The sequence below is a fragment of the Bufo bufo genome, chromosome 7 (assembly GCF_905171765.1).
Source record: "Bufo bufo chromosome 7, aBufBuf1.1, whole genome shotgun sequence".
Classification (NCBI taxonomy): domain Eukaryota; kingdom Metazoa; phylum Chordata; class Amphibia; order Anura; family Bufonidae; genus Bufo; species Bufo bufo.
Window position 1 is genome coordinate 212,841,125 of NC_053395.1, and position 144,179 is coordinate 212,985,303.

The window sequence follows — 144,179 nt, forward strand, 5'->3', positions numbered from 1 at the left end:
ACATTATATGCGAGTGCATGCTGTACAGCTGACGCTCTAAAACATTATTTTCAAGTGCATGTTGTTCAGCTGACACTCTAAAACATTATTTGTGAGTGCCTTCAGGTGAGCTGACGCTCTAAAACATTATAAGCGAGTGCATGCTTTTCAAATGACGCTCTAAAACATTATATGCGAGTGCATGCTGTTCAGCTGATGCTCTAAAACATTATTTGCGAGTGCCTTCCGGTGAGCTGACGTTCTAAAACATTATATGCGAGTGCATGCTGTTCAAATGACGCTCTAAAACATGATATGTGAGTGCATGCTGTACAGCTGATGCTCTAAAACATTATATGTGAGTGCATGCTGTACAGCTGACGCTCTAAAACATTATATGCCAGTGCATGCTGTTCAGCTGACCTTATAAAAAATTTGAGTTGATGGCCTGCAGTTGATTTGACCCTATGAAAAATTTGAGTTGAGGGCCTGCAGTTGAGTTGACCCTATAAAAAAATTTGAGTTGAATGCCTGCATTTGAGCTGACCCTATTAAAAAAAATTAGAGTGAAGGGAATATATACAATCTGGATGAGGAGGAGAAAACAAGATTCAACCATATACTCAATTTTTTGAGGTGGAAAAGGTGCATGGGAATGCACAACAGTAGATTGAGTACATTATAAATGATAGATTAAAATTGCCTTTAGGTTCATCATCAGCTCAGGTCTCCTCTAGTGGAGTTGAGAAGTCAGGGGCAATCCAGGCTTTGTTCATTTTTATCTGAGTCAACCTGTCAGGATTGCCAGTGGACAAGTGGATACGCTTATCTGTTATAATGCCACCAGCAGCCCTAAATGCACGCTCAGACAAAACGCTGGTGGCAAGGTAGGCCAGCACCTTCAAGACGAAGAGAGCAAGTTCTTGCCACGCAGGGCCGGTACAAGGCAGGGGCCGAAGGAGCGGGTGCCCTGGGCGCTACCATTTGCGGACAGGAGGGGGGCGCAGGTGAAGTGCCAGCCACGGCCCCCCCTACATCATGCTGTGCCCCCCCATGTGCCCCCCCAACTAAAATGACCCCCCCCCCCCCAAGTGAGCAGCCGCCGCCGGGCACAGGGAGATGAGCGCTTCCATTGCGCTCATCTCCATTGTAAACTGTCTGTGCCAGCGGAGGTGCAGGGGAGGGAGAGGCGTGTCCCTTCCCTTTCCTCTGATAGGCTGCAGGCAGGCACCGAAGTGGAGGAGAGGCCCCGCCCCCTAATTACTCCTGTTTACCTTTCTAAAGCTAAAGGACCTTTGATGATGTCATCACAGGTCCTGTAAGGGAACTGCACAGTGTAAAGTGTAGTTCCCAGGTTAGAACAGTGCATCAGCCAGGACCTGTGATGACATCATCTTCAACATCACAGGTCCTGCAGAATCTAGCAAAGGAACTGCACCAAAAATGGTGTAGTTCCTAGGTTTCAAAGGTACATCTGCCAGGACCTGTGATGACATCATCACAGGTCCTTCAACCCCTAACAGCAAGTATTAAAAGTTCACAAGCAGCTCTGTATTGATCCATACAGACTGGAATGGAGAGGTAAGAGGAGGTCCTCCACTTTTCATCATTTACCCCCCCCCCCCCTCCATGCCCTGTTTTTACTCATTGCTCACTCATGTATACTACTTCAGACAGTTACCACTACCTCATGTACCTCACAGTGACTATAATGCATAACTGACCACATATTTCTATAAACACTGCATCTACAGTATTATACCTTCTATGTGTCACATCAATACACTGCTCTGTATATATATATATATATATATATATATATACACACACATACATGCACACACACTGCATATATTACACAGTATTATACATGCAATATGTACAGATATATAGTATATACCGCAGTGCACTGATATGTGAGGTACGAGGTATAATAGATGCTGTGTGTACAGATATCAGTACACTTCTGTATATACTATATATGTGAGGTACGAGGTATAATAGATGCAGTGTGTACAGATATATAGTATATACAGCAGTGTACTGATATGTGAGGTACGAGGTGTCAATACACTGCTGTATTTACTATATACCTGTACACACTGCATCTATTATACCTCGTACCTCACATATTACACTACTGTATATACTGTATACACTGCATATATTATACCCCGTACCTCACATATCAGTACACTGCTGTATATACTATATACCTGTACACACTGCATCTATTATACCCTGTACCTCACATATCAGAACACTAGGGAATATACTATATACCTGTACACACTGCATCTATTATACCGCGTACCTCACATAACTGTACACTGCTGTATATAATATACATCTGCATCTATTATACCTCTTTTGTGTGCCAGGGCTGTTTTGTAATCCCATTCCGGCCCTGATGGCATAAATTATAAAACGCAGCAGCAACAATAGTTCATGGAACAAAGGGAGGGGCTATAAAAGGGGAATGGGGGCCCAATTTAGATTCCTGCTATGGGGCTTAGTGATTTTTATGTACGCCCCTGGCTGCAGGCACTAGGCCGGCAGCCTATCAGAGGCCGGCGCAATGACGTCATCGTGCAGCCTGAGCCTTACATTACAGCGTGGGACACAGGAAGAGGCTGCATCGCATCGCTGACACTTAGGTAAGTATAAGTGTTTTTTTTTTGTTTTTTTTTACAATAGTGTTACTGGCACATTGGGGGGGCTTATTACAAAACTGGCACATGATGATGGGGGGGACTTTATACTGGCACATGATGATGGGGGGGAGATCTTCGCCCTGGGCACCAAATGGCCTTGTCCCAGCCCTGTTGCCACGTGTCCAGCTTTTTCACCCAGTAGTTGTAAGGCACTGAGGGATCATTTAGGACACTGACACGGTCTGCTATGTATTCCTTCACTATCTTCCAAAACCTTTCCCTGCTTGTACCACTAGGCTGCATTTCAGGGTGAGGTTGCTGGCGGGGTGTCATAAAAGTGTCCCATGCCTTGGAGAGTGTTGCCCTGTCTTTGTTGGAACTGCTGTGTGTTCCCCTTGTCTCCCTTCCTCGGTTGCCCAAGGAAGTATGGACTCTGCTGGCCGCGTTGTCAGATGGAAAGTTTTAGAGCAATCTCTTAACAAGTACCTTCTGGTATTGCACTGTTTTACTCGTCCTCTACACCACATGAATGAGAGATTAGAAGTTCGCTTTGTAGCGAGGTTCGAGAAGGGTGAACACAGAGTAATCCGTGTTATCTAAAATGTATATAACGCGAGGGTCGCAGGAAAGGCAGCCTAACATGAAGTCAGCCATGTGTGCCAGAGTACCAACAGGCAAGGCGTCAATATCAGCATCAGGATGACTCTCCATCTCCTCATCCTCCTCTTCTGCCCATCCACGCTGAACAGATGGAATTAAAGTTCCATGGGTACTACCCTCTGTAGCAGAGGCAACTGTCTCCAGCTCCTCCTCCTCCTCTTCATGGTCCAATTCGCGCTGAGAAGACGAACTGTGGGTGGTCTGGCTATCACCCTGTGTAATGTCCTCCCCCATTTCCTCATCTGTCACATTCAGAGAGTTGTCCTTAATTGTGAGCAGCGCTAGTTTTAGTAGTCACAGAAGTGGGATGGTTACGCTAATAATAGCGGTATCGCCACTAACCATCTGTGTGGATTAAAGTTTTTTAAAACCTCACAGAGGTCTGACATCAATGCCCACTACTCGCTTGTGAATAGTGGCAGTTGACTCGAAAGACGACAACCATGTTGCAGCTGGTATTCCACAACTGCCCTCTGCTGCTCACAAAGCCTGGCCAACATGTAGACTGGAAGGCGCAAGTCGGTAAACTGGAAGGTGCAAGCGCTGCTGCAGCATTGACAGACCGGCTGAAGCTGTGGACGATTTGCGGAAATGTCTAAGGGGAGGGGTTACCCCTTGTCCCTTGGGACAGCCCCCCCACCAATCCTGTTTAAATTGGGTGTATATAATGTATTAGTGTTCACTTGTAACATTATCTGTAGCTTGAAAAACGTTGCTATCTTTTTCGGTGTTAATAAACACAAGATTCGATTCAAGACTGGGAGTGCTGCGGTTTTTCATATCTTCTCTGGTTACCAAGGGGGCCCTCAGGTTGGGGCCTGACACTGAGAGCACCGCCGCCATTTTTGGACTGAAATCGATTAACAAGTGGTGCTGTCCTGTCTTCAAGTTGACAACGACTTGCGCAAATGGGCACACACGCGGCGCACCTTCACTAGTAGCTCTGGCAAATTGGGGGAGGTTTTGATAAACCACTGAACCACTAAGTATCATGGTCGGCGTGGCTATCACATACGTGACACAGAGGGAGGGAACGAGGAAGGCCCTGCCCAAGTGAGAGGGAAGATGGTAACCCCTGACTCACCTGGCGGCTGGCACCTGGCTGCCCTGACGTCCCTAGACGGGTTCCTCACCCGTACGCCGATCACGTGCCTAAAGCCCTGGCTTTCCCTGAGCTGAGCCCTAGGTAGTGAACAGGGCGATGGGAACACTAGTCCGCACCACTGACTCTAAGGGAAAACACCAAGGGGAGGACAGACAACACAGACTCAACATATATTCCCAGGTGGGCGACAACAGGAGACAACAATAAGCCCAACAGGGATCCGGAGGGTAGCACTCAGGAACGACAACCAGGATAAACCACTCCAGTGGGTCAGTATAGATGTCCAGGCAGGAAGCTCTATAACTGGCAACTAGAGAAGTGTGAGGGGAGAATATAAGGAGGTAGGGAGTGGCAGACAAGAAACAGCTGAGGAGGAGAAGCTACGGATCCCTGAGAGAGACAAAAAGGATAGCAAGGCAAACACAGAAAACAATCACTGAAAAACAACGTGATCTTTAGATATAGAGCGCGCAGCCACCCGCTGCGACTTCCTGACCCCGGGTATAACGGAGTCAGACGTGGCTCTTGATACCCTCGTGACACTAAGTTTAAGACGTGGGCTAGGCATGGGATTTTGTCAGGTTGCCAAGCTCCAAAGCCGTCACAAGTTACGGCTATTGTCAGACACAACCATGCCTGGTTGTAGGTTGAGTGGCAAGTGCCACAGCTCGGTCTGGTCCCTTATACCCTGCCACAGCTCTGCGGCAGTGTGCTGTTTGTTCCTTAAGCAGATCAGCTACAGCACTGCCTGTTGACGCTACACTGCTTCCAGCTAGCAACTGATGGCTGATTGCTGCTGGAGGTGGAAGTGGAGGAGGCGGCGGAGGAGGATAAGTGGGTGTTGGAGCCAGTAACAAATCTGCTGGTGGAGACCCTGATGGACGTAGGACCCGCAATCCTGGGCGTGGGTAGCACCTGTGACATTCCAGGGTAGGACTCACTCCCGGCCTCCACAACATTCACCCAGTGTGCCGTCAGGGAAATGTAGCATCCCTGGCCACCAGAACTTGTCCGTGGTGAAGTGGACCTTCCCAGTAACTGCGTTGGTCAGGGTACGGGTGATGTTCTGGAACACATGCTGGTGTAAAAGCGGGCACGGCACACCGTGAAAAATAGTGGAGGCTGGGGACTGCGTACATCAGGCTGCGGAAGGCCTCAGTATCCACAAGCCTAAATGGCAACATTTCAATGGCCAGTAATTTCGAAAGTTGCACATTTAGTGCTTTGGCCTGTGGGTGGGTGGGTATTTGCGCTTGCATTCAAATGACTGTGTTATAGACATTTGGACGCTGCGCTTGGACAGGGAAGTGGATGTTGTTGCTGATGGTTCATGCGAAGGTCCAGGTGCAGGGCGAGGGGCATCCGGGCTCCTTCGACAGGGGATTGTCCAGCAGTGCGTAACACAGGGGAAGAGGAGGCAGTGTTGTGACACGCAGACCCAGATTGTGTACCCAGGCGTTCACCCCACTTATTAGGGTACTTGGATGCCATGTGGAAAATCATGCTGGTGGTGGTGAGGTTGCTAGTGTGCACCGGCTCATTTTGGTACGGCACAGGTTGCAAACTATCACTCTTTTGTCGTCTGCACTTTCCTCAAAAAAGCACCATACTGCGGAACACCTACCCCTTAGCAAGGTAGATTTACGCATGGGGGTGCTCTGTGTAACGGATTCGGGGATATTTGGTGTGGGACGACTTCTATCTTTTGCAACCCCCCTGCTTCTTCCAGCCTGTTGCGGTGCTGCAGATCCCTTTCCCCTCTGTACTGCTGTCCTTGCTTGGCTTTTCACCTTCCTATGTTGGGTCAGTGACCTCATCATCCACCACCTCCTCTTCGACTTCCTCATCTGCCGTTCACCACCGTCATATTTTTGAGACTGTGAAGGCTCAAGAGGATGGTAATCAGGGCACTATATCTCAGGTCCCTCTTCAAGCGTGCTGGGCGCAAGGGCCAAATGTAATAATAGTGGTGCTGGAAAGAGCTCCTCGGAATATCCGAGTGTGGGATCACTCGTTTGGCAAGGCTCTCCATGGTGGGAGGAAGGATGATCAGAGTGAGGATTCGGTTGACCAGACTCTTGGCCATCACGCCCACTTCCCCATCCTTTAGTGCTCGCCTTCCTCATATTAATGGTTTTGTCACTAGATGTGGCGCAGATTGTTTTACTGTCCGCTAAATAAACAGTTTTTTGATGCAGGACAGTATATGTCACAAAAACCCACAGAACACTATATTAGGGCCAGATTATTGGAATTTGCAATACCGACACTGTTTTCTGATGTAGTACTGTATTGGTTACAGAACACCACAGATTATGGACACTATATTAGGCCCAGATTATTGGAATTTGCAATACAGATACAGTTTTCGGATGCAGGGCAGTATATGTCACAGAAACCCACAGAATATGGACACTATATTAGGTCCAGATTATTGGAATTTGCAATACACACAGAATTTTCGGATGCAGGACAGTATATGTCACAGAACACCACACACTATGGACACTAAATTTTGCCTAGATTAGTTAAATTTGCCCTAAAGAAACAGTTTTTGGATGGCGTACTGTATATGTCACAGAAAACAGCACACTATGGACACTAGATTAGGCCCAGATTATTAAAATTTACGCTACAGAAACAGTTTTCGGATGGAGTACTGTATACTGTCATGGATGTGTATTAAACGCACACTATAGACAATAAGTGTCGCGCTGATTATTAGAATTTACGCGAAAAGACACAGTCTGCGGATGATGTAGAGTATATGTCACTAATAGGTATTAAAGAAAAAGATCTTGCTGCTGTCAAACACACACACACAGTAGTCCTTAAAAGGACTTTGGGGTCTTTGAAAAGCTTTTGGTAGTAAAAATTTCTCTCCCTGCACTATTTGTCCCTTCCTCAGCACGGATGTCCCTGAGACTGATCTATTTAGCGCAGGTAAAAATATATTGCTGCTCTAAAACACACACACACACTAGTCCTTAGAGTCCTTGAAAGGACTTTTAGGTCTTCGAAAAGCTTTCTTAGAATAATAACTCTGAATTTACACTGCCTTTTCCTTCCTACGCTCTGCTCTCCCTGACTATGACTGATCCGAGCACGTGTGATCGGGTGCTATATAGCTACTGGCATTACAGTGATGGCAGTACTTACCTGCACGTTTATTGGCTGCTTAGCAGCCGCAAAACGTGCGGGGAGGAGACTTGAGCATGGCGCTCGAGCACATGCGGTACTCGGCCGAGCACCGCCATGTGCCGAGCATAGCGATGCTCGAGCCGAACCGGTATTCGGCCGAGAATGCTCGCTCATCACTAGTTACAATCAGTACTTTTTGAAAAATTCCGACTGAATTTCAGAACAGGTTCTCTATTTAGTCCTTCGTAACCTTTCCTTGAGAAATCATAAGATGAGTGGCACAAGATCACCTGCTTTTTCATTACTCACCCTGCCTAATTTTTTTTTAAAGCTGGTCATCTCATGCCACTTATCTTGTGGTATCTCAAGCCAAATGGAAGTACAAGGAAAGACATATCTATAGATAGGGGCCTTATTTTCATATCCAGTAGTATTTTACCATGCATCCACTACTGCTTTTGTAAGGAAGAATTCGGCTTTTCACTTCTCTACCTATAGGTGGTGCTGCATAAATATAACACAGCGCCTTCTGGCGTCACAGTAGCTAAACAGTGTCGCAAGACTGTCAGAGATAGAAAGTTAAACTGGAACCTGATATACCTGCACATGCCTCATGTGGTGTAGAAAAAAGATGTCCTTATACTGACATCTACATTGTTTTCTAGGTGTGAGGAAATAATTACTGGTTAGGCTTTAGCTTATTATATTATTATGCTCAATGTATGCTCTTGGAGTTACTCACCGAGTGCTAAAGGTTATATTACTGATGGCTCATCTGCTTATTTGTACTTTTCAACTTGCATTATGCAAATGTATCCTTGATGGTCTGGCTATGTAACAATGCGTGAACCCGGGAACAACCATGGCACAGACATTATAATTAGTTAGATATGCAAGCAGCCGCGCTTGTACAGTAATTGAGGATTCATATTACTTGTCTTGGACCAATGTCAGCGCAAGGTTTATTTGCTCTGTCATTAGACATCGGTTTTGCTTTAGGACGGAAAACAATGAATAAAATACGTTTGACTTAAAAAAAAATAACTAAAAACACCCGCCATTAATATGACCTTCAGCATAAAATATCTGCATGTAATCATTCACAGGATGTGGAGCTTTATGGAGATAACAGTGCTTATTGGAAGCTCTTTTATCCAATGCAATTTGTTCAACTCTTCTGGTCATTAGGAGTAAATGAAATCCTTGTCCGCCGGGATGTAAACTAGATTGTGTAGCAAAAGTTTATGAAGAGATTAATTCATTTTGTTACAAGCGGAACACTTGAATTGTCAAAGTGCGTTAAAAAGGAGGTGGCAATGGCAAGAGATTTACTGAACTACCCGTTCATTTGGATGCAAATTTGTCTACAGTTCATATATGTGTCTGCCTGTGCATGTAGCCAAATCCCATGTAGGACAGTAAAGTTGACACATTAAAGGAGTTTTCTGAAATTTTACATTCCCTAAGTTCTCTAGCTGTGGCATTTTTGTCCTAGGTTTTACGTAATAGGTCTCTAAAGGAGGTACACTAGGAATGAAAAAAATTCCCTAAATTTGTTTCAGGTTCCATTTGGTCAAATTAGCCATCATATTTAATATCCATAAATGTGATCTAGAGATGAGCAAATTGATTCTAACTATTTTGGATTTGTCCCCTTGCCCCCCCCCCCCCCCCCCCGCCAAAATAAAAAAATATATAAAAAAATTGGGATCCCAACAAACCAGAATTTATTGCAATTCATTTCAGGGAAATCACTGAGCCAGACTCCTACATGTAATAGTACACTAGAAAGTAGACTTACAATTCAGTTCTCCATCCGAAAGGACAAGACTGCTAGGTATCCTGGCTGTAAGGATATGACAGCAATGTAGCACGCACACACAGGGATAGTGTTGCCTAAAACTCTCAAGACCCACTATTCCTGCCTACTTATCCCTCTCTACTTATCCCGCCCTATGCGGTGACCCCACAACTGGTTGACAGTCCCACTTATGCCTCCCTACTTATCCCTCCCTACTTATCCCTCCCTATGCGGTGACCCCACAACTGGTCGACAGTAGTGATGAGCGGCAGGGGTCATATTCGATTATTTTTTTACTCTAAAAATCGGAAAGGTAATGATTGTGTAATATGCAAATTTTTGGAATTCGAATCTTCAGATTCAAATTTTTTATTGAGAATTTTTCAACTTACAACTATTAGACAAAGAAGATTATAGCACTATATTAGCTAAATTGCTCTATATTCGTTTTTTTTCGAATATTCTCTATATTGCTATAACTTTTTTTCGAATATTCGTAATATTCTAAAACAAGAATATTTAGCAATAGAGCGAATATTCAAAAAAAACGAATATAGAGCAAAATTCGCAAACACTACTACTCCTAAAGTCAAGAATATTGCAGCCTTCTTATTGGCCCACAAGCTAGAAGCAGTGAGGGATCATGTGTACTGATAAAAAATAAATAAAAAAAATCGGAAAATAAATTCGAATATTCGAAATTACGAATATATATAGCTATATTCGAAATATTCGCGAATTGTCGAAGTACCTATATTCGCAATAAAAATTCGAAATTCGAATATTCGTGATCAACACTAGTCGACAGTCCCTATACTAACTACCCATGTGAGGGAGCGACACACAAACAGGGAATAAACAAACAGAATAAGAGTAGTCGTATGGTATCAGGTTAAAAAGCCAATCGGTCAACGAGGTGCCAAGAATGCCAGAAGCAAACAATAGAGTCAGACACGCCAGAAGTAAAAAACCTGGAGAGCAATGGAAGACCAAATCGCCAGAAGCCAAAAAATGCAGTCACATCCAAAGTAAATGCAATACCACCAAGGAACAGGAAGGGAAGTCAAATGAACATAAATTCACCTTTTCCTGCGCCCACAGGAGCCAGACTTATATAAAGAGCTAGGAATAATCTCCAGCTGGTTTCCCTACACATCAGGCGCAGATGTGAGCTGACGCCCTAATGCTCTGTCATACTCCTTCATTGGCCTCAGGCTGATAGCACAACTATGACTTTTGTAACTCTGCCCACAAATATGCCTGCACCTGCATGTGACGAGTAGTCACTGTTCAGTTTGGTTTTACCTGTTTTTTTAAAGATGTCTGCACCTAGATATTTAAAACGACTAGTATCATTTTCTACATGTAAATCTGGCCCATTAAGCATTCTGTCAGCAAATAATTTGTATGGGCGCCTTCCATATACATTGGGATTAATCACAGCTATGTCATTTGGTTGTGAATGTAATTCATTACTTTTTTTTCTGCATTTAATGACTGACTATACAGAATAATACTCCATCTTCTCTACTGCATCTCTTCTTGTAATGCTGAACATTTTCCTTTGCCGCTATGCTTTAGCATAATGTACTTTACATGTCTGAATGGATGTCTTTTGCGCTCCATGTTGCTTGCAGTTGCACTTCCTTGACACAGCACACCCAGTGGTTAGGCATGGTATTACAAGTAAGATGAATAGTCTGATCTAAAACACTAATGTGGCTTAAAAGGTTGATGATCCTATGCAATATGATACAATTCCCAGTAATTATAGGGCTATCTAATGGTCAGATAATTCAATGTCAGACTCTCACATGCAGTAGATGGAAATGCATTTCTAAAACTATTCTATTATATTTTTCTCTTTGCAGTGATGTGACCTTCATTATGAATGGTAACTTAAGTTTTTTTTTTCCAGAGATTCAACAATAAACTAGGGATGTTTACTGGCTGTGGAATTGTATTCAGTTACCCTTTGTAAAATATGTGCCTTTTATCTTCCCATTACTTCCTGTTTTCTAATGTTGAAGAGGGACAATGACAATTGACATCTGTGCAGACGAAGTCGCCAGGCCTGTAGCTAATGCACAATGCAGTCAATGGAGATCCACATTTTATTAACATCTTGCTAAATGACCGCACTGTACATTCTGATCCTCTTTACAATTTATAAGATTTTTATGGCATAATTTCTGCATTTTCTCTATTGTGAGATGTTTGCTTCTAAAGTGTCCCTATGGAGGCAATGCTAAAGCACATTTCATGCACACATCTACAGTGGAACACATTTCACCGTTAAGACTGTAGTCTGTTCATCCTGAAAATCTCATGGTGCAGAATTCCATCCAAGCAAATGACTTTCTTCGACTTAAACTCAGATCAAACTTTCTTAAAACAGCTTCATTTCCAGCTCTTGGTCACCTGGGAGATTTATAGCATGCAGAACATGACTGTGTTCATTGTGCGGTGGAAAGTAAGATGCAAAATGTTGGGGTAATGGGACAGGATTGTTTGTTGAAAATAATGCAATAGTGCAAATAAGTCGGTTAAGATCAATCGCATATTTACCATACCCGCAGCCCATGTGGTTGTAATGGTGTCTCAGTAGAGTGGAGGACATCCTCCAGGTAAGAACCTGAGCAGGGATTTTCTTTCTGTGAACGTTACAAGGTGCTGGAGAATTAATTTGATGCACGAGAAAAGAGATGGGGGCCAGGATGCATCAAGTCTTCATGTCCCAATGGCTAGGAACATTTTGGGAGCCCTATTAAATTCCTTGCCATGAGACTCCCTCATGTCAATGTGTGCCCTTTGTGGAGATAGAACTTCCACTAGTCAATCAGTTCATGCAAATGATGAAAGAAGTGGAGTAGCAAGGGTGGGGGGCGAGGGCAGGTGGGGCACGTGCTCATGGCTCTTAGATACAAGCCGCTACACATTATGCTAGGGTATTTAGAGACATAGGGCAGAAAACTGAATTGTATCTCCAGTGAAAAGATAATTGAGCTAGACTTCTAATGAAAGCAACAGAGGAGGAGTGTGCTGCTCTTATGGGAGGCAGTGACCTGTCCACTCATGTGATTCTGTGAGTGGCTAAATGGGATATGACTAAATGCAAGATGTGTTGAAGGCATTGAAGTTCAGGAAGCCTTCCAGCAGGTAAACCATTTTATTTTTTTTCAATATAAACCTTTGTTTTGGATTATCTATCAACTATTATTACTTATAAGCATGTTATTTGCTTGGTCAATTATTAGCTTTTGAGCAGCTCCTGAGACTCAGAACAATCATCGGTGACAGATATATAAGAGGCGACCCCCAAAAGATAAAAAAAGCAAGATGACGTCAGTCGCAGAACTTGTGTGTATCTATTTTTGTTTTCTTTCTACTGATACAGACCTTGCCTTGTGCAGCAGTTCAGAGTCTACGTACCTCATCTGTTTCATTGCATCTTTCCAATGTGGAGTTCTAATTAATTATATTCATTTCTTATGGAAAGAAGTTGGCATGCTAGAATATCATTTTGCATGTAGAACATTTATGTCTTTAATCCCTTGGGAAGGGAAGAATAATCTCATACAGAACATTGTAATCAAAAAGGCAGAAAAAAGATAACATTGCAAGCTGCTCCATTGGTAACAATGCAATTGCTTTGTTGTGATCAGTGTAAACCTGATTGTCCCAATTCACTTAAGACCTCACTGCAAAACAGAGAACATACAGCTTATTCCTGTGCACAAGTGTCTACATCAAAGATGAGTTTTGGGACCATGGGGAGATTAGAGTCAGAAACAATCCTTAGAGTGAATTTCCACACTTCAATTTTTTCTTACTAGATCCAAACTTACCATATTTCTAACTCTGATCTCTAAATGCCATAGCGTTAAAGATACAATTATGATACTTCTGATGTTATAGAATGGACTATGCACACACATTCTTATAATTTGCACAGAAAGAATATAATACTCATGCCTGTGTCTTTAGTCTTTTTCATTCAAATTCCATACAAATATAATATAGCAAGTTACAATTCCTACCAGGGTGGGGAACTTTTGCTGCTCGTAGGAGGATCAGCCATAGCCCAGTGGTTTCCTGTCCTTTGTTACCTTAACTCTTAACAAAAAAAACAAAAAACAAAGCATGATTTTGTGGCACTATGTCATGAGATGTCTATCTTATGTATGTCTTTGTGAGGCCACCCAGTGGTTGCGTGGTGTATTACAGCCTATTTGCTGACATATCGCAATACTGTTTTGAATTTATTGAAGTACATGAAGCCCTTAATAGATATGAGCAAATCGATTCTATAGAATCAGAAACTGACCTAGGTTTTTTGAAAATCTTGGATTCTATAGAATCAGAATTTTAGGTGATTAGATAGAGAGAGTCAGATGGAACCAGAATGTTGTCTAGTTTTTCAGGCAATTGAATCCCTTTCGATTCCAGTCGAATTGATTCAGTCAAATTGGACATGAATTGAATTTTCAGAAATTTTCTTTTCTCCTGTCCTTAAATGAGTTTGAGGTAATGGAAGGGTGGACACATCTGTATTTACTAGACTGCTTACCAAAACACTTTGGGGCACATTTATTAAGACCAGCGTTTTATATGCCAGTCTTAATAAAGTCCTATAGCTGGCAGAGGATCCGCCAAAGTTATAAAGAGGCGCCGGCCCCTCCATGACCTTGGCGGATCCTCCTCCAGTTCTAAATGTAAGACAGCTTCCAAGCTTACATTTAGGCAATTTTTTACACCTGAAACAGGTGTAGAAAATGATGAAAGAGATGGGCCTGCCAGCCCGTCCCCTTCCACGCCCATGCTACACCCATGATTTTAGACTTGTCGTGAGCGAGGAGAAGTCACAGATAGCGGCTGTGCCTGAAAAACGCATAATTTAGGCATATTTCAGAATAATAAATGACCTCCTTTGTTACCATTAGTTATAATATAGGGATCTACTGATTATAGAACTTGCTAGTTTATCAATAATTGAACTCTCAGTCCCTGAATTATAGCCTACATTGTATAACATAGCTGCATTCATAGTTCTGCTAGTTCAGTAGCTGAAATCTCCCAGAAAGGGGTGTTATTGGAGAAGAGTCCGTAAGCAAAAATCAAAACCAGACTTCAGCCTTATGGTTGAAGTATTTTACCACTCATGATGATATCAGAGCCTTTAGCTGATATTCTGCTTCATGTTCTTACCTTGAGCCTTGGAAAAATTTGCCACCCTCTTGTTTGCAATTCCTTGAGGAAGAGAGGGAGCATCTAGTCAAAATGATGACCTCTGAAATGGCTGTGTATTATTGTATCTTACAAGTATCTTTTCTCTGCTTGTTCTCTGCATTGCACCCCAGATACATCCCCACACGCACTCTTCGATCCTCACAAGACCTCCTTCTCTCCTCTCCTCTTATTGCCTCTTCCCACAATCGACTCCAAGATTTCTCCCGTGCATCCCCCATACTCTGGAACTCGCTACCCCAACATATCAGACTCTCACCTACATTGGAATCCTTCAAAAGAAACCTGAAAACCCACCTCTTCAGACAAGCCTACAACCAGTGACCCCGCTGCCTCTATACCGCCATGACCAACTTAACTCGCACTTACTGTGTCCTTCACCCATACCATATAGATTGTAAGCCCTCACGGGCAGGGCCCTCTCTCCAATTGTCTGTATTATGTATGTGCACCGCTCATCATATGTACAGCGCTATGGAATGAATGGCGCTTTAATAATAAATAATAATAATAAATAATAATAATAATAAGGAATGCCTTCCCAACCTCACTACCATCTTGTCATGTCCAGTAGGTTTCTCTCCAGCACATCAGGTGGTGATTGGCAGCTGCTAACATAAGCTAAATGACACTTTCAACTGTTATTTTTTCTTTTTTTCTAATTTTTTTTAATTTTATAGCATTGCTGTCCTTCAAATCCCTTGTCAAGTATGAAATACATTGCATTTGTACAGTGCATGTTTCTTCATGTGCACTGCAATTTAGCTTGTCTTGATAATGAGTCAGCTTTAGATTTTATACTCTATAACCTAAGGGCAAACAATTTTTATGTTGCTTTCTGTATAATGGCTTCTGAAGAAGAAAGAAAATAATGTTGTCTCCATTTGCCAACAAAAACTTTTGATAGCAATTTGTTGCTTCTATAATAAAATTCTGTGTTGCTACAGTGTAAATATGAGGGAATTATCTGAAAAAGTATGTGTGTAAAATTCACCTTTAACCCCTTCTATCCCAGGCCACTTTTTACCTTCCTGCCAAGTCCTATTTTTGCAAATCTGACAGGTGTCATTTAATGTGATAATAACTCGTTTTACTTATCTAACCAAATTTGAGAGTGTTTTCTGATGACACATTGTACTTCATGTTAATGGTAAATTTGGGTCAATATTTTGTTTTCTTTATGTATAATTTTTTTTTTTTATTACCTAAAATGTTTAAAAAAAATTCTTAATTTTCTAAATTTTAATTTCTTATCTTCTAAGACAGATAGCAATCCCTTACAAAATAGTTATCAGTTAACATTCCCCATGAATCTAATTTATTTTGGCATCATTTATTGAATGTCATTTTATTTTTTTTAGGATGTTAGAAGGCTTAGAATTTAAGGGAAAAAATTCCAATTTTTTTTAAGCATCAAGTCAGTTAAAAAGTGATTTTCAGGGGTTTATGTAATAGAAACCACTCATAAATTACCCCATATTAGAAACTAAACCGCTCAAATTATTTAAAACTGATGTTACAAACTTTGTTAACCTTTGAGGTGTTCCACAAAAATTAAAGGAAAATTGGGGGAGAAATTTCAAAATATAATTTTCTTTGCAGATTTTTTATGTTAATAATTTTTTCTTCTTGTAACATAGCAAGGGTTAACAGCAAAATAAACCTCAATATAGTTTACTCTGATTCTACAATTTACAGAAATAAAACCATATGTGGTCGTAAACTGTTTTAAGGGCATATGGTAGAGCTCAGAAGGGAACAAGCGCCATATGGTTCTTGGAGGGCAGATTTTGCTGCAATGGTTTTTGGGTGCCATATTGTATTTTAAGAGACCATGAGATACCCCTGCAGTGGACACCCCCAAAAAGTGACCCTATTTTGAAAGCTATACCCCTCAAGAAATTTAGTAAGGGGAGTACTGAGCACTTTGACACCACAGGCTTTTTACAGCACTTGAGTATAAAGGGTATATGGTGGCTCACCTGATGTGGTAAATGGTACTGGTGCTTTGTAAAAAAAGGTTTCCCTGAGAACCCAGTGGAATAAAATGTAAATGGTATTAAATACCAGGCAAATCAACCATCCAGAACTGCTCCGATATGAGACATAATAAATAAGATATGGTAAAAGTGTGTATCACTGTGACCAAGTGTTACAATCACTTATTGATTATATGAAATAATATGTAAATCCATATATAAAATTGAAAATTATAAGATTTTATTAAGATACTGTATTCTAATATAAATATATAAAAATAAAAGAGTATATAAAATATAAAAAGTATATACAAAATACTTTTAATTAATCAATAGATAATCCTATTGTAATTGATTTAGTTCATTGTGTCCATATAGGAAATAAATATATCCAAAACTGCGTTGATCCAAAAAGGAAAAAAGAGAGAAGATTGTTCCAGTGGTTGGTGAAAAATAAATAAGTTAAAAAGAAAAAAATGAAGAAAAAAAAAAAAATATATATATATATATATATGAAGTAAAAAAATCTTTTAGTCCAGTGATTGTGAAAAAATAATAGAGGTTAGGAAAATATACACTTATTCTTAATATGCGGGTGTAATTACAGAAAAAGTTGCAACAAAGATAGTAGTGATGCTAGATTGTGCTCATAGGTTTCCTTTACATTTAGGTATTATATCCACTGTATTTGTATTATTTTGTATCATATATAATTTCCATCTCTGAGTTGAGTCCATTGGGAATTAGTGTATCAAATTCAAAAATTCTTCTCGATTCTACTCTCGACATCTGTGCAATCAAAAGACAATGGAGGGGAGGCAACCACTTTGTACAGATGTCGAGAGTAGAATCGAGAATAATTTTTGAATTTGATACACTAATTCCCAAAGGACTCAACGCAGAGACATTTTTGGCTTTCTGAAGACTATGGGGTGGGTGCACTTCATGGATGATAGTGTTGAGCGCGAATATTGGAAAAGCGAATATCGCAACTTCGATTATTTGTGAATATTTAGAATATAGTGCTATATATTAGTTTTTTGAATATTCGTAATTTTTTCCATCTGACTTGGTTCCTCCCTGCTTCTTGCTTGAGGGCCAATGAGTCATTGGCCCCCAAGCAACTTAAGCAGGGAGGAATCATGACTTCAGATGGAAAAAAATTATGAATATTCTAAAAAACGAATATATAGCGCTATATTAGCTATATTAGTTTTTGACCCACGCCTGTATTGATCGTGTAATATTCGCATATTACGCAATCATTACCTTGCCGATTTTCGAGTAAAAATAAGAATGTAGAATATAACGAATATTCGAATTCGAATATCGCCCCTGCCGCTCATCACTAATGGACGAAACATCGAGGTCAGGCTGTTCTACCAGCACCTCGATCTCTCCTCCGTGGGAGTCCCTCATCCCTATCATCACCATTTCTGAAATAGAACAGCAACAGTTATTTAATGAATATAGGAACCCTGAATATTTACACGGACAAGAACATACTCTCCTATATATATGCATACACAAAGCATAAATCTCACAACCCCAACCTTATCTCTAATCTCCATTCATGTTTTGCTCCCCATAAAGACTTTAAAAAATGCATCAATGAGGCAAACAGCAAATTGTGGGGGAACAGTATATACTGTATGTAAAAATCTTCTTATACAACATAATACTATATATATTATTTTTATCCTAGATATCTCCCTATATATATATATATATATATATATATATATATATATATATAGTAAAAAAAATTCTTTATATATTATACATGGAATATGTAGATATTGTCTATTTATTGAAGTCACTGACAGGAGTTGACACTAATCCCTACCTGTTTTTCCAATTAACCTCATTAATTGGAATTGCGCCCCCAAAATATCCATTTAAAGCCAGCATTCTAGATTGCATTCATGTACCACTAAGGAAGGAACGTGTAGGTCCCGAAACGTGCTTGGATAATACATGAATGCAATTAGATAAGAAGCTTCTTATACACCGTACAGCCCAAACACAAGAGGCCAAAGTCATCTATTGAAAAGTAATACCGCCGACTGTGAAATACAGCCTGGCTGGTAATCGAACGGGGTGAGATTCCTACAATCCCCACGGCACACGGGGTGAGATTCCTAAAACCCCCGATTCAAACTACCCGGCGATCCCCACAGCCTGCAATCCAGGAATAAAGAGCGCTCCAACACCTGGGACGCCACATGGGACCCTAAACTCCAGGCAAACAGACACTTACTCGCCGCTATATGGTTACAGCCGAGAGGAAACCTATACCAAAGCCGGCAGTACGGTAAATCAGCTACATCGTAGCTAACATAAGTATTGTCTTACCTTACATATATGATACAAAATAATACAAATACAGTGGATATAATACCTAAATGTAAAGGAAACCTATCAGCACAATCTAGCATCACTACTATTATCATTGTTGCAACTTTCACTATAATTACACCCGAATATTAAGAATAAGTGTATATTTTCCTAACCTCTATTATTTTTTCGCAATCACTGGACTAAAAGATTTTTTTACTTCATATATATTTTTTTTTCTTAATTTTTTTTCTTTTTAACTTATTTTTTTTTCAACAACCACTGGAACAATCTTCTCTCTTTTTTCCTCTTTTTTCCTTTTTGGATCAACACAGTTTTGGATATATTTATTTCCTATATGGACACAATGAACTAAATCAATTACAATAGGACTATCCATTGATTAATTTACACTATTTTGTATATACTTTTTATAATTTATATACTCTTTTATTTTTTATATATTTATATTAGAATACAATATCTTAATAAAATCTTATAATTTTAAATTTTATATATGGATTTACATATTATTTGATATAATCAATAAGTGATTGTAACACTTGGTCACAGTGATATGCACTTTTACCATATCTTGTTTATTATGCCTCATATCGGAGCAGTTCTGGATGGTTGAGTTGCCTGTTATTCAATCCCATTTACATTTTTACAGCACTTAGAAATGCTTGACTGTAAAAATGAAAAATGTCATTTCTTCCAATAAAATGTTGTTTTAGCCCCAAATTTTATTTTCACAAGGGGTAACAGGAGAAAAAGCACTGCATCATTTGTTACCCATTATCTCCTGAATATAGCAACACCCCATACAGCATACTGTCACTCACAGCCAAGCCTCTGCATTGATCGGACACGCACAGCTCCAGTGCCTACCGGATCATCATGATGTACAGTTACGTCAAATTGAGAGAAGTCACTTCCCGCTGTGACGTAATAGTATGCCATGTGTCAGAAGGGGTTAATGACAAAGTACCCAAAAAAATCTACTGACTGTTAGGCAGTGGGTGTAGACCCACTGTGTCACTTTGTCTAGAGGCTACTCCTTAGGGCGTTATCTAAGTGATGCCTAAGCGACCTTTAGGTCTTTATTCTTTAACTCCTGTACAGGGATCTGGACTTAACTGCAGGGGAGTGAACGGGCTGCTACCTCTTGAAGTATTCTCTGTTTAAGTGGCAGCTGACCCACAGGGTCAAGAGACACCAGTGAAGAGCACCAAGAGATCAGGCAATACCGTAGTCAAGGACTGGCCAAGGTTAGGGCAGGGAGAGTTTGTGTGATCCAATAAACATTCTGAGTTCAGTACAGGCAGCTTAGCGTCAGAACAGAGATGAGGCAGAAGTCAGAAAGCCAAGAGTAAATCGTGAAATTGGCAGAAGTCGGTACATGGGCAGATTTATTTAGAACATCTCCTCTTTGCAAGACATTAGCAGACTAGAACCTATTGCTCAGGTACCCTCCCATAGAGGAGGGTTCCTTAAGTACCCCTGGGTGCCTGACTATAATCTGGAGAATATTAGGGTGTGCAGCACTAGCCCTTCAAAGAGCATTTGTTAGCGGATATGTACCAATGAAACTGGCTGACCTGTTATATGTGTACTTGGCAGTTGAAGGCATCTGTGTCGGTTCTATGTTCATATGTGCACTCATTGCTGAGAAAAATGTCTTAATATATGCAGATGATCCTCTAGGAGCAACGGGGGTGTTGCTGTTACACTTAGAGGTTCTGCTCTCTCTGCACCTGCAGTGCTCTCTCCAATTTTATTGACAGGGCCAGGCAGTGAAAACATCATGGTGACTAATCCTGACAGTAAAAGTGCAGAGGGAGTAGCAGTTGCAGAGAGAGCTCAGTCTGTAGGTTTAACAGCAACACCCCCGTTTCTCCTAGAGGCTAATTTGCATATATAAAGGCATCCTTTTTCTCAGCAACGAGAGCACATATGCATATGGAACCAAGACAGATGCCTTCAGCTGCCAAGCGCACATGCAACTAGTTAGCCAGTTTCACAGGTATAAATGTGCTGACAGATGCCCTTTAAGAGCTGAACGGAACATGCTTGCACTGTACAGGCAGTGAGAGACGCTGTCAGCAAGAAGCAGGCTACAGCCTGCTAAAATGAAAACCCAGGCTTCGCTCTTCTTGACTGGCGCAGCCACAGCTCTTGTTATCTGCCTCTGTATTCCCTTACTCCCACTTCTTGGACCTGCCAGCCTTCCTCTCCTTCCCAGGCGGCCTGGCCCCCTGAGCAGCCTGGCTGCTTCTTGCCGGCAGTGCTTCTAACTGCATGTAGGGTACATCTTAAAGAGCCAGTGTGTGTGCACTCTAATCTTTCCCAGCATATGGCTAGTCCCCCAGGGGTAATTAAGGAGGAGGGGGCACTGACATGCCTTAGCTCCAAAGAGATCTGGGTATTTGAAATAACCAGTTTGATTAAACATAATGCCCACTGACTTTCATCAAAGTAGTAATAATGCTCACAATTTTTTTTTTTTTCGGGATCACAGTTCTTGTACCTTCATTGTTGGACATATGAAAAGTATAGATTGTCAAAAATTGTCTGAACGTGGTTGAACCCTGTTATTTAGTTTGTGATTTCAAGAATTTTAAAGATTTGCTCATCATTAGTTGCTTTGATTCAGCAAAGTCAGGGGATGGCAGTAACATCCAGACCCCAAACAAATATACATAGCCAACCTTAAAGAGTCACTGTACTTTAACACAATTTAATTTCATTTAATGGAGAATGATACAATTAGCAATATTCTACATCACTTCATTAAAAAAAAAAAAAAAAAAAATATGCCTGAGTCCACCTGAAAAAAAAAACCCTGAAAAATCATGGCCACAAGGCGTCTCTTCCACTTAATTTGCAGTACCCTGAATGTTGTTAGTCAAGATCCTTCCCTAGTACCAGAGAAGATGGCTCACAGGAAATGGGGGGGTGTCAGAGCTAGTTGAGATCATGGGCCTGATAAGACAACTGCTTATATACATCTTTTGAAGATTATAGGAGCCTCCTGTGTTCTGTAAGTGTGATTTATCCTTCTTTATCTGTTCTGTGAGCTCCAGAGCTGAAAACAAACATAGTGGGCAGTAATGGAAAGGAAATTACAGCAGTACAGTGCTGGCAGACTTCATAGAAGTGATACGCCCCCTGCTCCTCAGTGAAATGCATCTAACTGTGCAGCTTAAACATAGGTTAATATGGCTGAACAAGACTTTAAAGAAACCCCAAAACACCTGCTCCTTCACAGTTATGATTCTACAATGAAGCACAGCCATTATGCGAACCAATCACCATAGATCAGCTGCTTGAAGAGGCTACGGCCTCCTCACACATACCAATCATAGCTCTATGCATTGTAAAGTGGATGTGCTTGGTACTGTAGCCCAGAACGATTAAAGGGAATCTGTCACCACAAATTTAGACCATTATCTACAATAATACATGAGTAGTACTGCAGATAAGGAGTCCAGATCACAATATTTTCTTTACCTACTGTTTCCCATTTCATAGCTAACAGCACCCAGAGCTGCGATGAAATACATTGTCAGGACTGCCAAGCATGCACATGATTCCTCTCTGTTATGTTAGAACAGCACAGCTGTCTGGACTTTGTATTTCAGTGCAGCTTTAATCACTGACAGGAGGAAACCAGGGGCAGTAGGAAAAAAAACAAGTGATGTGGCCTTATCTACATTACCACTGATGTATTGCTGTAGATAATAGCTCAACATCAGGATGACTGATTCCATTCAATATGACTGAGCTGCACATAGGCCATGTGATCGATTAATGTGATGACCAGTGATGAGCGGCAGGGGCAATATTAGAATTTGCGATATTTCGCGAATATTTGGGCGAATATTTGTCATATATTTGCCAATTCGAGAATTTGTGATCTCGTCATTATTTTCTTGATTGCGAAAAATTCACAATACAAAAATTTGCGATACAAAAATTTGCGATTAACACTACTCCTAAAGTCAAATATATTGCAGCCTTCTCATTGGCTCACAAGCAACAAGCAGTGAGGGATCATGGGTAATGATGAAAAAAAACTAGAATATTCGCGATTACCAAGATATAGCACTATAAATGCCAATGTGCCAATAATCGCAATAAAAATTTGCGATTAGAATATGCGCGATCAACACTAGTGATGACCTCTCCTGAGGACAGATCATCCATATTGTAATCCTGGAAAACCCTTTTAAATCAACATAGGTTTCTAAGTTCAATTCAGTCAAATTGGAGGATGTTCTGAAGTTGCAACCGCAATAAAGACTCTCTTACTCTTTAAAGCCATTTATAAAACATGCAATACTTAACAAGAGGCTAAAATTAAGACAGAAGAATTATCCACTGGGGCTGGTGTCAGAAGCAAGAGAATCAGGACAGATGCCAGGGCTTACTAGGCTTGTGAAGACCATGGCCATCCCGGTAAAAATGCTCCATTCTATTGAATATTATGAATTTCTTTATACATTTACTGGAAGTGTTAAAATGGGCACCTTGTAGTAGTAACAAACAGAGGAATAATAAAAAAGGGTATATATGTCTGTTACAATGTATCAAAAAGCATAAATGGCCCAGACCAAATAGAGCAAGTAGATAAGAACATATGAGACTTATTCCATAGATAAATCCAAATTCTTGTTAATTTAAGCCATAGACTATTTGTGGGTACGACCACGTGTTGAGGTTTCTTGATGCAGTTTTGGCAGCCAATTTGGGGTTGAACTTTTCTAATTTTGAGATTGAAGTCAGATAGGATATAAAGACCAAAAAGAACAGGGCACAACCGGGATCAGGATTGACATGAGTTCCCACAACTTGCTCTATGAGCCGAAACCTCCCGATCCAAAAACAAAATGGCAGGGTATTCCTACCATGACTGAAGAGAATAATCCCTCCAGAATAGGTCAGAAGACATGTGGGACATCTTAACCAATTGAACTGGAGTAATGTACCAATGAAGAGCAATCTTACAAGACATTTCCCAGTATACTGATTTTATTGGATATTTTTTTAACCCAGTAGAGAGTCTTAAAAAAGTGCTGTCATTTTTAACCAGTTTCTCTTCCAACTTGAAATGATCTACTGTGGTTAACAAAAGGTGTGATAGACAGACCCAAGGGCCCAAATATACCTGGAGCCATTTTTGAACTGAGCCGAGGGTAAAGAGAGCATGATATTTGAGCTTTCTTGATGCAAGATCGTTATTTTTAAGCCTAGGAACGCTCTATATATCAGAGATATTTCATTTTCTTCTGTTCTCTTAGCTAATGTTCATTCAGTGAAGTTATACTTTTGATTCAATTATCTGGATTTTGAATACAAAAAAAGAAAACCCAAAAAAGCTAACAAGCTAAGAAAGGACTCATGCCAGGGTCATTTTATAATTATCCACTGCGGAACGCACCTCTTGTCTTTTATTGGTAAATGATAAGTGGATGCTGCCTTTCAAAGGCTGAGTGACAAACAATAACACACAGTCCTTGAAAAGGCCTCCAGCTGCCTCAATAAATGTTTAGGATTTTGCAGACAAGACCGGATAAAGTTGGTTTTATTAAATCAGCCCTCCCATTGAAATGAGCTTTACCAATGCGGTAAACTTATCATGATTTGGAAGAGTGCATAGAAAGTGGATCAGGAATTTCAGCACTAAGTTGCTGGAGAAATTGAGAATATTGTTTTGCACTTATAATTGTCTATAAAATTGCCCCCCCCCCAACCCAGCAATGTTTCTTACAGCTGCTAAATTGTTCATCCTTAAATGGTGTCTGGGACGACATGCTTTTTTTCCCCCAATATGGACTCTCCTGACCCTTTTTTTACCATGTAAACAAACCACACTGGTTTGTTTCCATCCTGTATGTAGCACTTCCTGTTCCTGTATCCAACCAAACCCATGATGCTCTTCTCCTTTTTCTGCCCCAGCCCCAGCACTGCCCCTAAAAACACCCAGCTAGATTATAGCTTCTCCCACCCAGCTAAACACATAGATACTCCCGTATTAGTGCCCTGCCCATGGAGACAATAAAGAATGCAAATTTAAAAACCTCTTTATGAAAAAGCCACTTACCTATTCACAAGAGCTCCATTCCAGCTCTGAGGGTCCTATCCCTGTTACTTCCGGTCCCCTGTAGACTGGAAATGGCTGGAAATGTAGCATCTCATTCGTCCACGAGCACCGCTTCAGCCATTCAGCCTCAGCACTACCAGTCCAGTGAATGGCTCTAGTGGTGAATGTGACAAAGGGTTGGATGTCACACTTCTTGTATACAGAGGTTTGAAAGCTGCAGGAACAAGACTGGTGAATAAATGTGTTTTTTGTGTGTTGAGCGAATTGAAGTTCATGATCTGAATTTCAAGATAAATTTGCTTTGCCGTGAAGCCGAATTTCCTCGTGTTTCGTGGTAGCGAATCGATTTAACCTGAAATAGTGTAAAAAAAAAAAAATCATACTTACATAATCATTTGTTTGCGACGGGCCAGCCACCGCCTTTTTGCATGACGATCTCGCACAAAATCCTGAGCACGGTGATGTATGATGTCACCAGGCCAGCCGACGTGATGATGTCACCACGGGCCACCCGAGATTTTGCGGCAGATCTTCAAGCAAGATGTGGCGGCCGGCCGTAGCAAGCAAATGGATGAGGTAAGTATGATTTTTTGTATTTTTTTTATTTTACACTCTGTTATTCATATTAGATCCCGCGATCATTAGAGATGAGCGAATTTCTAAAAAATTTGATTCGGCCGGTTTGCCGAAATGGCTATTTCCAAGCTGGAGAGAGCCTTTATGGGGGTGTAGAACACTGTGCCTTGCAGTAACACGCATAGGGAGTCTGCTTTGGTAGGGAAATAATACTGTGAGTCTGTATGACATGCAGATGACAGGGATCACTCTTAGAATCTCTGCACATTTTAATTATTTGGGCAGTCATGGGGCGAAAACTGACCAAATAACTGAAGTATCAACTCAGTCTTACAGGTCGATGTTAGCTTCAAGAAGAAGCACAGTCCTTTTACACCCTCGTCAGCTGATTCCACATAGATGTCTACAGAACCTGTTGTATTAAACGCTTATACAAGTAGAGCCCCCCGACAGAGTGGAGAGGGTGTCAGCAGTAAGTTTGTGTTGACGTCACTCATAAATTTGCCCTTCCTCTGATCCGTCAGAACAATAACCCACAAAAAATGGATCCTGTATGTGGAGCATGCGCCTTCACTCGGTCAGCATTTGCTCAATAATCCATCAGTATTGCTAATGCCCCAAAAAAACTGGAGTGGATCTAAAACAGAGATGACACGTGAATGGAATATTTTCATGTCTTCTGTGTTTTGTACCCACTCTTGCTTTTGGCTACCAAATCATAGGCCGATTCTGATGTAACCATACAGGCCTTACAGCTGCTACACAGACAGGATCCGTTGTGCATCTAATTTTTCCTTCCTTCTGACAGATCAGAAGAAAGGTCAAATAAATGAGGATGTCAGCCAGGCCAAAAACCAAAATAGTGGACCAGTCATGAAGTGGGGAGGGTGGGAACATCATGAAAAAGTCCACAGAGTTGACCAATGACATAGTGGTGAAGTTCAAGCAGCATGAGTGGCCCAATGACAGGTTCTAGAGGTGGAAGCAGTATGAGGAGGCCATCGAGTGGCACAATGACAGAGCCTGGATTTGGCAGCAGTATGAGGAGGCCACCGAGTGGCACAATGACAGAGTCTGGAGTTGGCAGCAGTATGAGGAGGCCACCGAGTGGCCCAATGACAGGTTCTTGAGGTGGAAGCAGTATGAGGAGGCCACCGAGTGGCACAATGACAGAGTATGGAGTTGGCAGCATCAGGAGAAGGCCACCGAGTGGCACAATGACGGAGTCTGGAGGTGGCGGCAGCAGCACGAGGAGAAGGCCACCAAGGGGCACAATGAAGAATGTGGAGGCGGCAGCAGCATGAGGAGACCATAGAGTGGAACAATGACACAGTCTGGAGGTGGCAGCAGCATCAGAAGGCCACAGAGTGGCACAATGACAGAGTCTGGAGGTGGCGGCAGCATCAGGAGGATGCAGAGTGGCCCAATAATAGAAATGTCGCAAACATAAAATTTTCCGTTCGCGAACGGCGAACGGGAATTTCTGCAAATGTTCACGAACGGGCGAACCGCCATAGACTTCAATAGGCAGGCGAATTTTAAAACCCACAGGGACTCTTTCTGGCCACAATAGTGATGGAAAAGTTGTTTCAAGGGGACTAACACCTGGACTGTGGCATGCCGGAGGGGGATCCATGGCAAAACTCCCATGGAAAATTACGTAATTGACGGGTTTTAATCCATAAAGGGCATAAATCACCTAATATTCCTAAATTGTTTGGAATAACGTGCTTTAAAACATCAGATATGATGTTGTATCGATCAGGTAGTGTAAGGGTTATGCCCGCTTCACAGTGACAGACCAAACTCCACGTTTAACACACTGCAAACAACCGCAAGCAGTCCATTTGCACAACCGCAAACTCCCCATTTGCACAAGGTTGGATACCAAGCTAGCCATGTCCCATTCCTTGTCCTCACTGACGTCATTGAAGGTCTCTTCCTCCACCCAGCCACGTACAACACCAAGGGTCCCTGAAAGGTGACAACAAGCCCCCTAGGACGCCTGCTGTGGTTGGTCTTCCACCTCCTAAAAGCCACCTTCCTCCTCTGACTCCTCTTCTTCAGACTCCTCTCTCTGCGTTGCCGCAGGTCCAGCAATCAACGATGACAAGGCTGCTTCTGGTGGGGATTGTGACCACAACTCTTCCTCTTCATGCTCATCTACGGCCTGATCCAGCAATCTTCGCAGGGCACGCTCCAGAAAAAACGCATATGGGATGAGGTCGATCATGTTGCCTTGGGTTTGACTGACCAGGTTTGTCACCTCCGCAAAAGGACGCATGAGCCTACAGACATTGTGCATGAGCGTTCAGTAACGCGACCAAAAAATACCCAGCTCCGCAGAGGCTGTCCTCTTTTTTTTTTTATTAAAAAAATATTTTCCTAATTGTTTAATCTCTGTTTGTATGGAATATATTTTAGGAACCGGGAGATGGAAAAAGTTGCTTGGTCGGTCCTCTTACTTCCAATTTGGGGCACTGCGCGTGTGCCGTGCAATGGACTATGCAATCCTAATATGAGTGGTATGTTAAGTAGTACTATTTCTATCAGTTTAATCCCTGTTATGTCCCCTATCAGGGGACGTGTATGGAATAGAGTTTAGACAACCGCAAAGAGTTGTCAATAGTTGACACAATCATGACATAAATTTTATTCCTCTATGCGTCAATCTTGGTGTAGTGATGACTGTGCTCGTGCGCACGTTTGGCAGATTGCAGGCGATGGCGGTTTTTCAAAACCTATGGTCATGCTGAGGTAGTTCAGTGACAGTTAAGTGACCCAGAAAACAATGATTCTGCAGTGTGAGCTCATTGTTGGCCTAGTAGGCTTTAATGATCACCTTAGATGATCACAAAGAAAATGAATGTTTTTTCTATGCAAAATTATCCAGCCGATCGCTTTTGGTCTGTTCACAATGAAGCAACGACCTTATCTTATCTGGGGTATGCCAACATTGCCATTGCCAACACACTCATAGAGGTGATCGCTTCATTGTGATACGCAAGCCCTTTCACCACAACAAGGTACCGATCATGTATGTGCCTTTTTTTTTGTTTTGTTTTTGCAGCCACAGTGCAGCACCAGAGGCCAGAAAAATTAGGCATGTACACATGCCTGAAAAATTAGGTATTGTTGTTTTCCAGGCAGAAAGTGCACTAAAACATTTTGGCTTGAACTCTAGTTGGTGGCGGAGAAGTCACGCAATTCATCCGGCATGCATAGATTAAATACAGCAGCGTGTGGACCATTTTTAGCCCAAGGCATCTCATCAGGCCTTTTTCAGTCAAATGTATCGCCCACTGTCAGTCCTTTCGGGATCCATGCCTCATTCATCTTAATAAAGGTGAGGTAATCTAAACTTTTTTGACCTAGGCGACTTCTCTTCTCAGTGACAATACCTCCTGCTGCCGTGAAGGTCCTTTCTGACAGGACACTTGAAGCGGAGCAGGCCAGAAGTTCTATCGCTAATTGGGATAGTTCAGGCCACAGGTCAAGCCTGCACACCCAGTAGTCAAGGGGTTCATTGCTCCTCAGAGTGTCGATATCTGCAGTTAAGGCGAGGTAGTCCTCTACCTGTCGGTCGAGTCGTTCTCTGAGGGTGGACCCCGAAGGGCTGTGGCGATGCTTCGGACTTAAAAAGCTCCGCATATCCTCCATCAACAACACGTTAGCATAGCGTCCTGTCCTTGCCGGCGTGGTCGTGGTAGGAGGAGGATTTCTTTCACCTCTTCCCCTGTTAGATTCCCGTTGTGCTGTGACATCACCCTTATATGCTGTGTAAAGCATACTTTTTAACTTGTTTTGGAACTGCTGCATCCTTTCCGACTTCCGGTAATTTGATAACATTTCAGGCACTTTCTGCTTATACCGAGGGTCTAGTAGCGTGGCCACCCAGTACAGGTCGTTCTCCTTCAGCCTTTTTATATGAGGGTCCCTCAACAGGCACGACAGCATGAAAGACCCCATTTGCACAAGGTTGGATGCCGAGCTACTCATGTCCCGTTCCTCATCCTCACTGATCTCACTGAAGGTCTGTTCTTCCCCCCAGCCACGTACAACACCACGGTTACCAGATAGGTGACAATGAGCACCCTGGGATGCCTGCTGTGGTAGGTCTTCCTCCTCCTCAGAACAACATTCCTCCTCTGACTACTCTTCCTCAGACTCCTCTTCCAGCGTTGCCGCAGGTCCAGCAAGCGATGCTGATACGGCTGTTTCTGGTGGTGATTGTGACCACAACTCTTCCTCTTCACACTCATCTACGGCCTGATCCAGCACTCTTCGCAGGGCACGCTCTAGGAAGAAAACAAATGGGATGATGTCGCTGATGGTGCCTTCAGTGCGACTGACTAGGTTTGTCCCCTCCTCAAAAGCACTCATGAGCCTACAGGCATTGCGCATGAGCGTCCAGTAACGTGGCAAAAAAATACCCAGCTCCGCAGAGGCTGTCCTAGCACCCCGGTCATACAAATACTCGTTGATGGCTTTTTCTTGTTGGAGCAGGCGGTCGAACATTAGGAGTGTTGAATTCCAACGTGTCGGGCTGTCGCAAATCAAGTGCCTCACTGGCATGTTGTTTCGCCGCTGAATATCTGAAAAGTGCGCCATGGCCGTGTAGGAACGCCTCAAATGGCCACACACCTTCCTGGCCTGCTTGAGGACGTCCTGTAAGCCTGGCTACTTATGCACAAAGCGTTGTACGATCAGATTCAACACATGTGCCATGCACGGCACATGTGTCAACTTGCCCAAATTCAATGCCGCCAACAAATTGCTTCCGTTGTCACACACCACTTTGCCGATCTCCAGTTGGTGCGGAGTCAGCCACTGATCCACCTGTGCGTTCAGGGCGGACAGGAGTGCTGGTCCGGTGCTTTCAGGAAAGTCAACCCCAAGACGGCGTGACACTGTCGTATCCGGGATGTGGAATAGCCCCTGGGGAGCTGTGGGGGTGCAGTTGATGTGGAGCAAGACGCAGCAGCAGAAGAGGACTCAGCCGAGGAGGTTAGCGAAGAGGATGGAGTAGGAGGAGTAGAGGAGGTGGCAGCTGGTCTGCCTGCAAGTCGTGGCGGTGTCACCAACTCCTCTGCAGAGCCACGCATTACATGCTTGCCAGCCGTCAGCAGGTTTACCCAATGAGCAGCGTACGTGATATACCTGCCCTGACCGTGCTTTGCAGACCAGGCATCAGTGGTCAGATGGACCCTTGCCCCAACACTGTGTGCCAGACATGCCATGACTTCCTTTTCCACAATAGAGTACAGGTTGGGGTTTGCCTTTTGTGAAAAGAATAGCTACCAATTTTTTGAAGGCCTCAGATTCCACCAGCTTGTATGGTAAAAGCTGGCGGGCTAAGAGTTCCGACAAGCCAGCTGTCAGACGCCGGGCAAGGGGGTGACTCTTACGCTCAAACATGTCCTTGACAGACACCCGACTGTAGGCAGATGAGCAGGAACTGATGAAGGCGAAAGGCGGAGTGGCGGATGGTTGAGAGGGGGCAAGGAGGACAGCAGTGGTTGACGTGGCTGAAGATGCTGGACCAGGAGGAGGATGGCGGCTTTGAGTTTGTGTGCTGCTTGTACTCATGTGTTGATCCCATAGGCGTTTGTGATTTGAGATGATGTGCCTTCGCAAAGCAGTTGTACCTAGGTGGGTGTTGGACTTCCCGCGACTCAGTTTCTTTTGGCACAGGTTGCAAATGGCATCACTGCTGAGCTTTGCAATGACGGCATTCTGGTGGTGGCAACAGCATGCGTTGATTGCCGTGCTGTCTGGCTGACCCCAGGTGCCGATGCATGCTGTCTGACTGTGCCACTAGCTCCTTGCGACGACATCCCCCTGCTTCCAACTCGTCTCCTCCTCCTCTCTGTCTCCCCATCTGAACTATCCCCCTGTTCTTCTTCTCTTCGAGCGAGTACCCACTTGACATCCACGGACACATCGTCATCATCAACCGCTTCACTTGTATCTGACAACTCAGCAAAGGAAGCAGCAGGGGGTACAACATCATCATCATCATCACACCGTACGTCCATGTGTGTAATGCTGCCTGACTGAGACATATCCCTGTTATCTCCATCCTCTGCCAATAATGGTTGCGCATCACTCATTTCTTCCAACTGATGTGTAAATAACTCCTCTGACAGATCAAGTGAAGCAGCTGTGGTGCTAATGTTGGTGGTGGTAACAGGCGGGCGAGTGGAAACTTGAGAGGTGCCCGAAGCTGAGCTGGGGGAGGATGGTGCGTCAACGTTCCAAGCGGAAGCGGTAGAACATTGGGTGTCCTGTGTTAGCCAGTCAACTATGTCCTCAGAACTTTCGAGTTCAGGGTACGTGGCCTCTGAACACTAGGCATTATTCTAGGGCCAAAGGGAATCACAGCACCAAGACCACGACGGCCCCGGCGGGGTGGCCTGCCTCTGCCTGTCATTTTTTTAAAATTAGTTTTACTATGTGTGCAAGCTACTGTGACACCAGATATGAGTGGTGGCACTGTGCACTGGCAGTAATTGCTACAGTACACACTGTAGTCCTAACACACACGCTTGCAGGCAACTAACTGCAATTATATTACAGTCCAAAAAGTTTTTGTTTTTTTTAAGTAATCTACTGTGACACCAAATATGAGTGGCACTGGTGGCACTGTGCACTGGCAGTAGTTGGCACAGTACACACTGTAGGCCTAACACACATGCTTGCAGGCAACTAACTGAAATTATATTACAGTGAAAAAGGTTATTATTATTTTTTTAATGTAATCTACTGTGACACCAGATATGAGTGGCACTGGTGGCACTGTGCACTGGCAGTAGTTGACACAGTACACAATGTAGGCCTAACACACACGCTTGCAGGCAACTAACTGAAATTATATTACAGTCAAAAAAGTTTATTTTTATTTTTATGTAATCTACTGTGACACCAGATATGAGTGGCACTGGTGGCACTGTGCACTGGCAGTAGTTGGCACAGTACACACTGTAGGCCTAACACACACGCTTGCAGGCAACTAACTGAAATTATATTACAGTCAAAAAAGTTTTTTTTTTGTTTAAATGTAATCTACTGTGACACCAGATATGAGTGGCACTGGTGGCACTGTGCACTGGCAGTAGTTGGCACAGTACACACTGTAGGCCTAACACACACGCTTGCAGGCAACTAACTGAAATTATATTACAGTCAAAAAAGTTTTTTTTTTCTTTTAAATGTAATCTACTGTGACACCAGATATAAGTGGCACTGTGCACTGGCAATAGTTGGCACAGTACACACTGTAGGCCTAACACACACGCTTGCAGGCAACTAACTGCAATTATATTACAGTCAAAAAAGTTCTTAGTTTTTTTATGTAATCTACTGTGACACCAGATATGAGTGGCACTGTGCACTGGCTGTAGTTGGCACAGTACACACTGTAGGCCTAACACACACGCTTGCAGGCAACTAACTGAAATTATATTACAGTCAAAAAAGTTTTTTTTTTGTTTAAATGTAATCTACTGTGACACCAGATATGAGTGGCACTGGTGGCACTGTGTACTGGCAGTAGTTGGCACAGTACACACTGTAGGCCTGACACACACGCTTGCAGGCAACTAACTGAAATTATATTACAGTCAAAAATAATTTTATTTTTTTGTTTAAATGTAATCTACTGTGACACCAGATATGAGTGGCACTGGTGGCACTGTGCACTGGCAGTAGTTGGCACAGTACACACTGTAGGCCTAACACACACGCTTGCAGGCAACTAACTGAAATTATATTACAGTCAAAAATGTTTATTTTTATTTTTATGTAATCTACTGTGACACCAGATATGAGTGGCACTGGTGGCACTGTGTACTGGCAGTAGTTGGCACAGTACACACTGTAGGCCTGACACACACGCTTGCAGGCAACTAACTGAAATTATATTACAGTCAAAAATAATTAAATTTTTTTGTTTAAATGTAATCTACTGTGACACCAGATATGAGTGGCACTGGTGGCACTGTGCACTGGCAGTAGTTGGAACAGTACACACTGTAGGCCTAACACACACGCTTGCAGGCAACTAACTGAAATTATATTACAGTCAAAAAAGTTGTTGTTTTTTTTTATGCAAGCTACTGTGACACCAGATATGAGTGGTGGCACTGGGCAAGTGGGCACAGTATACGCTGTGTGCCTGACACACACGCTGGCAGGCAACTGCAATTAGATGACAGAGGGAAAAAAAAAGCAGACTGATGTACTAGCCCTAAAAAGAGCTTTTTGGGGTGCTGTCAGGACGCTGTCCTTACAGCAGATCAGATGAGTCTTTCAGGACTGTAGTGGACACTGAATACACTGGCCTAACTATCGATTTCCCTATTAAAACAGCAGCAGCTGCACTGTCCCTCCTCTCATTAAGATGGATGCTGTCCTTGCTTTTTGCTAGGAGGTGGGAGGGTCTGGGAGGGAGGGTACGTCTGCTGACTGTAAGGTACAGGGTCATTAGGAACCCATCTCTAAGTTGAATTCGCAATGCGATTAATATAACCTGTATTAATCGCATTGTGATTACAACTTAGATCTGAGTTCCTAATGGTTGTATTGCTAGAATTGACGAATATAACGAATATAGCACTATATTCTCAATCTTCGTTATATTCTAGCAATACAACCGTTAGGAACCCAGCTCTAAGTTGAATTCGCAATGCAATTAATGTAACCTGTATTAATCGCATTGCGATTACAACTTAGTCAAATTTGTGACACTGCAGCTTCTGAATGAATCTAAGATGGATGCTGTCCTTGCTTTTTGATAGGAGGTAGGAGGGTCTGGGAGGGAGGGTATGCTGATTGGCTGGAATGTGTCTGCTGACTGTAAGGTACAGGGTCAAAGTTTGCTCAATGATGATGTATAGGAGCGGACCGAACATTGCATATGTTCGCCCGCCGCGGCAAACGCGAACAAGCTATGTTCGCCGGGAACTGTTCTCCGGAGAATAGTTCGGGACATCTCTACCCAATAACAGAGTCTGAACATGCCAGTAGCATGAGGAGACTACAGAGTGGCACATTAACAGGGTCTGGAGGTGGCAGCAGCATGAGGAGACTACAGAGTGGTACAATGATAGAGTGTGGAGGTGGCAGCAGCATGAGGAGGCCACAGAGTGGCATGACGACAAAGTGTTGAGGTTGCAGCAGCATGAGGAGGCCAGTGTAGCACGACGATTAGAGATAGTGGATGTGTCAGCTGCCTGAGGAGGCCACAGACTGGCACAAGGACAAGAGATTATGGAGGTGGCAGCAGCATGAGTAGGCCACAGAGTAGCACAACGACAAGAGATTGTGGAGGTGGCAGCAGCATGAGGAGGCCACTTCGGCTCTGCACAATTTAATAATACACGTTCTCCGGCACAAAAGGCTTTGCAAATTGATTGTACGGAAATTTCCATCGAAGATTGGGATAATATATTGACGAATTTAAGTTTAGTTTCAAATAATTTTAATCAGGTTTTGGTTCCATTTAATATTAAATATTTAATAAATTAAAAAATATTAAGTGTTGCCTAAATCAGGAGAGAATCGGCCAGTCTTGTGGTCAGTGTTCCCTCTAAGCCTTCGCAGCTGCTGAGCGGGATCGGCTCAGAGCTGGGCACAGCGCCATCAAAGGTGGGCGATAGGAAAACCTAAGATAATTGTCACTTCAAAGAGCATACAAACCCCTGCACCATCCCGTACAATATACAGTATAGTCCTCTCTGTTATCACTGGACATTGCTCTCCATATATAAACCATACAGGGGAAAAAAATCTTTGATCCAGAGAACTTACATAGAAAAACTAATAACCAAGATGCTAAACAAAACCCAGTTTCTGACCCTTATGTTAAAACATAACTTTCATTTGATTGCTTTAATAAGGAAAAAAATAATTTAAAAAAGCTGCTGTTTCTCTAGATGACATTATGTTGATAGTAGTGGTAATAGTCTCAAGGGTCTATAAAAGCAACTATTTTTACAAACCATTGTTAATAGTAGTGTTAATAGAGTCTCAAAGGTCTGTAAAAATAGTGTAGCTGCTTTTATAGACCCTTGAGACTCTATTACCACTACCATAAACATAAGGCCATCTAGAGAAACAGCAGGTTTTTAAAATAGTTTTTTTCCTTTGGGTATTGTTATGGGGATCTGTGGAGGACACACTGTTATGGGGGACCTGTGGAGGACACACTGTTATGGGGGACCTGTGGGGGACACACTGTTATGGGGGACCTGTGGAGGACACACTGTTATGGGGGACCTGTGGAGGACACACTGTTATGGGGGACCTGTGGAGGACACACTGTTATGGGGGACCTGTGGAGGACACACTGTTATGGGGGACCTGTGGAGGACACACTGTTATGGGGGACCTGTGGAGGACACACTGTTATGGGGGACCTGTGGAGGACACACTGTTATGGGGGACCTGTGGAGGACACACTGTTATGGGGGACCTGTGGAGGACACACTGTTATGGGGGACCTGTGGAGGACACACTGTTATGGGGGACCTGTGGAGGACACACTGTTATGGGGGACCTGTGGAGGACACACTGTTATGGGGGACCTGTGGAGGACACACTGTTATGGGGGACCTGTGGAGGACACACTGTTATGGGGGACATTATACAGGGGTAATATAACTGAGGGGTATCAGGTAAATTATACAGGGGGTAATATAACTAAGGGGTATCAGGGTACATTATACAGGGGTAATATAAGTTATATTACCTCTGTATAATGTCCCCTGATAGCCCTCCTAAGTTATATTACCCCTGTATAATAATGTCCCCTGATACCCCTTAGTTATATTACCCCTGTATAATAATGTACACTGATACCCCTTAGTTATATTACCCCTGTATAATAATGTACACTGATACCCCTTAGTTATATTACCCCGCCCTGTATAATTTAACCTGATACCCCTCAGTTAGATTATATAACTGAGGGGTATCAGGGTACATTATACAGGGGTAATATAACTAAGGGGTATCTATCAGGGTACGTTATACAGGGGTAATATAAGTGAGGAGGGCTATCAGGGACATAATACAGGGGTGAGGGGTAAGATAAGTTATATTACCCCTGTATAATGTCTGATAGTAGTCTAGCCCTCCTCAGTTATATTACCCCTCATGTACCCTGATACCCCTAGTTATATTACCCCCTGTATAATTTACCCTGATACCCCTCAGATATATTATATAACTGAGGGGTATCAGGGTAATACAGGGGACAACAGAGGATTCGTAGCACTGTGGGACAGGGGGGTACATACTTCTTTTTTTATATGCCCTCACCTCACCAGCTAGCAGACGGCCAGGCGCGCAGGGTACTCAGATCAGATGCGACGTGACGTGACGTCAACATAGCCTGCGCCGCACAGCACGCACTCCCTCTCTGCCTCCACCGGGTCCGGGACTCCGCCCCCCTATTTGAATACTAGCCACCGCCCACCGGCAGCCCACAGTCAGGTATTGTAAATGAACTGACCGTGCGGCGGGCGGCGTCAGCCTGCAAAACAGACAGGGGAATCAGCTGGGGGCCGGCACAGCTGAGTGAGCGGGCATTATAAAATTGTGAGCGGGGCCACAATAATTGCTGCGCGGCCGCCCACCCGCGCAGCTTAGAGGGAACACTGCTTGTGGTTATTCGACGAAGTGGTTGTGATGGATAAAGCATTCCAAAAAAACTATTTCTCTCCACCTGGAGACGAATCCTGTCAACATTTATGCAAGTGTGGTATTGTCTGCTCATCGAGCCAGATATGTCTGGGGGAACCTGTCTAGCATGATCAGGCCTCTAGTAGCTACAGACAATGAGAAGACAAAGCTTCAAGATTGCTTGGAGCCCGGAAGAGTCGCAAAGTTTATCAAGATTCAAACCATAACTAACAGCCCCTTGTCTCTTTGTCAGGGAAAACATCACGAGTTCCCAGTCATCATGGAAAAATCTTAGAATTAACTTTGAAAAATATATGGCATCAGAGGTGTGTGAGGACGCCATCACGATAGGACGGGTACACCATCCAGGGCAGATTGTATATGTGGGCGACATGCAGAATATAACAAGGAAACTGATTGAAGAATGGGGAAAATTCGATCTGATAATTGGCGGCAGTCCTTGTAATGAATTATCTCTGGTTAACCTGCACCGAAAAAGGCCTTTATTGGGGCAGTGGACAACTGTTTTTTGACTTTCCACGATTACTCAATAAAGTGTTGCCTAAGACAGGAGAGAATCGGGCAGTCTTCTGGTTATTCGAGAACGTGGTTGCGATGGAGAAAGCATTCCAAAAATCAATTTCTCTCCACCTGGAGACGAATCCTGTCAAGATTTATGCAAGTGTGGTATCGGCTGCTCATCGAGCCAGATACTTCTGGGGGAACCCAGAATATATATTTATTTTTGTACTGAAATAGGCCATTATGCGCTTTCACCACAAATAACTGCAACAGCGAAATGTATATATATTTTTTTTGTTGTACTGAAATAGGCCACTAAACCCTTTAACCACATATAACTGCAGAAGTGAACTGCGTACTATATATATTTTTCTGTTTGTACTGAAATACGTTACTAAATGCTTTTACCGCAAATAATGGCAACAGTGAAGTGCGTATATATTATTCTTTTTGTACTGAAATACGCCACTAAACCCTTTCACCACATATAACTGCAGAAGTGACCTGCATATACATTTTTCTGTTTGTACTGAAATACGTCACTAAACGCTTTTACCGCAAATAACTGCAACAGTGAAGTGTGTATATATTTTTTTTTTTGTACTGAAATATGCCACTAAACACTTTCACAACATATAACTGCAGAAGTGAACTGTGTATATATTTTAATTTTTGTAATGAAATAGGCCACTCTACACTTTCACCACAAATAACTGCAACAGCGAAATGTATATATTTTTCTTGTTGTGCTGAAATAGGCCACTAAACGCTTTCACCACATATAACTGCAGAAGTGACCTGCATACTGTATATATTTTTCTGTTTGTACTGAAATATGTTACTAAATGCTTTTACCACAAATAACTGCAACAGTGAAGTGCGTATATATTATTATTTTTGTACTGAAATTCGCCGCTAAACTCTTTCACCATATATAACTGCAGAAGTGAACTGTGTATATATTTTTCTGTTTGTAATGAAATAGGCCACTAAACGCTTTTACCACATATAACTGAAGAAGTGACCTGCATATACATTTTTCTGTTTGTAATAAAATAGGCCACTAAATGCTTTCACAACATATAACTGCAGAACTGAACTGCGTATATATTTTTCTGTTTGTACTGAAATACGTCACTAAACGCTTTTACCGCAAATAACTGCAACAGTGAACTGCGCATAGATTATTCTTTTTGTACTGAAATACGCCACTAAACACTTTTACCTCACCACATATAACTGCAGAAGTGAAGTGTGTATATATTTTTCTTTTTGTACTGAAATACGCCAGTAAACACTTTCATAACATATAACTGCAGAAGTGAACTGCGTATATATTTTTATTTTTTTAATGAAATAGGCCACTAAACGCTTTCACCACATATAGCTGCAGAAGTAAATTGTGTATATATCTTTCTGTTTGTACTGAAATAGGCCACTAAATGCTTTCACAACATATAACTGCATAAGTGAACTGGCCTAATTCATTAGCTGCAAGTACTAGCTTCAAGTACTACATTAAGTACTAGTAAAGAGATATTGCAGGAGACACTGAAGAGATTCCAGAGATACTGCAAGAGATTGGCTTAGAGTCTCCAACTGGCTCATCTGTGTTGTTTTTGCTGATCATTGCTTGAGAAGAGGTAAAGGAATTCGGTCAGCTGTTTGCTATTGTGCGTTTGCTAATGAGCCTAGCTCACTAAGGTGTTACATTTGTTGCTGGGGGAGGAGTTTGGGAAGGAGTGTGTGTATATATAGAGACAGACTCATTAGCTGGCCTAATTCATTAGCTGCAAGTACTAGCTTCAAGTACTACATTAAGTACTAGTAAAGAGATATTGCAGGAGACAAGAAGAGATTCCAGAGATACTGCAAGAGATTGGCTTAGAGTCTCCAACTGGCTCATCTGTGTTGTTTTTGCTGATCATTGCTTGAGAAGAGGTAAAGGAATTCGGTCAGCTGTTTGCTATTGTGCGTTTGCTAATGAGCCTAGCTCACTAAGGTGTTACATTTGTTGCTGGGGGAGGAGTTTGGGAAGGAGTGTGTGTATATATAGAGACAGACTCATTAGCTGGCCTAATTCATTAGCTGCAAGTACTAGCTTCAAGTACTACATTAAGTACTAGTAAAGAGATATTGCAGGAGACAAGAAGAGATTCCAGAGATACTGCAAGAGATTGGCTTAGAGTCTCCAACTGGCTCATCTGTGTTGTTTTTGCTGATCATTGCTTGAGAAGAGGTAAAGGAATTCGGTCAGCTGTTTGAAACAAACTCCAGCTAGGACCGCTGCAATGCCACTGCCACAGAGGACCCCCAGAAATGGCAGATGGGTTACTGTAGGTTCTGGAAGACTTAGAGTGGTGGATAGAAGACATGTCCCACAGGACAACATGGATATGGACTCAAGCACAGAGGGTGAGAAACCATCGACTCCTATGTCTAATGTATGCAACAAAAAAGATAAAGTGAAGTCTCAAAGGAAGCAGCTGTTGCTGGGTGATTCAATCATAAGAAGTGTGGAGCTTAACCTCTTAAGGACACATGACGTACCGGTACGTCATGATGTCCTGGTACTTAAGGACACATGACGTACCGGTACGTCATGAATGGTTCCGATCACTGCCGCTCGGCCGGCGGTGATCGGAACCCGGTGCCTGCTCAAATCATCGAGCAGGCACCTGGGGCAAATGCGTCGGGGGGTCCTGTGACCCCCCCATGTCGGCGATCGCAGAAAACCGCAGGTCAATTCAGACCTGCGGTTTTCTGCGTTTCCGGGATATTCGGGTCTCTGAAGACCCGATAACCCGGAACAGGATGGTGATGGTGGTGTGATTTCACTCCACCAATCACCATCCAGCGATCCTGAGTGGTGATGGTGACATCACCACTCAGGATCGCTTTCTGATTGGTCTGTGGGCGGTCCGGCGGCAAATTCAAAAGAGGCAGGCGCTCCTCTCCTCCTCCTTTTGTGTTCCGGAGCCGGAGGAGAGAGGAGCTGCCTGCACGTGTCTCTGCCAGCACCCCAGGACCCGATCTGTGCCCCCAGGACCCGATCTGTGCCCCAGCACCCCCCATCAGGTACATAGGGACAGCACAGGGAAAGTTTGGTTTAGGCAGGGAAAAAAAAGGGAAAGTTAGTTTGTGAACTTTTATTGCATCACCCTAGTTAGGGTGTCTGGGGTCCACAGCACAGCTGTGTGACCCTAGACCCCCCAGGGGTGCTGCCACTCCCCCCCCCCACTCCCTGCCCCCCCCCCCCCACCTTTTTTGGGGTGCATTTTTTTCTTTTTTTTTTTCTTTTTTGGTGTACGCTGACTGTGGCCGGCACTTAGTGTCCGGCCGCTGTTAGCGCATCGCACACCTCACCGCTGATCAACTTCGGACGGTTGATCAGCGGTTTTGAATTTTTTTTTCCACATTTTTTGGCCTTTTTTTAGTTAGTTGTTTTTTTTTTTTTTTCTGTTAGTTTTAGGGTTAAGTCCGCGAACACCCGTGCCCCCACACACACGCACACAAAATAAAGAGTTACACACACGCACATATACACGCAGACACACACTCCCCTATGGCCCGCCGGACGTTCTCGGCCGAGGAGGCATACGCCCAGCTTGCCTCTGACTCCGAGAGTCCCAGTGAGGATGAGGATGACCCCACATTCCTGTTGTCATCCGCGTCCTCCTCATCATCTAGCGATGATGATGAGCCCCCAAGGCGGCGGAGACGCCGCCAGGCGGAGCAAGGGGACCGCCATGTTAGGGACCCTGTGGCCCAGCCTGGTACGAGCAGCTCTGGGGCTCGTACTGGTTTCCCGGCCCACCAGTTAAATCCACCGGAGCCCCCTGCCGGTGAACTTGTCTGGTGTAGCCCAGAGCGATACGAGCCTGTGATTCCTGATTTTGTAGGCCAATCAGGAATCCAGATTTCCACAGTGGGCTACACTGAATATGACTTTTTTTGTCATTTTTTCAGTGACCCACTGGTAAATCTGATGGTGGAGCAGACGAATCTGTACGCCCAACAGTTCGTCGCTCAACACCCGGGCTCCTTTTTGGCCAGGCCCGGTGGCTGGACGCCGGTCAGTGCAGCCGAAATGAGGACATTTTGGGGCCTCGTGCTGCATATGGGCCTGGTCAAGAAACCCAGTGTCAGGCTGTACTGGAGTGGGGACGTCCTATACCAGACCCCACTTTACAGTACAGCCATGACACGCTCCCGGTTTGAGGCCATCCGGAAATGTCTGCATTATTCCGATAATGCAGCATGTCCACCCCGAGGTGATCCTGCCCATGACCGTCTGTATAAGATACGGCCGGTCATCGATCACTTTGGGGCCAAATTCATGGAGGCCTATGTACCTGGAAGAGAGGTCGCAGTTGATGAGTCTCTCATTGCGTTCAAGGGGAGACTCATTTTCCACCAGTATGTGCCCTCCAAGCGGGCGAGGTATGGCGTAAAGCTATACAAAATTTGTGAGAGTACCTCAGGGTACACTTACAAATTTCGTATATACGAGGGGCGAGATTCCCGGATTCAACCACCAGAATGTCCCCCCACTCTGGGTGTTACCGGGAAACTTGTGTGGGATCTTATGTACCCACTGCTGGATAAGGGTTACCACCTGTACGTGGATAACTTTTATACCAGTATCCCCTTGTTCCAGTCCCTTGCCGCCAGATCCACGTTTGCTTGTGGGACCGTGCGGAAAAATCAACGCGGCCTCCCTGCCCTCCCCCTCCAGGTACCTATCCCCAGGGGTGAGACCCGTGCCCTTACCACTGGAAACCTGTTGCTGGTCAGGTATAAGGACAAGAGGGATGTCCTTATGCTGTCCACAATTCATGGTAACGGCATCACCCCTGTCCCTGTGCGAGGTACCGCGGCAACGGTCCTCAAGCCCGATTGTATCGTCGCCTACAATCGGTATATGGGAGGAGTTGATCTCTCGGATCAAGTCCTCAAGCCATATAACGCCATGCGCAAAACCCGGACATGGTACAAAAAAGTTGCGGTCTACTTGGTGCAGGTTGCCATGTACAACTCTTTTGTACTATCCCGAAGCGCTGGCAGCACAGGGACATTCCTGCAGTTCTATGAGGCAGTCCTCATGGCCCTGATCTTTTCGGACCGGGAAAGAGCAGGCCGGAGTACCTCGGGAACTGTAGGTGCCCGGATCGTCCCTGGCCAACACTTTCCAGGTGTGGTCCCCCATACTGGAAAGAAGGGACGAACCCAAAAAAGGTGCAGAGTGTGTCACAGGAGGGGGATACGGAAGGACACCACTACTCAATGTGACACGTGCCCCGATCATCCGGGCCTCTGCATTATTGGTTGCTTCAGGGAGTATCACACTTCCATGGAGTACTAAATTTATATCCCAATTTAGCACTGACATCGGAAAAAAAAAAATGGTTCTCAGACTTGAGACACCCAAAAAAATGAAAATAATTTATTAAAAGTAGACATGTTAGGTATTGCCGCGTCGGTAATAATCTCCTCTATAAAAATACCCCATGACCTAACCCCCCAGATTAACACGGTCAAGAAAAAAAAAAAAAAAAGGTGCAAAAAAAGATTTTTTTTTGTCACCTTACATAACAAAAAGTTTAATAGCAAGCGATCATAAAGTCATATAGCCCCCAAAATAGTGCCAATAAAACCGTCCGCTCGTCCCGCAAAAAATGAGCCCCCACATAAGATAATCAGATAAAAAAAAAATGACACCTAGACTTTAGAGATACAAAAATTTTTTTTTTGTATCAATAAGGATAATATAGTCTAAAACCTAAATAAATGTAAAAAAAGTTGACTTATTAGGTATCGCCGCGTTCGTAAGAATCTCCTCGATAAAAATACTCCATGATCCAACCCCCCAGATTAACACGGTCAAAAAAAAAAAAAAAAAAAGTGCAAAAAACGATTATTTTTTGTCACCAAACATAACAAAAAATTTAATAGCAAGCGATAAAAAAGTCATATAGCCCCCAAAATAGTGCCAATAAAACCGTCCGCTCGTCCTGCAAAAAATGAGCCCCCACATAAGATAATCGGATAAAAAATAAATAAAAAAATGACACCTAGACTTTAGAGATCCAAAAATTTTCTTTTTGTATCAAAAAGGATAATATAGTCAAAAACCTAAATAATTGTAAAAAAAAAGTAGACTTATTAGGTATCGCCGCGTCCGTAAGAATCTCCTCTATAAAAATATCCCATGACCTAACCCCTCAGATTAACACGGTTAAAAAAAATAAAAAAAACGGTGCCAAAAACGCAATTTTTGGCACTTTTCCATTTCAATCCGTTTTTTTCCGGTAACAAAACGAGGGTTAACAACCAAACAAAAGTTAAAATTTATTACCCTGATACTGCAGTTTACAGAAATGCCACATTTGTGGTCGTAAACTGCTGTATCAGTTAAAAGGGAGGCCGCAAAAGGAAAGGACCGACATGGTTTCTGGAAGGCCGATTTTGATGGCCTTTTTTATTGACACCATGTCCCTTTTGAAGCCCCCCTGATGCCCCCCTAGAGTAAAAACTCCCTAAAAGTGACCCCATCTAAGAAACTACACCCCTCAAGGTATTCAAAACTGATTATACAAACTTTATTAACCCTTTAGGTGTTTCTCAACAGTTAATGGCAAATGGAGATGAAATTTCAGAATTTCAATTTTTGGTAACCTTGCCTCACAAAAATGTAATATAGAGCAACCAAAAATCATATGTACCCTAAAAATAGTCCCCCAAAAAATGCCACCTTATCCCCTAGTTTCCAAAATGGGGTCACTTTTAGGGAGTTTCTACTCCAGGGGGGCATCAGGGGGGTTGAAACAGGACACGGTGTAAATAAACCGGTCCATAAAAATCAGCCCTCCAAAAACCAAACGGCGCACCTTTCACTCTACGCCCCGCTGTGTGGCCGTACAGTAGTTTACGGCCACATATTGGGTGTTTCTGTAAACGGCAGAGTCAGGGCAATAAAGATACAGTCTTGTTTGGCTGTTAACCCTTGCTTTGTTAGTGGAAAAAATGGGTTAAAATGGAAAATTTGACAAAAAAATGAAATTCTCAAATTTCATCCCCATTTGCCAATAACTCTTGTGCAACACCTAATGGGTTAACGACGTATGTAAAATCAGTTTTGAATACCTTGAGGGGTGTACTTTCTTAGATGGGGTCACTTTTAGGAAGTTTCTACTCCAGGGGGGCATCAGGGGGGTTGAAACAGGACACGGTGTAAATAAACCGGTCCATAAAAATCAGCCCTCCAAAAACCAAACGGCGCACCTTTCACTCTACGCCCCGCTGTGTGGTCGTACAGTAGTTAACGGCCACATATTGGGTGTTTCTGTAAACGGCAGAGTCAGGGCAATAAAGATACAGTCTTGTTTGGCTGTTAACCCTTGCTTTGTTGGTGGAAAAAATGGGTTAAAATGGAAAATTAGACAAAAAAATGAAATTCTCAAATTTCATCCCCATTTGCCAATAACTCTTGTGCAACACCTAAAGGGTTAACGACGTATGTAAAATCAGTTTTGAATACCTTGAGGGGTGTACTTTCTTAGATGGGGTCACTTTTAGGGAGTTTCTACTCTAGGGGTGCATCAGGGGGCTTCAAATGGGACATGGTGTAAATAAACCAGTCCATAAAAATCAGCCTTCCAAAAACCAAACGGCGCACCTTTCACTCTACGCCCCGCTGTGTGGCCGTACAGTAGTTTACGGCCACATATTGGGTGTTTCTGTAAACGGCAGAGTCAGGGCAATAAAGATACAGTCTTGTTTGGCTGTTAACCCTTGCTTTGTTAGTGGAAAAAATGGGTTAAAATGGAAATTTAGACAAAAAAATGAAATTCTCAAATTTCATCCCCATTTGCCAATAACTCTTGTGCAACACCTAAAGGGTTAACGACGTATGTAAAATCAGTTTTGAATACCTTGAGGGGTGTAGTTTCTTAGATGGGGTCACTTTTAGGGAGTTTCTACTCTAGGGGTGCATCAGGGGGCTTCAAATGGGACATGGTGTAAATAAACCAGTCCATAAAAATCAGCCCTCCAAAAACCAAACGGCGCACCTTTCACTCTACGCCCCGCTGTGTGGCCGTACAGTAGTTTACGGCCACATATTGGGTGTTTCTGTAAACGGCAGAGTCAGGGCAATAAAGATACAGTCTTGTTTGGCTGTTAACCCTTGCTTTGTTAGTGGAAAAAATGGGTTAAAATGGAAAATTTGACAAAAAAATGAAATTCACAAATTTCATCCCCATTTGCCAATAACTCTTGTGCAACACCTAAAGGGTTAACGACGTATGTAAAATCAGTTTTGAATACCTTGAGGGGTGTAGTTTCTTAGATGGGGTCATTTTTGGGTGGTTTCTATTATGTAAGCCTCGCAAAGTGACTTCAGACCTGAACTGGTCCCTAAAAATTTAGTTTTTGTAAATTTCTGAAAAATTTCAAGATTTGCTTCTAAACTTCTAAGCCTTATAACATCCCCAAAAAATAAAATATCATTCCCAAAACAATTCACACATGAAGTAGACATATGGGGAATGTAAAGTCATCACAATTTTTGGGGGTATTACTATGTATTACAGAAGTAGAGAAACTGAAACTTTGAAATTTGCTAAATTTTTCCAAATTTTTGCTAAATTAGGTATTTTTTGGTGCAAAAAAAAATAATTTTTTGACTTCATTTTACCAGTGTCATGAAGTACAATATGTGACGAAAAAACAATCTCAGAACGGCCTGGATAAGTCAAAGCGTTTTAAAGTTATCAGCACTTAAAGGGACTCTGGTCAGATTTGCAAAAAATGGCCTGGTCCTAAGGTGTAAAAAGGCTGTGTCCTTAAGGGGTTAAAGAAAATGGTTTTGTGAGATGTCTCCCTGGGGCAACTGCTAGAAGAGATAGAAGACGTATTATTAATATTGTTAAGCAAGCAAAGCAGGAAGGGGACGTGGATGTTCTTGTCCATCTAGGGACAAATGACCTGGCTTGCAATGAAGTGTCAGAGGTGAAAAAATCTTTTATCACACTTGGTAATGACGTACAGGATTTTGCATCCACCATTTCATTTTCTGAAGTTCTGCCTGTGCATAATGTTCAGAATGATAGGCAGAGGCGCATAAAGGAGTTCAACATATGGCTTGGTAAATGGTGTCAAGAGCAAGGATTTGGCTTTGTTTCTCATGATAGCTCTACTTGGAATAGAAAGGAACTGTACAAAAAAGATGGCTTGCATCTTTCTCTCAAAGGAACAAATGTACTTAGTGAACAACTCCAAGAATTTGCGAAAGAGTATTTAAACTAGTAAGGGGGGGCAAAAGAGTGAAAATAAAAGAGTCCAATTGCCCCCCGAAACAATGCCAGAACAGGTCAGAAGCACAGAGGTTAAGAAATGATAAGCTCAGAGTCCTGTCTACAAATGCTCGCAGTTTAGGTAAAAAAATCAATGAACTTGGGTCAATAATGGCATCTGAGAATGTAGATTTAGTGGCTGTTACGGAGACATGGTTTAATGAAAGAAATGACTGGGACATAACCATACCAGGGTACTCTTTATACAGAAGAGACAGAGAAGGCAAGAAAGGAGGAGGAGTGGCCCTGTATGTGAAAGATAGCATTAAATCTAACCTAATACAAGTTGGTGAGGCCAACATAGAGTCAGTTTGGGTTACGTTGCAGTTTGCTAACCATGCAGTAACTAGTGATGAGCGGGAGGTGCCATATTCGATTTCGCGATATTTCGCGAATATTCGCATGAATATTCGTGTTATATTCGTCGAAATCGAATATTCGCAATTCTTCCAATTATCGCGAAATTATTTTTTCGCATATTGCGAAAATTTATCTTGATAGTATAAGGCAACGTTCCTATGCTAATGACTATGGCTAGGCTAATATGTGTATTTTACGAAATTTCGTAATATTGCTCTAACTTCGTCTCTTAGAATATTACGAATATTCTAAAAGACGAAGTTAGAGCAATATTAAGAACATTTGCAAAAGTCGAATTTGCGATGCGAGTAATATAACACGAAATAGTCGCATGAAGATTTCAACTTAGCACTGCTATATTCCATATTCTAGCCTAATATGGAATATAGCTGTGCTAAGTTAGCACTGCTATATTCCATATTAGGCTAGAATATGGAATATAGCTGTGCTAAGTTGAAATCTTCATGCGACTATTTCGTGTTATATTACTCGCATCGCAATTTCGACTTTTGCAAATGAATGACAAATAAATTGTTTGATGCATGTATCTTTACAGAGGAAGATGTTCTAAGTTTGCTGTCTAAGGTGAAGACAAATAAGTCACAGGGGCCTGATGAGATACACCCAAAATTATTAAAAGAGCTTAGTGGTGAGCTGGCAAAACCGTTAACAGATTTATTTAACCAATCATTAGTAACAGGAGTCGTCCCGGAAGATTGGAAATTGGCAAATGTCGTGCCCATTCACAAGAAAGGTAGTAGGGAGGAATCGAGCAACTATAGACCAGTGAGTCTGACATCAATAGTAGGCAAATTAATGGAAACCCTATTAAAGGATAGGATTGTGGAACATCTAAAATCCCATGGATTGCAAGATGAAAAACAACATGGGTTTACTTCAGGGAGATCATGTCAAACAAATCTTATAGATTTTTTTGACTGGGTGAATAAAATAATAGACGGTGGAGGTGCAGTAGACATCGCATATCTAGATTTTAGTAAGGCTTTTGACACTGTCCCACATAGAAGACTTATCAATAAACTGCAGTCATTGAGCATGGACTCCCATATTGTTGAGTGGATTAGGCAGTGGCTGAGTGACAGACAACAGAGGGTTGTAGTCAATGGAGAACATTCAAAACAAGGTCATGTTACCAGTGGGGTTCCACAGGGATCTGTACTGGGACCGATTTTGTTTAATATCTTCATAAGTGATATTGCAAAAGGCCTCGCTGGTAAGGTTTGTCTTTTTGCTGATGACACAAAGATATGTAACAGGGTTGATGTTCCTGGAGGGAAACGCCAAATGGAAAAGGATTTAGGAAAACTAGAAGAATGGTCAGAACTCTGGAAACTGAAATTTAATGTGGATAAGTGCAAGATAATGCACCTGGGGCGTAAAAACCCAAGGGCAGAATATAGAATATTTGACACAGTCCTGACCTCAGTATCTGAGGAAAGGGATTTAGGAGTAATTATTTCAGAAGACTTAAAGGTGGGAAGACAATGTAATAGAGCAGCACGAAATGCCAGCAGAATGCTTGGATGTATAGGGAGAGGTATAAGCAGTAGAAAGAGTGAAGTGCTTATGCCGCTGTACAGAACACTGGTGAGACCTCACTTGGAGTATTGTGCGCAGTACTGGAGGCCATATCTCCAGAAGGATATAGATACTCTAGAGAGAGTTCAGAGAAGAGCTACTAAACTAGTACATGGATTGCAGGATAAAACTTACCAGGAAAGGTTAAAGGACCTTAATATGTATAGCTTGGAAGAAAGAAGAGACAGAGGGGATATGATAGAAACTTTTAAATACATAAAGGGAATCAACTCGGTAAAGGAAGAGAGCATATTTAAAAGAAGAAAAACTACCACAAGAGGACACAGTTTTAAATTAGAGGGGCAAAGGTTTAAAAGTAATATAAGGAAGTATTACTTTACTGAGAGAGTAGTGGATGCATGGAATAGCCTTCCTGCAGAAGTCGTAGCTGCAAATACAGTGAAGGGGTTTAAGCATGCATGGGATAGGCATAAGGCCATCCTTCATATAAGATAGGGCCGGGGGCTATCCATAGTATTCAGTATATTGGGCAGACTAGATGGGCCAAATGGTTCTTATCTGCCGACACATTCTATGTTTCTATGTTTCTATGAACTGAGAATATACACTGCCTGCCAAAAAAAAGTCGCCACCTGGATTTAACTAAGCAAATAGTTATGAGCCTTCTATTGGATAATTACTGCATGGGCGATTATCTTTCAGCTGGCAACAAGTAATTTAACCCCAACTGGTGCAATAAGTTGCTTCTCATTTCTTAAACAACCATGTCGAAAGACACATCTCGTGGTCGTGGAAAAGTTGTTAGTCTGTTTGAGAAGGGTCAAATCATTGGCATGCATCAAGCAGAGAAAACATCTAAGAAGATTGCAGAAACTGGTAAAATTGGGTTAAGAACTGTCCAACACATTATTAAAAACTGGAAGGATAGTGGGGACCCATCGTATTCAAGGAAGAAATGTGGTTGGAAAAAAATCCTGAATGATCGTGATCGGTGATCACTTAAACGTTTGGTGAAATCAAAGAAAAACAACAGTAGAACTCAGGTTATCACTAATAGTGAAAGTAAGAGCATTTCCACACGCACAATGCTAAGGGAACTCAAGGGATTGGGACTGAACAGCTGTGTAGCCGTAAGAAAACCACTAATAAGTGAGGCAAACCAGAAAAGAAATGCTTCAATTTTCTAGGGAACATAAAGATTGGACTCCGGAGCATTGGAAGAAGGTCATGTGGTCTGATGAGTCAAGATTTACCCTGTTCCAGAGTGATGGGCGCATCAGGGTAAGAAGAGAGGCAGATGAAGTGATGCACCCATCATGCCTAGTGCCTACTGTACAAGCTTATAGGGGTAGTGCTATGATCTGGGGTTGCTGCAGTTGGTCAGGTCTAGGTTCAGCAACAGTATGTGCACCAAGAATGAGGTCAGCTGACTACCTGAACATACTGAATGGCCAGGTTATTCCATCAATGGATTTTTTCTTCCCTGATGGCACGGCATATTCCAAGATGACAATGCCAGGATTCATCAAATTGTGAAAGAGTGACATCATTTTCACACATGGATTGGCCACCACAGAGTCCAGACCTTAACCCCATTGAGAATCTTTGGGATGTGCTGGAGAAGGCTTTGCGCATCAGTCAGACTCTACCATCATCAATGCAAGATCTTGGTGAAAAATTAATGCAGCACTGGATGGAAATAAATCTTGTGACATTGCAGAAGCTTATCGAAACAATGCCACAGCAAATCCGTGCCATAATCAAAGATACAGGCGGTCCAACGAAATATTAGAGTGTGTGACCTTTTTTTGTGGTGGCAACTTTTTTTTAGGACACGCAGTGTATTTTTCTTTTCCACAGATATAAGCCACTAAAGGCTTTTCAACATAGCACTTGCACCCCAAGAACAAATTGCTGGAATGACAGAGCTGTATCATGGCTATTTGGATCCCCAAATAATCTTTCCCTGCACTTGTAAATTGCATTTCTAGCACTGTCCCTAGCGCCTTCTGACATCTCTCTCTGCACTAAGATGCTGTGCAATGATTCCTCCCTATCCTGTCCCTGCATTTATAAATCTTTTTTTCAGGTTTTCTTTTGACAATCAGGTTTTTCCTATTGCTGTCCCTAGCGCCTTCTCATGTCTGTCCCTGCACTCAAAACGCTGGAAAACTCCAAGATGGCTGCCGTATTTATAGGGCTGTGACATCACAGGGCTGGCTACTGATTGGCTGCATGCAAGCATATCAATCTGGGTGATCCCGCCTTCACAGAATTCCTTGACCCATGTTTTCACATGTGCAGCAGCCATTTTAGGAAAAATGTGATTTGTTACCACGAAGTGCGAGGAAATTCTCATTATTTGCGAATCAAATTTTTCCTGAAATTTGGATCGAATTCCACTTTGTCAGCTTCGATTCACTCATCTCTAGCGATCATGTATGAATGCAGCCTCTGAGGGGTGCAATGATGGGGAACGGCACAATCGCAGCTCCTTGTTATTGCACCTAATACTTACAAAGAAATGCGTTTTGTGACAAAGGAATTTGTCACAAGGGATTTTTTTATTTTTTATTTGGCAAAGCAGGCAAATAGAATTTGAGCACTTTCAGAGCGAAAAGCAAAATTACTGTGGGGATTGGACCAGCCCTTGAGCTCGGCCTTTAGCACATTAAAAGCACAACCGCAGCAAACCTTAAACTGTAACAAACAACAAAAGCCATTGAAAAGACACGTTAAAGTTTGGCATATGGCATATTTAGTGTTTCATGTGTGTCAGGTTAAAGATTTCCACATCCGTATGTACAAAAATACACAATAGGGGAACTTTGTCAATAATTTGTCACATAAATTTACAGGTTGGTAATTGGCACCAAATATATTAAAAAGGTTCATGTGATACATTATAATGCATTTGAGGCAAATCATTAGAAGATCGTTCTATTATTTATATGCCAAGCATTGGCTGACATTTTTAATAAGTTTAACAACTTCTTTGCTTGACAATTTTTTTTACTTGCGGTGTATATCAAGGGCATTTTTTACTATACTAAAACTAAGCCAAAACTGTGTTAAATTTCTGATAAATTAGGTGCAACTCCTTAGAGGGGTTCTCTTTCATATGCCACCTTTTGTCTGATGTTACTTACACCAATATTTTTTGCGGTGAAAACCTGGTGCAGTTAATTGCTCTTTGCAGCCATGCATCATTTTCTAGACACTGTTCAGAACTAAAAACTGTGAAAAAGCAACTAAAACACATAAAAAAAATTATATGCATCACATATGCATCACGTAACGCATTTTCCAGTCAGTTATTATGCGAGCCTTTGCATAAACTGAGCCTTACAAGCTCACAATTAGTATTGAGCAAATTGTATCCAAAGTGGACTTTGATCCAAATTTCAGAAAAAATTTCATTCACAGCAAAGCCTAATTTCTTTGCGCCTCGTGGTAACAAATTGATATTCCCTGAAATGCTGGTAATTGGTCATAAAATGTGACCAACGATTAAGAATTGTTGACTTGCATTAAGCTGGAAAGGGTTATAAAACTATCTCCAAAAGCCTTGCTGTTCATCAGTCCACGGTAAGACAAATTGTCTATAAATGGAGAAAGTTCAGCACTGCTGCTACTCTCCCTAGGAGTGACCGTCCTGTAAAGATGACTGCAAGAGCACAGCGCAGACTGCTCAATGAGGTGAAGAAGAATCCTAGAGTGTCAGCTAAAGACTTACAAAAGTCTCTAGCATATACTAACATCCCTGTTAGCGAATCTACGATACGTAAAACACTAAACAAGAATGGATTTCATGGGAGGATACCATGCTGTCCAAAAAAAACATTGCTGCACGTTTAATGTCGCAAAATATTCTGTGGACAGATGAAACCAAAGTTGAGTTGTTTGAAAGAAACACACAACACTGTGTAGAGAAAAAGATGCACAGCACACCAACATCAAAACCTCATCCCACTGTGAAGTATGGTGGTGGGGGCATCATGGTTTGGGGCTGCTTTGCTGCGTTAGGGCCTGGACGGATTGCTATCATCGAAGGAAAAATGAATTCCTAAGTTTATCAAGACATTTTACAGGAGAACTTAAGGCCATCTGTCCACTAGCTGAAGCTCAACAGAAGATGGGTGTTGCAACAGGACAATGACCCAAAGCATAGAAGTAAATCAGCAACAGAATGGCTTAAACAGAAGAAAATAAGCCTTCTGGATTGGCCCAGTCAGAGTCATGACCTCAACCCGATTGAGATGCTGTGGCATGACTTCAAGAAAGTGATTCACACCAGACAACCCAAGAATATTGCTGAACTGAAACAGTTCTGTAAAGAGGAATGGTCAGGAATTACTCCTGACCGTTGTGCACGTCTGATCTGCAACTACAGGAAACGTTTGGTTAAAGTTATTGCTTTAATAAGGAGGTTCAACCAGTTATTAAATCCAAGGGTTCACATACTTTTTCCACCTGCACTGTGAATGTTTACATGGTGTGTTCAATAAAAACATGGTAACATTTAATTCTTTGTGTGTTATTAGTTTAAGCAGACTGTGATTGTCTATTGTTGTGACTTAGATGAAGATCAGATCACATTTTATGACCAATTTGTGCAGAAATCCATATCATTCCAAAGGGTTCACATACTTTTTCTTTCATTTTCATGCAAAGAGCCTGCCACGGCCATCTTGATTGAAGACACTGCGCAAAATCTCACATCTGCGGTGATGTATGGCATCACCACGCTGACCAGCGTGATTACATCATCATGTCACCAAGCAAGATTTCCTACGGTGTCTTCAATCAAGATGGCCGCGGCATTTTTTTTTGCATGAAATCGATAAAGTGAGTATTTTTTTTTTTTAACTGATTGACAACGGAAAGCCCTCAGTTTTAATCTCAGATGCCGCGATCAGCAATGAACACAGCATCTGAGGAGTTCAATGACAGGGGGGCCACGCAATCGCCGTTCCCCATCATTGCGCATTGCGGCACTACTTACAAAGAAATGCACTTTGTGATGAAGTAATTCTTCACAAAGCAGATTTATTTGTGAAATTCGTTCAAGCAGCCAAATCAAATTTTCCGTAACTTTACTCATCTACTTACAATGTCCACAAAAGTCACAAATTGCACAACAGGATTTTCATGTTTTGAGTTGAAAAAGGTGGAAAAAGTGGACTTGTTTTTCCTTGAGGATGTGGCCTAACATTTAGATAGATTTATCAATACTGAAAACATAAAATAGCATAGATTTTGCTGCAAATTTGTGCTGGCTCATAGCAAGTGTAGATTTTCTTTTTTTGACTTTAGTATAGTCCAAAATGTGCCATTTTCATTAACAGCCACACACCTTTTAATGTGTATAAAACGTCAGTCTTATGAAATGCCAGTCAATCTGCCCCAACCTGTGGCAGAATTTCGGTGCATTTTTTTGTGAACTCTGTTTCATATAGTTTTTGAATTCTGTCTACCTGGCACATACTGTAGCGATTATTACTGCAAATGTACCATGAATGCACACAGTATACTAAACTATTAGAACGGCCATAGCTCCCCATGTGAGGAACTTGCATTGCTTCTGACCTCCTGAAGTACAATGAAGATGGTAATATGCGTGAGTGGTAATTGTTCTCCTTCTAGAGTATAGAAACCACAGATAAGAACAGGAAGACAGATGCCCTCCTCATCCCCTGCTGTCTCCACGTTTTTCAAAGATAACACTTCATAATCACTCCTTAGCAGTCAACATATGTTCTTTACTTCCCTGAGCGACTTGCGTTGAAAGTGTTTGTTTGGAGATGGGAGATCATCCACAACCTGGAGTCTGTTGTGATAAATTCAAATTTTCTTTTTCCTTTTATTCTAAGAATCTTGTACAATTTTATAAAGTGTTCTCATCATCGAAAATCCGTGCAATTTTTGGGGGTTTTGAAATTCATGAAATGTTACTCAGATGTTTCACTTTTCTCCTGCACTTGCCTACTAAAGTGCCTAATTATAATCCAACAATGGTAGCTTGATGCTTTATAAATATGATATAGTGCCAATTTGGGAACTCTCACTTCTAGAGGCCAATACAATCAACCTTTTAGAGGAAAGGACTCCAAAAAGTCTTATGTAACACTGGGAATCTATTGCTTCCAATGGAAGATATGGAGTCTTGAAAATTACTCTTGATGTGGCTCTTGGCTTTCATTGCTTTAACTAAACATGCCTTAATAAAGCATGCAACGTGTTCCCAAAAATCCCATCTATCATGTCTTCACATGATAAGTTATACATGGTTGGTTACTGGGGTCCCCACCACTGGGGCCATTAGCAAACACTAGAACAGGGAGGGGCCCCTGATGAAGCTTTGGTTGAAACGTGCATTGGGGTGCAGGGCTCTCCCGGTCGGTATGGTATTCTTATGACTTACACTATATGTTGTTTTTACCTGGCACTTTTATGGGCATTTTTATTTAGCCTATGTTTATCTGTTTAGTCTTTTTGCGCTTGCACTTTACTAGTTAGTAACACATAACATAGTACATAGTACATATGTTTCTAGCTTTATACAATATTGCCAGGTGTACTTACCAGATATTTAACATCTATTATACAACCTTTCCCGTCCTTGTATGTCCCTTGCTTTGGCTATTGGTCCTATGTATTATATGTACCACCACAGATTCATTTTTTTTTAATTGTGTGTTTTTATTATAATCATGGAATAAAGATAGATTGATTCATAAAATCAATTTTTTTGCTATTTTTTTGGTTTTCATAATTTTGCGGGCACCCTCTTCATTTGTATTGACAAGGGCTAGGTTTAATGACATTTTCACTGCCTGGTCCTGTCAATCAAAGTGCAGAGGGACCAGCAGTTGCAGAGAGAGGTGAGCCTCTAGGTGTAACGGCAACACTCCCATTGCTCCTAAAGGCTCATGTGCACATATTAAAACATTTTTCACAGCATTGTGGGCAGATATGAACATGGGACCAACACAGATGCCTTCAGCTGCCAAGGGCACATGTAACAGGATGACCAGTCTCATAGGTACAAATCTGCTGGAAGATGCCATTTAAGTGTCTGTGGGGTTGTTGAAAAGTGATGAGCGTGCTCGAAAGCCATTGCAACCTCCAGTCACTGTTGTCATGCAGTATTGTCGGGGGTCCCAGCTATAAAACGTTTATCACCTGTCCTGTTCATGAATTGGTGGATCCATGAGGAAAAAAAAAACTTTAAATATGCTTCCATATGAAATTAAAGGCACACAGGAGTTCACTGTTTGCCCCCAAATTTCTAATGGTTCCTGTCCTATGGATCTTTAAAGGGGTTGTCCAGGATTTTGATAATGATGCCCTATCCTCAGGATAGTTCATCAATATCTGATCGGTGGGGTCCGACTCCTGGCACTGCCGTCCTTCTACTGTTTGAAAAGGCTGCTGCATCCTTGCAGCTTATCAAGTACAGTGCCATCCATTGTGTAATGACTGTGCTTGGTATTGCAGCTCAGAAATTGGATTGAGCTACTCCTCGGTCATGTGACAAGTCTACACTGACTTCACTGGCCTAGAAAGTGGCCCAAGACCTCACATAGCTCATGGCCTCTTCAAACAACTGATCAACTGGGGTGCCAGGACTTGGACTCTAACAGATCAGATATTGATGACCTATCCTGAGGACAGGCTTTCAATATTAAAATCTCAGATAACTCTGTTAATAAAGCCATAGACACATGGGCTTAAAGAGGTTGACCAGGATGAGAAAAACATAAAAACAACAGGACGCCTGGTTGTATCTGGTATTGCAGCTAAAAGCCATTCACTTCAATAGAGCTCAGTTGCAATACCAAGCAAACTCGTAGATAGGAGTGTTGTTGTTTCTGGAAGAAAGCAGTCATGTTTGAGTAATCTTGGACCACCACATTAAGCAAAATATGGAACTTACCTGTAGCCGACTTCCCTGTATATATTCAGAATCTTTCTCAGCTTCCTTTTCAGTGTACAGCAGTAAATACATTACATTGAGGAGGGGGGAGGAGGGAGATGCAGATGCAGTGAAATATGAGAGGAAACTGGAGCAAGAAACGGGAGGATGTCAGCTTGTAGATCACACCATTAAGAGAAACATATTCACTAATAGAAACCAGCAGATGGATGCAAAAACATACAAGTTATGGCAGGTTCGCATTGGCATTATAGAATTCCGTTATAGGTTCTATTATAACAGAATTATAATGGAATATAATGGAATTTTAGGATGGAGTTCAAAACAGAAGCTTTTAAGAGGCATTCCATTTTGCTCCATCCTAATATACAGTACAGACCAAAAGTTTGGACACACCTTCTCATTCAAAGATTTTTCCTTAATTTTCATGACTATGAAGGCATCAAAACTATGACTTAACACATGTGGAATTATATACATAACAAACAAGTGTGAAACAACAGAAAATATGTCATATTCTAGGTTCTTCAAAGTAGCCACCTTTTGCTTTGATTACTGCTTTGCACACTCTTGGCATTCTCTTGATGAGCTTCAAGAGGTAGTCACCTGAAATGGTCTTCCAACAGTCTTGAAGGAGTTCCCAGAGATGCTTAGCACTTGTTGGCCCTTTTGCCTTCACTCTGCGGTCCAGCTCACCCCAAACCATTTCGATTGGGTTCAGGTCCGGTGACTGTGGAGGCCAGGTCATCTGGCGCAGCACCCCATCACTCTCCTTCATGGTCAAATAGCCCTTACTTTCAAAGTTTTCCCAATTTTTCGGCTGACTGACTGACCTTCATTTCTTAAAGTAATGATGGCCACTTGTTTTTCTTTACTTAGCTGCTTTTTTCTTGCCATAATACAAATTCTAACAGTCTATTCAGTAGGACTATCAGCTGTGTATCCACCTGACTTCTCAATGCAACTGATGGTCCCAACCCCATTTATAAGGCAAGAAATCCCACTTATTAAACCTGACAGGGCACACCTATGAAGTGAAAACCATTTCACGGGACTACCTCTTGATGCTCATCAAGAGAATGCCAAGAGTGTGCAAAGCAGTAATCAAAGCAAAAGGTGGCTACTTTGAAGAACCTAGAATAGGACATATTTTCAGTTGTTTCACACTTGTTTGTTATGTATGTAATTCTACATGTGTTAATTCATAGTTTTGATGCCTTCAGTGTGAATCTACAATTTTCATAGTCATGAAAATAAAGAAAACTCTTTGAATGAGAAGGTGTGTCCAAACTTTTGGTCTGTACTGTATGTCTATGGGGGGGCACATAACGGTTCAGTTTGGTTCCGTTATACATGATGAACGGCCTCTTAAAGGCTTCTGTTTTGCATTCCATCCTAAAATTCGATTATATTGCATTATAACTCTGTTATAACGGAAGCTATAATGGAATTCAGTAACGCCAATGCCAACCCGCTCTTATACAGATTAGACATATTTTTGACTCACCAAATAAATACGTAAGGACTACTACCTAAGGAGGGATACTGAGGAGCCTTTCAACAGTAAATACTAATTTTATACAAATATATCCAAGTAAACCCGATAAATCTGTTGCAATATACAGTAGATAAATAAAGTAATATTATATAAAATTTAACATAAAAATCATCTGAATACAGAATTGTGTACATGATGAGCAGGTCAGAAAAAAATATCATTGCATTAATTATAATGAATGCTGTTGTCATAAAGTAAAGGTGGCGGAGCACAGGATAATGCCCATCAAAGACGCGTTCAATGACATAAATGAAGATTGAAAACCCACCGGGCAGATGGTATTTAAGAAAGGCGAGCATTTAAAAAAGGTTCATCTTCCAGGTGTGCGAGTGGAGAAAACCTTTTATTTCTTATGAGAATTTCATTTCTGACATATGTGCTGAATTAATCTATGCAATAAATGTCTACAGATTCCTTGGTGAGACACAGATGTGGCTGAATGTATTCACATGAGAAGAGGACGTGGCACAAAACAGAATATGGACGTCTATATTGTATATGAAATCATTTGTGTAATTTTTTTGTTCAATATATGTTAATTAGAGGTTTGTTCAGAAAAATATAAATTCAGAACACAAGGGGAGGGAGACCCTCCGAAGTAGTCCAATTGCCAGACCATTTTTATATTATACAATCCAACATTATAGATGGAGATGAGCGGATCGAAGTTGATGAAGTGGAATTCGATCCGAATTTCAGGAAAAATTTGATTCGCACCGAAGCCGAATTTCCTCACGCTTCGTGGTAACGAATCACATTTGTTTCTAAAATGGCTGCTGCACGTGTTAGGACATGGAGCAAGGAACTCTGGGAATGAGGGATCACCCATAATTCCATGCATTCAGCCAATCAGCAGCTAGCCCTGTGATGTCACAGCCCTATAAATAGCCTCAGCCATCTTGGATTCAGCCATTTTCCAGTGTACTTAGTGCAGGGACAGACATCAGCTAGGGACAGTGCTAGGAAAGACTTTAAAACTTTTATTTTGCTGTATAGAAGTTCAGGGAAAGGATAGGGAGGACTCATTCCACAGTATTGAAGCAGAACAGGGTTCAGTAGGGGAGTTTACAGCCTGGGTAATAGGAACAATCCTATTACACCTTGCTGGAATCCAACAAACTTGAAAAAAGTCCAGCTTTAATTAGCAAAAAAGTAGTATCTTTATTGCAGCGGCTTTGTTAAAATGTTCAACACACAAGAAAAATTGTTACGCGTTTCGGACCATATTTGTGGGGTCCTTCTTCATGGCAATACCAAACTTAACTAACCATGCTATATATATACCATCCCCCCACATCCACACCAATAAGGCTCCTAATTTAGTACAGGTGAGGGGGGAGGCACAGACAGCATGATTTAAAATCACATGTACTACTAGAAAAAGAAAAATTATGCATATGTGCTTTATATGAACCTTCTAAAAATTACATATAAGTAACAAATCAATAATATAGCAACACAATGCACTAGCAAAACACCAGAATGAAATCACATAAAATGTGGTTTCAATATTGCAGTATGAGATCACATCTTTTATTTAGACCTTGTGGATAATGAGTGGCTAACTGGAACATCCAGTAGGCCTCCCTATTTAATAATTTTCTCCTATAATCACCTCCTCTCACGGGGGCCATCACTCTTTTTATACCCTGTGCCCACAATACGGATGTGTCCCCACCATGATGAACCGCAAAATACATACTGACCGCAGACACGTTGCGGTTCTCATAATGGGGCACATCCGAAATGTGTTTACGGACCCTGGATTTGAGCTGGTTAGAATATTGCAGATGACATTCTGTACAAGTGATCAAATAAATTACATATTTAGTATTGCAATTCAAATAAGATTTGATCTCAAATTCTTTATTGTTAGCTTTAGATCTGAAACATTTACTGATTGTCATATTCTCACAACCTATATATCTGTTATGGCCACACAAAAAATTTCCCCTACAGTTTAGCCATGTTGGTTTCGGGATGCTAGAACTTCGGAATAGACTAGGACCAGTGGCATAGGGATCGCCATAGCAACCATAGCAGTGGCTATGGGGCCCTACGCCACTGGGGGCCCGTCTGACCACATTCAGTTTTTTTTTATTTTTATTAACACACACAGACACTACACACAGGCAGCCAGGAGGTGGCGTAACTACTGGGGAAGCAGCTGCTTCGGGGCCCGACAGTTTATTTTCAAGTTAGCTAAATATCGATGTCTTACTGTTCAGGGCCCCTTCACAGCAGCGTTCTTAATGTTCAGGGCCCCCTCGCTAATGTGCTCTAATCTTACTGTATTCTAAAGTCTCCTGATGTGTCTGGGATTTGAACCCACAACCTCCAATGTATCAGTGTATGAGAGGCAAAGCATTTACCCTCACAACCATAAAGGAGGCACTGCATCTATACACATGACAGCTGCCCCAACACACCCAGCACTGCTATATCTCTATATGAAAGCTATCCCAGCACACTCAGCTCTGCTATATCTATATATATGAGCAGCTGTCATGTGTATAGATGTACACTTAGCCAGCTATAACAGTAGAAGTGTCATATTTTTTCAGTCAGCAGCAAGGCTTCTCTTATGGTCTTGTGGTTAGATGCTTTGCCTCTGATACAGAGGGTCGTGGGTTCGAATCCCAGCAGAAACCTTTTCTGAAATACAAGCACTAACTCCATATATGGATATACAGGGCGGGACACAGGAAGAGGCTGCATGGCATCGCTGACATGGAGGTAAGTAGAAGTGTTTATTTATTTATTTTTAAAACCCGACTGTTACTGCCATGGGGGGAGCGGGGGGGCACTTGCTGATACTGGCACATGGGGGGGGAGGCACCTGATACTGTGGATGGCACTGTTTAGGGGAGGGGGATCTGTGTATGGCACTATTTAGGGGAGGGGGGATCTGTTGATGGCACTATTTAGGGGAGGGGGATCTGTGGATGGCACTATTTAGGGGAAGGGGATCTAAGGATGGCACTATTTAGGGGAAGGGGATCTAAGGATGGCACTATTTAGAGGAGGGGGATCTGTGGATGGCACTATTTAGGGGAGGGGGATCTGTGAATGGCACTATTTAGGGGAGGGGATCTGTTGATGGCACTATTTAGGGGAGGGGGGATCTGTTGATGGCACTGTTTAGGGGAGGAGGATCTGTGGATGGCACTATTTAGGGGAGGGGGATCTGTGGATGGCACTATTTAGGGGAGGGGGGATCTGTTGATGGCACTGTTTAGGGGAGGATGATCTGTGGATGGCACTATTTAGGGGAGGGGGATCTGTTGATGGCACTATTTAGGGGAGGGGGATCTGTTGATGGCACTATTTAGGGGAGGGGGTATCTGTTGATGGCACTGTTTAGGGGAGGAGGATCTGTGTATGGCACTATTTAGGGGAGGGGGGATCTGTTGATGGCACTATTTAGGGGAGGGGGATCTGTGGATGGCACTATTTAGGGGAGGGGGGATCTGTTGATGGCACTATTTAGGGGAGGGGGATCTGTGGATGGCACTATTTAGGGGAAGGGGATCTAAGGATGGCACTATTTAGAGGAGGGGGATCTGTGGATGGCACTATTTAGGGGAGGGGGATCTGTGGATGGCACTATTTAGGGGAGGGGGGATCTGTTGATGGCACTGTTTAGAGGAGGGGGATCTGTGGATGGCACTATTTAGGGGAGGAGGATCTGTGGATGGCACTATTTAGGGGAGGGGGATCTGTTGATGGCACTATTTAGGGGAGGGGGGATCTGTTGATGGCACTGTTTAGGGGAGGAGGATCTGTGGATGGCACTATTTAGGGGAGGGGGATCTGTGGATGGCACTATTTAGGGGAGGGGATCTGTTGATGGCACTATTTAGGGGAGGGGGGATCTGTTGATGGCACTGTTTAGGGGAGGAGGATCTGTGGATGGCACTATTTAGGGGAGGGGGATCTGTGGATGGCACTATTTAGGGGAGGGGGGATCTGTTGATGGCACTGTTTAGGGGAGGATGATCTGTGGATGGCACTATTTAGGGGAGGGGGATCTGTTGATGGCACTATTTAGGGGAGGGGGGATCTGTTGATGGCACTGTTTAGGGGAGGAGGATCTGTGTATGGCACTATTTAGGGGAGGGGGGATCTGTTGATGGCACTATTTAGGGGAGGGGGATCTGTGGATGGCACTATTTAGGGGAGGGGGGATCTGTTGATGGCACTATTTAGGGGAGGGGGATCTGTGGATGGCACTATTTAGGGGAAGGGGATCTAAGGATGGCACTATTTAGAGGAGGGGGATCTGTGGATGGCACTATTTAGGGGAGGGGGATCTGTGGATGGCACTATTTAGGGGAGGGGGGATCTGTTGATGGCACTGTTTAGAGGAGGGGGATCTGTGGATGGCACTATTTAGGGGAGGAGGATCTGTGGATGGCACTATTTAGGGGAGGGGGATCTGTTGATGGCACTATTTAGGGGAGGGGGGATCTGTTGATGGCACTGTTTAGGGGAGGAGGATCTGTGGATGGCACTATTTAGGGGAGGGGGATCTGTGGATGGCACTGTTTAGGGGAGGGGGGATCTGTTGATGGCACTGTTTAGGGGAGGGGGATCTGTGGATGGCACTATTTAGGGGAAGGGGATCTGTGGATGGCACTATTTAGAGGAGGGGGATCTGTGGATGGCACTATTTAGGGGAGGGGGATCTGTGGATGGCACTATTTAGGGGAGGGGGATCTGTTGATGGCACTATTTAGGGGAGGGGGGATCTGTTGATGGCACTGTTTAGGGGAGGAGGATCTGTGGATGGCACTATTTAGGGGAGGGGGATCTGTGGATGGCACTATTTAGGGGAGGGGGATCTGTGGATGGCACTATTTAGGGGAGGAGGATCTGTGGATGGCACAGAGGGGGGGGGCCCATAAATTTTTTTTGCTATGGGGCCCATGCATTTCTAGCTACACCCCTGACTAGGACTTAGGATGTCACCAAGGGTGAGCGCTCTATGTGCCACACATCTAATACCACCTCTCACAACATCCGACCATTGTTCATAGAATCTCAGAAGAAGTGTTTCTTCACAATTTTGCACACTTCAGTGTATTGTTCGCCTTATTGTGTGATAAACATAGTGCTAGTTTCATTGTTTTTACTGTTTTTATTTCTATTCCCATTTATATTCTGATCTTGCCCTTTTCCTTCCTGTGAATGATTCCCCACATGGAAAATCAGTGTTTTTATATCCATATTTAAGGCACCCTCTGTTCTTCCTTCACCTTTTTACAGAAAACACCCAATTTGATAGCCTTTCTAATATATTATTTGATTCAACATTAAAGGAGTCCTCATCAGTGCAGTTCCTCCTTGCCCTGATGAGCTCACCCTTTGGAATGTTACGGATAACATGCGGTGGATGGCAAGAAGCTGCATGTAAAATTGTGTTCCCTGCTGTATCCTTCCTATGTGTCCTAGTCTGAACACTGGCAAGACTGACATTCCCCCTCAGGCACAAATCCAAAAACAAATCGACTCCAATTCAAAGTGAACTTCAAAGGAAATTTAGTTCACACATTGATTTATATAGTCTGCAAACATCCCCAGACCATACAAGCAGCAGGTCATCGATGTAGCGACCATACCACTGCACACATTTGGAAAATGGATGGGTGTCGATGAGGAGGAAGTGTCTCTCCTACCATGCCATAAAAATATTGGCTATGGATGGAGAGAACTTAGCCCCCATCGACAACCCCGACACCTGTAAATAAAACATGTTATCAAACATGAAAAAATTATGTCGAAGGAGGAAGTCAGTGACCATGCCCATATATTCCTGGAGCTCATTTGTGTAGTCACTGTATGTGTCTAAAAACCAGGACAGTGCTTGTAATGCCAGTGTATGAGGAATATTATTGTAGAGAGCCACGACATCTTCCGTGATCCATATAAAATTCTCTCTTACACCTTGCTGGACTGACTGCGGATCCAAATTGCCATTATACAGCTCTGTAATTCCAGAAAACCGTTCTTGTTATTGGGGTTCAAGTGCTGTTTGATACAGCCATTAACAGGGTTTATTGCAAGGAAATATTTCTACGTCTTATTTTCCCTTGTGCGGTGCAGTTTTATGTTGTAAAGCATTTTTTGCCTTGTATTAGTGGGGGAAAAAAGCGCTTATTAGCCTTTGTGTGGTGAAGTGAGAAAGTTACAGCCCTTTTTGGTATGTATTAGTGGCAAAAAAATATATATTATTTGTCGTTCAGCGGTGCAGTTATATGTTCTGAAGACTTTTGTGGCATGTATAAGTGGAAAAAAGTAAGGGCCTATTTGCCTTTCAGTGGTGCAGTTATATGTTCTAAAGCCCTTTTTGGTGTGTATTAGTGACAAAAAAATAAGTATTATTTGCCATTTAGCAGTGCAGTTATATGTTCTAAAAAACCTTTTTGGCGTGTATTAGTGGCAAAAATATATATATTATTTGCCATTCAGCGGTGTAGTTATATGTTCGGAAGTCATTTGTGGCGTGTATAAGTTGAAAAAAGTAAGGGCCTATTTACTGTTCAGCGGTGCAGTTATATGCCCTTTTTGGCGTGTATTAGTGGCACAAAAAAAATTATTTACCATTGTGTGGTGAAGTGAGAAAATTGCAGCGCTTTTTGTCATGTATTAGTGGCAAAAAAATATAAATATGCCGTTCAGCGGTGCAGTTATATGTTCTAAAGCCTTTTTTTTTGTTGTGTATTTAATGGGGGAAGAAAAGGGTCTTCTGCCTCCACGTTCTCACGCCGTTGGTCCTGTGACAATGTGAGCCTCTGCCTCCTCATCCTCCACCGTGTCCTCATCCTCCACTGCAGGGACAATTCACAGTGCCCCTCCAGCATACTACAGGTACAGGGCATGGCAGTGTCATGCTGTTCTGCACCTCGTTTACCTGGGCGAACTGAGTCACACAGGGGAGGAACCTTCATCAAGAAATCGAATCCTGGCTTTCTCTGCAACAACTCAAAATTGCAACTATGGTAACTGTGCTGCGTCGGTGCTGCGTCAAGGAGGGCAGAGCCATGCGCCATGCATGGCGCACGTATTCAATCTGGTTGTCAAGCGAGTCCTGAAGTCTTCCACCCATCTGCAAAACATCCTAAAAATGGCCAGGAAACTTTGCATGCACTTCAGCCACTCATACACTGCCAAGCACACCCTCCTTGAGCTGCAGCGGCAGAACAGCATCCTCCAACATAGGCTGATATGCGACGTTTCCACCCTTTGCAATTCCACCCTCCATATGTTGGACCGACTATACGAACAGAGAAAGGCCATAAACGATTTCTTGATGAGCCAAGCAGACAGAAGTACTCCCCTGTGTAACTTTGATGTTAAAGAGTTGCAGCTCATGCATAACACCTGCCATTTGCTCGAGCCTTTTGAGGAGGACACTTTATTTGTCAGTCATCTGGACTACGGGATGAAAAATGTCATTCCACTGATTCATATCCTGGAAAAGATGCTGGTAAATTGCATGATTTTTGCTATTTCATGACCGAAAGTCATGATTTTATGAAAGACACTGAGGCGAGTATTACTTAACCCTTTCTTTACTGTCCACCAATAGCAGCAAAGAATACAAACAGTAGGAAAATGGAAACCATAGTGATAGACCACTCCCCTACCAAGTCTCAGTATAATAGCCAGCACCTCCCCATACAATTTCTATTTCTTTGGAGATGCGACCCCGAACCAAACAGGAACAAAAGAACAGTCCAGGACACTGTAGAAACAACCATCCCGAAATCCAGCCGGATAGTTGTCGGGAACCATCTGTGAACTGGGACTAAACCATCAACAGGTGACGAAGCGTCAACAACAGAGAATACGTCTCAGCCGCATCCATAGATCTCCAGTTAACGTGGTGAAGTCTTGGAAAGAAGCGAGGATCTCTAAATAGCACGAACAATGTAGGATCAGCCTGTGAAGATATAAAAACAGGAGCACAAATGTTAAAGCCGTACTTAGACAAATTGCGCCTGTACAGACATAATGTATTTAAAATACTGAAGCAACATAATGCCAGGCAAAGGACCAGCAGTCAACGTCATTAAAGGGGTTCTGCACTTTGTTTAAACTGATGATCTATCCTCTGGATAGATCATCAGCATCTGATTGGCGGGGGTCCGACACCCGAGACCCCCACCGATCAGCTGTTTGAGAAGGCAGCGGCGCTCCAGCACTGTTTACCGCTGGCCGAGTGACGTCACGACTTGTATCAACTGGGCGGGGCTAAGCTTCATTCAAGGGAACGGAGCTTAGCCGCGCCCAGGCCAGTGATACTAGTCATGACGTCACTGGGCCTGCAGTAAACAGTGAGAAGGCCACGGCGCTGCTGGAGCGCCGCTGCCTTCTCAAACAGCTGATCGGCGGGGGTCCCGGGTGTCGGACCCCCGCCGATCAGATGCTGATGATCTATCCAGAGGATAGATCATCAGTTTAAACAAAGTGGAGAACCCCTTTAACATTACCAATGCATATAATAGGCCACATATGCAAAATTGAATATTGAAGACAATACATATCCGCTTGAGATATAAAAACAACGAGGGGGGGGGATACAAAGGTAGAACCTTAATCGGGTGGAACAATACTCGCCTCTGTGTCTTTCATAAAATCATGACTTTCCGTCATGAAATAGCAAAATCATGCAATTTTATGTCAAGACACGGAGGCTCATATTGCCAGTTTAAAGCTGATCAATAACAGAAGAGAAAACATGTGGCGGAGGTCGAAAGTAAAATTCTCTGAAGGTGGATTTGCGGGACCAATCCACCATCCTCATCAGGTCTTCCAGGTGCGCTCCCGAAGCCACAATGGACGTGGCTGATGCCCCTCGTGTGGAGTGGGCGCTGAATATGAAGTATACACACCGGCCAGCGACATCATCCATTTCACCCAACGAGCCATGGTAGTGCTGGACACCGGGGCGAAGGGTTGAAGAAACGAGAGAAAGAGCTGAGGGGACGAGACTGAACGATGAGCCTTCATCCGAAGTTCATATTCCCTCAAACAGGCCACAGGGCACAATGCCGAGAAAGTTGGAAAACTCATATACAAGACCGAACGTATAGCCATTTTAGTGCGTCTAGAGATGCTAAAGGTCTCTCATCATAGTCCAGGGCCTCACATCCGAGACCCGTTTGCAGGAAATGAGGCAGATCAGGGAAATCAATTTGGCCGACAGCTGACGAAGTGTGAGGTCTGAATTAGGAGGCCAGGAAGAAAATAGCGACAAAACGCAGGAAGCGTCCCAAGTAGCCAAGTATCGAGATCTGGGGGGACGCGATAGGCGTGAACCCTGAAGTAATCGGCACACCAAAGAGTGTTGGCCCGCTGGAGAGCCGTCGAAACCCTGGTGAGCCGAAGAGATGGCTGATCTAAACAAGTTAATCGTGCGGTATGCTCGACCAGCCTCGAATAACGAAGTGAGAAACTGGAGTATCGCTGTCACAGGTTCCAAAACGGGATCCAAGTCCCGAGCCAGGCACCAGCAAGACCAAACTCTCCAGGCTTCCCCATAAGCTCTTCTAGTGCTGAAACTTCCTGGATTTCCCAGGGGTCTCCGAAATACTCCATGCGAGTATCTGCAATGAACCGTCCAGTAGGAGGGGGTGTCATTGGCCTAATGGGCCCAGCAGAAGTTGCTGGTAGTCTGGCAGAAGTCTGGGTACATCTATCGCCAGTTCCAGGAACTGTGGGAACCAAGATTGGGTCCCCCAGAATGGTGTCAACAGGATCAAGTCGGCCATCTGGTGTAGTACTTGGAATAGAACCCGAGGGATCATGGCAAAAGGAGGGAAGGCGTAAAGGGGCGAGCGGTTCCAGTCCTACAAGAAGGCGTCCACTGCTTCCGCGGCTGGGTCTGAGCGCCACCTGTAGAATCGAGGTAACTGGGCGTTGAGCCGGGAAGCAAAGAGGTAGATGGCAAAAAGTCCCCAGAGAGATGAGATAGTGGAGAACACCTCTACATCCAATTTCCAATCGCTGCCGTCTGATAGATAGCGTGAGCTCCAATCCGCATGGGTGTTGTGGAGACCGGGAAGGTATTCCACCTGGACTATCAGATTCCTGGCTAGACAATAGGCCCAGAAATGCTTTGCCAAGCGGACAAGCATCGCCGAATGCATGCCGCCCATGTGATTGACATAGCGAACTGCTGTGATGTTGTCCATGCGCAGCTTGATGCACGCACTGGCGGTCTCTGGATCGCGAAGGAGCCGGCCAGGAGTTCCAGGGCATTGATGTGAAGACGGGATTCGTCCTCCGACCAGTGTCCCCCGGTGGTTACCCCGTAGCAGTGGGCCACCCAGCCGTGGAGACTTGCATCTGAATCCACTGTGAATTCCGGTTGGGACCCGAAGATGTACTTGCCGCTCGAAGCGGATAGGTTGTAGATCCACCAGATCAGTTCGTCTCGGGTTTCCGAATCCAGGGAGACCATGTCTGCATATGATGCCCCCTTGCAAGATGTGCGGTCTTCAGACGTTGGAGGGCAGGGTAATGAAGGGGGGCTGGAAACACTGCCTGGATCGAAGAGGACAATAGGCCTATGATTCGTGCCAGGTGACGCAGCGACTGCAGGGGGCGTGTTAAGGTGCGGCGCAGTTCCTTGCGGATGGAGCGTATCTTGGCCGGAGGGAGGCTGAGGGATTCCGCCTCTGAGTCCACAGTGAACCTGAGAAAATCCATGCGACGGGAGGGGGACAGGCGGGATTTCTCCCAATTGAGGAGAAAACCCAGGCGAGAGAGGAGATCTATCTTCCACTGAAGGTGTTTCAGGTCCTGTGCCATAAGGAGGATGTCGTCTAAATAGAGTATCAGTCGGACTCCTCGACTGCGCAGCCAAGCCATGGCCGGGCGCATCAATTTGGTGAAGCACCACAGAGCGGATGAGAGTCCAAAGGGGAGGCATGTGTAGCGCCAAGTGTCGCCTCTCCAGAGGAAGCGTAGTAAGTCCCTGGAGGCCTCGGTCACTAGGACCGTCAAGTACACGTCCTTGAGGTCAAATTTTGCCATTCAGTCCCCTTGAAAGAGTAAATCCCGAAGGAGATGAATGCCCGCCATCTTGAAGTGGTGGTAGCGCACCAGAGTGTTCAGGGCCCGGAGGTTGATAACTGGGCGCACCTGCCCATCTTTCTTTTCTACAAGGAAGATGTTGCTCAGAAACCCTGTGGGGGACATAGGGGCCCATTCTACAGCACCTTTCGAGTGGAGGGCCGATAGCTCCTTGTCTATTAAGGCGCGGTCTGTCCCTGACAGTACAATAGGGTGAGGGGGAGGAAAAACCTCCTCACAGTGGATAGAACCCAGGCATCTGAGGTGATGTCCAACCAGGCTTGGAAAAAATGACGGAGTCTGCCCCCTACACAGATATTGAAAAAAACATGGGAAAGATGTAATCTTATTGTAAAGACGTCTGCAACTGGGGTTCCCTCTGAAGCCTCTGGAGCGCCATGGTCATCCACGAGAGGGGAAGAAAGGGGACTGTTGTCTCGCCTCCTGGTAGGGTGGTCTCTGGTTGTAGGAGCCTCATTCCGAACCTCGGGCGTGGTAATTAGACCGGCCGGACAGACGGCCCCTGACACTGCCAACCCTGGTAGAGATCCATTACTGAAATACATTCTTCATAGAGGATTGAGCCTTATCTAAGGCTGTAAAAGCACCTACGAAGCGCCCCAGATCTTTCATAAAGGATTCCCCAAACAATAGGCCCTGGGCATCTTTGCCCGCCTCAGTAAGGGCAAGGTTAGCCAGTTTGGGCTCAATTTTAAAGAGAATGGCTTTACGCCACTCTATAGACAGGGAAGTGTTCACAGTGCCAGCTATGCAGATTGCCCTCTGTATCCAGCCACGGAGCTCTTCTGGGTCAACCTGCCTGTTTTCGGCTCTGGCTAGTTCAGCCAGGTCAAACAATTTTGCCAAAGGAGCAAAAATGTCTAGGAGTTTGTCCTGGCATGACTTTAGCGCAGAATCCAGACCCTTGCGGGGATTCCATCCCAACTTAGAAAGAAATTGGGTCATTTTGGGATCCACAATGGGAGTCTCACAGACTTTACTGGGGACCAGGGGTCTAGGACATTCTGCTCTGAGTTTATTGTGTTCCACTCAAAGTACTTAGCCACATGGTCCGCTGGGAATCTTTCTGCTGACCTCGGGTGAAGGAGAGCATCCGGGTCAAACATAGTTTCCCCAGAAGGATCCATGAGGGCGGAACCCGCAGAAGCGGGGGGGTCGCCGCGAGAGCCGCTAATTACCAAACCTGATAGGGCAGGGGCAAAGGGGACAGTGTCCTGTCCGCCATTATCATCAATGGAGTCACGTACGGTCTCAGCATCAGCCCCCTCACCAGACCCGATTTCTAAATCGGAGTCACTCTCTAGTTGTGCTCTAGTACATTTTCACTGCCGCGCCCGTTCTGCCTGGCACGGAAAGGCTCTTTTGAGTGACATAGGCACGTTGTCATGGGTCGAAAAGGTCACACCAGTCGTATCGTTTCTGGAGGCAGTAGGGCTAAAGTGGCCGGATTGGGCTGTGGTTTTACTAGAGATATCCCCTGTAGGATTTAGCGCAGAACGCGGTAAGCGTGTCTGCATGGCAGAGCCCTTTTCGGCCAGAGGGCATGCCAGTAAGGCATGAGAGATAGTCTGGGAAAGGGCGGAGGACATGGATCCCATGGCTGCCATAATAGCATCCAAAACAGAGCGCTGTAGTGCCAGGGATTGGGTATCCTGAGGTACAGCCATAGGGTCACCTGCAGGGGAAGGGGGGCGCGAGATGGCTGGGGAATTATCCGACATCTGGGGACAATCCATATCCCCTAAGGGACAGAGGGGTGGCAGGCCCATTGGATTTTGGCACACTCAAAAGCTGAGAGATATATCCCTGCTGCAGGGATAAGAGCTAAACTAAGAAGACCGGGATAGCACAGGCAAGCAGGAGTAAGTCACCACAGACTAGCCACCTAATGAAAGGTAAAGTTAGGGATCTCACCAGGGCCCAGACCCGAAGAAAGGCAGAGGACACGAGGAGAATCGGGAGACAAGAGACAGGAGGCGGGAAAATGGCCGCCGGAATCTCACGAGATTTGCAGCGACATACTAAAAGCGAGAATCACAACACGAAGCAATGAGGGAACAGAATATGTCGGCCGCACGGAATATATTAGATCGCGGTAAGCGAATCAGCAGTAAGTCAGAGAAACTGACCAGAAAGGTATGTGGAACAAAAAAGTCAAACGGCTGGGGAAAAGCAGGCGCAAAGGCACCAAAGAAGGAGCGAAAGAAGGAGCAAGGGAGGAACCGCCATCTTAAGAAGATAAGGTGAACGGAAAAAAGATAAGGATAGAGATAGTAATTCCAAAGGGGGTCTGGGGCCCTGGAGTTAAGAATAACATATCCCATATAAAATCCACAATCGGAAACAGTATAGGAACATAAATATATGGAAAATCAAAAGGTCATGTACTTATCTGTTTGGTAGCAGCAAAGAAAGAGCAATTGTATGGGGAGGTGCTGGCTATTATACTGGGACTTGGTAGGGGCGTGGTCTATCACTATGGTTTCCATTTTCCTACTGTTTGTATTCTTTGCTGCTATTGGTGGACAGTAAAGAAAGGGTTAAGCAATATGAGCCTCCATGTCTTGACATAACTACATCTACTTCTCACTGCCACATGAGCCCTGTGGGGGCTGAACTGGAGGAGGAGGACATTAAAGCACAAGCAATGTGTAGTGAAATGTGTGGTTTTTATACACAGGTGACAGGAGATGAGGAGCATGAGCAGCCACAGGAGCTACACTGCGATGAGGAAGATGAGGCAGAGGACACACCGTGGCAGTTTGCAGTGGAGATGGAGGCAGGGAGTCCCTCTGAGTCACTTGCACAAATGCATGCTCACTTGCTTGCGTAGTGACAGCCGAATTGTCACCATTCAGCACAGGGATGACTTCTGGCTCTCCACTTTGTTGGACCCTCGCTACCGGTCCAAAGTGGGGGTCTATTTTACACCCCCTGAACTACTATACAGACATCCTATGTAGTGAGTTGGCCGCAGCCTATCTGCTCCATCGTTCATCCTCTCGCAGGGCTGACCGGGGAGGCCCTCTGCGCTGACGTTCCTCTGCCATAGCTACTGTGACAGGGTGGGGAAGTAGGAGCAGCTCCAGCTCCATCAGCAGCAACTTAAATCTAGAGTCGCTGATGAGCACTAGCTTTCTTCACCCACCTAGTAAAGAAACTACTCACCAGCAGCAGCAACAGCAGCAAGACCTGGAGAAGGACCTGAACCAGCAGGTGTGGCATACTTGTACAGCACCCTGCCACCCCACATTGAAGATCCCCTGGACTACTGGGCAGCCAAAAAGAGTTTGCTCTGGAAAAGGTGTCCTGCCCGGCCAGTAGTGTGGCATCAGACCGTGTGTTTAGTGTGGCGGGGGCCATAGTTACCCCAAGAAGAACTCGCCTGTCCACTTAAAATGTGGAGAGACTGACCTTTGTCCAGATAAATCAGGCGTGGATCAGGTAGGATTTCCACCCAACAATGCCTGATGCATCAGACTAGATCATCCATGGTGCCACACCAACACTTTGACAAAAGAGACCGGTTTCTTCTGGCTAACTGCCTCAGCTACTATTCTGTTGCTGCCACCTGCCTGATGCCACACGTCTGATGCGAAGTGCTCCTTTATTTACCTACCATCTTCAGCTGGTACTAGTATTGACACCCACCTCCCTACTCTGTCAACGGGTCACTCTGTGGTCTCCTGATGCTGTTGCCACCTCACCACTCAGGTCTCCTGATACTGCTGCTGCCACCTCCACACTGTCATTGTGCCACCCGGTGGCCTCCTCCTGATGCAGCTGCAGCCGCCACCTCCACATTCTGTCATTGTGCCACTTTGTGGCCTCCTGATGATGATGCTGCTGCCACCTCCACACTCTGTCAATGTGCCACCCTGTGGCCTCCTCCTGATGCTGCTGCTGCCACCTCCACACTCTGTCATTGTGCCACTCTGTGGTCTCCTGATGCTGCTGCTGTCACCTCCACGCTGTGAGTGTGCCACCCTGTGGCCTCCTCCTGATGCTGCTGACGCCACCTCCACACTCTGTCATTCTGCCACTCTGTAGCCTTTTAATGCTGCTGCCACATCCACACTGTCATTGTGCCACTCAGTGGCCTCCTTCTGATGCTTCTGCCACCTCCAGACTCTGTCATAGGACCACTCTGTGGACTTCTCATGCTGTTCCAACCCTCCCCACTTCATGACTGGGCAGCTATTTTGCCTTTCGGCCTGGCTGACATCATTTATTTGACACTTCTTCTGATCCGTCAGAAGGAAGGAAAAATGAGACGCACAAATGATCCTGTCTATGTAACAGCTGTAATGCCTGCATGATGTGGTCCCTATTTTGCATCAGAATTGGCTTATGATTTGGTAGCCAAAAGAAAGAGTGAGTACAAAGCACAGAAGACATGCAAATATTCCATTTACGTGTCATCTCTGTTTTGGATCCACTCCTGTTTTTTTTTTGCTTTAGCAATACTGATGGATTACTTACCAAATGCTGACCGAGTGAAGGTGGATGCTCCACAGACAGGATCCGTTTTTTGATTTTTTTTGTTCTGACGGATCAGAGGAAGGGCAAAATAATCCGAGACGTCAACACAAACTTACTGCAGACACCCTCTCCACTCTGTCAGTGGGCTCTACTTGTATAAGCGTTTAATAGAACAGCTTCTGTAGACATCTACAAACCGGATTCCAAAAAAGTTGGGACACTAAACAAATTGTGAATAAAAACTGAATGCAATGATGTGGAGATGGCAAATGTCAATATTTTATTTGTAATAGAACGTAGATGACAGATCAAACGTTTAATCCGAGTAAATGTATCATTTTAAAGGAAAAATATGTTGATTCAAAATTTCACGGTGTCAACAAATCCCCAAAAAGTTGGGACAAGTAGCAATAAGAGGCTGGAAAAAGTAAATTTGAGCATAACGAAGAGCTGGAAGACCAATTAACACTAATTAGGTCAATTGGCAACATGATTGGATATAAAAAGAGCTTCTCAGAGTGGCAGTGTCTCTCAGAAGCCAAGATGGGTAGAGCATCACCAATTCCCACAATGTTGCGCAGAAAGATAGTGGAGCAATATCAGAAAGGTGTTACCCAGTGAAAAATTGCAAAGACTTTGCATCTATCATCATCAACTGTGCATAACATCATCCGAAGATTCAGAGAATCTGGAACAATCTCTGTGCGTAAGGGTCAAGGCCGTAAAACCATACTGGATGCCCGTGATCTCCGGGCCCTTAAACGACACTGCACCACAAACAGGAATGCTACTGTAAAGGAAATCACAGAATGGGCTCAGGAATACTTCCAGAAACCATTGTCAGTGAACACAATCCACCGTGGCATCCGCCATTGCCAGCTGAAACTCTACAGTGCAAAGAAGAAGCCATTTCTAAGCAAGATCCACAAGCTCAGGCGTTTTCACTGGTCCAGGGATCATTTAAAATGGAGTGTGGCAAAATGGAAGACTGTTCTGTGGTCAGACGAGTCACGATTCGAAGTTCTTTTTGGAAATCTGGGACGCCATGTCATCCGGACTAAAGAGGACAAGGACAACCCAAGTTGTTATCAACGCTCAGTTCAGAAGCCTGCATCTCTGATGGTATAGGGTTGCATGAGTGCGTGTGGCATGGGCAGCTTGCATGTCTGGAAAGGAACCATCAATGCAGAAAAATATATTCAGGTTCTAGAACAACATATGCTCCCATCCAGACGTCATCTCTTTCAGGGAAGACCCTGCATTTTTCAACAAGATAATGCCAGACCACATTCTGCATCAATCACAACATCATGGCTGCGTAGGAGAAGGATCCAGGTACTGAAATGGGTAGTCTGCAGTCCAGATCTTTCACCTATAGAGAACATTTGGCGCATCATAAAGAGGAGGGTGCAACAAAGAAGGCCCAAGACGATTGAACAGTTAGAGGCCTGTATTAGACAAGAATGGGAGAGCATTCCTATTTCTAACTTGAGAAACTGGTCTCCTCGGTCCCCAGACGTTTGTTGAGTGTTGTAAGAAGAAGGGGAGATGCCACACAGTGGTGAAAATGGCCTTGTCCCAACTTTTTGGGGATTTGTTGACACCATGAAATTCTGATTCAACATATTTTTCCCTTAAAATGGTAAATTTTCTCAGTTTAAACTTTTGTTCCGTGATTTATGTTCTATTCTGAATAAAATATTAGAAGTTGGCACCTCCACATTATTGCATTCAGTTTTTATTCACGATTTGTATAGTGTCCCAACTTTTTTGGAATCAGGTTTGTATGTGGAATCAGTGAATTGGTGTAAAAGGAGTTCGCTCTTTCACGCTATAGTAGGATCTTGGGCCTCTGTACAGTTCTTTATACCTGGAGCTTACATTGACCTGTAAGGTTAAGTTCACACTTGAGTTATTAGGTCAGATTTGGTCCCGTGACTGCCCAAATAAGTGAAGTGTGCAGTGATTCTAAGAGCAACGCCTGTCATCTGCATATCATACTGACTCACAGTATTGTTTCACTACCACAGCAGACTCCCTATGTGTGTTACTGCAAGGCACAGTGTTTTACACCACTATAAAGGCTCTCTGCAGCCAGGAAATAGCGTTTTTTTTAACGTGATTCGCTACAAATAAATTCGGATCAAGCCAAATTTCGAGGCTGAATCAAATTTCGGAGAAATTTGCTCCTCTCTAATTCTAGGCAATGCAAAAAAATAAAATAAAAAAATAACTAGAGGCTATATGAGATCCAACATCACAGAAAAAAATATTAAAAAACAATGATAAAAACATCCTTCACAATATGATAAATAAATATGGGGCGACATGGACAGCCGCATATATTATGAGATCCAACAAATAAGAAAAGAAAGGATTAAGGAAGACAGAGGAAAAAGAAAGAAAGCAGAAAAGAGAAGAAAGAATTAAAGGAGAAATAATAAATACAGAAGAAAAAAAGGATCATGTTATCCATATACAGAAGCAGGTAAAGAACCATTCGAGATTCAATGGATAGATAATAGATATTACTGTCTGTACACAAGCCAGCCCATAACAAAATCCTCCACTGCCTGTATATAAATAGATATAAGTACGCTTTTAGTGAAACAGAATTTCTTCTTTATACACAGGCATTGACGTACATAGAGAAGTAAGGGACCCATAGCAAGGATCAAACCAGGGTTTCTGCCTTTCAATGACCATTGGGCCATTTTTTTTTGTTTCATTTGCCAAAAGTTGTTCCTTTAGAGAGTAGAGTCATGACCAAGTGTTTACCTCCAGTAGAAGAGGAATCAATTCCAAATAAGGCTTTGTTCACATCACCGCTCAGCCTTTCCGTTCCCCTGCTCCGTTTAGGACGTACACTATCCAACACAATAGAAGACGGATCCGTCCCCCATTGACTTTCATGACAGATCTGTCTTGGCTATGTTAAAGGGATTCTGTCATGACATTTTAGGCCTATAACCTAAACATATGGCCTATGCCATGCATCCTAGGATATGCAATCCCAGAATCTCAAAAAGTCCAACTTTGCTGTGTGCTGGTGTGGAAGAGGGGGCACAGAGATGGTGGCTTGTGTTGGCAGACCACTAGTAAAGAAAATCATGATGCTAGCCAGCGCTCTCAGGTCCTTGATCTATTGCTGTGCAGAGTGGATGGGTGGGTTGTACGGCGAGTGTGGGTGATCTTAACTAGTTAATTTCATGATTGCACCTATACAATCACCCTATGGCAAGAATAAATTTTAATGGAATATGTTCAGATCCCTTTGTACTATATCAGAATACTAGACAGGGCTGCTCCTTATCTCCTTATTTTTAGAACCCTTAGCATGTAGGATAAGATCGGACGGGAATGTACGGGAATTCGGGGGAGGGGATAAAATAAGCCTATACGCAGACGACGTCCTAATTTTCTTAAACGATGGCTATTTAGCATTACCTTATGTGATGAAAGTAATAAATTAATTTGGTTCCGTCTCAGGATATGAGGTGAATTGGTCGAAATCCGTGCTGCTCCTTCTATTTCAATCCCCCCACACGTCCGCAAAATGGGTCCGCATCCGTTCTGCAATTTTGCGGAACGGGTGCAGACCCATTCATTTTCAATTGGGCCGGAATGTGCTGTCCGCATCCGCAAAAAAATAGAACATGTCCTATTCTTGTCCGCAATTGCGAACAAGATTAGGCATTTTCTATTATAGTGCCGGCGATGTGCGGTCCGCACATTGCGGAATGCACATTGCCAATGTCCGTGTTTTGCGGATCCGCAGAACACTTACGGACATGTGAATGGACCCTTATGTAGCTGAGGTCAGGACTCTTACCCCATCAGACTCATTGGACTACCTGGGTATCAGGATTAGTCCAACCATTAAGGATTATAATAAATTTTACATTTTACCATTAATTGATCACATTAAAGATAAAATCTGAGTCTGGCAAAAACTTGTCCTTAGCCAATCAGATCAAATCGCTCTGACTAAAATGGTTCTGCTCCCGCAAATACTATACAAAATAACAGCTTGCCCCGTCTGGATTGACGACTCTTTTTTTAAATTATTAGAAAGCCTTCTTAATGGTTTAATTTGGGGCAGGAAGAGAGTCTGGATCAAACAAAAATATCTGTGGCTTTCAGAGGAGGATGGGGGCCTATCATTTCCTTTTTTTCAAGGTTACTATCTGGCGGCACAGATCCAGTAGCACATGGGTGGTGCGGATGGAATTATCTATCATCTCACTAGGAAATTTTCAGGCCCTCAACAAGATATTTTCAGTATCTTAGAAACAGGATATATGGGTATCCAAGGAAAACACTGCCTCATTCGCAGAGCAATCCAATATGGTCTGGAAGAAAGTTAAAGGGTAACTGTCATATTTTTTTTAGTTGCTAGTTTATTAGAGCTTGGCATGTATACCTGAGTTAGTCTGTCAATGATTGCCAAAAGATCTGTAATCACCTTATAATAACAGCTTTCATTAATGTCCTCTGTCCCTTTCCACTGCTCCCTTAAAAGACCGTTGCTAGGGCTTATCTGTCTCCGGCTAGGAAGACAGAAGGGCGGTCCTTCACACTGCATGCCTGCATTAGGCTTCAGAGTGAGGAGGCGTGTCTCTCAGTAATCCAATTTGATTGGCTGGCAGGAAGCTGCTGGCTAAAGCAAGTGTGTATGTGACCTGAGGGAAAGCAGTTTTGGCCTCAGAGAACTGGCACAGGAGCCATCTTGAGAAGATCCTCATAATGTAGGATTCAAAACAGCCGTAACTAAGGGGAAAACTCGAGGAAAACAGTGGTAAGTGAAGAAACTAAAGATTGCTTTATGCATAATGCTGCTGCAGCTGTAACATATGCTAAAATGGATTTTTTTTGGGGATGAAAATATGACAGTTATCTTTTAAACTAATATTAGGGATCACACATACTTTTAATTTTACTCTTTTATGGCAAAACACCAATCTTAGGGAATTTATGTTTATTGAAGATTCCAGGTTTTGGGAAAAGCTAGGTATCACTCGGGTCTCACATATAGTCTCTTTTGGGAATATAAAAAGGGTAGAGGAATTTTTATGTGGGGGAAAAGTAGTCAGTTCACTATTTAATTTCCGATACGCTGAATTAAAACATGCCTTTTTATGCACAAAGAACAAAAATGATTTTATTGTTAATTTGCACGATTTTACAATTTTTTTTTACAATTTCACAAACTCTCAATAGCACAAATTTATAGGAAAATTAAGAAAGTTTTAGGCAAGGTAATAAAGTTTAAAAGTGAATTTAAATGGAGACAAGAGAATGGCACTAATAATACACTTAATTGGGAGATTATATACAAGAACATTAAAGGGAACCTGTCACCGGGATTTTGTGTATAGAGCTGAGGACATGGGCTGCTAGATGGCCGCTAGCACATCCGCAATACCCAGTCCCCATAGCTCTGTGTGCTTTTATTGTGTAAAAAAAACGATTTCATAGATATGCAAATTAACCTGAGATGAGTCCTGTCCCTGAGATGAGTCCTGTACGTGAGATGAGTCAGGGAAAGGACTCATCTCAGGTTAATTTGCATATGTATCAAATCGGTTTTTTTACACAATAAAAGCACACAGAGCTATGGGGACTGGATATTGCAGATGTGCTAGCGGCCATCTAGCAACCCATGTCCTCAGCTCTATACACAAAATCCTGGTGACAGTTTCCCTTTAAAAAAAACTTCTTTATCCAGTTACCATAGGTTGATTCAGTTTAATGAAGTTGTGGCTATATATCGACGACAATAATGTTTTCGGTTTTATCTGCCTATATTATATATATTAATGTATAATCTGGTTGTTGTTTGATGAATTAACCTCGATTTAATCTCAACTGTATTTTGTAAAAAAAATAAAAATTATCATAAAGAAAAAAAATAGCCGCAGGAGTGGGAGTTGGATGGGGGGTGGGGGTTAAAAAATCTGCTGTGGGGCCCAGTCATTTCTAGTTACTCCCATGTGTACCTGTACCTTACTGTATATACAAGCAATGCAAACAATTGCAATACACTCTAATAGCCAATGTGTGCTTTATTAAAAGAGTGGGGGAAAAAATCCTTCTGGAAAGTTGTTTATGCTATAGCACCAGAAATATAGGGACTCCCATTACCTCTATTTTATGATTTTCATATTATCTGTACCCGATTATAAGGGCAACCACATGGACCATCGGAGCCTGCAGGTAGGAGATGATTCATTGACTTTCCTATGGGAGAGTGTTGTGAGCCTGCTCATGTGCAGATGTCATTGTGCAGGAGGGGGATAAGACCTTCAAACTGTCAACGATTTTGCATGGTGGATCCTGTGTTATCTATATATAGAGGATACCTGTCATAGTAATCCTGTCTGTGATGATAATGAAATGGCTGCTGTGAAGTGATCTATACAGAACAGAAAGTTTAAGCCTGATGATTTGTTCCCTGTCTGAAGGGCCCTCATAAAGCCAGAGCCAGTCCTGAAAACAAAGCAAATGAATTTAATGGCCCACAACAGAACTAGCAGGAGGACCTGTTTATATAAGTCCTACATGGCGCTATCAGGTCACTTTATGGAAGAGAATGGTTTTGTTTACCTGGGTATAACACTGTATCATTTTTGTGGTTCCAAAAAGACCAACTGAGAATCTTCTCCCTCCTCCCTTAGCTACAGTTCCCAAAGTCTTCAGACCCTTTCAACCTTTTTTGTTATGTCGTTGCCATGTGCTAAAATAAAAAAAGTTAAACATTTCCCACATTATTCTGCACTCAGTAAACCATAATGAGAAAGTGAAAACAGAATGTTCGAAATCTTTCCTAATTTATTGAAAAGGAAAAACTAAAATCTTGCTTTGAAATAAATATTCAGACCCTTTACTTAGTACTTAATTGATGCACCTTTGACAGAGATTACAGTCTCTAATCTTATTGGGGATGATGCCACAAGGTTTAGACAAATGGATTTGGGGATTTTCTGCCATTCTCTGAAGATCTTCTGAAGCTTTGTCAGGTTGGATGAGGACTGCCGGTGGACGGCCATTTTCAGGTGTCTCCAGAGATGTTTGATTGGGTTCAAGTCAAGGCTGGGCCACTTAAGAACATTCACAGAGTTGCCCCTAAGCTACTCCTGTGCTATGTTGTCTGTGTTGTATGTGCTTAGGGTCATCGTCTTCTTGGAAGGTAAATCTTTGTCCCAGTCTAAGGTCCAGAGAACTATGGATCAGATTTTCATAAAAAATATCTCTGTACTGTGTGCTATTCAGGTTTCCCTCAGCTCTAACCAGTCCTCCAGTCCCAGCCACTAGAAACACCCTTATAGCATGATGCTTTCACCACCATGCTTCACTGTGGGGATGGTTTTGGGCAGGCCACAAGCAGTGACTGGTTTCCTCTAAATATGATGCTTTTGCAATTGTGTCCAAAAAGTTACATTTTGGGTTCATCAGCCCAGAGAATCCAGTTTCTCACAGTCTGATGGTCCTTCAGGTGCTTTTTTGTGCAAACGTTTATGTGTCTTTTACTTAGGAGAGGCTTCTTTCTTGCCACTCGCCATAAAGACAAGATTGGTGGAGTGTTACAGTGATGGTTGACCTTCTGGAAGTTCCTCCCATCTGTGCACAGGATATTTGGAGATCAGCTAGATTGACTATAGGGTTCTCGGCCACCTCTCTTTCCAAGGCCTTTTCCCCCCAATTACTTAGTCTGGTGAAATGGCCAGCTCTAGGAAGAATCCTGGTTGTTCCAAATTTTTTCCATTTAAGAATCTTTTTGCACCCTTCCCCAGATCTGTGCCTCCACGCAATCCTGTATCTGAGCTCTATAGGCAGTTTTTTTCTTCCTCAGCTCTTTATGCTCTTATATGCATTGTCAGCCATGAGACCTTATATAGACAGAATATATATATATATATATATATATATATATATATATATATAGACTAAATTTACCACAGGTGGACTATAGTCAAGGTATATAGATTTTTTTTAAATTTTAGCACAAGGCCAAAACATAACAAAATGTGGAAAAAAAAGTTAAAGGGTCTGAAGACTTTCCGAATGCAATGTATATATGCCGCTGTCACTTTGACATTACTAATGCTGTCTTGTCATTAAAGAGTTTGAAAGGGGTTGGATACAGTCCTAAGATACCCCAGAGTGTCATACATCACTATTGGGACACTTCTGATTTGGGTCGAATATTATTCGGACCAAACCGCATCTAATAGCCGATTTCTTCAAATTGCACCCAAAACTAATATTGAGAATTTTGCTCATCTCTATAGGAGCTACTGGTGCCTTCATGCAGTAGTCTTTATTCCAACTCTGATGTTCCCTATCCTGCCCTGATCTGTGGTTCTGTAAAACCCTATCTGTTGTCTATCAGTGCTTATATGAGTATTACATTAACACAGTCCAGTAATTATCTACAAGTTGAAATCTACACGTTATGGAAATCTTACAAACATCTGAGTCTTTGTGTACAAGATTCTAGTTTCCAGTTAATTTACTTAGAACAGTGCGCGCTTACATGGCCTATAATGTTTCATTAAGAGCTAATGTTTCATGTTCATCTGTCTGGTATTGTGATGTCATGCACTTTGGGCTTGATAAAAGGAGCTTTTAGCTTGACATGCACGACAATTTCCTTTGTCATTGAGTCCAATAATTTTTTTAAAGTGCAAAGCTAAATACATTTATTTTTGAGAGGATAATTGGAAGCACAGGGAAAGAATGAGCACATTTACATCATGAGATCATGCAGGCAAATAGTTACAGGTAAAGCTACTTTCACACTCGAGTTTTGTGCGGATCCGTCATGGACGGATCAGTTCAGATAATACAACCGTCTGCATCCGTCCAGAACGGATCTGTTTGTATTATCTGTAACATAGCCAAGACTGATCCATCTTGAACACCATTGAAAGTCAATGGAAGACGGATCAGTTTTCTATTGTGCCAGATTGTGTCAGTGAAAACAGGTCCGTCCCCATTGACTTACATTGTGTGCCAGGACGGATCTGTTTGGCTCAGTTTCATCAGACGGACACCAAAACGCTGCAAGCAGCCTCCAAAGTGGAATGGAGACGGAACGGAGGCAAACTGATGCATTCTGAGCGGATTCTTTTCCATTCAGAAAGCATTAGGGCAAAACTGATCCGTTTTGGAACGCTTGTGAGAGCCCTGAACGGATCTCACAAACGGAAAGCCAAAACGCCAGTGTGAAAGTAGACTAATAGTAGTCCATGAGATGACCTGGATGTACTGCCATTATTTAGAAATTTGTCACGACAAAACTAAATCTATCTATCTATCTATCTATCTCATATCTATCTATCTAAGCAGTGTGTTAATTCTTCCCCATTTTCAAGTGAATAATACATTTTGCAATAATTATAATTCAGCACCCTGTAGACCATTCATTTTCTCTGTTGAGCCTCTCATACTTCTAGAACCCATTAAGCCACTGGTAGCATTATTCTGCAGTCTTCATAATGAAAATATGTGGGTTGAATGGGATCTCCAAAGTGTTTATAGGATTGTCCAGGTAAATAAAACCATTAATACTACACTTGTCCATGAGTGTCTGGAATTACAGCTCACCTACATTGAAGCAAATAGGACTGTGATGCCAACGGACAGGTGTGGACAGGTGTGGCGCTTTTAGAAATGTAAAGAAATGTTTTTCTATTCCTGGATAATCCCTTTAAACTTAACTGAAGTGCACTAAAAGTCCTTGCCATGCCTTCAGCAGCTTACCATGAGAACTCATTTACTGTGCTAGTATTCATGTTGTTTTATTTCCATCTAGTGGCCTTTTGTCCAAACAGTTTCCAGCTAGCATTTATTACCTTGTGTGTCCTATATGAGCGACTGTATTTATCATCTATCTCCCTGGTGACATCATCAAGTCAGCTCATAGCAGCCATCTTTTTCCAAGATCAACTGAAGGACATGTAGCATCTCTAATCATCCTCCACACCTAGACTTAATGTGGCAGTGCTGTTTCACCCTATCCTTGCAAAAAATGTTGAAGTGGATGTTACCCCCTGTGTCAATGAGTTGCTAGGAGGGAGTTCAGCTGCCTATGAACCTATGCCCCACTCAAACATATGGGAGGACAGAACAGTTCTAATGTTAAAAGCCTCCTCTAAAGTCTTAGATTGCACAGTGCTTCTCCAATAATCTTGACTTCATGGAGCACCTGTAATGACCTTGCCTTAATGAAGTACTTTTAATGACTTTAACTTCATAGAGCACATCTAATGACATCGACTTTATGGAACACCTCCAATGGCCTTGACTTCATGGAACACTTGTAATGATCTTGACCTCATGAAGCACTTCTAATAACATTAAGTTCAATAAACGTGTCTAGTGACCTGAACTCCATTGAGCCTCTACCGGTATATGTCCTGACTCCATGGAACTCTTTTGCAAGCTTGCCTACGTGGTAGGTTACATGTACTCCTAGGGCCTTCTTATGGCAGTTTTTTCTATGTTTCCTAAGATATCAAACCTGATATCAATGGAATACCTGATGGACTTGATGTTTCTGACCTACTTTGATATAAGATTATAAATTGAATTCTTATGTATAGAGTTGTCCACACAATATGTGGTTACTCTTTCATTTCCATTACAAATCTCCATTGCTGTCTTTTGCATGAATATCAGAAGCTGCTTCATTTTTACATATTTTAGTCTTGTCCCTCGTCTTGGCAAACATTATGCTGAACTGTCAGTCTCATTAGTGTAAAGGAGCTGGCATTACCAACCTCATAACCATTCATCCAGAGATGCTTCATCTTCTTGTGTGACAGTTGGTATTTTGCTCAAGAATGAATTCCCATGGTGATCTTGTCATGTCTACATTGCAGAATAACACATAAAAAGATCTCATGGTTACAACGAGTTTACCAAATATGCTTGAGGTAAATTTTCATTTCAAGGAAAACCGGGAGTCTAAAGCAATTTCATTGTATGCCTCCAGTCTATGGGATCCACATAACACAACTTAAGGTTAAGCTTTAATTTAAAGACTAGTTAAAGTGGTTGTCTTGTTTGGATAGCCCCAAATCATCTTTAAGGTCTTACGGGACTACCACTGATAACATCTTAACTAGAAACAATGCAGGAGATGTAAAACCTTACCTTGTGCTCAACCACTTCGGACAGGGATGCCCAACATAAGAAATTATTGAATGCCTACCACGATTGATAAAGATCATGTCCACTTTTAAATAGGCTGTAAACTTTCTCTTTATTAGTGTACACTCACAACAAACCATCAATAGGTTCTAATAAGTTATTTGTGATAATCCCATAAGTATTACACTATAGTGGCATGTGATTTGGCATGTGACATTTCCAGATTGGGTTGTCTTCTGCTGGTCCTTTGAAATCCATTATTGTGTTAGAGTTTGGGACCACACCAGGTTGTAAGACAATAACTGGTCTCATGGCAAGCCAGCATCAATTAGAGCGCTGCACGCTGGTCTTCTTACTGTCTTGCCCCGATTGATCCACTAACTGACCCTCCTAATTATCCTCTCCAGCTAAACCCCCTGACTGATGGAATGACAAATCTGCCCGTGCAATGCCTGTCAGCAACTACTCCCCCTATGCACTCTCGCACTCTTAGAGTTTCCAAAACTAAGTTGGGGAACTAAGGCTGGGTCCATGCAAGCTGAAAATGTTGAGTATGTGCTTTCATGTGATCTGGAATTCAATAGAATTTCCCAAAATTATGATCACCAACTTGGTTGCTAGTATCTCACCACTGCTGTAGTAGTCTTAAGACAATAAATATAATCTAAGGTTGCTGGATCATGCCTGTGGACATGACTGACGGAATACTTACCCTTCCTGCACTGCTGTGTTACTGGCGATGTCGCTCTGTTCCTTCCAGCCATGCTTGGCCACTGCAACATGTGTAATTCTGCCTGCACCATGCTGTAAGCCTCTTTTGGCCTCCCCACCTCCTGCTTGCTATTCTCTGTACCCATTGTGTATAAACACTTTTTCCAGCTCTCAAAGAGCCAGCGTGTGTAGTCCTATTGGTCCCCATTGGTCTATTCTGGGTTATATAAGGCACCTTCTTCTGGGCTGCTTTATATAAAACCATTATATAACCAGGCTGCCTGTGCAACAGTGTCTTAGTTTGTCTAGTCCTGTGAAAGTGTGATACTGTGATTTCCTGACTTCCTTTCCCTCTGCCAGTTTACTGAATTGCCAAAACAAACCTCACAAAGTATTACAGATGTAAATTGGCCTAGCCAAGAGAACCAAAAAACCTACCAAACTGTGCCAATAGCTCACACTTAGAGAGACACTACCAATACGTAAAATGAAATGTTTATTAAAGTACATATCATATTAAAAGTGTACGTTAGTGAAAAAAACAACGCTAGACCCCAGTAACCACATAATAATGTTTGCCTGTAACCATGCAAATATAATTTGCTGTACAATTTTGGTAAGATTTGGTGATTTGCCTAGATTTTTTTCATTTGGGATCATACAGTATGTACACAGATTTAGGATAGTATATCGTTATTTTAGACAACTATAAGTTTATTTTTATTGTGGCTATTCAGGATTAGGACATGCCCTCTCCTCTGGTTCTTGCCCATATCTTCAAGCCATTACAACCTGTGCATCTTTGCCCTACTACATTATAATTTTTGCAATATTTTTGTTAGATTTCCTATTTTTTGAGGGGGCATACTTCCACGGTTACAGGCAAGCATTAATATACGGTTGTGGTGTTTTCATGCATGAAGCAGTAATATAGGGCTTTTTCCATCTTGTCTTTTTTTTTTCACTGATATATACTTGTAATATTATTAAAGGGAACCTGTCACCAAAAAAACGCTTCCTAAGCTGTTAATAGTACCTTATAGTGCTGCATAGTAGTGTCCTAATGGACTTTTTCATCGTTTAGCCGCATCTAGCCTCCTTATGAAATCGATGGTTTATTCAGCCGCTGCCCCCTGCTTCAAGTCAGGTTTGAAGTCAAGGGGGCAGCGGCCTAGGCATCTCCAATGCTGCGCTCCCCGCCTCCCGCCGCCTTTATTGACAAGCCGGATCTCAGTGCGTACACTCAGCCGGCTTCAGTTTCGCTACTGAGCATGCGCCCGCCAGCCTTACATACTAGCGCAGTTACAGAAGATGCCGGGCGCATGCGCAGTAGCAAAACTAAAGCTGGCTGAGTGTACGCGCCGGAGCCGGGATCGCGCTACAGCAGCCCTTTACTGCGCATGCGGGCTGGGAGCACGGTCCTGGCACTGAGATACGGCTTGTCAATAAAGGCGGCGGGAGGCGGGGAGCGCAGCATTGGAGACGCCTAGGCCGCTGCCCCCTTGACTTCAAACCTGACTTGAAGCAGGATGCAGCGGCTGAATAAAACATTGATTTCTCAAGGAGGCTAAATGCGGCTAAACGATGAAAAAGTGCATTAGGACACTACTATGCAGCACTATAAGGTACTATTAACAGCTTAGTAAGCGTTTTTTTGGTGACAGGTTCTCTTTAAATAAAATTTAATTTTTACATATTGGTAGCAGCTCTCTGTTTGTCGGCTATTGACCTAGTAGTATCTGGCCTGACTCCTGCCTGAAGTCCTTATTTACCCTCTGCTACATGCCCATATCTTCTTCCTGTTTAACAGTTTGAATAAACTATGCCTGCTTCCAGCTCAGCTCATCCTTTGATCTTGCACTTGTCTGTCCTCTTAGTGCCATGTACCTATTTATTTCCTCCTGACTGCATCAAATTTCACTGAACAGAAACTGCATCAAGAAGTAGCCACCTGGTGGTTCTCCTGCGGCAGAGTCCAGATCCTTGTACAGGAGATAAACGATGAAGACCAAAGGGCTACTTATATAATGCCCTTAGGAGAAGCCCCAAGTCCAATCTGTTCAGTGACAAAGTGGGTCCACTTCTCAATAACATCTTCAATTACTCATTAGAAGTCCCTGTCATAAAGTCCTAGGTTGGGCCTGTCTGTCAACACCAAAACACGTCAAGTCATAAGTCAACCTTTTATGGTAAGATGACATCAAGCCATAAATGACAATTTTACAGGAATCGCTGTTATTGTTAATGGTGACAGAACATATATTTTCATGCAGAACCAGTTTATCTTGTATAAATCTAACACTCCTACCGGTGATTGCCATTACATCTTTGTAAAAGCTAATTGTCACATTAATGGTTTCCATGGGGACAAGAATATAAATGCACAAAGTATCACTTGTCAAGGGCATAACGAAGGATCATCTCGACTTAGCACAACTTGAAAGTTGAAAATAAACTTTGAGGAAGATCTTCCGATGGAAACATTAGCTTGTATTAATCACCCTGTGAACTGAAAGCCAATAGGGGAATATTGTTTTATTTGATCGAATACAAATGTAAACTGTGCATCACCAGGAATAAAAAGAGAATCAGACATGAATGGAATAATTACCTGATGAATCGGTACGGTCATTAAAACTTAAGCGCTATCATAGAGAATGGAGATCAAATGTTCGCGAACCGCAAGTTTGCGGCGGGCCCCAGTCACTTTAATGGCAGGCGAACCTGAAAAACCTTCAGCTCATATTTGCAGCCACCAAATACTTAGTAGAAGTGCACAAATAGTCCCACAACATGGACAGTGACATACTAGAGGGGGGGATCAATGACAAAAATTCCAACAAAAAAAATGCATCTTAATCAGGGAACATTTTTATGCATCTTAAAGGGAAATTCTCCTAAATGTGCCCTGTTGGAGCCTAGAAAAATGTTATTTTAGGCGATGGGAGTATGGGCCTTAAAAATTAGGCATTTACCTGAGATAAAATAAATTTAGATTATGTGGCTCGAGGTACATTATGCGGTCAATGGATAAAAATTTTACTGTAGGCCACTGGACTACAGGCCCCAAACATTAGGCATTCACCGGACAGAAAAGATCAAGTGATTATGTGGCCGGAGGTATATTACACGGTCAATGGATATCAATTTTACTGCAGGCCAGTACAAATACAGGTCAAATACATATGTTTTAAAGAACTAAAAATATAAAATTGGATTAAAAACATGGCTAACAAATTCCCCCCTCTTGAAAAAAAACCTAATGATAATAGTTGAAATTCGATAACACGTGGTTGTCACTGGTGTTGAATTCCTCCGAGGCCCCAACAATTATTCATTCACCGTACAGAAAATAACATGTAAGTATGTGGCTGGAGGTAGATTACACGGTCATTGGATATCAATTTTTAATAGCAGGCCAGTGGACTACAGGCCCCAAAAATTATGCATTCAGCGTACAGAAAAAAACAAGTAAGTACAGTGCCTTGCAAAAGTATTCACCCCCTTGACTTTTTTGGTATTTTGTTACATTACAGCCTTAAGTTCAATGTTTTGTTAATCTGAATTATATGTGATGGATCAGAACACAATAGTCTAAGTTGGTGAAGTGAAATAAAAAAAATATATAAATAAAACTATTGTTTAGAAATAGAAAACAGAAAATTGGCCTGTGCCTATGTATTCACCCCCTTTGTTAGGAAGCCCATATAAAGCTCTAGTGCAACCAATTACCTTCAGAAGTCACATAATTAGTGACATGATGTCCACCTGTGTGCAATCTAAGTGTCAAATGATCTGTCATTACATATACACTCCTTTTTTTTAAAGGCCCCAGAGGCTGCAACACCTAAGCAAGAGGTATCACTAACCAAACACTGCCATGAAGAGCAAGGAACTCTCCAAACAAGTAAGGGACAATGTTGTTGAGAAGTACAAGTCAGCGTTAGGTTATAAAAAAATATCCAAATCTTTGATGATCCTCAGGAGCACCATCAAATCTATCATAACCAAATGGAAAGAACATGGCACAACACCAAACCTGCCAAGAGACGGCCGCCCACCAAAACCCATGGACCGGGCAAGGAGGGCATTAATCAGAGAGGCAGCACAAAGACCTAAGGTAACCCAGGAGGAGCTGCAGAGTTCCACAGCAGAGACTAGAGTGTCAAACAAAAAAACTCAAAGTTGTGGTCATGTTCTGTAAGTTACATGATGTGAATCCTCAAACAATCCAAAATCCGAAAAAAGTCAAGGGGGGTGAAAACTTTTGCAAGGCACTGTATGTGGCTGGAGGTAGATTATACGGTCATTGGAGATCAATTTTACAGAAGGCCAGTGGACTACAGGCCCCAAAAATTTATGCATTCAGCGTACAGAAAAGAACAAATAAGTATGTGGCTGGAGGTATATTACATGGTCAAATACATAAAATAACTAAAAATATAAAATTGGATTAAAAACATGGCTAACGAAATCCCCCCTTTTGAAAAAACCCTAATGATAATAGTTGAAACACGTGGTCGTCACAGGTGTTGGATTCCTCAGAGGCCCAAAACATTAGGCATTCACCGGACAGAAAAAGCCTTTTATGCTGCTGTATTTACCTAAGACAGGGACCATTATTTGTTCTGTGTGGTGGTGAATATTTTTGAGCTGTCATGAGGAAATTCATTTAAACGTGGTCGCCTCGTCACATGTGTTGAATTCCTCCGAGATCCATGCCTCAATTATTTTTATAAATGTGAGGTAGTCCACACTGGCGTGAGCTAGGCGAGTGCGCTTATCGGTCACGATCCCCCCTGCTGCGCTGAACGTCCTTTCGGACAGGACACTGGGCGAGGGGCAAGCCAAGAGTTCCATGGCAAATTGTGCCAGCTCCTGCCACAGGTTAAGTCTGCACACCCAGTAGTCCAGGGGTTCCTCCCTTCTCAAAGCATCCACATCAGCCGTTAACCCAATGTAGTCGGACACCTGTCAGTCTAGGAGTTCCCTGAGGCTGGATCCAAAGGGCTGCTGTTGATGGGTTGACTGCAATAAAAATCTCATATCCGAAGTGACCAACACATCTTCAAACCACCCTCTTCTTGCATGCGCTGTTGGATTGGTACCCGCAACTGTTTCTCTGTTAGTGGAAATTCCTCTGCCAGCGCCCGCAAAAGCAGAATGAAGCATTTCTCGAAGCAAGGCCTGGCAGTGCTGCATTCTGACAGCCCTCTGTGATGCTGGCAACATGTCTGCCATTTTGTGTTTGTAACGGGGGTCTAAGTACGTTGCCACCCAGTACTGGTCCTTGCCTTTCATGCTTTTTATATGGGGGTCCCTCTTCAAACACTGGAGCATGAAGGCCCCCATTTGCACTAAACTAGAAGCTGTGGAGTGGCCTGGCTCCTGCTCATCGTCCAGGATAATGTCATCCTCGGTCTCCTCCCCCCAGCCATGGACAACACCAGGGATCCCAGAAAAGTTTAATGTCCCCCTCAAAGCCTGCTCTTCTTGCTCCTTCTCCGCCCTGGCACCATCCTCCTCTGACTCCTCTTCAGACTCCTGTTGACTTGTCTCAGATGGAGTAACCCCCCTGGGAATTCATCCAGCATTGCGACTTCCTCATCTTCCTGCTACACGACGGCTTGATCAATGACACGACGCAATGCAAGCTCTGGAAAGAGAGCATAAAGTACAATGTCACTGATGGCGCCCTGGCTGCGACTGACCAGTTTGGTGATCTCATCAAATGACCGCAGAAGGCTGCATGAGCAGCCACTGGCGCAGTAAAAAAAAAAAAAAGCGCCCCAGAACCTGTCCTGCCGCAGAGTTTGTACAGGTAGTAGTTAATGGCACGTTTCTGCTGGAACAGCCTATCAAGCATATACAGCTCGTCGGGCAGTCACAAATCAGACATCTGATGGGCAGATGGTGTCACCGCTCAACGCCAGCAAGGCGAGCCATGGCCGGGTAAGATCTCCTAAAATGGCCAGAGATTTTCCTGGCCTGCCGCAAGACGTCCTTGACCCCGGGGTATTTGGCAACGAATCGCTTCACAACTAAGTTCAGGACGTGTGCCATTTTGTCCTGTTTCAGCGCGCTCAGCAGATTGGCACCGTTGTCGCACACCACTTAACCAACTGTCAAATTGAGTGGGGTTAAGCCACTGATCGGCCTGTGACCGCAAAGCTGAAAGGAGTGCAGGACCGGTGTGACTCTTGGCTTCCAGGCACAATGCCCGCAGCACAGCATGGCAACATCTCACCTGGCACGTCGAATAGGTTCTAGGGAGCTTGGGGGGTGCAGCAGAAGAGGCGGCAGCAGTGGAACAGGAGAAGTCAGCCGAGGAGGAGTAGGAGGAGGAGAAGAAAAGGCATGCTTGCATGCAATCCTTAGCGGTAACACCAAATCCACACGGGTGGCACGGGTTGCATGCATGATGGCCGTCAGAAGGTTCACCTAGTGGGCAGTAAAAGTTATGTACCTTCCCTGCCCGTGTTTGCTAGACCACGTGTCTGTGGTCAGATGTATCTTGGCACCGACACTGTGTGCCAGAGATACATTCACTTGCCGCTGAACGTGGCCATATTTCTCCTTCTGGGAGAAATATTTCCTTCCGGGGACCTTCCGGGCTAGCAGTTCCGACAAGCCGGCAGTCAGCCGTTGGGCAAGAGGATTATCCAGCGTCATCATCTTTCGGTGGAAGGTGGAGAGGAGGACAAATGGGAGGAGAGAGGAGAAGAAGAAGAGGCAGGACGTGGAGTGTGGCTTTGTGGGCTCTGACGGTGTTGCTCCCACTGGGCTCGGTGATGGGAAGCCAGGTGCCTTCTTAAGGTGGTCATCCCTAGGTGAATGTTGGGCTTACCGCGACTTATGCGTTGACAGCACTGGCTGCAGATGTAAACACTATTGTCAGCAGCGGACACGTTAAAAAAGCGCACACTCCGGAGCCATGTGCCTGCGTCCTCGGAGTGCCAGATGTGACCGTGCATGGTGGATGGCTCGTTCCAAATACATTAGCAGTCTGCTTTTTGCCTCCTGTGCACTGTAATTTCTGCCTGCTTCTCCTCCTTCTCCTCCCTATCTGCTGCTCCGTCCCTCCCTCTGAACTCCCCTCCTCTTCCTCTCTTGTGGGCACCCACGTGACTTCCATCCACACGTCATCATCATCACCTTCACCACCCCTAACATTGGAGATCTTGTAGTAGGCAGCAACACGGGGACCTCCATCCTTGGGCTGATCTTGTTACTGTCGTCAGACTGCTGGGTGACGACCGTTGATACCTCCTCTTCCTGATCCTGTGCCAAGAATGGCTGCGCATCGGTAAGGTCTTGAAATGGATGGGAAAATAATTCCTCTGACTCGAGCAGAGGGTATATGGTGGTGGTGGTGTCTTTGGGGTGCACACAGCAGAGAGTGAAGAGGGTGCAGATAGAGAGGATGAGGAGGGTGCAGAGGCGGAAGGCTGAGTGAGCCACTCAACCAAGTCTGGTGCATCCTTTGACGTAATCGCACGCACCTGCTGCAACTTCCCACCTAGGCTTCGGCCTGGTGCACCTGCCCAACCCCTACCACCCCTGCGGAATGGCCTGCCTCTTCCTCTGCCTGTCATTTTCAAAATGACCCTGTGACAAAAGTCCCTATAGAAGAGCAGTATTTGTGGAAGAAGGTATATCGCAACCCTGCCTCAATCAGTATTTTTGGGGGGCAACTGGTAAATCACACCAGTAGAAATTATTTGTTCCAATAGCGTTTGTCAGTCTGTGTAGCTGCAGTATCGCAGAAGAAACGCACACAACTGCTGCACAATACAAATGCACTATAATATACTTTCTAAGTTAGAAAGCATATTATAAGTATATCACACCCCTAAGTAAGTCACACCTATCGATAGCACACCTATACCAGTCGTTGAAAGTATTTTTGTGGCCCTATTAGCTAGCAACCTCTCCCTACACTGGCAAAAAACAGAATATAAAATGGCAGCCAGATCGGGTTTATTTATAAGGTAGGGGGTATGTCCATGTGCTGAAACGTATCAATTGGCTGTCCTGTACCACCTGATGGATGTGTCATGGGTCAAAGTTCTTCACAATGTAAAATAATATGGCGCCAGAGGACATCGCCATATGTTCGCCCATTCGGCGAACAGCGATCGAGCAAAGTTCTCCATGAAACGACTGCCAGGCGAAATGCAAGGCCATCACTACTCATAGCCATACTTTCGGGTTAGCACTATGTCACAGGGCATGTATGTCTGGCCATGACCTTGGTTTATCACCAATAGTACCTCTAGGGGCCCCCTTTCTGTAGGGGGTTTCCTAATATAGTTAGTGACTTGTTACTAGGGTTGAGTGAAGCGCGTTTCAGATCATAGATCCAACGTTTCTTCGTTCAAAACTTCATTTGAATGCTGTACAGAGACCTGCCTCTGTACAGCATTCAAATGTATGGGCTTTGTGGAGGTGAAATTCGTTATCTCCGAGACTTCGGTGAATAACTTAACTAAGTTAATCAACTTGAAAACCATTTTAAAATTGGGATCCAAAGCTGACTTCAGATCCCAGTTTTAAAATGGTTTTCAAGTTGAATAATCAAAGTCCGAAGTTATTCACCGAAGTCTCGTAAGACTTCAGAGATAATGAAGCCCATATATTTGAATGCTGTATGTAGACAGGTTTCCATACAGCATTTAAACAAAGTTTTGAACGAACTGAATTCAGATCTATGATCCGAGGCATGCTTCGCTTAACACTGATTGTTACTTACATATATACACTCGCCTAAAGAATTATTAGGAACACCATACTAATACGGTGTTGGACCCTCTTTTGCCTTCAGAACTGCCTTAATTCTACGCGGCATTGATTCAACAAGGTTCTTTAGAAATGTTGGCCCATATTGATAGGATAGCATCTTGCAGTTGATGGAGATTTGAGGGATGCACATCCAGGGCACGAAGCTCCCGTTCCACCACATCCCAAAGATGCTTTATTGGGTTGAGATCTGGTGATTGTGGGGGCCATTTTAGTACAGTGAACTCATTGTCATGTTCAAGAAACCAATTTGAAATGATTCGAGCTTTGTGACATGGTGCATTATCCTGCTGGAACTAGCCATCAGAGGATGGATACATGTTCTCATTCTGTTTACGCCAAATTTCGGACTCTACCATTTGAATGTCTCAACAGAAATTGAGACTCATCAGACCAGGCAACATTTTTCCAGTCTTCAACAGTCCAATTTTGGTGAGCTCGTGCAAATTGTAGCCTCTTTTTCCTATTTGTGAGATGAGTGGTACCCGGTGGGGTCTTCTGCTGTTGTTGCCCATCCGCCTCAAGGTTGTGCGTGTTGTGGCTTCACAAATGCTTTGCTGCATACCTCGGTTGTAACGAGTGGTTATTTCAGTCAACATTGCTCTTCTATCAGCTTGAATCAGTCGGCCCATTCTCCTCTGACCTCTAGCATCCACAAGGCATTTTTGCCCACAGGACTGCCGCATACTGGATGTTTTTCCCTTTTCACACCATTCTTTGTAAACCCTAGAAATGGTTGTGCGTGAAAATCCCAGTAACTGAGCAGATTTTGAAATACTCAGACAGGCCCGTCTGTCACCAACAACCATGCCACGCTCAAAATTGCTTAAATCACCTTTTTTCCCATTCTGACATTCAGTTTGGAGTTCAGGAGATTGTCTTGACCAGGACCACACCCCTAAATGCATTGAAGCAACTGCCATGTGATTGGTTGACTAGATAATTGCATTAATGAGAAATAGAACAGGTGTTCCTAATAATTCTTTAGGTGAGTGTATATATACTGTAAAAATGAATTCCTGTCTGTCTGTTGTCCACCTGTATGTTCATTATACTTGGTTTCTATAAAGGTCTCAGTTCTCTAGGACATATGTTATTTGAGATATTTCCAAAATATATATTATCCAATAGGAGCTTGCAGCTTTACTCATATGCTAGTTGCCATGCATAGTCACATGATCCTTATTAGCCAATAGACACTTGCAGGTCCTTCAGTCTTGACATACTGTACACAGTTACACCAGGTTTTCATTTTTCTTCACTGTTATAGGTAACTGTTCAGGCCACTCTAGAAGTCAATGATAAGGGGGTGGGGTGCTGTGAAGGTCACTGTTAAGGGGGCGGGATGTGGATTTTACTTTTTAAGCTGGTGAAATGTTAACCACCTCAGCCCCCAGTGCTTAAACACCCTGAAAGACCAGGCCACTTTTTACACTTCTGACCTACACTACTTTCACCGTTTATTGCTCGGTCATGCAACTTACCACCCAAATGAATTTTACCTCCTTTTCTTCTCACTAATAGAGCTTTCATTTGGTGGTATTTCATTGCTGCTGACATTTTTACTTTTTTTGTTATTAATCGAAATTTAACGATTTTTTTGCAAAAAATGAAATTTTTGACTTTCAGTTGTAAAATTTTGCAAAAAAAACGAGATCCATATATAAATTTTGCTCTAAATTTATTGTTCTACATGTCTTTGATAAAAAAAAAATGTTTTGGTAAAAAAAAAATGGTTTGGGTAAAAGTTATAGCGTTTACAAACTATGGTACAAAAATGTGAATTTCCGCTTTTTGCAGCAGCTCTGACTTTCTGAGCACCTGTCATGTCTCCTGAGGTTCTACAATGCCCAGACAGTACAAACACCCCACAAATGACCCCATTTCGGAAAGTAGACACCCTAAGGTATTCGCTGATGGGCATAGTGAGTTCATAGAACTTTTTATTTTTTGTCACAAGTTAGCGGAAAATGATGATTTTTTTTTTTTTTCTTACAAAGTCTCATATTCCACTAACTTGTGACAAAAAATAAAAAGTTCTATGAACTCACTATGCCCATCACGAAATACCTTGGGGTCTCTTCTTTCCAAAATGGGGTCACTTATGGGGTAGTTATACTGCCCTGGCATTCTAGGGGCCCAAATGTGTGGTAAGAAGTTTGAAATCAAATTCTGTAAAAACTGACCAGTGAAATCCGAAAGGTGCTCTTTGTAATATGGGCCCCTTTGCCCACCTAGGCTGCAAAAAAGTGTCACACATCTGGTATCTCCGTACTCAGGAGAAGTTGGGTAAATGTGTTTTGGGGTGTCATTTTACATATACCCATGCTGGGTGAGAGAAATATCTTGGCAAAAGACAACTTTTCCCATTTTTTTATACAAAGTTGGCATTTGACCAAGTTATTTATCTCACCCAGCATGGGTATATGTAAAAAGACACCCCAAAACACATTCCTCAACTTCTCCTGAATACAGAGATACCAGATGTGTGACACTTTTTTGCAGCCTAGGTGGGCAAAGGGGCCCATATTCCAATGAGCACACATTTGGGCCCCTAGAATGCCAGGGCAGTATAACTACCCCACAAGTGACCCCATTTTGGAAAGAAGACACCCCAAGGTATTCCGTGAGGGGCATGGCGAGTTCCTAGAATTTTTTATTTTTTGTCACAAGTTAGTGGAAAATGATGATTTTTTTTTTTTTTTTTTCATACAAAGTCTCATATTCCACTAACTTGTGACAAAAAATAAAAACTTCCATGAACTCACTATGCACATCAGCGAATACCTTGGGGTCTCTTCTTTCCAAAATGGGGTCACTTGTGGGGTAGTTATACTGCCCTGGCATTCTAGGGGCCCAAATGTGTGGTAAGGAGTTTGAAATCAAATTCTGTAAAAACTGACCAGTGAAATCCGAAAGGTGCTCTTTGGAATATGGGCCCCTTTGCCCACCTAGGCTGCAAAAAAGTGTCACACATGTGGTATCTCCGTATTCAGGAGAAGTTGAGGAATGTGTTTTGGGGTGTCTTTTTACATATACCCATGCTGGGTGAGATAAATATCTTGGTCAAATGCCAACTTTGTATAAAAAAATGGGAAAAGTTGTCTTTTGCCAAGATATTTATCTCACCCAGCATGGGTATATGTAAAATGACACCCCAAAACACATTCCCCAACTTCTCCTGAATACGGAGATACCACATGTGTGACACTTTTTTGCAGCCTAGGTGGGCAAAGGTGCCCAAATTCCTTTTAGGAGGGCATTTTTAGACATTTGGATACCAGACTTCTTCTCACTCTTTGGGGCCCCTAAAATGCCAGGGCAGTATAAATACCCCACATGTGACCCCATTTTGGAAAGAAGACACCCCAAGGTATTCAATGAGGGGCATGGCGAGTTCATAGAAAAAAAAAAATTTTGGCACAAGTTAGCGGAAATTGATTTTTTTGATTTTGTTCTCACAAAGTCTCCCTTTCCGCTAACTTGGGACAAAAATTTCAATCTTTCATGGACTCAATATGCCCCTCAGCGAATACCTTGGGGTGTCTTCTTTCCAAAATGGTGTTATTTGTGGGGTGTTTGTACTGCCCTGGCATTTGAGGGTCTCCGCAATCATTACATGTATGCCCAGCATTAGGAGTTTCTGCTATTCTCCTTAAATTGAGCATACAGGTAATGAGATTTTTTTTTTCCGTTCAGCCTCTGGGCTGAAAGAAAAAAATGAACGGCACAGATTTCTTCATTCGCATCGATCAATGTGGATAAAAAAATCTCTGCCAAAAAAAGAAAAAGGAGGGGAAAGGCGTCTGCCAGGACATAGGAGCTCCGCCCAACATCCATACCCACTTAGCTCGTATGCCCTGGCAAACCCGATTTCTCCATTCACATCAATCGATGTGGATGAATAAATCATTGCCGGGATTTTTTTTTTTTATATATACAAAGTGTTTGCCAAAGTATATGAACACCGCCACCTCCTCAGCTCATATGCCTCGGCAAACGTATCTTTTACTGCAGAGGAGAAATCTCGTCTTGCAGCGCCGCATACACCGACTTGCGTGTAATCTGACAGCAGCGCAATGCTTCTGTCCGAATGCACATCAGTGCTGCAGCTAGTCGATCGGTTGGTCCACCTGAAAGGTAAAAAAAACAAAACAAAAAAGAAAAAACCAGGCAGCAAAGCAATAACTTTATTAACTTTAGAACAGAACATATTAACTTTTTTTTAACTTTTTTTACTTTTTTACTTACCGGTAATTTTTTTTTTGTTTAGTTTTTTTTACCTTTATAGAACAAACCTCTCCTTCCCCATGGGACAATGTGCAAAGCGCAAATCGCCCAAAGATGTGGCAAAGTACGTTATGCACTTTATCCCAGGTGAAAGGAGAGGTTTGCAGCAGCTGTGAGTAAAAGGGCCCTAATAGCCCTGTGTGCCTGTCCTGTGAGATGCAATCCCTATGCTAGGTGTACCTGTGTGTGGTACTTCCGGAAACACTCACCAAAGCATAGGGCAGGGTGGTCAGGACAGTCAGGACAGAAATAGCGGGTGTCACGCCTTATTCCACTCCTGCTACAGACACGACATCTTTTTCGGGGTGACGGTTGGGTTGAGGTACCAGGAACGACACTGGGGAAATGTCGCTCGTGTAGACGGCTAACTACACTGGTGGATGGGGCCACGGAACCTCCTGGGTAAAGGAGGTTCTCGATGATCTCTTCCTGGAATTTGAGGAAGGATCGTGTTCTCCCAGCCTTACTGTAGAGAACAAAACTATTGTACAGCGCCAATTGAATTAAATATACAGACACCTTCTTATACCAGCGTCTGGTTCTGCGGGAAACTAAATACGGAGACAACATCTGGTCATTGAAGTCCACCCCTCCCATGAGCGCATTATAGTCGTGGACACAGAGGGGCTTTTCAATGACACGGGTTGCTCGCTCAATTTGGATTGTCGTGTCTGCGTGAATGGAGGAGAGCATGTAAACGTCACGCTTGTCTCTCCATTTCACCGCGAGCAGTTCTTCGTTACACAAGGCAGCCCTCTCCCCCCTTGCAAGACGGGTGGTTACAAGCCGTTGGGGGAAGCCCACGCGACTAGTTCGCGCGGTGCCACAGGCGCAAATCCGTTCTAGAAACAAATGCCTAAAGAGGGCCACACTTGTGTAAAAATTGTCCACATAAAGATGGTACCCCTTGCCGAATAAGGGTGACACCAAGTCCCAGACTGTCTTCCCACTGCTCCCCAGGTAGTCAGGGCAACCGACCGGCTCCAGGGTCTGATCTTTTCCCTCATAGATCCGAAATTTGTGGGTATAGCCTGTGGCCCTTTCACAGAGCTTATACAATTTGACCCCATACCGGGCACGCTTGCTTGGGATGTATTGTTTGAAGCCAAGGCGCCCGGTAAAATGTATTAGGGACTCGTCTACGCAGATGTTTTGCTCAGGGGTATACAAATCTGCAAATTTCTGGTTGAAATGGTCTATGAGGGGCCGAGTTTTGTGGAGCCGGTCAAAAGCTGGGTGGCCTCTGGGACGGGAGGTGGTGTTGTCGCTAAAATGCAGGAAACGGAGGATGGCCTCAAATCGTGCTTGGACATAGCAGCAGAGAACATGGGCATGTGATGAATCGGGTGCGTGGACCAATATGACCGCAATTCATGCTTTTTAGTTAGACCCATGTTGAGGAGAAGGCCCAAAAAAATTTTAAGTTCGGAAACTTGGACTGGTTTCCACCGGAAAGGCTGGGCATAAAAGCTTCCCGGGTTGGCGGATATAAATTGTGTGGCATACCGGTTTGTCTCTGCCACGACTAAGTCCAAGAGCTCCGCAGTCAAGAACAGCTCAAAAAATCCCAGGGCCGAACCGATTTGAGCCGTCTCAACCCGAACTCCAGACTGGGCGGTGAAAGGGGGAACTACAGGTGCTGCTGAAGTTGGTGACTGCCAATCAGGGTTTGCCAGCACCTCAGGGATTCTAGGGGCTCTACGGGCCTGTCTGTGCGGTGGCTGCGACGGGGTAACTACTGCACGTGCCACCGTATCAGCTTCAACTGCCCTTCTGGTGGTCGCCACGTCACCATGTTGTACGGCAGTGCTGGTACTAGGTCCAGGGAGGGCTGCGCTGCTGGTGTATGCCTCACCACGTGATCCGGCAGCGCCAGCCCCACTCTGATGCTCTTGAAGCGGATCCTGCGTAACCTGTGGTCTAGCGACACGGGGCCGGGTACGCCTGGTGCTGCCAGGGACCTCAACCTCCTCGTCCGAACTTTGGGTCAGAGAGCCACTGCTTTCCACAGGTTCATATTCTGACCCGCTAGATTCGTCAGATGAGGGTTCCCACTCCTCATCCGACTGGGTCAAAATCCTGTAGGCCTCTTCAGAAGAATACCCCCTGTTTGACATTTTGGACTACTAAATTTAGGGGTATTCCCTGAGACTACCCAAGAAAAAAAGCAAACCTGTCTTACAAAGGGGAGGCTAGCGAAGTACCGGAGGCCGCTGCGGTTGATAAAAAATATCAAAACTGATTTTTTTTATCGCCGCAGTGCGTGTAAAATGAATGTGCAGTGATCAAAAAAATATATATTTTTTGTCACTGCGGTGGGGCGGGCGTGGGTGAATGCACGTGTGGGCGACCGATCAGGCCTGATCGGGCAAACACTGCGTTTTGGGTGGAGGGCGAGCTAAGGTGACACTAATACTATTATAGATCTGACCGTGATCAGTTTTGATCACTTACAGATACTATAAAAGTACAAATGCTGATTAGCGATACGCTAATCAGCGAATAAAAGTGACTGCGGTGCGGTGGGGTGGGCGCTAACTGACGCTAACTACCTAACCAAGGGGCCTAAACTATCCCTATCCCTATCCCTAACAGTCAATACCAGTGAAAAAAAAAACTTTTTTTCCTTTCACTAGTGATTGACAGGGGCGATCAAAGGGGTGATCAAAGGGTTAATTGGGGTGCAGGGGGGTGATCTGGGGCTAAGGTGTAGTGTTTGGTGTACTCACAGTTCAGTCTGCTCCTGTGCTGGATCCAACCGACGAAAAGGACCAGCACAGGAGCAGACAAGCCATATAACAGATCATATTTACTAATATGATCTGTTATATGACTTGTGATTGGATTTTTTGAAAATCGCCAGCCTGCCAGCCAATGATCGTTGCTGGCAGGCTGGTGACGAACTTGTTCTTTTAATTTTGCCGGCCCGCGATGCGCATGCGCGGACCGGCTTTGAGCGAAATCTCGCGTCTCGCGAGATGACGCGTATATGCGTGACTGTGCGCAGCGCTGCCACCTCCGGAATGCGAATCTGCGTACAGCGGTCCGGAGGTGGTTAAATAGCCGGGCTGCTGTAGAGGTCACTGTTAAGGGGGAAAGGTGCTCTGGAGGTCACAGTTAAAGGGATCGGGGTGATGTGGAAATCACTGTCAAGGAAGCGGGCCTCTGTTAAGGACACTGTTAAGGGGGTGGGGTAGTGTCTAGTGTACTGTTAAGGAAGCAGGCCACTGTGGAGGTCACTGCTAAGGGAGCGGACCGCTGTGGAGGTCACTGTTAAGGGGGCAGGGTACTGTGGAGTTCACTGTTAAGGAAGCGGGCCGCTGTGGAGGTCATAGTTAAGGTAATGGACCACTGTGGAGGTCACTGTTAAGGGAGCAGGATACTGTGGAGGTCACTGTTAAGGGGAAGAGTACTGTGGAGGTCACTGTTAAGGGGGCAGAGTACTGTGGATGTCACCATTAAGGGAGCAGGGTACTGTGGAGGTCATGGTTATGGGGAACACTGTAGATATCTTTTAACCACACACAGCCAGGTCATTCTGCTAGTTATATTCAGTAGCTTTCAGTGGCTTTATTCATATTATCTGGTAGTTTTAGCGTAGGATTCTGTTAATTGAAATTGGATATGCTATAACTGTTATTATGCAGTCTAGCTATAATTGATTATATTGTTTCTACTCTATGCAGCATTATACACACTTAACCTCTTGTAGACTGTAGACCAAATTATTTGTATATTTACCGTTATTCCATTCTAAGTAGGGATTGCGCTGGGATCATCCACAGCGTTCTGCGCAGATAGATAGATAGATAGATAGATAGATAGATAGATAGATAGATAGATAGATAGATGGATAGATATGAGATAGATAGATAGATAGATAGATAGATAGATAGATAAATAATACATAGATAGATAGTTAGTCTAATAGATTCCTGTGCCTACAGTGACTCATACATTCATTTATATTTTAAACCTGCATTATATGGGGAACAGAAGTGTTCTATACTTTCCAGCATGAATGCTATTTCCTATTGATTTATAATGATACTTCTGTGCTGTCTTGTATATTTATAATGTTCCGCCCCCTCCCTCCTCGTCTCTTTTATTAATCAGGAAATTTGGTCTTAGTTAATATTCACTCCTGAGCTGTTCCAATCTGTCATTTCCTCTTGGGCATTCGGCCACTTTTCACAGAGCTAAGCTGAACAATGAGGGTTTGGGTTCTTGAATTGAATAACCTAAAGGTGAGTCAGATGTTGCAATTATTGAATCAATTCTTTTGTTGATTGATGAACATGAAATGAATAATAAGTAACTCTTTTAAAGAACAAATTATAGTTTAGAGACGAGGACAAAGGCGAGAAAAAAGAACAAAAGAGCAAAAGAGAAAATAACTGATGTTTCAGAATTTTTTACGTGTTTTTTTGTATCCTGCAACATTTTATCCACTTCCATTTACTAATTTGGCAATCCTTATTGAAGTAAAAAGTTGAAAGACACATTGGCAACACTATGGTACAGTTAATATAAAGACATGAAATATCGAGGATCATAATAAATACACTGGATTCTCTCGATTTGATCCTGAGTTACAGCCTGTATCATTCTTTGGAGCTGCATTCATAACTCTGCTGGTAACTACTAGAGACATTTGACAAGTTTTTTGTCAGACACACTCCTAACCTGTAAGTTGAGCCAACAAGAAACTCAGGATAAGTACAGGATACGTAATGTAATGTATGTACACAGTGACTCCACCATCAGAATAGTGAGTGCAGCTCTGTAGTATAATGCAGGGTGTAATTCAGGATCAGTAAAGGATAAGTAATATAATATATGTACACAGTTAGTCCCACAGCAGAATAGTAAGCGCAGCTCTGGAGCATAATACACGATGTACCTCAGGATCAGTACATGATAAGTAATGTAATGTATGTACACGGTGACTCCTCCAGCAGATTAGTGAGTGCAGCTCTGGAGTATAATTCAGAATTTAACTCAGGATCAGTAGAGGATATGTAATGTAATGTATGTACACAGTGACTTCTCTAGCAGAATAATGAGTGCAGCTCTGAAGTATAACACAATATGTATCTAAGGATCAGTACAGGACATGTAATGCATTTACACAGTGACTCCACCAACAGAATTGTAAGTTCAGCTCTGGAGTATAATTGTCACGGATGCAGTGTGGGTGGAAAACTCTACAGCAAGCACAGGAGGGAAGGGGATAGGAACGAGGCCTGGAAACTAGGGTAAAGGAGAAGGTCACCTCCTCGAACAACCCTAATCCAAGTCCTGAATAACTATCAGTATGAACTGACATTGATGGTAGGAAGGTTCATACACAGGAACCTAGAGCCCTAACACACCCTGTAGGGCCCTGGTATAGTGACAGGACTTGAGAAAACTTATTCCTCCAACAGAAGGATGAACAGGAGTCTCCCTCAGGCCTGAATACAACAAACAGGGGAATACAAAAAACAAAATACAAATAGGAAAGACGACACATAAATTCACGTGGAGCAAAGGCAGCGCCAAAAGCTCAACCGAGAACCAATAACCAGCTAGCCCAGAGTCCAGAAACTGAAGCTATAAACCGCACCCCTAAAAGGGGTATGCAGTAATAAATAGGAGAAGTTAAATGACCAAACCAACAGCACCTGCCAGAGGTGTGGTCATTACCAAAACAACACAGACACAAATGATCCACAAGGAACCAGATTAACCCACGTGTTGTCAGTCTATATGATCTCCTCGCCACTGTCACAGGAGTGTCTGTGACAATAATACAGGATGTATGCCAGGATCAGTACAGGATGAATAATAAAATGTATGTACACAGTGACTCTACCCCCAGAATAGTGAGTGCAGCTCTGATGTATAGTATAAAAAAATATGTTACTCAGTATCAGAAAAGGATAAATAATGTAATGTACTGTATATACATAATAACACCACCAGATGGATAGTGAATGCAGCTCTGGAGTATAATATGGGATGTAACTCAGGATCAGTACAGGATAAGTAATGTAATGTATGTACACAGTGACTCCACCAGCATAATAGTGAGTGCAGCTCTGGAGTATAATACAGGATGTAACTCAGGATTAGTACAGGATAAGTAATGTATGTACACAGTGCCTGCACCAGCAGAATAGCGAGTGTAGCTCTGAAGTATAACAGGATGTAAGGATCAGTACAGAATAAGGCCTCTTGCACACAAAAGTGTGTCCCCCGTGGCCGTATTGCGGCCCGCATATGGCGGGTTCGCAATACACGGGACACCGGCCGTGTGCATTCCGCATCAAGGATGCGGACACATTCACTTCAATAAGTTCCGCAAATCCGGAGATGCAGTGCAGAACGGAAACACGGAACGGAAGCACTACAGAGTGCTTCTGTGGTGTTCCGTTCTGTGCTTCCGTTCCGCAAAAAGATAGAACTTGTCCTATCTTTTTGCGGCACGGACGGATCGCGGACCCCATTCAAGTGAATGGGGTCGCGATCAGCATGCGGCCGGCCCACGGTCGGTGCCTGTGTATTGCGGACTGCAATTTACGGTCCGCAGCACGGGCACAGGCAGCACACATTTATGTGCAAGAGGCCTAAGTAATATAATGAATTATGTAGGTGTAATTTCTGTGTAAACTGTAAACTAGTAACTCCTATATAAAGTCATTTGAAAAGCAGCAGTTAGATGTGTGCACCACTGTTCCAACTCTATGGGACTAATGGAAATTGGCAAGTACAGTTCCCAGCTAGCTCTGTAAGTCCAATAGTGGTGAACGCAGTAGCAGTGCACCAGTCAATTCAAATACAGGAGCCCCATTCTCATGATTTGTGGGAGTGGTGGGAGTATCAGCAACTAGACCCTATTTTTTTTGTCCTGCGTGTCCTGTTCTCGCTCTAGACACTAATAAACTCTAATGCCTCTGTCTGTTTGTGTTTCATTTTTTATTTTGGAAAATGACAATTAAAATTATCAGTAACCCCTATTTCACCTTAAGGACTTGGCCATTTTTTGCATATCTGACCAGTGTCACTTTAAGTGCTGATAACTTTAAAACGCTTTGACTTATCCAGGCCATATTGAAATTTTTTTTTCGTCACATATTGTACTTCATGACATTGGTAAAATAAAGTCAAAAAAATTATTTCTTATTTATTAAAAAATACAAAATTTACGAAAAATTTGTAACAAATTGCAAATTTCCAAGTTTAAATTTCTCTACTTCTATAATACATAGTAATACCTCCAAAAATAGTTATTACTTTACATTCCCCATATGTCTACCTCATGTTTGGATCATTTTGGGAATGATATTTTATTTTTTGGGGATGTTACAATGTTTAGAAGTTTAGAAGCAAATCTTGAAATTTTTAAGAAATTTTCAAAAACCCAATTTTTAGGGACCAGTTCAGGTCTGAAGTCACTTTGCGAGGCTTACATTATAGAAACCACCCAAAAATTACGCCATTCTATAAACTACACCCGTCAAGCTATTCAAAACTGATTTTACAAACTTTGTTAACCCTTTAGGTGTTCCACAAGAATTTATGGAAAATAGAGATACAATTTCAAAATTTCACTTTTTTGGCAGATTTTCCATTTTAATAATTTTTTTCCAGTTACAAAGCAGGGGTTAACAGCCAAACCAAACAATATTTATGGCCCTGATTCTGTAGTTTACAGAAACACCCCATATGTGGTCATAAACCGCTGTAGGGACACACGGCAGGGCGCAGAAGGAAAGGAATGCCATACGGTTTTTGGAAGGCAGGTGTTGCTGGACTGTTTTTTTTTACACCATGTCCCATTTGAAGCCCCCCTGATGCACCTCTATAGTAGATACTCCATAAAAGTGACCCTATCTAAGAAACTACACCCCTCAAGGGATTCTAAACTGATTTTACAAACGTCGTTAACCCTTTAGGTGTTCCACAAGAATTAATGGCAAATAGAGATACAATTTAAAAATTTTACTTTTTTGGCAGATTTTCCATTTTAATCCATTCTTACCAGTAACAAAGCAAGGGTTAACAGCCAAACAAAACTCAATATTTATGGCCCTGATTCTGTAGTTTACAAAAACACCCCATATGTGGTCGTAAACAGCTGTACGGGCAAACGGCAGGGCGCAGAAGAAAAGGAATGCCATACGGTTTTTGGAGAGCAGATTTTGCTGGACTGTTTTTTTTTACACCATGTCCCATTTGAAGCCCCCCTGATGCACCCCTAGAGTAGAAACTCCCAAAAAATTTCCCCATTTTAGAAACTATGGGATAGGGTGGCAGTATTGTTGGTACTAGTTTAGGGTACATATGATTTTTGGTTGCTCTATATTACACTTTTTGTGAGGCAAGATAACAAGAAATAGCTGTTTTGGCACCGTTTTTATTTTTTGTTATTTACAACATTCATCTGACAGGTTAGATCAGGGGCGTAGCTATAAGGGGGTGAAGAGGTAGCAGTCGCTACCGGGCCCAGGAGCCTAAGGGGGCCCAAAGACACACAAAGCACTGAGGGAAGGGGGGCCCAAGCCTAACTCTTGCACCAGGGCCATTGAGCCTTTAGATACACCCCTGGGTTATATCATGTGATATTTTTATAGACCAGGTTGTCACGGATGCGGCGATACCTAATATGTATATTTTTTTTTATTTATGTAAGTTTTACACAATGATTTCTTTTTTGAAGCAAAAAAAAATCATGTTTTAATGTTTCCATAGTCTGAGAGCCATAATTTTTTCAGTTTTTGGGCGATTACCTTGGGTAGGGTATGATTTTTGCGGGATGAGATGACGGTTTTATTGGCACTATTTTGGGGTGCATATGACTTTTTGATCGCTTGCTATTACACTTTTTGTGATGTAAGGTGACAAAAAAATTGTTTATTTAGCACAGTTTTAATTTTTTATTTTTTACGATGTTCATCTGAGGGGTTAGGTCATGTGATATGTTTATATAGCCGGTCGATACGGACGTGGCGATACCTAATATGTATACTTTTTTCCCCCCTATTTTTTACCAATTTATTTTAAAGGGGTTATCCAAGTTATATTTATTGATGACCTATCCTCAGGATAGGTCATCAATATCAGATCGGCGGGGGTCCGGCACCCGGCACCCCCTCCGATCAGCTGTTTGAAGAGAAGGCATGTGCGGTGTCAGCGCTGCCTCCTCTTCACTGTTTACCTTCTAGCCGTTGCATCTGCAGTGGTGAGCAGGTGTAATTACACCCAAGCCGTCCCATTCATTTCAATAGGAAGGCTTGGGTGTAATTACACCTGCTCACCACTGCAGATGCAACGGCTAGAAGGTAAACAGTGAAGAGGAGGCAGCGCTGACACCGCACATGCCTTCTCTTCAAACAGCTGATCGTAGGGGGTGCCGGGTGTCGGACCCCCGCCGATCTGATATTGATGACCTATCCTGAGGATAGGTCATCAATAAATATAACTTGGATAACCCCTTTAACTTTAATTGGGGAAAATGCCGTTTTTGTTTATTTTTACTTGAAACTTGTAATATTTTTTGGGGAAAACTTTATTTTTTTGTCCCACTTTGGGACTTGAACTTTTGGGGGTCTAATCCTTTACATTGCATTCCAATACTTCTGCATTAGAATGCATTGACTGTATGAGTAATACTGTGTGTATTACTCATACAGCTTCCGGCCTGTGAGATCCAGGGAGCTGGATCTCACAGGCTCGTCACCGGAAGGCAGCGCGATGCCTCAGAAAGTCATGGCGCTGCCTTCCATGCCATCGGGTCCCCTCTACAGCCCCATGGGGACCCGATGGCACCGCCGCACCAGGTAAAAGACGCAAACCGCAGGTCTGAATTGACCTGCAGTTTGCGGCGATCGCCGACACGGGGGGGGTCACGGGACCCCCCGCGCATTTAGCCAAGGCGCCAGGCGGCGGTGATCGGAAATACACATGACGTACCGGGAACCTCATGGGTCCTTAAGGACTTGGGAACCATGCCGTACCAGTACGTCATGGGTCCTTAAGGGGTTAAAAAGAAAAAAATAAGAAAAATATGTTGTACATTTTGTGTTCCTCAAAATTGTATGTAGGTCACTGTGTGGTACTTCTTGGATTAAAATGTTGTCTCACATCAGTAACTGTCATTTATCATGTAGACAACATTAATACAAGTCACTTACTAATGTATTGTGATTGTCCATATTGCTTCCTTTGCTGGTTGGATTCATTTTTCCATCACATTATACACTGCTCATTTCCAGGGGTTATGACCACCCTGCAATCCGGTAGTGGTGACGGTGCTTGCACACTATAGGGACCGGGACCATTGGAGCGCTCATAGGCGCATGCACAGTGGCCACCTCGTATCTGCGCAGCGGTGGTGGCCATTACCTCTTGATACAATGAGTGTATAATGTGATGGAAAAATGAATAAAGCCAGCAAAGGAAGCAATATGGACAATCACAATACATTAGTAAGTGCCTTGTATTAACTTTCTCTACATGATAAATGCCACTTGCTGAGGTAAGACGACCCCTTTAAATCTTGGCTAACTGCCAGCTTTATAGCTCAGAGCATAGTTGTATTCAGGGGCGTAGCTAAAGGCTCATGGGCCCTGGTGCAAGAGTTCAGCTTGGGCCCCCATTCCCTCAGTGCTTAGTAGCCAGGGGGCCGGGAAGCACATGGCCTTCATGCTGCCTGAGGCAAAAATTTAAACAGTACCCCCACCGCCACACCATGGCAAATTATTGACCTAACCCCTTCCCTCCAGCAAGAGGTGTAACTTGACCAGCATGCACTTTCTATAATACTGGTGTCTTCTTATGCATCAAAAGGGTCTTTGGGCCCCCTCAGGCGACTGCTACCTCTGCACCCCCTATAGCTACACCCTTGGTTGTATTGTCTATTGGGAGTACAGATCTGAAATCAGCCTCCAGTCCCAGCACAGATTCAGAATACTTTTATATCCCTCCTCATTCTTTTTTTTTTAATACCACAGATCTGCTTGTTCAGACAGGCTGCTGTATCTTAGCACAAGCCCACCCCCAGTGTACCAGAAAGTCAGTGCAACGTGGCCAGACTTCCTTTCAGCATTAATAGAATAAATATAAACTGCAAGCAACTAAACCACCGGAGACGATATTTTCAGATAATGTCACCCATATGCTGAGGATAATAGACCTCTCGGAGTAGAGAATCCGGATGTCAGCAGTCATCATAGAATGTGATTTTACTATGCAAAGAAGCACCAAAAAATTGTTTCTTTTGTTTGAAATCTCATATTTTACTTTGTTGCCAATAATATACACAGATACTGAATTTATCTCGCTATAGAAGTCCTTATCTGGTGCCGAGACATTGTATACAGTGGAACAGATTGGTCGTGTAAGCAGCACTTATCATTTTCCACTACGCAAAATATTGCCTGCCCTCCCCACTGTCACAAAATGTACTGAAGCATAAATAATTGATAACTTCTTTCAGCTTAAGAGATCATATCGCTTTTGGTTTGCACTTTGTCCTATGCATTAATAAAGATTAGAGCCAGCTTGAATTATGCTTTAGAAAATCAGTTTTACTCTTTCCGACAAAGCTGTGAATCTGCTACTGAATCAGAATCTGAATCTGCTACTGAACAGACAGGAAAAATAAAGACACGTAGGATGACGAGCCACAATATCGCCGGCTGCAGCGGAATATAAAACCTCAAACTGGACACTCAGGATGCAATGTGATTGTAGCAAAGGTGATTAGTGTCACAGCCCAAGGACGGAAGGCAGGAGAATAGAGATTGTCAGTCCCCATTGTATACATATAGGTTTTCAGATCTCTCATAGCATCAAAATAAACATTTCTGTACATTGAATGTGACCATGAATGGGTATGTACACTTTTGCAAAGACTGTGATCACCGAACAGTGTGTTGTCTTCCTGGCGCTAGAGTTCGACACATCGCGGATCGGGTTTAAGATTACTGGGAGGGGCTGGAGAAGAACCAGCGGTCATGGTCCATTTCGGCACCAATGACAAAGTTAGAGGAAGGTGGAGAGTCCTTAAAAATGATTTTAGGGATTTAGGTCAAAAGCTTAGGGCAAGGAACTCAAAGGTAGTGTTTTCCGAAATACTGCCTGTACCACGAGCCACACAAGAAAGGCAGTAGGGAGGTTAACAAGTGGCTCAAGAACTGGTGTAGGAAGAAGGGGTTTGGGTTCCTGGAGAACTGGGCTGACTTCTCTATCAGCTACAGGCTCTATCGTAGGGATGGGCTGCACCTCAATGGGAAAGGGGCAGCTGTGTTGGGGGGAAAGATGGCTAGAAGGTTGGAGGAGTGTTTAAAGTAAGGACTGGGGTGGAGGGTAATTACGTTATAGGATGGGAAGATAGTGCAAATAAAGATCGGGGGCGAGGTAGTGGGACTGGGGGAGGAATGGAAGGAGGGGCTAGAACAGTTCAGAAGAAAACGTGTATGGTAAAAAATATACATAAACCCCTTAATTGTATGTATACTAATGCCAGAAGCCTGACTAATAAAACAGGGGAACTGGAATTAGTGATGTGTGAGGACTGAGGAGGACTATGACATAGTGGGAATAACTGAGACATGGCTGGATGATAACTATGACTGGGCAGTTAATGTACAAGGTTACAGTCTGTTTAGAAAGGATCGTCAAAACGGGAGAGGGGGAGGGGTCTGCCTTTATGCAAAGTCCTGTCTAAAGCCCACAGTCCAAAAAGATACAAAAAGTGAGGGACATGAACATGTGGAGTCACTGTGGGTAGAAATAAATGGAGGCAAAAATAATAATAAATTACTAATAGGAATTTATTATAAACCACCTAATATACCAGAGTCCACAGAAAATCTACTACTAAATGAGATAGACGAGGCGATATAGACTGGGAAACAAAAAGCTGTTCATCTCATAAAGGAAACAGGTTCTTGGCAATAACCAAAGACAATTGCCTTTCCAAACTGGTTCAGGACCCGACTAGAGGGACGGCCATACTGGACTTAGTATTAACCAATAGACCTGACAGAACAACAGATGTGCAGGTTGGGGGACACCTGGGAAATAGTGACCATAAAGTAATAACCTTCCAATTATCCTCCAAACAAGCGATTCTACAGGGAGGAACAAAAATACCAAACAAAAATCAAAATTTATCCAACTAAGAGAGGCCATAGGCCTAACTAACTGGGACAAAGTCCTCAAAAATAAAAATACAACCACAAAATTGGATATTTTTAAAAGCATCCTAAAATCTAATTGTGAGAGGTACATACCTGATGGGAACAAGAAGAGATTAATGTGGATAAATAGAACTGTAAAGAAGGCAATAAATGACAAAAAGAAAGCATTTAAATCACTAAAACAGGAGGGTAGCGAGGAAGCACTGAAAAAATATAGGGGAAAAAATGGAGTATGTAAAAAACAAAGAAAAGCCGCCAAACTAGAGACCGAGAGATTAAATGCAAAAGAGAGCAAAACTAACCCTAAAATGTTGTTCAATTATATAAATGGTAAAAAGTATAAATCTGACACGGCCCTCTATAGAGCAATAAGGGGGGAGTTACAGAGAGCGAGAGGAGAAAGCAAAGCTATTAAATATTTTTTTCTCCACTGTATTCACTGAGGAAAATAAACTGTCAGATAAATGTAAATTTAAAAGTAAATTCCCCATTAAAATTGTCCTTAAAAGAACTACAACAGCGACTTAAAAAGATTAAAATAGACAAATCGCCAGGGCCAGATGGCATACACCCCCATATCCTAAGATAATCAAGTTTTGTCATAGCCAAACCCTTATTTATGATATTTACAGACTCTATACTGACAGGGAGTGTTCCACAGGATTGGCGCATAGCAAATGTGGTGACAATATTCAAAAAGGGTGAGAAAACAGACCCCGGAAACTATAGACCGGTAAGTTTTAACATCTGTTTGAAGGTTTTCTAAGAGATGCTATCTCGGTGGATCTCAGAATCAGAATCAGAATAAGCTTTATTCGCCAAACACGACATAGTCGATCGTGCTCGGAATTGGGTTAGGCACAGGTACAGGCATAATACTAGGGGGAGGGGGGGTAGGGTTATGCAATGGGCACATCAGGGGCCAATAAAAACAAGAAAATAACGCCATATCAGCATGGCTTCATGACGGATCGGTCATGTCAAACTAAATTAATCAGTTTCTTTGAGGAGGAAAGTTCTAGACTTGACAGCGGTGAATCAATGAATGTTGTATATCTGGACTTCTCCAAAGCATTTGACACTGTACCGCATAAGAAGTTAGTATATAAAATGAGAATGCTCAGACTGGGAAAAAACGTGTGTATGTTGGTAAGTAACTGGCTCAATGATAGAAAACAGAGGGTGGTTATTAATGATACACACTCAGATTGGGTCACTGTCACTAGCGGAGTACCTCAGGGGTCAGTATTGGGCCCTATTCTCTTCAATATATTTATTAATGATCTTGTAGAAGGCTTGCACAGTAAAATAAAAAAATTTGCAGATGACACTAAACTGTATAAAGAAATTAACACGCAAGAGGACAGTATACTGCTACAGATGGATCTGGATAGATTAAAGGCTTGGGCAGAGAACTGGCAGATGAGGTCTAATTACTATGTATAAATATATCAGGGGTCAGTACAGAGATCTCTCCCATCATCTATTTATCCCCAGGACTGTGACTGTGACGAGGGGACATCCTCTGCATCTGGAGGAAAGAAGGTTTGTACACAAACATAGAAGAGGATTCTTTACGGTAAGAGCAGGGAGACTATGGAACTCTCTGCCTGATGAGGTGGTGATGGTGAGTACAATAAAAGAAGTCGAGAGGGGCTTGGATGAATTTCTGGAGTGTAATGATATTACAGGCTATAGCTACTAGAGAGGGGTTGTTGATCCAGGGAGTTATCTGATTGCCTGATTGGAGTCGGGAAGGAATTTTTCCCCACTTAAGTGGGGAAAATTGGCTTGTACCTCACATGGGGATTTTTGCCTTCCTCTGGATCAACTTGCAGGATAACAGGCCAAACTGGATGGACAAATGACTTTTTTCGGCTTTATATACTATGTTACTATGTTTTATAAGAATAATAAAAAAAAAAGTTAAGCAACTTTTTTTGCAAATAGCATTCATTAAAAATCTCCTACCATTCAGTGTATACAGCACCTATGCAAACTTATGTGTCTTCATGGTTACAGACTACAAACAACTCCTATGGGTAGTATGACTGTGTAAGCACTTGATACTTTGTTCTGCCCCTTTAAATTGGAACTGTGTGCATCAAACAATAGGTGATTTTCTAGCAAAAGTATTTGTAATACTGCTTCATATTTATGGTGTATGTTTGTATGTGTGTGTGTAGTTCTATATATATACACTCACCTAAAGAATTATTAGGAACACCATACTAATACGGTGTTGGACCCCCTTTTGCCTTCAGAACTGCCTTAATTCTACGTGGCATTGATTCAACAAGGTGCTGATAGCATTCTTTAGAAATGTTGGCCCATATTGATAGGATAGTATCTTGCAGTTGATGGAGATTAGAGGGATGCACATCCAGGGCACGAAGCTCCCGTTCCACCACATCCCAAAGATGCTCTATTGGGTTGAGATCTGGTGACTGTGGGGGCCATTTTAGTACAGTGAACTCATTGTCATGTTCAAGAAACCAATTTGAAATGATTTGAGCTTTGTGACATGGTGCATTATCCTGTTGGAAGTAGCCATCAGAGGATGGATACATGTTCTCATTCTGTTTACGCCAAATTCGGACTCTACCATTTGAATGTCTCAACATAAATCGAGACTCATCAGACCAGGCAACATTTTTCCAGTCTTTAACAGTCCAATTTTGGTGAGCTCGTGCAAATTGTAGCCTTTTTTTCGTATTTGTAGTGAAGATGAGTGGTGCCCGGTGGGGTCTTCTGCTGTTGTAGCCCATCCGCCTCAAGGTTGTGCGTGTTGTGGCTTCACAAATGCTTTGCTGCATACCTCAGTTGTAACGAGTGGTTATTTCAGTCAACGTTGCTCTTCTATCAGCATGAATCAGTCGGCCCATTCTCCTCTGACCTCTAGCATCCACAAGGCATTTTTGCCCACAGGACTTCCGCATACTGGATGTTTTTCCCTTTTCACACCATTCTTTGTAAACCCTAGAAATGGTTGTGCGTGAAAATCCCAGTAACTGAGCAGATTGTGAAATACTCAGACCGGCTCGTCTGGCACCAACAACCATGCCACGCTCAAAATTGCTTAAATCACCTTTCTTTCCCATTCTGACATTCAGTTTGGAGTTCAGGAGATTGTCTTGACCAGGACCACACCCCTAAATGCATTGAAGAAACTGCCATGTGATTGGTTGACTAGATAATTGCATTAATGAGAAATAGAACAGGTGTTCCTAATAATTCTTTAGGTGAGTGTATATATATATATATATATATATATATGGACTGGGGTTCCTTAGACCCACCGGAGGAAATTATTTTTGGGGCTGAACCCCTCATATAATCAATGAAGTCTAATAGGTTTTGTTTTAAAGAAATACACTCTAGTTGCAAGTTATTGTCTCCAAAGGCAGCTTCAAATAAACTTTTCTCCTGTACCTTTGGGGCCCATTATGATACAGGGTGGCCCACGAAAAAGTAGCCTGCCTCCAAGATGAACGAGCAAGTGGATTTTTCTATTTACCCACAAGTCAGAAAATATGCTGAAAGTGGTCCCCATTTAGGTATCTGTATCTTTGGGCAGGTTGGATTATGTTGGCATATACTGCCTGCAGCTCTTCAATAATTATTCTACATTTCCTCTGAAGAGATTTCCCGAAATATTCGCCGGCGAACAGTTCCCGGCGAACATCGCTTGTTCGCGTTCGCCATGGCGGGCGAACATATGCGATGTTCGGTCTGCCCCCTATACGTCATCATTGAGCAAACTTTGACCCTGTACCTCACAGTCAGCAGACACATTCCAGCCAATCAGCATACCCTCCCTCCCAGACCCTCCCACCTCCTATCAAAAAGCAAGGACAGCATCCATCTTAGATTCATTCTGAAGCTGCAGTGTTAGTTAGAGCAGGAAGAGTGCTGCTGCTGCTGCTGAATTAATAGGGAAATCGTTAGCTCGGCCAGTGTTCTGTGTCCACTCCAGTCCTCAAAGACTCATCTGCTGTAAGGACAGCGTCATGACAGCACCCCAAAAAGCCCTTTTTAGGGCTGGTACATCAGTCTGCTTTTTTTCTTTTTTTCCATATATATATATTGCAGTTGCCTGCCCGTGTGTGAGAGGCCACAGGCCCACAGACTGTACTGTGTGCACACCACTCATATCGGGTGGCACAGTACCTTGCAGATAAAAAAGTCATTAAATTTTTACCCTTTAATATATTTGCAGTTGCCTGCCAGTGTGTGTCAGGCCCACTGACTGTACTGTGCCCACTGCCAGTGCCCACTACTCATATCGGGTGGCACAGTACATTGCAGATAAAAAAAGTCATTTAATTTTTTCTCTGTAATATAATTGCAGTTGCCTGCCAGTGAGTGTCAGGCCCACAGACTGTACTGTGCCCACTGCCCACCACTCATATTGGGTGGCACAGTACATTGCACGGCGCACGCGCAGTGCCCTTACTTGGAAGTAAGAGGACCGACCAACCATCTTTTTCCATCTCCCGGTTCCTAAAATCTATTCCATACACCGGCCCCTGATAAGGGACGTAACAGGGATTAAACTGATAGGAATAGTACTACTTAACACACCACTCATATAGGGTGGCACAGTACATTGCACGGCGCACGCGCTGTGCCCCAAATTGGAAGTAGGAGGACCGACCAACCATCTTTTTCCATCTCCCGGTTCCTAAAATCTATTCCATACACTTGCCCCTGATAGGGGACAAAACAGAGATTAAACTGGTAAGAACAGATTTTTTTAATTAAAAAAAAAAGAGGACAGCCTCTGCGGAGCTGGGTATTTTTTGGCCGCGTTACTGAATGCTCATGCACAATGACTGTAGGCTCATGCGTCCTTTTGCGTAGGTGACAAACCTGGTCAGTCAAACCCAAGGCAACATCATCGACCTCATCTCATATGCGTTTTTTCTGGAGCGTACCCTGCGAAGAGTGCTGGATCAGGCCGTAGATGAGCATGAAGAGGAAGAGTTGTGGTCACCTTCACCACCAGAAGCAGCCTTGTTGTCGTCGATTGCTGGACCTGCGGCAATGCAGAGAGAGGAGTCTGAAGAAGAGGAGTTAGCGGAGGAAGGTGGCTTTGAGGAGGTGGAAGACCAACCACAGCAGGCGTCCCAGGGGGCTTGTTGTCACCTTTCGGGGACCCTTGGTGTTGTACGTGGCTGGATGGAGGAAGAGACCTTCAATGACGTCAGTAAGGACAAGGAACAGGTTATGGCTAGCTTGGTATCCAACCTTGTGCAAATCGGGAGTTTGCGGTTGTGCAAATGGACTGTTTGCGGTTGTTTGCGGTGCGTTAAACGGGGAGTTTGGTCTGTCAGAGTTTGGTCTGTCACTGTAAAGCGGGCGTAACCCTTACACTACCTGATTGATACAACATTATACCTGATCGTATACACACACTGGATGTTTTACAGCACGTTATTCCAAACAATTTAGGAATGTTAGGTGATTTATGCCTCCGACATGCCACGGTCCAGGTGTTAGTCCCCTTGAAACAACTTTTCCATCACTATTATGGCCAGAAAGAGTCCCTGTGGGTTTTAAAATTCGCCTGCCTATTGAAGCCCGGTTCGCCCGTTCGCGAACATTTGCGGAAATTCGCGTTTGCCGTTCACAAACGGAAAATTTTATGTTTGCGACATTTCTATTCCTCTGTAAGTTCCTGTGAAACCAAGTTTGTGTGCAGGAGTCATTTGCCCCATTCCTAGTAATTAAGATGGTGCTGAAGTCCCACAGAAAATCTTTGAAGAGATCACAGTCTAAAAACAATGTTTTGGCACTTGCTTTCTCCAGAGCTGGGGTCCTTTAGTAATTCTATTACCCTTCTGATCAGACAGTGATGGCATATCCCAGTGATAGCAATACCCCTTTAATCTTCAGGCAGAGTCTTCTTCCTTAGTTTCTGCATTCCCTGTGAAACCTCCTTGGTTTATGAAACATTTTAACTTTGTTATTAGGGAGCACTAATAGTGAGTAGTGTTGATCGCAAATATTCTATTTCTAAATTTTTATCGTCACTTTGAGAATTTGCGAAAATCTATAATATAGTGCTCACGAATATTCTAGTATTTTTTTTTTCATCAGTACCCTCACTGCTTCTTGCTTGTGGGCCAATGAGAAGACTGCAATATTTTTGTCAGAGCTTAGCAGCATCCTTAGCAACCAATAGAAAAGTTGCCTACCCCTTACTATATAAGCAGCCATTTTCTGCAGTTTTTTGCACTGTCATTGCTGTGCTCTGTGCTTTGCAGACTCATCTGGATCCTTATTTAATTTACGTACATTAGATAGTTAGCTCATATCTATAATACAAATAGTAAGTAGGAGATAGTCAGTGTAGGTTAGATAGTGATATAGTGTAGCTGATAGGTTCCAGTGCAGGGTGTTAGGTAGTGTGATAGGAATTACTGTGCAGTGATAGGGATTAGTGTCTCTGTTAGAGACAATGCTGTGATGTCACAACAATACTTAGTGCACCAATCAGTAATATCTACTCAGACCTAATAAAATGTGCAGTTGCACGTATTGCGCAAAAAAAATGTGCATAATTAGTGCCGATTTGCGCAATCTAGAATTCGCGAATTTATTGTGAATATTATGCGAAAAATTCATGAAATATTGCAAAAACTAATATTGCCTATGCCGCTCATCACTAATAGTGAGTATGGAAAAGAGAGGGTATCCTGTGTGGTTTCACCCAAGGTGCGGCAGGGAAATCAGAAAGAACTGCCAGTTATATTTGGAAACTGGGCACCAAAGGTGAAATTCGTTTACCTATTAGCTACAGGATATTCCATAAATGTCTTCCTCAAGGACCACCACCAACTTGCAGAACAAATGCATAATGGACTGCTTCCATACCGTACAGAGATACTGGCACATGTACAGCTACCTCTCCATCTACTCAGTAGCTGAACATAGCCACCTTCCTTGGAGAACATGGATAGGATAAGGGGACCAGTGTTTTTCTGTAAATAGGATTGGTGGGGCAGTAGCTACCATAGGCTTTCCTTCATCAAAGGTTCAGTCTACTGCCCTCATCTGGTATCTAAACGCCCTGGCACAGGCAAAGTGGCTTGGTTGTGCCCCTTTCTGGCAACCTGCATCAGAGCCATATACCTCGGTTGACCCATCTAAGCTACACTCCTGAGTGGGGGCCTTATCTATCTAACAGTTATGGCTTATCCTGTGGCTAAAAATGTGTAAGATTGAAATACCCCTGTAATAATTTTTATATTTATGTGCTTTTTGGAAATTGCAGAATGCTAAATTTGCTTCTCTCCCAACTTAATCAGATGATATTTTGGGTATTACTATACGAGGTAAGATTAATCGCTGCCTTCACAATGATCAGACACAACTTGATGTTAAATATAAAAGCGGGAAATTTCCTTCTCCTTTCCAGTTTTCTTTATGAAAAGTGTAATATATTTTGACTAAATGAAATGTTTAATGAAATCCTTCGCCTCAAACACCTGCTTTCTTCCCTCTGTTTCTTCTATCACATTGGCGTTACAGATTCCTCAGAAGTCGCAGTGTTTAACACTCTTTGCTTTGATGTTCAAGTAACATATGGTGCATTGCTACAGAGGATAATTAGATTTTCCTCTGTTTGTTTCTAATGTTCTACTTTGTTAATGTACTTTAATGTGGTTTACAAACAGCAAAACAAAAGACAGCGACAGAGGAAGAGTATGCCAAAGTAAAGGCTCAAGAGGGGTGTACCTGTACATTTATGGATACTAGTTTTATAAATGTTGGCGCAAGCGAAACACATATCTTTGACCATGCGTACAATATGAGCATGAATGTTCCTCTGGGGTGGAGAAGATGTAAATGTTTAGTCTTTGATCACAACTCCTAAATCTACTGACCCCACCCCTGAGCACCAACACCTATACAAAAAATATTAGGGTTCTACAGTATCAATTTAATAGTACCTCACAGCGCCCAAATAATAGTGCCATACTGCGCTCACTGGACAAATACCAAACACATTTGTACTCTTCTCATAGTAAAAGACATACTTTCCATGCAATATAACTAAACATTGTCACTAGTCACGCAGTTACCAGGTATTGATACCAGCCATAGAGACCATATAATTATACGTGCAATATATATGAGCTCCCGGAATACCTTGTGAATATATCATGTAAAAGGTATAAAACAAACAATCTTTTAAGATATATTTATGAAAAACTAATAAGAATTTCTGCATTTCTTTTGGACAAGTCCCAGAATGCATCTACCTCATTGATCACTAGATCATGGTGGGTACAGCCATATTGGTACTGCTCTTTGCACTTTTAGGGGGTGTTACCAAGGGGAGTTCAGTAATTGGGCATATAGGAAAAAAATTTACTAATACAGGGGTTTTCCAAGATGTTAAAGGGGTTATACAAGACTATGAAATGCCCCCCAAATGCCCGGGCCCCTCACAATAAACATACTTACCTGACTCCCCGCTCCCTGCACGGCTCCTGGTCCCCGCACTGCTTCTGCTTCTCACCGTGCAAGGATAAAAGCATCCGGTGTTGGGGGGAGCAGCCAATGGCAGGCGGAGATAGGGACGAGCTTCCCTAGCATCGCGGGTGACACTAGGGAGGTTCGTCCCCGTAACTGCCTGCCATTGGCTGTTTTCCCCCCCTGACATTGGATGTTTTCATATGGTGCATGGGGAGAAGCAGCAGCGGCGGTGCATGGACCAGGAGTGGCACAGAGAGTGGAAAGCCAGGTAAGTATATTCATTGTGAGGGGCCCGGGCATATGGGGGGCATTTAATAGTCTTAGATAACCCCTTTAATAATGATCTGTGGTGTCCGACACCAATCAGCTGTTTTAGAAGGTAGCAGCACTCACAGCAGCACTGCAGCCTTCTGGCTGCTTTCCCTAAGCCATGTGATGTCACATTCATTGGTCAAGTGGCCTAGGCGCTGCTCAGCCCCATAGAAGTGAATGGGGGTGGGGTGCGATACCATGCACAGCTGCTACACAATGTACTGTGTGTGCGCCGCTGCCTCTCAAACAGCTGATTAGACCCCCACTGATCAGATACTGATGACCTATCCAGAGGATAAGTCATCAGTATTAAAGTCTCAGAAAACACTGTTAAAGGATCTGATCCATCTGACACACTTATTCACTTTATTAAGGATGTTATATACATGTATTTGGAAATTACTTATATTATATATCTATGTGATCAATGAACAGGGACATTGTTCTTGTATTGCGGATCTCTTAGCACATGTCACTTTATGTACATGCACTTTGTTTATTTTTTGTATATGTATCAAATGTATTCAATTTACTCATGATTGTAATCACATTGTGATTGGTTAGTCACTTGAGATATGCCTTTATATGTTCTCATTTTTACTGTTTCTATGCTGGAAGAAGGCTCTTGTGAGCCGAAACGTCGCAAGGTTGCCATACTATGGGTGAATAAAAGCTCACTATTTTCACTTTCAATCTGGAGTGCAGTCCTATTTTCTTGAAGCTGTATTATTGGGGTATTGCCGCTGCCCTTGTGGACATTGCACCCGTTCCTTGGTTGGTGCTCCCGCTGGACTTTTTTACTATATATATATATATATATATATATATATATATATATATAGACGGAAAAGGACAGCACATCCAATAGTACAAAAAATAAATTTATTGGGCCACAGTGGCACAGTGAGACGACGTTTCGGCTCAAAATACAGAGCCTTTCTCTTGAGAAAGGCTCTGTATTTTAACCCAAAACGTCGCCTCACTGTGCCACTGTAGCCCAATAAATTAATTTTTTGTACTATTGGATGTGCTGTCCTTTTCCGTCTATATCTGAGGGTAAGCAGTGAATTCCCTGGACATAGCACCCGTTGTTTATTTTGAGAATTGGTGCTGCCATACGTTTCTTTATATATATATATATATATATATATACAGTTTCAAGAAAAAGTATGTGAACCCTTTGGAATGATATGGATTTCTGCATAAATTGGTCATAAAATGTGATCTGATCTTCATCTAAGTCACATCAATAGACAATCACAGTCTGCTTAAACTAATAACACACAAAGAATTAAATGTTACCATGTTTTTATTGAACACACCATGTAAACATTCACAGTGCAGGTGGAAAAAGTATGTGAACCCTTGGATTTAATAACTGGTTGAACCTCTTTTGGCAGCAATAACTTCAACCAAACGTTTCCTGTAGTTGCAGATCAGACGTGCACAACGGTCAGGAGTAATTCTTGACCATTCCTCTTTACAGAACTGTTTCAGTTCAGCAATATTCTTGGGATGTCTGGTGTGAATCGCTTTCTTGAGGTCATGCCACAGCATCTCAATCGGGTTGAGGTCAGGACTCTGACTGGGCCACTCCAGAAGGCGTATTTTCTTCTGTTTAAGCCATTCTGTTGTTGATTTACTTCTATGCTTTGGGTCGTTGTCCTGTTGCAACACCCATCTTCTGTTGAGCTTCAGCTGGTGGACAGATGGCCTTAAGTTCTCCTGCAAAATGTCTTGATAAACTTGGGAATTCATTTTTCCCTCGATGATAGCAATCTGTCCAGGCCCTGACGCAGCAAAGCAGCCCCAAACCATGATGCCCCCACCACCATACTTCACAGTTGGGATGAGGTTTTGATGTTGGTGTGCTGTGCCTCTTTTTCTCCATACATAGTGTTGTGTGTTTCTTCCAAACAACTCAACTTTGGTTTCATCTGTTCACAGAATATTTTGCCAGTACTGCTGTGGAACATCCAGGTGCTCTTGTGTAAACTGTAAACGTGCAGCAATGGTTTTTTTTGGACAGCAGTGGCTTCCTCTGTGGTATTCTCCCATGAAATCCATTCTTGTTTAGTGTTTTACGTATCGTAGATTCGCTAACAGGGATGTTAGAATATGCCAGAGACTTTTGTAAGTCTTTAGCTGACACTCTAGGATTCTTCTTCACCTCATTGAGCAGTCTGCGCTGTGCTCTTGCAGTCATCTTTCAGGACGGACACTCCTAGGGAGAGTAGCAGCAGTGCTGAACTTTCTCCATTTATAGACAATTTGTCTTAACGTGGACTGATGAGCAGCAAGGCTTTTGGAGATACTTTTATAACCCTTTCTAGCTTTATGCAAGTCAAAAATTCTGAATCGTAGGTCGTCTGAGAGCTCTTTTGTGCGAGGCATCATTCACATCAGGCAATGCTTCTTGTGAAAAGCAAACCCAGAACTGGTGTGTTTTTTATAGGGCAGGGCAGCTGTAACCAACACCTCCAACCTCATCTCATTGATTGGACTCCAGTTGGCTAACACCTCACTCCAATTAGCTCTTGGAGATGTCATTAGTCTAGGGGTTCACATACTTTTTCCACCTGCACTGTCAATGTTTACATGGTGTGTTCAATAAAAGCATGGTAACATTTAATTCTTTGTGTGTTATTAGTTTAAGCAGACTGTGATTGTCTATTGTTGTGACTTAGATGAAGATCAGATCACATTTTATGACCAATTTGTGCAGAAATAAATATCATTCCAAAGGGTTCACATACTTTTTCTTGCAACTGTATATTAAAATTTTGCCAATATATATTTACATATATTATTGTGTATTTAGAAGATATTATATATTATTAGATATATAAATAAATTATGGCTAAAAACATCAGCAGTAGTTTCCCACACATTAGGCATTCATATGTATCAGAAGTATAAATTAGTAATTATATAATCATACTTCTGATATATATGAACCTTGCCACAGATGGCATTGCACAGTGCAGACCCATAAGGTTTTTATAAGTCTCCGTCTCCAGGAATTTGGAAATGCTGGCATTCAGGGCCAGGGATCACTGGTTGGTACGGGGGGACTTCCTCTTTCTCTCCAGTGTTTGGGGGATGGGACAGTATGGAGATGCACAGTGACGTGGTGGAGGTGGTGGTGTTGCTGCGACATCCTCTGTTTGCAAGGTGGCAGGTGCCACTGTCACTCCAGAGGGGAAGGAAGAGGCTGACGCCACAGCAGAAGAGGGAGCAAGAGAAGCCTGAGATCTTTTGTGGTTTTTGAGGTGTGTACTCCACTGCAGCTCGTGCTTTGCATTTAGATGCCAGGTCATGCAGGTGATTCTCAAGTTTAGAACATTTATGCCTCACTTCAGGCTCTGATTGCACAGCGTTCAAACCACTTGCGTCTTGTCGTCAGCACATTGTCTGAAAAAACTGCCACACCAGGGAACTCCTTGGAGCTGGCTTTGGTGTGCTCAGTCCCTGGATGCGGTTGGGCAGTAGCAGGCGTACTGGCTAGGGGATGGCCACTCTGCTTTTGCACCGTACTCCCTCTATTGCTGTGTGACTGGCGCTGTGTGACCACCACCTTTTCCTCCGAACTGCACACATCACTGGCATGACCTTGATTCCATGTGGGGTCTAGGACCTCATCATCCTCCACATCATCTTCCACCCACTCCTCACACCTGCCCTCCTTGCTGGTCTGCACACGGCAGAAAGCTGCAGCAGTTGGCACCTGTGTTTCGTCATCATCAGAGACATGCTGTGCTGGTCCTCTCATGTCCACATCCTGACACATAAGTGGTTGGGCATCGGTGCACTCAATCTCTTTCTCTTCTGGGGCAGGGCTAGGTGGATGGCCCATGGAAACCCTGCCAGCAGAGTCATCAAAAAGCATAAGAGACTGCTGCATGACTTGGGGCTCAGGCTGCTTGCCTGATTTGCAAGGGGGTGAGGTGAAAGACAGATGCCCATGGGCTGCAGGTGTCAACTCTGCGCTTTTAGCAGGGTACCGGGTGGGAGACAATGTGAAGGAACTGGAGGCACTGTCATCCACCCAATTTACTACTGCCTCTACTTGTTCTTGCCTCACTATTCGTACACCGTCATTCGGGCCTACAAAATAACTCTGAACGTTCTGTCGTCTGCGTGCACCTGAGGAAGGTGTTTCATTTGGGTGTGTAGCTGGCACAGATCGACCACGTCCTCTCCCTGCAACAGGAGCTCCACCAGTGGACATGGGTCAGCAGCACCACGACCAGGGCCATGTCCCTTATTTAATTCTCTCCTCATTCTTTGAGGTCACCCACTGAACTAACAGACAGATTAACTATATTAATTTCCCTGTCACGGATGCAGTGCAGGTGTACCTCACACAAAGAATGGGTATATGTCGCCCACCAATTTAGCAGACAGATTAACTATATTAATTTCCCTGTCACAGATGCAGTGCAGGTGTACCTGACACCAAAAATGGGTATATGTCATCCACCGAACTATCAGACAGATTAACTATTATATTTTTGTGTCAGGGGTACAAAGATGGTGCATTGCACCCACAAAGAAATCACTATAGGTCACCCACAGAATAAATAGCCAGATGAGATTCCTAACACTCTCCCTCACTTCAGCTGCCTGCTTCCTGTCCCTGCACTACTCAGAGCTGATGGGCGGTGCTACACATGATCCAGCGTATATAGAGGCTGGGTCACATGATGCATGGGCCAATCACAGCCATGCCATTACTAGGCATAGCTGTGATGGCTTCTAAGTGCCCACAGCTTAAAAGCTTGTTAATTGGCTGCCCTGCAGCCTTTCCACAAGCTTTAACAAATGCCCAAACACCAAACTCGAACCCGAACTTTTGCTATAAAGTTCAGGTTCGCTCAACACTACCCATAAGTAGTGTTGGGCGCGAATATTCGAATAGTGAATATTAATCGCAAATATCTGCACTTCGAGAATTTCTGAATATTTAGAATATAGTGATATATATTCGTAATTTTGAATCTTCTAGATTTTTTTTTTCATCAGTAACCTCCCTTCTTGCTTGTGGGCCAATGAGAAGACTGCAATATCTTTGTCTGAGCTTAGCAACATCCCTAGCAACCAATAGGAGAGTTGCCTACCCCTTACTATATACAGTCATGTGAAAAAATTAGGACACCCTTTGAAAGCATGTGGTTTTTTGTAACATTTTTAATAAATGGTTATTTCATCTCCGTTTCAACAATACAGAGAGATTAAAGTAATCCAACTAAACAAAGAAAACTGAAGAAAAGTCTTTTCAAGATCTTCTGTAAATGTCATTCTACAAAAATGCCTATTCTAACTGAGGAAAAAGATAGGACACCCTCACATGTATTCCCTCTTAAATTGGCTCAGATCTCACACAGGTATATCACACCAGGTGCACATAATTAGTAGATCGTTACTCTGCATGTTGAATGAGGCTTGCCCTATTTAAACCTCAGACATTTAGTTTGGTGTGCTCCTGACTGTTGAAGTGAGAGTGAGCACCATGGTGAGAGCAAAAGAGCTGTCAGAGGACTTCAGAAAAAAGATTGTAGCAGCCTATGAGTCTGGGAAGGGATTTAAAAAGATCTCAAAAGATTTTGAAATCAGCCATTCCACTGTCCGGAAGATAGTCTACAAGTGGAGGGCTTTCAAAACAACTGCCAACATGCCCAGGACTGGTCGCCCCAGCAAGTTCACCCAGAGAGCAGACCGCAAGATGCTAAAAGAGGTATCCAAAAACCCTAAAGTGTCATCTCGAGAACTACAGCAGGCTCTGGCTACTGTTGATGTAGAAGTACATGCCTCTACAATCAGAAAGAGACTGTACAAGTTTAACTTGCATGGGAGGTGTGCAAGGAGGAAACCTTTGCTTTCCAAGAGAAACATCGAGGCCAGACTGACATTTGCCAGCGATAAAGTTGACAAAGACCAGGACTTCTGGAATAATGTTCTTTGGACAGATGAGTCCAAAATTGAATTATTTGGACACAACAGCAGAGGACATGTTTGGCGTAAACCAAACACAGCATTCCAAGAAAAGAACCTCATACCAACTGTGAAGCATGGAGGTGGAAGTGTCATGGTTTGGGGCTGCTTTGCTGCAGCAGGACCTGGTCAGCTCACCATCATAGAATCCACGATGAATTCTACTGTGTATCAGAAGGTGCTTGAAGAACATGTGAGACCATCAGTTAGAAAATTAAAGCTGAAGCGGAACTGGACCATGCAACATGACAATGACCCAAAACATACTAGTAAATCAACCAAAGATTGGCTGAAAAAGAAGAAATGGAGAGTCCTGGAATGGCCAAGTCAAAGTCCAGATTTGAATCCCATTGAGATGCTGTGGGGTGACTTGAAAAGGGCTGTACGTGCAAGAAACCCCTCAAACATCTCACAGCTGAAAAAGTTCTGCATTGAGGAGTGGGGTAAAATTTCCTCAGACCGATGTCGAAGACTGGTAGATGGCTACAAGAACCGTCTCACTGCAGTTATTTCAGCCAAAGAAGGTAACACTCGCTATTAGGGGCAAGGGTGTCCTTTCTTTTTCCTCAGTTAGAATAGGCATTTTTGTAGAATGACATTTACAGAAGATCTTGAAAAGACTTTTCTTCAGTTTTCTTTGTTTAGTCGGATTACTTTAATCTCTCTGTATTGTTGAAACGGAGATGAAATAACCATTTATTAAAAATGTTACAAAAAACCACATGCTTTCAAAGGGTGTCCTAATTTTTTCACATGACTGTAAGAACCTCCACAGCAGCACTTGTATGCAGTACTTTGAGAGAGAGAGAGCAGTGTTATTACTGCGCTCTCTGCTTTCCTGTGTCATTATATTAGTTAGTTATTTAGTTAGTTAGTTAGCTTATATATAGTACAGATAGTTAGTGGGAAATAGTCAGTGCAGATAGTGATATAGTGTAGCTGATAGGTTTTGCTGTCCATACATACATGCTACAGACATAGTGCTGTGATGTCACAAGTTCACAACAATACTTAGTGCACAAATCACTAATAAGTAGTCAGACCTGTTAAAATGTGAAGTTGCACGTATTGCGCCAAAATATTTGCATCATTAGTGCCAATTTCGCAATCGCGAATATATTGGAGCACTCTATCTGCATATAAAGCTATTTTAATGTTCTGCCATGCCAACTAGTTTCTCCAGTCTCAGGAAACTTCTAGCAGCTTGAAAAATGTAGCTATAGTGACCCACGCCTATGTTTAGCGCGCATTACGTGAATATCACATTGCCGATTTTTCGCAATCAATAAAAATAATCTCGAATTTGTGAATATTCTACCAAATATTAGCGAAATATCGCAAATTTGAATATTGCCCCTGCCGCTCATCACTACCCATAAGTAAAAGATGCTAGTGGTAAGTGAAGGGCTCGAAAGTCACCTTGCATGGGGTTGTATTCTACTGGCCCCTTTGGACCTTGTTGCATTAGCCTGCCATTATTGTGTCAGAGCAAGTGCCTCATCTAAAAGTTATGGCAGCTAAAATATGTCTTTAAGGGGTTAAGAGTTAAAGTAAATTTGTCATTACTTGGGACAGGTGCAGTACATCAGACCATATGGCTGGATCTTTGTGCTTTCCTTCATGTATCAGTTGTTCTACACCAGCACTTCACTAATGAGATGTTTATGATTAGCCATAATTCTCAGGTGCAGTTATTAAGATACATAAAATATGCACAGTCTTCACTGATGCCAGTAGCAGCATGTCCAAGCCCCAGGCAAAAATCCAATTTCGGCTCCAGGTCAGCTTCTCAGAGGACTGAAGCCATGTTATTGGAGATATGTCTTAAGAACAAGGATCATATTCATGAAAAAGGGCATACATTTATTGCTTGGGGCATAAGTCAATAAACTAAAACTCATCCGTCTAAATTACACTGGGGCATTGACCTCAGTACAGGCATGTTTCATTGAAAGATCCATCATATCAAGTTATACAAACCTGAAAGTTTCTTACCTACAGTGTTCATTTTAGTACATTGTCAGATATCATAGTTAAGTATCAGAATAATGCCAGTGTGACACCTGACCCTGACACCTGACTCTGACACCTGAGTCAGGTGTCAAGGTCAGGTGTCAGGTGTCAGAGTCAGGTGTCAGTGTCAGGTGTCAGTGTCAGGTGTCAGAGTCAGGTGTCAGAGTCAGGTGTCAGTGTCAGGTGTCAGGTGTCAGAGTCAGGTGTCAGAGTCAGGTGTCAGAGTCAGGTGTCAGGGTCGGGTGTCACACTGACATTATTCTGATACTTGACTATGATATCTGGCCATGTCCTAAAATGAACACTGTACTTACCAATGGTTTAGTTTGGTCATATTGATATGATAACTAGTAGTAAAATGATTCTGAGAAAAAAAGCAGATCGATAGACAGAACTTGCCCCCGGTGGTAGCCTCAAACTATTCAATCAGTGCTTTTTTACAATAAGATTTGTTTTTATCTATTGCTGTGCCTGCATCCCCACATAATGGTTCTATAAAAAAAAAAATGACATTCAAGCCAATATCCTTTCCAGGAGGAAAGGAAAACTGATTGCATCATACAAGGAACACAGCTCTATCTGGGTAACTACCGTTTAAAAGAGCTCAGCAAAGAAAATTTGCTTGGCTGCCTATTTCTCCTTATGGAGCGTGCCAAGTATGCATAAGAACTATTCTAAACTAGTCAATACTCCTCAGGGTTTCTGGAAAAAATATATGGAAATTAGCATATCTTAGATTTGCTGAAATCAGGCTTAGGAAAGCTAATTTAAATATCCTTCCCAGAAACCCAGACAAGCATTGCCTGGCCTGCAATATTCTGCACATGTACCACGTATACTAGCCTCTCTCCATAACGAGAAAGTGTTCATCCGCCCAGACAACACATAGATATTGCCCAGAAGCCAAGAGTAGCATTCTAGGCAAAATGAATCATAAAAAAACTTTGACTCCAAATGTTTTGGGAAAGTCAGGATGAATCCTGAGACTGTATAATCAATTCACTCATCCTTAGACTAAGGCCTCCTGCACACGACCGTTGTGCCGTTTTCCGTTTTTTTTCGCGGACCCATTGACTTTCAATGGGTCCGTGGAAAAATCTGAAAATGCACCGTTTTGCAGCCGAGACCGTGATCCGTGTATCCTGTCCGTCAAAAAAATATGACCTGTCCTATTTTTTTGACGGACAACGGTTCACAGACCCATTCAAGTCAATGGGTCCGTGAAAGAACACGGATGCACACAAGATTGGCATCCGTGTCCGTGATCCGTGGCCGTAGGTTACTTTTATACAGACGGATCCGAAGATCCGTCTGCATAAAAGCTTTTTCAGAGGTGAGTTTTCACTTCGTGAAAACTCAGAACCGACAGTATATTCTAACACAGAGGCGTTCCCATAGTGATGGGGACGCTTCAGGTTAGAATATACTAAAAGAACTGTGTACATGACTGCCCCCTGCTGCCTGGCTCATTGTCACTTACCAGTAGGAGGAGCTCCCGGCCGGACCTGTCACTTACCAGTAGGAGGAGCTCCCGACCGGACGCAGACATCGCAGCTCGCAGGTAAGTATAATGGTTCTACAAATTGCTAAGTAACCATGGCAACCGGGACTGCAGTAGCGTCCTGGTTGCCATGGTTACCGATCGGAGCCCCAGCGATTAAACTGGGACTCCGATCGGTACACTCCGCTGCCACCAATTATAGGGGGGAGATTTTAATTAGGAGGGGGAGGGAGGGGAGAAGGCCCACTGGCCACCAACGAGTTAACTACAGGGGAGGGAGGGGGGCCGGCCGCACTGGCCACCAATGAGTTAACTACAGGGGAGGGGGGGCCCACTGGCCACCAATGATTTAACTACAGGGGAGGGGGGGGCCGGCCGCACTGGCCACCAATGAGTTAACTACAAGGGAGGGAGGGGTGGGCCGGCCACACTGGCCACCAATGTGTTAACTACAGGGGGGGGGGGCTGCCAGGCAGCAGGGGGCAGTCGTGTACACAGTTCTTTTAGTATATTCTAACCTGAAGCGTCCCCATCACCATGGGAACGCCTCTGTGTTAGAATATACTGTCGGATTTGAGTTTCACGATTTAACTCAAATCCGACGGTATATTCTAACATAGAGGCGTTCCCATGGTGATGGGGACGCTTCAAGTTAAAATATACCATCGGATTGGAGAAAACTCCGATCCGATGGTATATTAACTCCTGACTTTACATTGAAAGTCAATGGGGGACGGATCCGTTTGAAATTGCACCATATTGTGTCAACGTCAAACGGATCCGTCCCGATTGACTTGCATTGTAATTCAGGACGGATCCGTTTGGCTCCGCGCGGCCAGGCGGACACCAAAATGACTTTTTTTTCATGTCCGTGGATCCTCCAAAAATCAAGTAAGACCCACGGACGAAAAAACGGTCACGGATCACGGAAAAACGGAACCCCGTTTTGCGGACCTAGGTCAATGCTAGATTTTAGTTTTACATTTTAAAAAAATTAGCAAAGATTTCTGTTTTCTCTTTGTCACTATGGAGTGCAGATTAATGGGTGAAAATAAGATTTATTTATTTTTAGCGCAAGGCCACAACATAACAAAATGTGAAAAACAGTAAAAAAGGTCTGGAGACTTTCTGAATACATTATAGATAGACAGCACCTCACATTTTCTCACACTTACCAATATACTGTACACATACAGTACATGGGGTTGCTATACAACACACATACATAGAACAGTTATATTGCACACAAGCAAAGTACCACTATACTGTAGGTATCACTAGTACTGCTTTATAATACACACATACATATATTCTGTTACGTACAGTGAGTGTGGAACCACTGTATCAACCAACCTGTTTGACTTTGGGCTAACCCAAAGTGTGTTATCCTGGCAGTCCCTGGTATTTACCCATTAAATCCTACAGAGATCCAAGCTTTGCTGCAGGGAGCCACTGGTCCTTTACCCCCTGAGTAGTCCCAGTGTGATTGACAGCTGAACCACAAAGGACAGATACACCAGTACTATGCACCAATGGATCAGGCAAAACTCATAGTCAGCAACAGGCCAAGATCAGGGCAGAGAACATGAGAAACGGTCCAAAGGTCAGAGCAGCCAGCATAGGGTCAGTACAGTGATCAGGTATGGGTCAGTTCTGGGGTCAGAATCCGGTAATTAGACAAAAGTCAGTACATGGACACACATACAGATTATAGCACCTTTGCAGGATCCAGAAAGCTAGTAAACCTATTGCTCAGGCAGAGAATGAAACAAACAGAACAGCATTAATAGCAGAAGCTGATTACAGATTAGAAGCAGCCTAGAAGCTGTACATGGAACCACAGGAGGGCTTTAACCCTTGCAATAGTTCAGAATGATGTGAGGAACAAAGAAAAATATCCCCAATAGACACACAGGATACAGGCTCTCAAGCATGCTGCCAGAGCGCTGGACCTGCAACATACACAAGGTGAGTGGAGAGGCGCCTGTGCCTGCCTGAAGTAGTGAGACGGACATGGGCTGCCAATAATAACATATTCTTAACACACATACATAGAGACATTACACACATACATGCAGACATTTCACATACTGTACATACTGTAGCTAGAAAACACATGTACAAACACATTACCCACACATAAATGCATACAAACACGTTACCTGTATAGTCACATGTGTACACATTACAGGTAACACATTCAGACAAATGACACAAAATTTACATAACACACATATAGTTAAACACATTATATATACTTACTTCTCTTTCAGATCTGTCATATAACCAGCAGTGGACATGAGCTATGAGGAGTATAGAACCAAGCCTTTCTGTGCACTTTCCTCTGTGTCTGCACAACAGAACATTAAGTTACAACAGCTTGCAAAAAAAATCTCTAGCTGCAGTAACTTAAATCAACATAGGCAGGAGATCAAAGGAGAAGGCAGGATCTCCACACACCCTACACTAATCCTGCACCCCCTTGACATCTTTAGTTAACTGTCTCTGGAGTAGGTGCTGAACATCCCTCCTTCAACTATGCTCCTAGATAGATAGATAGATAGATAGATAGATAGATAGATAGATAGATAGATAGATAGATAGATAGATAGATAGATAGATAGATAATGTACAGGGTGAGCCATTTATATGGATACACCTTAATAAAATGGGAATGGTTGGTGATATTAACTTCCTGTTTGTGGCACATTAGTATATGTGAGGGGGGAAACTTTTCAAGATGGGTGGTGACCATGGCGGCCATTTTGAAGTCGGCCATTTTAAATCCAACTTTTGTTTTTTCAATAGGAAGAGGGTCATGTGACACATCAAACTTATTGGGAATTTCACAAGAAAAACAATGGTGTGCTTGGTTTTAATGTAACTTTATTCTTTCATGAGTTATTTACAATTTTCTGACCACTCACAAAATGTGTTCAATGTGCTGCCCATTGTGTTGGATTGTCAATGCAACTCTCTTCTCCCACTCTTCACACACTGATAGCAACACCGCAGGAGAAATGCTAGCACAGGCTTCCAGTATCCGTAGTTCCAGGTGCTGCACATCTCGTATCATCTGAAGGCAAACGTCTATGCTGTGAAGATACGAGATGTGCAGCACCTGAAACTACGGATACTGGAAGCCTGTGCTAGCATTTCTCCTGCGGTGTTGCTATCAGTGTGTGAAGAGTGGGAGAAGAGGGTTGCATTGACAATCCAACACAATGGGCAGCACATTGAACACATTTTATAAGTGGTCAGAAACTTTTAAATAACTCATGAAAGAATAAAGTTACGTTAAAACCAAGCACACCATTGTTTTTCTTGTGAAATTCCCAATAAGTTTGATGTGTCACATGACTCTCTTCCTAATGAAAAAACAAAAGTTGGATTCAAAATGGCCGACTTCAAAATGGCCGCCATGGTCACCACCCATCTTGAAAAGTTTCCCCCTCACATATACTAATGTGCCACAAACAGGAAGTTAATATCACCAACCATTCCCATTTTATTAAGGTGTATCCATATAAATGGCCCACCCTGTAGATTGTTCCACATAGTAGAAACATTCTCAAAGCAAGATTTTGCCTCTGTCATGAACAGGTTAATGAGGTTTAATTTTAGGGGGAAGCACCTTTGGACCTCATCACAGTTTGAGACCTCTCATTTAATCTTCTTAAATGGTCATAAGATGCTGTTAATAAATCTGTTACCGCATAACCATCACTAGATAATAATATACATAAACATGGGGGCCATTTAGAACAGATCCATTGATTCTCAGTCGCTTCCATCTGTGGGTAAATAGAATTTTCTGACATCTGTGATTGTTACACATGAAGGAAAATAGACTGGAATCTGCATTTTAAGTGCAGATACATTCTGAAATGGAATTTTTCTGTCATTTCAGACGAAAAAAAACACATCGCCTTTTCTTTGCCGACGCTCAATGCGTTTCATTCCATTCATACAGGAAGATTCTGTCAGACATTAGACATTAGCATGAAGAAAAGAATACCTAATTCTTACCGAGATGAATGTCCTTTAATAAAGCATCTGTTCTATTATTCCCAGAATCCCGTGTGTTGTACGTCTGATGAGTTTTCAAATAAGCTTGGCCTTTTATTTATTCGTGATTTCAGACGGGGCTGTGTGACGCGTCTCCCAGTGACATTATCATGCTTTTTCTTTGTTTTAATTTTTAATTTTGTAATTTGATATTGGAAATTGAAACCCTGACATTTCGACATAAAAGCATTTTTTCGGTATATTCAGGATACTTAAAGGGAACTGGTTCTATTAAACATTCTGTCCAATCTGAGGGCAGCCTCGTATAGAGCAGGAGGAGCTGAGCAGATTGATATATAACTGTGTGGGAAAAGATTCAGCATAACCGGCATTTTATTCATACAATCCCTAGCAGTCCAGTGGGCGGTCAATCACCCAGTAGGCCATGGAGGCTGTCAGTTACGAATAGGACCACACACTGGACTCCTACCCTGGAAGAGAAGAATTTATGTGAATAAGGCCTCATGCACATGGCTGTTGCCCGGCTGTGCCCCTATTGCAGACCGGAAACAGTGGGGTGGGTCCACAAAATAGGGGCAAAAGTCATTTGCACCCCGCATCACGGATGCAGACACATTCACTTGAATGGATCCTCAATCCGGAAGGTCCGGTGCGGAATGGAGGCACGGACCCCCACGGAAGAACTACTTTTTTGCGGTGCGGACAGATCACAGACTCATTCAAGTTGAGTGGGTCTGGATCCGTCTGTGGACTCCACACGGATGTTGCCCATGCATTAGGGACCGCAATTGCATTCCCCAATGCAACGGCCGTGTGCATGAGGCCTAGAATAAAAATTATGTTGAATATTTTTTTACAAAAAGTATATGTCAATCTGCTCAGCTCCTCTTGGACTGAGGTTTAATGTGACAGTTTTACTTTAAGGGAGATTACAGGGATTTTAAAGAAAATGAGAGTCACAAAATTTACTAAATGCCTATTCCTTCACCTTTGCTAAATGTTTATGTTCTGCTTCAAGCCACCACCAGGGGAAGATTGACATGCAATGTGCTGTCCCCCAGGGCAGATTGCCTCCCAGGTTTATAGGAATGCCGAGTGGTGTGGTGCGGCCCCAACAGTTTTCTTTGTGTGTCACGGTGCTCCTACCTGGTTCCATCGCTCCCCAGGTTTTGTCTTAGAAGCAATAAAGGGGATGAGTAATGGTGGAGATGGAGAATACATCGAGTTCATAATTTGATAAAGTTCAACCGCATTACTTGCATAAACTTTCATCCAGATAATATTCAGACTTTCTTTTGGTTCCAGTAGGCTTTGGCATAAACTGGCAGGCACACTGGAAGACTCTGCTTTCTCTCTCTGCTGTGCCAAACTTGGCTTTGGTCTGGTTACTGCTAGAGATGGCCTTGCGGTTCGCTTGGCGGTCGTGTTTGCTCGGCGGTTGCAAGTTTGCGATGCGCCGAACATGTGAACATATGGCGATGATCGCATGCGCCATATTCTTTTGCATTACGCCGAACTTTGACACATCCATTAGGTGGGACAGAACAGCCAATTGAGACGTTTCAGCACATAGACACACCGCCACCGTATAACAGAACCCAGTCTGGCAGCCATTTTACATTCTGTGTTTTGCCAGTGTAGGGAAAGGTTGCTCTGTGGACCAGGGACAGACTGTTAGGGACACCAAATGCTAGCAAATAGGGCCACAAAAAGACTGGTATAGGTGTGCTATCGATAGGTGTAACATACTGAGGGGTGTGATATACTTATAATATACTTTCTAACATAGAAAGTATATTATAGTGCATTCGTATTGTGCAGCAGTTGTGTGCGGTTCTGCTGCTATAACGCAGCAATATAGAGGGACAAACGCTATTGGAATAACTATTTTCAATGGGATTGATATACCTGTTGCCCCCAAAAAAACTGATTAAGGGGTGCAATATACCTGCTTTCATAAAATACTGATTAAGGGGTTTGATATACCTGCTTCCACAAAATACTGATAGAGGGGTGCGATATGCCTGCTTCCACCAAATATTGAGGGATGCGATATACCTGCTTCCACAAAATACTGATTGAGGGGTGCAATATACCTGCTTCCACAAAATATTAAATAAGGGGTTCTATATACCTGCTTCCACAAAATACTGATTAAGGGGTTTGATGTACCTGCTTCCACAAAATACAGATTGAGGCCTGTGATACACCTGCTTCCACAAAATACTGATTGAGGGGTGCGATATACCTGCTTCCACCAAATATTTATTGAGTCCTAAGATACACCTGCTTCCACAAAATACTGATTAAAGGGATTGATATACCTGCTTCCACCAAATATTGATTGAGGCCTGTGATACGCCTGTTTTCACAAAATACTGATTTAGGGGTTTGATATACCGGTTTCCACCAAATTCTAATTGAGACCTGCAATATACCTGCTTCCACAAATACTGCTCTTCTCTAAAGACTTTGGCATAGGGTCATTTTGAAAATGATAGGCAGAGGAAGAGGCAGGCCGTTCTGCAGGGGTGGTAGAGGTTGGGCAGGTGCACTATTCCGGAGCTTAAGTGGGACGTTGGAGAAGGTGCGTGCGAGTTGGTTGAGTGGCTCACTCAGCCTTCCGCTTCTGAACCCTCCTCATCCTCTGTATCTACACCCTCCTCACTCTCTGCTGTGTGCACCCCCAAAGACACCACCAGCATAGCCCCTCCACTCGAGTTAGAGGAATAACAATAGCGTTGCCATATGTAGCCGGTGCTGTCAACTAGTGATGGACGAACATCGGCCAGGACGATTTGTGAACGCGAATGCACGTTCGCGATCAAATGTTCGCGAACCGCGAGTTCAAAGTGAGCCCATTCACTTTAATGGCAGGCGAAACTGAAAAACCTTCAGGTCATATTTGCAGCAGGCAAACACTTACTAGAAGTACACAAATAGTCCCACAACATGGACAGTGATATACTAGAGGGGGATCATTGGCAAAAATTCCCACAAAAGATATGTATTTTAATCAGGGGCCACTTTTATGCATCTTAAAGGGAAATTCTCAAAAATGTGCCCTGCTGGAGCCTAGAAATTTTTTGTTTCCTATTGGTTTGATGTATACAAATGCGCAGCACTCCACGTTTCTGTATCCTGCAGAGTCCATAAAAAAAATGCATACGTTAACTTAATATTTTTTCTACAATGGAACTGTATGGTGAACGGACGCCACTGTACGGCATCAGTCTGAGGCATCTGTTAACGCAGCGGTCCCCAACCGCCGGACCGCGGCCCAGGACTGGGCCCTGGAAGATGGTTTGCCGGGCCGCGGCGATTAGGGCAGTCTTTAACTCTGTACTAATGAAGCGCTTCCATTATGGAAGCGCTTCATTAGTACAGAAGGACCAGGAAGCGGTGAAGGATCTGTACTCACCACTTCCTGGTCCACGGCTCGGCTATCGGCTGTGCACAGCGTGAGATTGCTCTGTGACCTCACACTGTGCGCCGCGATACACAGCCAACCGACAGCAAAATGAAGAGGATTGCGATGGTGACCAGGAGCAGGAGAGGTAAGTGTTTATTTTATTTTATTTCACTTGGGGCTGATGGCTGACCTGGGGGACATATTGGTTGCCATGAGGGGCAGACATGAGGGGCAGGCATGAGGAACAGACATATGCCTGATATGAGGGGCAGACATATGGCTGACATGAGGGGCAGGCATGAGGGGCAGGCATGAGGGGCAGACATATGGCTGACATGAGGGGCAGGCATATGGCTGACATGAGGGGCAGGCATGAGGGGCAGGCATATGGCTGACATGAGGGGCAGACATATGGCTGACATGAGGGGCAGGCATGAGTGGCAGACATATGGCTGACATAGGGGGGCTTATGGCTGACATTGGGGGGGCTTATGGCTGACATTTGGGGGGCTTATGGCTGACATTGGGGGGCTGATAGATGGCTAACATTGGGGGGCTGACAGATGGCTAAAGGTTTGGGGGTTGATCTGAGCCATTGGAGGTCTGATCTGAGGTCTGATTAACATTGGGGGTCTGATTGCTGGTCTGACCTGAGGTGTAATGAAAAATATTTTTTTCTTATTGTTCTCCTTTAAAACCTAGGTGCATCTTATAGGGCAAAAAATATGGTACAGTGCAGCAGAGACCAGTGCAGCAGAGACCAGTGCAGCAGAGACCATAGTCAGTTTATATAGTCGTTATATAGTGTTATATATTTTAATATGCACCTTGTGTTTTGTTATGCGCGTGAATCAGTCAGCCCCGCCCAACCCCTAAGCCCCGCCCCAGAACCCCCACCCCCTTCCCCCGCCCCAACCGGTCCCTGGGAAAATTGTCTTGCATGAAACTGGTCCTTGGTGCAGAAAAGGTTGGGGACCACTGTGTTAACGCATACATTTGGTATGTATTAAAGGGAAGGGATAAATAGGATGTGAACCCAGCCCTAGTGTCAGAATAAGCACCAGTACACAGGGGAGCAGCGTGGCGGAGAGAGGAGGCCGCCATCTACTGACAGAGTGCTACCTTGTCCTGGTGCTCAGGGATGCAGACTTTGTTTCCCAAGGATCATGGGAAATAGGGGGCACAATATAATACACTCGAACCTATATAATATAAAGATATTAGCCCTTCAATGCTGTCTTATCACCTTTTTCTGGGAGGTCATTATCACCTACTGACTACAATTAGGATAATGGAATCAACACCTTTGACCCCATGCTGGGTATAATGACCTCTGACCCCATGCTGGGTATAATGACCAGATGTTGATTCAGTTACATATTTATTCCCAGAGAATTCTTGTACAGTCACTTAGAATTGAGAAAGCTTGTTGGAAGAACGAGTGAAACGTTTTCAAGAAATCTACAGTAAGTCCAGTTGCCTTGATTTATTCTTTACAGATATACCATGACTTGGATAAATGAGAACCTTCACAGACATATTATCTCTTCCCCCAAATAATAATACAATTAGGTGGTAATTTATTATATAGAAATACATCTATGTTAGGCGTATTTCTGACACAGATTGTGGCGCAAAGGTACTTAGCACCGCAATCTGCATATTTTTCCCGCTCATGCCAGGTCTAAAAAAGGATAGCGTGGGCAGGGAAAGGGATACAGTTATGGCCATCCAATTATTGGATAACCCTGCCATACATAGACCGGATAAGACCTCTGTACAGTGACCGGATAAGACCGCCATACCGTGTCCGAATAAAGGGTATAAGAGGGCACAGTACAGGGAATGACTAGAGGCACTGCACAGGGTGTGGTAAGAGGGAACAATGCAGGGTATAAGGGGGCACAGTACTGGGTGAGGGGCACAGTACGGGGTGGGGGGGGGGTGCAGTCACATGACCCTGTGACATTAGAAGGTCCTTATGGTGAATGTGGTTCATAGGCCTACATAATTTGAGGCAGAGGAGTGAGACAGGGGTGTGATTATGTGGCTAGAGATAAAAAATGTAACTGTCGGCCAGTACAGGTCCCAAAAATAAGGAAATAGGCTTTTACCTGACTGCAAAAAACTTTGGATTCTGTGGCTGGTGGTACATTAGATGGTCACAGGATAAAAATTTAACTGTCCCCCCAGACAGGCCCCAAAAATTAAGCAATAAGCATTCACCTGACAGCAAAGAACTTAGAATTCTGTGGCTGGAGGTACATTAGGCGGTCACAGGATAAATGTGTAACTGTCGGCCACTACAGGCCCCAAAAATTAGGCAATAGGCATTCACCTGACAACAAAGAACTTTGAATTCAGTGGCTGGAGGTGCATTAGGCGGTCATAGGATAAATATGTAGCTGTCGGCCAGTATAGGCCCCAACAATTAGGCATTCACCGATGAATCGCTGACATAAAAGGCCTTTTATGCCGCTGTATATACATAAGACAAGGACCATTTTTTGTTCTGTGTGGTGGCGGATATGTGTGGGCTGGCATGAGGAAATTCAGTTACACGTGGTCATCGCAGGTGTTGAATTCCTCCAAGATCCATGCCTCATTCTTTTTAAAAAATGTGAGGTAATCCACACTGTCGTGAGCTAGGCGAGAGCATTTATCGGTCACAATCCCCCCTGCTGTGCTGAACGTCCTTTCGAACAGGACACTCGGCGAGGGGCAAGCCAAGAGTTCCATGGCAAATTTTGCCAGCTCTGGCCACAGGTCAAGCCTGCACACCCAGTAGTCCAGGGGTTCCTCGCTTCTCAGAGCTTCCGTTACCCGATGCAGTCGGAAACTATCAGTCTAGGCGTTCCCTGAGGCTGGATCCGGAGGGCGGCTGTCGAAGGGCTGGCTGCAAGAATGATCTCATATCCGAAGTGACCAACACATCTTCAAACCGCCTTGTTTTTGCAGGCGCGATAGGATTGATACCCACACCTGTTTCTCTGTGGGTGTAAATTTCTTTGCCAGTGCCTGCAACAGCAGAAATCAGCATCTCTCGCAGCAAGACTTAGAAATGCTGCATTCTGACAGCCCTCTGTGATGCTGGTAACATGTCTACCATTTTGTGTTTGTACCGGGGGTCTAAGTACGTTGACACCCAGTACAGGTCCTTGCTTTTTATACGGGGTCCCTCTTCAAACACTGGAGCATGAAGGCCCACATTTGCACTAAATTGGAAGCGGAGGAGTGCCCTGGCTCCTGCTCATCGCCAAGGAGAATGTTGTCCTCGGTCTCTTCCCCCCAGCCACGGACAACACCAGGGATCCCCGAAAAGTTTAAAGCCTGCTCTTCTTGCTCTTCCTCCTCCTTCCCCAAGCCACCATCCTCCTCTGACTCCTCTTCAGACTCCTGCTGACTTGTCTAAGATGGAGTAGCCCCCCCCGGGAATTCATTCAGCTTTGCGACTTCCTCATCTTTCATCTCCTGCTCCTCGACGGCTTGATCACTGACAAGACGCAATGCACGCTCCATAAAGAAGGCGTAAGGTAGAATGTCAATGATGGCGCCCTGGCTGCGACTGACCAGTTTGGTGATCTCATTAAATGGTCGCAAAAGTCTGCATGCGTCGCACATGAGCAGCCACTGGCGCAGTGAAAAGAAACCAAACTCCCCAGAACCTGTCCTGCCGCAGACTTCATACAGGTAGTCGTTAACGGCACATTTCTGCTGGAGCAGCCTATCAAGCATATATAGAAGGTGGAGTTCCAGCGCATCGGGCAGTCACAAATCAGACGTCTGACGGGCAAGTGGTGTCGCCACTGAATGTCAGCAAGGCAAGCCATGGCCGTGTGAGATCTTCTAAAATGGCCAGAGATTTTCCTGGCCTGCCGCAAGACGTCCTGGACCCTGGGGTATTTGCCAATGAATCGCTGCACGACTAAGTTCAGGACGTGTGCCATGCACAGCATGTGTGTCATTTTGCCCTGTTTCAGTGCACTCAGCACACCACTTTACCAACTGTCAAATTGAGTGGGGTTAGCCACTGATCAGCCTGTGACCGCAGAGCTGAAAGCAGTGCAGGAGGGGTGTGGCTCTTGGCTTCCAGGCACAACAGCCACAGCACAGCATGGCAACATCTCACCTGGGATGTCGAATATTTTCTGGGGAGCTTGGGGGGCGCAGCGGAAGAGGCGGTAGCAGTGGAAAAGGAGGAGTCAGCCGAGGTGGAAATGGAGGGTGGAGTAGGAGGAGGAGAAGAAAAGGGCAGCCTGCACTTTGGATACCACGCCTGCAAAAAGAGGGCGGTTTGAAAAAGTGTTGGTCACTTTGGATATGAGATCATTCTTGCAACCAACCCATCGACAGCCGCCCTTCTGATCCAGCCTCAGAGAACGCCTAGACCGACAGGTGTCCGACTGCATTGGGTTCATGGCTGATGTGGATGCTCTGAAGCAAGGAACCCCTTGACTACTGGGTGTACAGGCTTGACCTGTGGCAAGAGCTGGCACAATTTGCCATGGAACTCTTGGCTTGCCCCTTGTCGAGTGTCCTATCCGAAAGGACGTTCAGCGCAGCAGGGGTATCGTGACCGATAAGCGCACTTGCCTCGCTCACGACAGTGTGGACTACCTCACATTTCTAAAAATGAATGAAACATGGATCTCGGAGGAATTCAACATCTGTGACGACCACGTGTAATTGAATTTCCTCATGCCAGCCCACACATATCCGCCAGAAAGAATGGTCCTTGTCTTAAGTATATACAGCGGCATAAAAGGCCTTTTCTGTCAGGTGAATGCCTAATTTTTGTGGCCTGTACTCCACTGGCCTACATTAAAATTGCTATTCATACAAACTAAGAAGACAGGTTGGCATTAGCAGGAGGTGCTCAAACCCACATGCAGTTGTGCATATATATAGGGGAGCAAATCCTGCACTTGTGGCCCGTTGCTAATGGCAATCCCCAGCAAAATGCATACAATGGAGGATGCCCGCGGCGAACCACAAGTACCACAATAGACATCCTACACAAGATAACAAGTGCGGATGTCATAATTAATATAACAATATAACAAAACAATAACAAGGACAGGTGCACTCTGCAGTCTCACTAGACCCTCAAACTGATTTTTAAATTGAGAGATTAGTCAACATGTCCTACGGTGTAGAACATGTCTAAGCCCGGGCACCACGCCAAGGTTTCTCAAGTAGCCCGGGACCTAACACTCTCCTACCTGAGCCGTATGGGCGATACCAGGAGGGAGTGGGCAAATTACAGGAGCATAAGGCCGACTCACAAACAGCTCGCATATTCACTTGTTCTTTTCTGTCAGGTGAATGCCTAATTTTTGGGGCCTATACTCACGTGGCCTAAAATAAAAATTTTCTAGGCTCCATCAGGTCACATTTTTGAGAGTTTTCCTTTAAGACAGATAAAAATTGATCCCCCTCTGGTATGTCACTGTCCATGTTGTGGGACTATTTGTGCTCTTCGAGTAAGTTTTTGCTGGCTGCAAATATGACCTGAAGGTTTTTCTAGTTCGCCTGCCATTAAAGTCTATGGGGTCTGCCGCTAATGTGCAGTTCGTGAATATTTGATCGTGAACGCGCATTCGCGAATCATTCCCGGCCGATTTTCGTCCATCACTAGTTATTGGACTTTCAGTCAGTTCTTGTATCCCTGGATTGCGGTGCCTTTGGCTGTTGTCCCCCTCCTGACACTCAGTAAGTAAATTAGCAAGGAGTCAATGTACTCTATAAGCTGCTTCCCTTTTGAGAGACTCCTGCCGCAGCCGGAGAACTTTTTCCCCTTGCTGCTACATCATCCACACATCTAAATCCATTGCAAGCTTAGCTTAGACTGCACCGGCACATGTTAGGCATGTCTGGCTCTGACAATGCCTAGTCTTAGACTGCGCTAAACTAGAACTGCAATCTCTCCCCTTGGTAGGAAGCAGGACTGGTCCACTTCTGCTCAGAAAGGGGAGAATGGAATGGAAATCTCTCACTCTCTGTCAGATATACACCGCCACCCGCTGGTGGACCAGGCATATTACATGTGCATAACAATTGCATAACAATAATATCAATGCACAATGGTGAAGGACCTGGAATAAATACAAAGATTACATTTATGTTAACCATTA